This window comes from Peromyscus eremicus, chromosome 13 (assembly GCF_949786415.1).
Source record: "Peromyscus eremicus chromosome 13, PerEre_H2_v1, whole genome shotgun sequence".
NCBI classification, from domain to species: Eukaryota; Metazoa; Chordata; class Mammalia; order Rodentia; family Cricetidae; genus Peromyscus; species Peromyscus eremicus.
In genome coordinates, this window is record NC_081429.1 from 34,235,064 (window position 1) to 34,340,928 (window position 105,865).

Genomic DNA, 105,865 nt, shown 5'->3' on the forward strand with positions numbered 1-105,865 from the left:
GATTCCCTACTCCCCACCTCTAGGAAAGAATTCCCACCCCAAATGGCAAGACGGCCATAGTGGAGAAACTTCCAAGACTCCAAAGTGACCCTTCAATATCTCCCTGCTCAACCTTTAGACTTTATGGGGGCATATTTGACCCAAATATTTTTCCTCAAAAAACAATCAGATCCCATCAGCCATATTTTTATAACAATGCTTAGGACACCTCCCAGTCATGTACTGAAAACTTCTCTAAATTTTATAAATATTCAGAGTCCCTTTGGGACAAGCTTAAGTCCAATCCTTTTGTAGGAATAAAATAATTCTTCATAGTACTGCCTCACTTTTATAATCCTTTTGGGGTCTGGTGCCCAGAAATGGCTTGGCCCCTCTACAGACTACGCTCCTACATTTTCATGGTGTGGGGACTTTCCAAAAACAAACTATAAATAGCTTTCCCTTGAGAAATAATTTGGTTTTCACAAATCACAGCCTTTACAAGGAAGAAAAGTCATTTTTTTTTTCAACCGTGTTCTCCTGGGGCGCAGAGGTAGTCAAACAGCTGTTTTTCTCAGAACACTTGAATGGGTTTTGTTTGTTTGTTTGTTTGTTTTAAGTAAGAGACCTGCTATACAGGGATGTCCCACCCCAAAATAATGTCCCCTTTCCCAGTATTTTTGACTCGGGTACTTGTGAATTCAGAGACCTCGACATGATTTATAGCTGATGAGGAAGAGTCTGCTGAGTTTGCACATGGTTTTAAGGTAGCATTCTGTGAGAGTGTAATGTCTTCTTTTGGATGTTTCGAAGTTCATTGAAAGAAATAAGGGGGACCCTATCATGTCCTCAGAGGCCAGCTTTGCCCCACACTTTGTGGCAAAATCCATTGAGCAACGTTGTAAAGTCACTTAGTAAGGTGTAATATATATGCTACAAATTATCTCCCAGAGTTTAAAATTTAAAGGACAGGCATGTCTTTCCTTGAAAAATCCTTTTGTTTGTTATTAAACTACCTTGAAATTTTAGGATAGCTTTCCTATGTAAGATTCTATAGCCCAAGATTCTCATGCAAGTATTTAAAGATATGTACTACATATCTGCTGCCTAATTTACATGAAATATACACTTTTGTTTTGCTGACCTCTGAATGTGGAAGTATGTCCTATAAACACACACACACACACACACACACACACACACACACACACACACACACACACTCACTCACACCAGAAAGCTCTTTATTTTTCTCTACGGAGTCCCCAAATGTCCAAAACTAAGAATCATCTAGATTTCAAGAAAGAATAGGTTTTTTGTAGCCTAATCAAGATGACTCCGGAAGGGGCCTAGTGATCTATATTTTAAGATAATGTCCAGGGATTCATATAATCTGATCATTTGAGATGCTTTGAGAGAAAATACATGACAGGAAAATGGAACAGACATTTTAAACTATTCGTTCATTGGGCATCCACCCCTCAAAAATCCTATATATTCTGAGTACACAGAGAAGCATGCAGCAGAGTTGACTCTTAATGCACATGACATGCCTAGTTTCCCTTGAGTACTTGAAGTACGTACAGTTAACTCACCTAGTCAAACTTCCAAGCCCATCAGACCTTGTCCAGCAAGGGGCCAGAGCCTATGTCTATGATGCCTGCCACCATGGCCTCGTTTGTGATCTTACTCGGGTCCATCCTCAGGTTCTTGTCCCCTTTATCATTAACTTGCTTATCTTTTCTGTTATCTCGTGTCCCTCCTAATGCTGACTTTTCTGCAAGAGTCTTTTCCCTCTTTATCTGTGCACACAAGTCTCCTTGACTTCTGACATTCCACTGATAGCCATCAAAGTGGATGACTGGACCCCCACTGGCTAAGCCCAGTTTATTTGCTACCTGGAGTCTGTGACTGATTGTTTGAAATGGATCTGAACTGTGCTGGTATTTGTATGACCGTCAGTCTCCCTGACTAGTAGGCTCCACCCAGGTTTACATTTTGGCTTAGAAAGTCCCATCTGAACAGTCTCCACTTCCTACGTGTGGCAGGGATTGAGCGATGTCCTCTCAACCTTGGAAGAACCAGATGGCGTCTGGGTTTTTCTATAACTTAGAAAACAAGTCCAATGCTTCATTCACAACTATTGCTTCTTCTTCTTCTTCTTCTTCTTCTTCTTCTTCTTCTTCTTCTTCTTCTTCTTCTTCTTCTTCTTCTTCTTCCTCCTCCTCCTCCTCCTCCTCCTCCTCCTCCTCCTAACAGAATCCATGGAATCAGCATGTAAACAGAAACAAGAAAGGCTGTGTCTTATTAACCTGCTTCTTGCCCACTACTTTCCGTTGTAGCTTCCTCAAGTGAAAACTGGACTTCACAGACCAAACCTGTAGAATCTACGCCGCTGGGCTAAAGTCATAGAGAAAGAAGCTGTAACTTTGGCCAACTATTATCAGTCATGCATGTTTAATCTCTTTCCTTTGTCTGAATTACTATGTTGTAGACCACATTTGCCATTGAGAGATTTTTTTTGTGTTTTTCCTAGGAATCCATGTATTCATGTGATTTTATTCACTAGGAGAATTTTTTTCATTATAGAAAATTATTTACTTAAAGAGGGTAAGAGGAAACAACTGCCTTTGTGTTGCCTAGCGATTCAGTCCTTTGAGGTCTAAACGAAGTGAAACCTATCTGGGACACCCCAGGAAATTCCCAAGTGGCCAGTGTGGCTCCCATTAGCCTGCTGAAAGAGGTTAAACTGCCCAAAGCCATAATTTCAAGTCTTAATTGAATGCTAGCAATTCAACCATGAGCAGACTCTCTGAAGAATGGTGGCGTCCTCTGTAGCCTTTGCACAATGGGAGTGCGTGGGTAGGTGCCATCTGCAGCCCAGGGGTATGAGAACAAAAAGACATTTGAGGAAGAGGGAATTTCTTACAGATATGATATAATGGGAAAGATCTGAAAGTCATCCATCATGACGGTGACATGCATCACACCCAACAACAGCCAAAAGCCATGAGATGTCACGGACCGCCCGCAGCATGTCAGGCCTTCTGGCATAAGCACTTTTGTGTATCTGGCCACCTCGTCTTTGTTGCCCGCTCTGTGGCGCTGCATGGTGAGGCCCTAGAATGCCTTTGCCTGCCCCTAAACCCCAACATTTGCTTATGCAGGCTTTATTACCATCCACACTAACAGGCACTCAGGACACATTCATCTGGTGACATGGAAGGGTTATCAGAGCTGGAAGAAGATACCCAACCACCAGATGTTGCTGGGTCTCATAAATTGGGTTAACTGACATGACTACTTCAAGAGGTCAGAACAATGTGGGGCCACTCCAGGGCACTTGGCGGCTCAGAAGCTCTTTATAGAGACAGCTGCTGGGGATACAGGGAACCAAGACCTCCATCTACTCCCCTTTGCTTTTCTTTCTTTTAAGACATAAGAGAGAAAGAGAGACAGACAGACAGACAGACAGACAAAGAAACAGAGACAGAGACACAGAGACACACAGAGACAAGGAGTAAGAAAAAGAGACAGAGAGAGAAAAACTGGGTTAATATGAGCAAGAAAAAGTATACACTGGGTTTTTAACATCACTATGCAATATTAACCTGCCATTTATATCCAAGTGTGTTCATTTGATTTCAAAGCATCACATGGTGTATATATATACACGTACTCATTTAACATTACCATGAGTTATAATTGGACTTGTATTATATTTTGTTACTTCAATCCCTGCGTTATTTCTTAGCTCAACTGTCAAGATCACAAGTCCTCCACGCTCAGCCTGAGCAATGGCTCTTCTTTGGCCCTTAGGGGGTTCAGCAAAACATTAATCACTTGTTAGACTCTTGATAACTCCTAAGTTTGTCTTTTTTTCAATATTGTCAAAGGTCCTATAGGAAAAGTGAAGACATTTTAGAGACAGCCAAGGATAGCTATTGTTGGTTCGGACAATATTGTAAAACATAACAATATTGTAAAAGCAACTGGCTGTTTGTGGAGCTGAGGATACAAATAGCCTAGGGCTCCTATGCTTTTCAGAACAATTTTCCAGGTTAATATACCAAAGGTCATGCCAATACTTCATGTCCCAGGCTTCCTTGTAACTATAGAATAAACAGCCCCCTTAGAAGGAACAGCCGGGTATGTTGATTACACACTTATAGGAATCCAGAAAAATCTACAAAGAAGGTATACTTCTCTGGAGAAATGACTGAGAGTAAAATAATTGGAATTCTTCCTGACTGAATACATTGTAGTGTTTGGAAATCACCCTACAAAAATGCCAGCTATGTCCTGAAGCTAACGCTTCAAGATTATCTGGAGAAAGCCGTGTTATCTGAGCACAAAGCTGTTTTGAAATCTATCCCAACATCTCCTGTGTTTGACCCTGCTAATTGCTTCTTCCAGAATTGGTCTTAATTGGTCTTGTTTCTTCTAGCATTTTGTGGGTCTTAACTCCACATGCAACATGAGTTGATTTATGCCACTGGCAAGTGTGTCCTTTCCTGAGTATCATCCTGTCTGAGTTGTATATTTTTGCAATAATTTTAACATTTATTTAATCTTGAAACAGCTTCTGTTTGGAGCGCTGATTCCACATTTATCTTGTCTGCGGATGGCAGATATGTAGAAACTGCAGGAAATGACAAGCCCTTTCTCTGGTTGATGGAAAGTTCACAGTTGGCTCTCACAAACAGTGGGCCAACATATGAATTGGTGGAGATAGCATGACAAAGCTAAGTCTATGATTATCTGCAATGATTAAGAATAAATCTGATGTTAAGCTCCTCTTAAAAAGTAACATCTCTACCCCAACTCTTTTTTTTTAATAAATTTATTTATTTATTTATTTTACATCCTGGCTGAAGTTTTCCCCCTCCTCTCCTCTCAGTCCCTCTCCCCATCCCCCCTCTGTTCCCCCCCCCCCAATCCACTCCATTTCTGTTTAGGAAAGGACAGGTCTCCCATGAGTATCAACAAAACATTCTATTCCAATTCTTAAACTCTAAATCCAACAAAAAATGTTAACCTAAGAATAATAAGAATTGGTTCAGTGTGCCTTTCCTATAAGCAAAGTTGGTGTTTTAGAATTAAATTATAATTTAATTAACTAGAGTAAAGACTAGGGAGAGGTTATGTTGAAAATATTAATTTGTGTTTATTAGTACAAATCTATTCTTTTTTTTAATCAGACACCTGAAGATACCTACTGTAAATTATATAAGTTTAGGGGGCATTTTTTTTCTTTGGTGTGTGTGATATATGTGAGTATGTACTTGTTCCTGTGTGTGTATATTTGCATAGAGGCCAGAGGTTGTTGTCAAGTGTCTTGTTCAATTGCTCTCCACCTTACATTTTGAGGCATGGTGTCTCCTTGAACCTGGAGCTCATTAATTCAGCCAAGCTGGCAGCCAGACAGTCTTCCGAGTGTTAGTTTTTTGGCTGCGTTGTGTTCTTACCCAGCAAGGAAATGCCACGAAACACGACAGAATCCGCTAACAAAGAGTTTTATTAAAGGTAAAGGGACAGAGAGTGAACAGGCCTGCGGGAAACACGTGTGTGGAGAAGAAGAAACCAGGAGCATGGCGCCTGATTTTTAAAGGCTGGGCGTGGACAGATCAGCGTCACTACTACACGCAAGCGCGTAGATCACATGGCCACGTTGCACGCTTACGTGGCCAGTGAAACGTCACGCATCTCGGTCCCGCGAGATGCCCTGACCCGGAAATGGCTATCCTGACCTGGGCCTGGCTAGGCGGAAGTGTCCGCCAGGCATATGCGAACACGCCTGACCGTGGGGGCGTGTTGTAAATCTTTCACCGAGATTCTCCTGTCTCCCCCTCCCTAGCATTGGGATTACAAGCATAAGGCAACCTATGCCTAGCTGTTGATGTGAATGTCCAGGAATCCAAACTCAGCTTCTCATGCGTGCAGAGCAAGCACTTTACCAAATCAACTTCCTCAGCCTTGAAGTATTAACTCAACACAAAAATGTGTGGTGAGGAAACCTATCTAACACATACATAAACGATGAGGACACACTGAAGAATGTATTCCAGACAGGCAGGCACCATCTCATCCTGAAAGTCTTCTCTGATAGCCCGTCCCAGAGGCAGCAGTGACTCTTCCAGTTCACAGTCTGTTCATTTGTTTGTCTGTTCCCCACCCACACTGCAGTTTGCCTTTAGAAGGACAGAGATTTTGCTGCCTTAGACCCTGTAGCATGTCTCACCCTCAGCATAGGACATAGTATCCAAAATGTGTGTGTGTGTGCATGTGTGTGCATGTGTGTGTGTGTGTGTATGTGTGTGTGTGTCTGTAAATGCACCTGTTCTCTTGCAGAAAAGTGGAAGAAGCATCACACGAAGGCTCCACACTTGTAAAATTAATAACATAATATCAATTGTGGTGACAACTATTTCATTCAAGTTCAGCCCTTCACACTGAGCATCTTCGTTCTCTCTGCATAAACAGTGATTTTCAGTAAACTGCTTTCAGTAAGTACTTTTCCATAGAGCAACTCAAAGGTGAATGGGAAAGAAGGTTGTAGATAAAGCATCATAAAATCTTATGATTAGAATGTCTGAAATACTCAAGGTATCATTTCGAGACTGAAGAAATAAAGGCTGGGAAAAAAACAGTCAAATGAACCCCAGATCAGCACGCAGTATTTATTATGGATTTCCTGGCTCTTACACAAAATTTGCTTGCCCCAAAGGATATATTGTTTATGCAGACATCACATTTGCTGATGATAGACAAGTACAGGGATGAATGGGAAGATTTCTTTGATTGGAGAGAGTGGGGTTCTAGATGCCATTTAAAAAGCCCCAGTGACTGTGTCGTCTCAGTATGATTTATAATAAATTCATAACAACCTGAAATTTGTATATGACAAGCATCTCTGATCACTCAGGCCTAGTGACTTCCAAAGGCATAGGGAGAACTGTTGGTAAGAAACAGAAAGTCAGTTCCACCGTGAGGGGTTTTGGTGACTGAGATGTCTTTTCCCGGGATGGTGTAAGACTCCACTTTGGACAAACTAAAGAAAGTAGATGATTTCATAGGCCTACAATCTCCTTTGCTTGCCGATTGTCTGCCTTATCCCCCTTCTGCTGAACTTACTTACGACGGTTACAGCCCTCTGGCTTCAGTGCATAAACAACTGACTCAGACACCTGGCAAAAGACCAGGTCCATACAATCTCACACCCACGGACAGCGTGCACATTGTCATTCCAGACTTCTGTCTCTGAGGGAACACCAAAAATGTACATTTCACTTTTCAATTCATGCCTTCCTGTAACAAGACTACATCTTTTAAGTTTTTTTTTTTTTTAAGGGAAAATGCACTTCCATGAGTTAACCATCAAAGTATACTAAATGAGGCTAGAAAAATGGCTCAGTGGTTAAGAGCACTGGCTGCTCTTCCAGAGGCTAGAGGTTCAATTCCCAGACCTCAATGGCAGCTCATAATCACCTGTAACTCTAGTTCCAGAGGATGGAATACCCTTTTGTGACCTCTGTGGTGGTCATGTTCCACATATGTACAGGGACACACAGACACAGACACAGACACACACACACACACACACGCACGCACGCACGCACGCACGCACGCACGCACGCGCGCGCGCAAGATACCTATTCGCATGAATTAAATAAATAATTTTTTAAATGTATAAAATATATACACTAAAAGCACACAGTGAAGAGCCTTTTTCTCACTGTTTTTTCCTGAATTGATCGCCCAGTTTCATGGGGAAGTAAATCCCTGTTTCTATTTTCTGTTCTGTCTTGCTTTTGGAAGTTTTTAGAAAGGAGTCTGTAAAGCAAGGCTTATCTCAGGCTTGAGAGATCAAATCAGGACACTGGAACCTCCCTGCGCCACCGGCGGTTGACACCGGTGAAATCTTAATGTCGCCTTTTCTTTCTAAGAGCATCTTCACAGTCAGCAATCTCCACTGTGTTGATGGCTCAGCCCCTCTCCCAACTGCAGGCTTCCAGCTTTGAGGTGATGACAGGGCCAGCCCAGCTTCCTGTTTCTCTCCTCTGCTATCATTTGAGTTCTCTGCTTCAGCTTGTGGTCCTGACCTCACCGCCGGCCCCACCTCCACCCCGATTCTGATGTCTCATCTGCAATATTCCACTGTGATGTCTCTGGAATTCCAATGACACACTGCTGTGGCCTTCTGTAGCTTCTTACCTGGTTACCCCATTGCTTCCTCAGTCTGGTAAACTTGTACTTCCTTAAACTGATGTGTTGTCAATGTTGATTTTGCTGCCCTCACGCCACCACCCACTCCCATCCCTGAGGACATGGGGCAGTATCTGCAGCCATTATCACACTGGGAAGGGATGTGCCTGGCTCCCAGCCGGTGAAAGTCAAGGTTGCTCCTGGACATCTTTCCCACACACTAGACACCAGGCAGCTCCCACAGCAGTTATCCAGCTCCAAATGCCACTGGTGTCCAGGCTGAAACTCTGTCCTATCCAACTAGCACAGAAACTTTCCCCATTTATGTCCTCTGGACACGTTAGCAGAGACCTGACTTCATCTGGCTGTGTTGCCTGTATTTTCTGTTTCATTCTTTCCTCCTACCCCAGAGGTTCTGTTGAGTCTGTGACTTGGAAAATTCTGTTCACCGATTATTTTCTTCAGTGTTCTACCATAGTACATGCATCTGAGAGATTACACCTAGCAGATCCCTCAGCCTCTTGCACTTCCTAAGCTTCTGCTCGGCTCACTTCAATCTCCTCACATCGGAACATTCCAGTGGCACTTTTCTGGGTTCATTGACACCTCATGAACACCTCTTTTTCATGCCCTACCTGAACTTTTCATTCCAGCCAAATTGGCCCACTCAGTAGTCTACAATTTGTTCTAAATATGATTGTCATATTACACAATGCCATTATATTAGTTAACCACCAACAAAGGTGGATTGATCTCCCTGAAGCTCTCTCTCCTTGATATTTTAGCATACATATCTAAAGATATTGGGGCCAAGCTATCTGAAACAGTTCCTAAATCTGCTGCTTCCTCTCTTGGACAAGTGATTTTATTTCTCCACCTGGAATATGAGTTTGTGATAAAGCTTCTCTCCCTGGGCTGCTGTGCAACTGGGAACCATCCCAGTACAAAGCAAGCAAGACAATTAGGCTGTTATTCCCAAGGAGAGTGGCGAACTGTTTCCTTTATGCGCTCGTATTTGAAGGCCACATACTGATAGACAGTGTTTGTAAAGCTGGGACTCCAAATTGTGGTTATATATTGTTTGTAATCTAGGAAATAAAGGTTGCCCGAAGATTAGAGGACAGAGCTAGCCGCAGAGTTAGCCATAGAGGTCAGGCAGTGGTGGCACACACATTTAATCCTAGCCCTTGGGAGGCAGAGGCAGGGATCTGTCTGGATTTCTGTGAGTTCAAGGCCACACTGGGCTACATGAGATTAGTCCAGTCTAAAAGAGAAACAGAGCCAGGTAGTGGTGGCACACACCTTTAATTCCAGCACTTGGGATCACACACCTTTAATCCCAGCACTAGGAAGGTTGAGACAGGAAGTGATATGGTAGGACAGAGAAAGGAATATAAGGTGGAGGAGATAGGAATTTGTGCTCTTTCAGGCTGAGGAGTTGATGAGGTAAGACATGATGGCTATGGCTTGCTCTGCTTCTCTGATCTTTCAGCTTTCACCCTGATATCTGGCTCTGGGTTTTTATTATAAGATTATTTAGGATTTGTGCAACACCAAATGACTGATGTATCCTTCATGCACGCCCTACTGTTTTTATTTATTTATTTATTTATTTATTTATTTATTTATTTATTTATTTATTCACTTTGGTAGTCCTAGAGGGTGAACTCGGGACCTCATGAATACTAGACGAGTGGTTATCACTGAGCTACATCTTCAGTCATTTAATTTGTTCAAGACAGGCTCTTTTCTACATTGCCAAGCTGGCTTCAACTTGTAACACTCCTGCCTCAGCCTTCGAAGTACCTGAGATTACTAGCATAGGCCACCATGCCCAAATAATAAATGAATAACCTCTGCATGCATTATCAGCCATGTTTTCTTTGTGTATATAATCCACCATGCCCAAATAATAAATGAATAACCTCTGCATGCGTTATCAGCCATGTTTTCTTTGTGTATATATCGTATTAATTTTACTTTTTCCTGAGGGCCGCCATAGGTTCTGGTAAACCTAAAATTTCTACACCATACATACCTCAGCATGCTCCATATATTCCCATACCCTTTCGCCAGGGTTATCAAGTTTCTACAATTCTGTATTCAACTCATTCACTGTTAATTACAACCCGACTGTGGTCTACTTGGGGAAAACTACAGAAAGCAATTAAGAGCGAAGCAAACGCGGAATAAAAGCCAGGCTCTCTCCTTTTTTATCTGTACTCCGAGTTTTCCCAGAGTTTCACTGTAGCTCCCCGTGGATGAGTTGGAAGCTGCAGCAATTCATAAGTAATTTATTTTGAGGTGGGAGAAGGGACAGGGATGCCCGTGGCTCCAGGTCTCCCCGATCTCACTTACTGAGTGGGGACAAGAGCAGACAAGCCTAAGTAGAGAGAGCAGTCTAGGCACCTCCTTGACTATGCTGTCTGTGGTATAGGCTCCGGATAACCATTTCATTTTGTAACTCCAATCTTTGGCTTCTGCAGTCTCCTCTATGAGGTATCAACCTCTCCCCAACTCCTCTCTCAGCCACCACCCTCTTAACTAGTAGAACAAGTGAGGATCTGCCTGTAATTACCGCTTAATTCATTTGCATGTGGATGTTCTCATTAGAATGTCATTAGCATGGGGAGGGAGTCTGGTTGCCTGAGCAACCAGGAGTGGGGCAGGTGCAGTTCAGCCTCTACTGGAGTCTCTGCTCTGCTTGGTCAAATTCCACCTGTATTCCTGGCTGCTCTCACACTAGCGGCTGCCAGAATGAAAACACCCCATGGTGCTACCCTCTTTATTTTGGCTCTGTCTCCAGAATTTCTTGGTAACCTGTGTGACTCAGCCTGATTTTCCTAATAACCCCTTTGTTTTAACTCCCCATGTTTGGAGACTCAAGTTTCTAGTCTGTGCCATCCCTAATGGTAGCCACTTACGACGTCTAGCTGCTGAACGCTTAAAATTGGATTAGCCTGGATTGAGATGTGCTTTAAGGGCAACGTATGCAAATGACTTCAAAGACTTCATAGAAAACAAAGATTGTAAAACATCTCATTGGTAGTTCTGTTGCTGTCAGACTATGTTGAAACGGTATTGTCTCAAGTATATATAGAGCTACATAAAGTATATTCTTCAGTCTATGGCTGTCATTCAGTAGCAGAGCACTTTTCTACCATGAATGAGGGCTTGGGTACAATTTGCAACTCACATACACACATGCATACATTTACACAGACACATATACATACACACATATACACGCGTACCCATACACATGTATATATACACACATACATACATAAACATAGAAACACACATATACATATATGCATACATAATACATGTACATGTATGTACACACATACATAAATACATACATACACAAATATATACCTATATACGGACATAAAAAGATCATCTAGATTTTTCTAGTTAGATACGGCTACTTAGCCATTGGATATTTATATGTGGGTTCCATATATATATATATATATATATATATGTATATATATATATACATATATGCAGTGGTTCCACCAGCTGCACAGTCTTAGATAATAGCTGTCTCCCCCAAATCGCTAATCAGTGCTGTCTTTTCCATTCTTCGTGACAATTCCAGGGTTCTTCTAGGATTGCCCAGTAAGTTGCAATTTCAGCCATCTTTTCATAAATACTCACAGAGGTTAAGAACTTCAGTGTTTCCATCAACACAGGAATTCCTTGCTACAGAAATGCTAGAAGGTGGTTATCCAGGTCCTGCTTAGGGGGCCACCACTAAAAGGACAGATGTAGAAAAACTCAGATTCTATGACAAGTGTTTCTTATCTAGACAAGAAACCCACTTCCTCATGAAGCTTTTCACTGATCAGAACTCTCCCCTCGGAGCAAAACAGCAAAGGATGCTGTCTGCCCTTCCCCTGACTGAGGAGGGATCTCAGAGTCTGCTCAGCTCAGCATTTCTTTGTTTAAAAAAAAAAAAGAGTTCATTTCCTTCAGAAGACATGGCCTGGGGGCTCAACATCTCTAGTGCCTTCCCCCAGATTTTGTCATTTGTCAATGTCCCTGTAAAAAAGTTGTCTCCAGAAGTGGACACCGCCTCCAGATGTGATAGAGTGCAGTGTGCAGAAAGTGGGGTGACTCCTCTTTTTCCTCAGGGGGATACTAGAATTCAAGTAGATTTAGTCTAAGTCTACATTCATTTTTGTAATCTTCTACCCAATTCTTGGTACATGTCGAGATATTCAATTCAATAGACATAACATCTTACAGGGCAGTGATGGTGGCGGCGCATGCCTTTAATCCCAGCACTCGGGAGGCAGAGGCAAGTGGGTCTCTGAGTTCAAGGCCAGCCTGATCTACAGAGGGAGTTCCAGGACAGCCAGGGCTACCAAAGAAACCCTGTCTCAAAAAACCAATGCTAAAATAAACAAACAAAAAAAGACATTCATATGTGGTCATATTTGTAATATAAGGAATACAGCTTTCCTGAAAATCAGAGGACAGAGCCAGTCACAGGGTTAAACATACAGCTCAGGCAGTGGTGGCACACACCTTTAATCCTAGCACTAGGGAGACAGAGATCTGTCTGGATCTCTGTTACTTCAAGGCCACACTGGGCTACATGAGATTGATCCAGTCTAGGAGAGAAACAGAGTCAGGCAGTGGTGGCACACACCTTTAACCCCAGTATTTGGGAAGCACACACGCCATTAATCCCAGCACTAGGAAGGTTGAGCTAGGAAGTGAAATGGCTGGGTGGAGAAAGGCATGAAAGGTTGAGGGAGACAGGAACTAAGACCCTTTTGGCTGAGGACTCAGAGGCTTTCAGTCAAAGGATTCATGGAGTTGGTGAGGTGAGAAGTGGCTGTGGCTTGTTCCTTTGTCTCTCTGATCTTTCAGCATTTGCCTCAATATCTGGTTTTTATTATACGGCCGTTTCGGATTCATGCAACATTCATAAGTTGACATAGAGTTATAGCTCCTTTATCATGGACTTACATAATTGGTGTCTTAAAAGTTAAAGCCAGCATTGAATTTTCCTTTCTGTGGGATTTCAGCTCAGGCTTTTCTTCCATTGTGCCCGTGGAGGAAGTTTCAAATCCAGGTCTTTCTCCAATGATGGACCAACCAATAAAATGAATCACGGTGTACCTAGCTGTGTACCAAAGATAGAAGAAGGTTGTTTTCCATGGCAACTTCCTCACCAGGAAATCTATTAAACTGGACACAGCCATCTTGTCCATTAAGATAGGATCTTATCTTATCTCTCTAAAATCAAGACACACTATACAGCTCTATGATCTAAACATTTTAGTAGAAATAATACCAGTTAACAACTCGGCGCTTGGGGCCTGTAGTGCCAGAAATAGACTCTGACCCCCTGGCCTGACTTGAACCTTGGGAAACAGTTTTGATGCCTGATAGCACCCTGCTCCTTCCCTACTTCTTCCCAAATGGTCACTTCACAAACTGTTAGGACTCTGATCGTTGTTCATCTCCGTGCTTGATCATGTCTGTACTCTACACTTTCTACTTTTTAAAAAAGGGAGATGGCACATGCCTTTAATCCCAGCACTCGGGAGGCAGAGGCAGGCGGATCTTTGTGAGTTCGAGGCCGGCCTGGTCTACAGAGCGAGATCCAGGACAGGCACCAAAATTACACAGAGAAACCCTGTCTCGAAAAACCAAAAAAAAAAGGAAGAGAGAGAGAGATGCCATTCATCGCTTGCCAATCATTTCATATCTCTTTTGTTCTCAGGGTGAGGTAAGGACTGCCAGCCATGATTTCATGACCACACCCTGTAAGTTGTTTGGTTTTCCTGAAAGGGATAGGCTGTGTCAAAGCTCACCAACATAGCATGGAGCCTCTTTCAGATCCTGATTGCTGAGTGCTCAAATTTTCAACCATTTTTTTCCCCTTTGCTGTGAGTAGGAAAGTCTAGTTTGAAAGTCTGTCTGCTCATCTCAGTGAAAAAGAAGGAAAGATTCCACTCTTTTGACATCTCTCTTTTGTTATTAATATTTTGTCCTTTCCTAGTGGTGAAAAAAAGCTTTCCTTATCAATTTTAAGTGTCTTAAAATATTTATTTATTTATTTATTTGTATGTGTGTGTGTGTATATATATATATGTGTGTGTGTGCACAGCATACTTATAAAGGTAAGAGGACAACTTAGTTGGTTCTCTCCTTCCAACATACAGGTCATCAGGCTTGATGGGAAGCACCCCTTACCCACTGAGCCCTCTTACCAGCCCCTCATGGATTTTCTGAGACAAAAAGTGTATTCAGTTTTATATGCATGATTTTTATGGAAAGAAGGAAGAAAGAAAGGGGGTGAAGAGGGAGAGGAGATACAAAGGAAGAGAAGAAGAGAGAGTGAGAACAAGCGGGAGGAAGGAAGGGAGGGAAGAAAGAGAAAAAGAAAAGGAAGACAAGAAGAAACTAGGTTTCAGGTGTTTCCTTAGTTTTCTATACTTGAGTTGACAACTTGGGAATGTCTAGGTGTTTTGGTCCCTCCTCTAGTCTGCGTTTCTAACTTAATAAAATACAAAAAGAAAATTATATAAAAAGAAAACTTACTCAAGCCGTCATCAGATTCACTTAAAAGTCAATCATCAAATTTCCATTTTAGCACCCATATTTTTATTTTTGCAGCTTCTGCAGAAGTGCGTAATATTTTGACATTAACAAATTTTGTGAAATGGGTTCAAATACTATAAAAATGATTATTACATGCCACTCCTCGTTCCATGGTTGTATTGTTTAAGCAGTATACACCGGTGTGTGCCAGAACAGTGAATGAGAGTCACACAACCATGGCTAACTGTCCTGCCTTGAAATCTTTTGTACAGCCACCCTTCAGGTCTCAGAGGCAAAGTTCAAGTTGCTGCCTTAAAGAAGGTGATAAAATGTTACTACGGATGTTGCTAATGTTATGGATAATTGGATCAATCTTGAAAGGTGCTGTAAGCTGTGAGCTTCATGGTCCACATTTACAGACGTTACATCCACACCTAGGTTGTATCTATTCGTGTAATGAGAAGGCAAGTGTGAAAGAGTAATTTGACTATTCATTCAAAATTATCATATCAATCATTTAGATATTTGAAAGGAAAGTTTTAAGTGCCTGAATTATGGCAATAATTACCTCATTTTTCCCTTCTTTCTGCTCTGTGTGTGAAGGGATAATCTGATAGACTATTTTATTCTTTTTAAAAAGAGAATCGTTTAAATTCAGGACCCTCCCAACATAATCTCTGAAAACCTTCAGACGTACTGCATCTGGCTTCCTTTGATAAATATTATCTTCTCATTTTTCTAGTAATTTCTCCAAAACAAAGAGCATCTTTTTCCAAAGTTATTTGTCAGTATAATGCAAATTAAGAACAGAAGCATAATATTGAAGAATATCTCTGTATAGCACTGCAGAAACAGCCTTGAGTTGAATTGGATCACGTCAGCTTACTTAACTCAGTTAGAATGATAAACATGAAAGAAGCCAGAGACTGATGGCAATTCTATTCATGTCTCAGATTTACAATAACCCCAAATTATTTTGCATGATTTGTTTTTCCACCAATAATTTAGTTTAATTTATCACTATACAAGATCTGAATAGGTTATCAAAGTATTAAAATTTATAATTCTTTTCATGAAACCTGTGATTCTGAGATTTTGCTTTTATTTTTTTAACCCAAAGATTTTGTTGTAATCTGCAAGTATATTTTCTAACCAAAAGACAGCAATGGATTGACTGATTAAAAATGCGTCCATCTGTTGGTTGGTGTGTTGTCTTGCTATTTGGAAGATGCAAAACCAAGTAAGGTGTTTTTTTTTGTTTGTTTTTTTTTTTTAATGAAGACTCCCTAACTGTGAGAGTTATGAAATCTTCTGCTTACATTCATACACACAGTAAAGGTTAATATTATAACCAGCATACATACACAGAGTGTTTTCTATATTTCTTTAGTAGGTTTGATATTTTTTTAGACAAATACTTTTGGAAAACAGAATCTTTCTATAAAATGCAAAATAAGATCCATCTACTCTCCTTAGAAATGTTTTGTAGAATTCTTCCTGTAAAGGACTTGCCCACAAAACATCAAGTTGCATGCAAGCCATTTGCTTTTTTTTTTTTCCCCCCCCGAGACAGGGTTTCTCTGTGTAGCTTTGCGCCTTTCCTGGATCTCTCTCTGTAGACCAGGCTGGCCTTGAACTCACAAAGATTCGCCTGGCTCTGCCTCCCAAGTGCTGGGATTAAAGGCGTGCGCCACCACCGCCCGGCGCCATTTGCTTTTTACTTCATGAGTAGGAGATAATTATTGGGAATTGACTGTGAATATTTTCCCTCAAGGACAAAGCGTAGAAAGTGCTAGTATTAGGTCTATGTTGTTTCTGAGTCTGAGGGACCATTGAATGTTGTGTTAGAGGCTGAGGCTTCAGGAGATTGTCTAACATCAAACAACCCAGAACCCACGGTTTCTAGTAGGATACTCCTTTTGTTGTTTAATACGGTTCCACACCTCCCCATGCTAAACTGTTTGAGTCTTCTGCTTTGTGATGTTATAGGCAGGACACACTTTCTGTTCATTGAGGTTTACATCATCCATGCTCCGTGCTTAGAGGGAGCAATTTTACTGACACCAAGCATAGGAAAGAAACCAAGAGTCACACCTTGCAGGTTGATCGATATATGTACACACACACACACACACACACACACACACACACACACACACACACTGCAGTAGATGAAGGCCAATATTTCCATATCTAGGTATACAGGTTGATGAAGGCTGGAGAGAGAGATCAACAGGTAGGTATGAGCATGTATTTCTCTTCCATATTACAGCCTTGGCTCACAGCACCCAGATCAAGTGGCTCATTACAGCCTGTTACTCCATCTCTGGGAGTTTCAATTCATCACCTCTGGCCTCTTTGGGCACCAGCACTCACATTCACATACCTTCACACAGACACACATGCATGTGCATAATCTGATATGAACAGAAACCAACCAACCAAACAAAATTCTACCAGTGATCCTACTTATGAGTTTTTAATCCCCAAGATATTAAATCAGTTTGTTAAAAGATGTCTGCAATTCTATTAGCAACAGCCAAGTCATATCCACATAGCTATTTATTCACAATGGAACAGATAAAATAATGTATGGGTGTGTGTGTGTGTGTGTGTGTGTGTGTGTGTATGTGTGTGTGTGTGTGTAGGTGAATACTATTCAGTCTTTTAAAAGTACATAAATTCTGTCATTTTCATCAATACAGATAGAATCTAACAATCTGACTCATGGAAACAAAAAAGCTGAACATTGGTTAAAGAGGCTAAGAGTGTGACGTGTCTATAAAAGGGCACAGGGTGCAAAGTCTCAGACAAGAAGAATGAGTATTCGGAGAGATCTGGATCAGATATTCTTCTGAATATATAGTTAATACTAACTAGGGTGTTGGACATTTCTAAACTGCTGAGAAAGTAAGCGGCCAGGCACATACCTGTAATCTCAGGGCTGTGTGGGTAGAGATAGGAGAATTCACCCAAAGCTTGCTGGCTACCAGCCCTGCTCCAGGGTCTGTGAAAGAACCTATCTTAAGGGAATAAGGCTAAGAAGAAATAGAGTAGGGCAGTCAACATCCTCCTCCACCCTTCAAGCACACAATGGCACCATCACCTACCACATATATGTAGGTACATCATGTGTGCACACCACACAAACACTCACATTCACAAACACACACACATACAAATACTGACCAAACAAGTGATTTACCACAGTTGCCTGTGACCTCACCCACTGAACAACAGTTCAAAACATTGTAATCTTAAGAGAAAACTGCGATTTGTGTCAGCCACTCTGTTGTGGCTGGATACAAAGTGTGTCACTTCTGAAATAATCCTGAAGTTGCCATGGTTATGAGCCCAATTTAACCAGTGAAGGAATGGACATATTCACTTAGGCATATACTTTGCCCAGAGCGTGAAACCCACGAAGGTAACTGTGTCACATGTTTCAGGAGGAGGGCAGGGTGCAGACCAGCTGAGCTGAGCTTAAACTCGAGTCAACTAAAGTCTTGAAATGACTCCTCGGCTTTCACCTAAAGCACGCGATTCAAATGTGGGGGGCAAAACTGCTGAGATGAAATTTGTAAACGAATGTAGTATGCTTTACTCGCGAAGAAGTAAATTTTAGATGTTGCCCAATTACTGCAGTACTTGTGAAAGGCCAGACTTGGGGAAAGGAGAGGGCAAAAATTTTAAAGCGCTTGTTTCTCTACACTTCATTTTAATCACCAATTTGAATCTTCTAAGCTGTTAAACTTTTCAGCCAACTAGCTGATAACCGGCTAAGATCTCTGTGTGCGTTGGATGTTTTCTTTCTTTGTTCTGTTTGCTGGGGTAAAACAAACAGCTAGGGGAAGAGACAAATGTCCGTGGTTTGAGGGGACAATTGTCAAGCTCCCCAAATCACAAGTTTGTGGCAGAGACAAGAGGAAACGAGAAAGTCTGTTTACAGAAGTGGGCGCATTTGTCCAAGATGGCCCGACACACGGCCATTCATTTGGTGTAGCAGATAGAAAGTGACCCTGTGAAAGTTTACGTCTATTTCCCAAATGGCTTAATGAATAGACACAGAAGCCAGGGCAATGTAAATTCTACACAATCACAGAAAAGAACTAAAGCTGGCCGCGTCTGGGAGAAACTATTCCCTATACCTGTTAACAACCTCAAGAAAAGGGAATATCCAACATACACACAGTAGGAAACTCTACATACACACAGTAGGAACATTTCTCCCACAGAGTAGGGACACCCCCCACACACACACACACACTGTAAGGCTGCACACATACACCTTCTGAAACGTATTTTTTGTGGTTCTTTCTCAAAATGGATATACTAAATGAACATGGGAAAATATTTTTTTTTCACGATGAGAAAAGTATCAAAGACAAAAATTAGCACGGCAGAGTGAAAAGGAAAAAAAATCAATACTCATATTGAGCTATGAGGCAATTTTTTTTTTTTACAGGTGCCGATTTTCAATGAGTTTATTTTTTTCTTTAACAATTAACCATGTGTCTTCCTCCTACATAAAAACTGTGTGTATTCTGGGTTGGACTGCTACAGGTGTTGTATGGAAGGCATATTCTTTGGAACTGATGAAGTCCTGCGGTTTATAAACAGTATTTCAGGGTTTATGGGAATTCATTGCCTGTGTGTATGCACATGGGTATAATGTTTGTACAAATAATCTCTGGGTTCACTATTGAAATATACCAATCCAATGCAAGTTGAATTCTAAAAACCATTCTTTTCCTGAGAAGATACTCTCCTAAAAGCCTGTTTTCCCCCAGAACTGAGTGTAATTTATGGGGGGTGTTCCCAGAGTTTTGAAATATTCATTCCAAGTACTACTCAATTTGTTCTATCCAATTTTATCATTTTGAAAATTAATCAACCGTCAAAAAAAAAGTTGAACTCTGAGTGATATTAGATTTAAATTATACATGTGTGTTTTATCAGAACATGAAGAGCACAACATTACAGAATAATAAATAGGTAAATTATCTTTGAAGAGTCTGCTCGATGTGAGTTCAATTTTAAAAATTTAAAGCCTTTGCTGTCTACCACTCTTCTATCTTGTTTATGAGCACATAGAATCTATTACATTTCTTAGGTTTTTTTTTCTCTTTTTTATACTAAGTTTAAAAAAAAAAGCACTGTTTCTGAAGATCAAGTATGCTCAAGAAAAAAAAAAGTCACAAAATTATTGTGACTTGGTAATTATTAGCTTTGCACTCAGCAAGTTTAGAGCCGTGGTGAAACAAACGTTTGCCAAACATTCCCCACGGATTTGCCCAGCATCTGTGTTAACATCCCAAGCAAGCTCCAGGGTTATGAAGCTGTTTGCTCAGGCTTATTGGTTACACTGTTGCTCCTGAGTCATGGCTGCCTGCCTTTTGCCTGATGAGATGAGAGGCCGGTTGTGATGAGAAACCGTATTCCTAGACACACAGCAACATAGAGGATTGATATCGGAGAGAAACTATAATATTCAAGTAGCTATCTCTCGAATTGTTTCTTTTTACTCCCTGATCTGCAGCAAAAAGAAAACAAAACAAAATAAAAATAGGGAAAAAAAATAACAAAATTAAAACTTCAGTACAGCTAATGGGAACAGCTGGTTTTAATATATTATTGAGTTAAATTATAATTATTTTAGGTGATGTATCTTCATATTACCCTGAGTTAGAAGCAAATATAATTCATATAGAAGGAGGTGAAAACCCACTTATTGTTAGAAAAATGCCAGGACTTCTGGTGGTTTTATGGTAAAGTTAGGATGTTGGAAAAAAGTCCTGAGCTTCAGCTGGCTGGGAATATATGAAGCCAAGTTTATGAGACTACAATTCATCGAGGCATGGTGGCCAGTCCTGAAACCAAAGCACTCAGGAGGTGATGGACCATCAGTTGGAGGCCAGCCTGGTCTACATAGTGAGTTTCAGGAAAACCAGGGCTACATAGTGTGACCCTGTCTCAAAACAGACAGAACAGAACTATAATGAAAACGTGAATGATGATGAATTTTTTAAAAAAAATGTAATTTGAATAAAGTCAGTGTCTCAATTCAGGCTCTCTACCTAGTGATCCAAGTCCAACCGGTCTGAGTTTTGATTGACAAAGCTGTAAAAGGGACATCATCAGCTGTCCAAATAGAGACATCTCGGTAGTGTGGCGTCTTGTCACCAGATGCAACCTCCTCCCAATATTAAGACATCGAATCTCAGAGGATGAAATCCGTACAAAATCAGAAGCAGAACCGTCCTCAGGCGATTCCAACTAGCCAAACCAAATGCTCCCGAGTAAGTGTAGGAAGAGACATGAACAGTACTTACAGGTCAGCTAAGAAGCAGGGAGTCCAAGAAAGTGAAAGCTAGACACCTCTCTCATCCATACTAGGAGAGAAACTAGGGCTATGCTTGAGCACAGAGCTCTGCTAAAGGACAGAAGGGTGCTTTATCCCTGGCCTCCACCGGCCCTGGAATGCTTGACTTCCCAGGAGGATTTTACATTACAGTGCCGCTGGGCTGCAGATGTTGGGGGTTGGTATACATGCTTGAATTTTCTTGTGTGTTTGAGAAAGCTGTTTCTGAAGGCGCTTCGCACCAAAGCCCTCCCACCAGTAGTCTACCCACACACATACCCCCTCCCTCAACTCCTGGCCTTGGAAGAATCCCTGGTGTTCTCTCCCCCATCCCCCTTCCCCTTCCATCTAAATATGGTGCCGGGCCTCCGGAGGCCTGGGCACACAAAGCTTCTATCCGAGTCTGTCACTTGACTGACAGCAGAAAGGTTTCCAGGAGATGGACAGCTGTGTGTAGGTGGGCATGGCAAAGACTGAGCTGAGCAGATTAAAGCGAGAGACTGGGCAGGGGGAAGCTTCTAAATCGCAGGCCTTTCCAAAGCTCTGGAGCCGAACCTCTGTGATCATTAACCACATGGAGGACATGTGCGAAAGGGCTTTAAAGCTCGCCCATCTTAAGTCAGGTCTTTCGAGTGAGAAGCACCCCGGTTTAGAAATAGATAGACGTCAAACACACAAACGCATCGCGTAGAGTGACACCGAAAGAGCCTTGCTAAAGAAAGCTGTTAAGTGGGAAGATACAATGCAGCCCCAATTTTCTCTTCGCCTCTGCAGCTCGCAGCGCTTTCTGCCTGGGCTGTGAGTTCTGCACTGCCGTTCATGGACTAACTAAATCTGTAAGGGGGCGCCGGATACAGCTAGACACTTGTCCATGCATTTCAAGTTGCAAAAATCCGAGTGAAAACCATCCAAGTTTCGAGTGAGATGCTAATGAGACACACAGGGAAAGGAGATTCACTTTGCCCAGCTGCAGCAAACTGACCATTTAGGGGGACGGACTCGATTAATTTCCTGCCAATGTGCAATTGTCTCTGAGAGGTGTCTAACATAATATAAATAGGCAGGTGGAAGTGGCGGTCATCAGAGCTTGCTCTTAAGGGGAATGTACTTTGGAATCTTAGTCTTATACTCTGTGGGTGCTTGTTCAAGTTCCTTGTACTCCAGAGCTCCAAGGGATGAAAGTAAGAGAAACTGGGAGTAGTCTCATGTCTATTACTCCACCTGCTAACTCTAAATATGGAACCTAGGAGTAAATCTCATGCAGCAAACTCTACCTCCTTTATAATAGATAAATACTCCCTGCAGAGCAGAGATTAATCCCACACAGTTCAGACAGCCTTCGATAAACTTGGAGGCAGGGAAGGGGGTGCTTTCTAAAATTATGAATCATAAAGTTCACAAGGATACCATTCTCCAAATTTTCGTGCTTCATTTTTTTTTTAACATCTTCATCATCCAGCAAGAGGAGAGCCCAGGATGAATACATGTGAGGAGTTAAATACAAAGGAGAAAAACAAAACTTGATAGACTTTTAAATGTCAGTTGGAGCCAAATGGTCCATTACTAACTGTTTCTTTTTACCTCCCTACTTCAGATGACTCATCCATTGCCTGAACTAAGCCAGTTTATTTGTGCAGACATATACATCATCAAGTGGGATTCCAGGTACCCATGGGGCAAGAGGGCTGCTGAGAGCAGTTTAAAGTGGTAGGACATATGCTTGCCCAAAAGCTTCTGGGTTACAATTCTATGAACTCTCTATTGCTTTTCAACCTGTGTCCAGTAAACCTCTAAACAATGCCAGTTCCAAGCACTCCAGAATCTTAGGTACATATCTTTAGATGTTTTGACAAGATGGTCCAGAAACACATCTTTTGTTTTGTTTGTTTGTTTGTGTTTGTTTTTTCCTGGCTGTCTTTGAACTCGCTTTGTAGATCCCTCTGGTCTTGAACTCATAGAGATCTGCCTGCCTCTGGTGAGAAGCACAGTCGTTGTAGGGAAGAGGTTCTTCTTCTTCTTTGTTACCAACTAGCATACATGGTTGGGCTGAAGAAATAAAAACAGAAATACAATCCTGAAAGCGGTATTTCCTCCAGAACTACACTCATTCCATTATCTAAAGAAACCTGAAACGCCTTTATGTGATATGTAACAAAACAGAGATTCTGGCCTTTTCAACGTTTTTGGAACAGCCAGAGATTCCCTGGAAAGTGGAAAATAAATATTCAGAGCATAGTAAGCCCGTGCTTTAGTTTGATGGGAGAGGGGAAAGTTGGGTCTCTAAACTTAAATCCTCATTAGGCAGAAACATGGTCATGGTCAGTATTACTTTCTTACAGAGTTCCATTGCCATTAGGCACTGTTTTTCCCAAAAAGAAAAGGCAGGGAGGGGCAGCAGTTGTAAACTTATGAACTGGTATTCCAAATAGATATTATTCTCGGTTAAAGTGGTTTTTGTAAATTGTACAGACTTCACGTTTTTCACATATATGACTGTTAGTTTATTATAAAAAAAAACAACAACAATCCCCAAAAGTCTCTTAGTCACCCTACTTCAGCTATTACAGGATTGAGATATGGGAGCCAGAGAGATGGCTCCGCAGTTAAGGGTACTAGTTGTTCATTCAGAGGCCCTGAGTTCAATTCCTAACAACCACACGGTAGCTCACAATGATCTATGACGGGATCTGATGCTCTCTTCCATCATGCAGGCATGTATGCAAGTAAAGCATTCATACACATGAAATATATAAATAAATAGATATTTTTAAAAAGGCATTTAATAACCATGACATATAAGTTGGCTTTCACAATTTGCATTGGAATGGGGGAACGGGCATCATAGATAGTGTATGGAAAGATGCTGAGGAAAGAGCCTTTTGTACTTCATTTGGGGCATGTTAAAAAAAAATAAAGTAGCCGGGCGGTGGTGGCACACGCCTTTAATCCCAGCACTCGGGAGGCAGAAGCAGGTGGATCTCTGTGAGTTCGAGGCCTACCTGGGCTACAGAGTGAGTTCCAGGAAAGGCACAGAGGTATACAGAGAAACCCTGTCTCAAAAAACCAAAATTTAAAAAAAAAAAAAAAAAAAAAAAAAAAGAGTAACTCTTATGTTAAACTGGAATTCACAGTGCAGCCCAAGGTGTGCAGAAACAAAGCGTCTGGTCTGAATTCTGTCCCCACTCCCCACCCCACCCCCCACCTTCTCTACACCTCTGTATCTGAAACTTAGTTGGAAGGCTCCAGATCTGCGGTAGGGTTGTCCAGAGGATCCCTGTCTGTACCCTCGCTCCCTTCACCCTCCTTTTGGGTTGCAGAAGGAAAGACTTGTGACCATTTCTCTGGTCTCTCACATTACCGCACGGAAGGAGACATGACATTCACAAGGTTCCATAGAAGGAACCTGTGACCCCTTACAAACAAGGTGTGTTTGGTACCCCGGAACTGCTGCCCTGGAACTCACATGAGGTCTGCTTGTCTCTGCCTTGGGAGTGCTGGGACTAAAGGGGTGTGCCACACCCTGTGGTATTGTATTCCCCCAAATATTGTGCATGCTAATAAACTTATCCGGGGTCAGAGACAGGACAGCCACAATATTAAACATAAAGGATAGGCAGTGGTAGCACACGCCTTTAATCCTAGCATTCCAGAGGCAGAAATCCATGTGTTCAAGGATACAGCCAAGCATGGTGACTCACGCCTTTAATCCCAGAAAGTGAGCCTTTAATCCCAGGGAGTGGTGGTAGAAAGCAGAAAGGTATATAAGGCATGAGGACCAGAAACTAGAAGCATTTGGCTGGTTAAGCATTTGGCTGGTTAAGCTTTCAGGCTTTTGAGCAGCAATTCAGCTGAGACCCATTCTGGATGAGGACTCAGAAGCCTCCAGTCTGAGGAGACAAGACCAGCTGAGGATCCAGTGAGGTGAGATAGCTGTGGCTTGTTCTGTCTCTCTGATCTTCCAGTTCACCCCAATAGCTGGCCACAGGTTTGATTTTATTAATAGGAACTTTTAAGATTCCTGTTACAACACCCCGTGAGCTATTCTATTTTAAAGACAAGTGATTTCAGTGGTCTTCTTGTGTGTATGTGACTCTCCTGGTGTGCTATAAACAGGGGCACACTTGAAAACCCCAGGGTCTTAGAGTGTACATTGCACTGGCCAGCACAAGAAGAGTGTTGGGTTGAAGAGGAAAGAATCGACACACTTAGCCCCTGGAGTACTTTAGCCAGCCTTTGTCTATTTGGGACTACAAAAGGCCTCTTGCTGTGTGTGGCCTACTCTCCCCCCTTCCTGATCCACCAAAATCTGGGCTCTGCTGCCATCTTTCCCACTCAGGTGTAAAGGTTGATAAGAGTCCTGTTTCTCATTTGCATAAGACACTGTGCCACACCTTGACATCAAAGAATAAAATCTCTAATTGGGCTTCCTGGGAGCCTACCAAATGTGATAGTTCAGAGCTCAAAGGTTTTCCTGGAGAAGGTGAGAGCTGTCAGTGACCCTTAGCACCCTTTCTTCTTGTTTTCCTTGGTTCTTTCTGCAACTATTGTATTTGGAGATACAATCCCAGCTTCAAATCCCAGTGAGTCATCCAGGGATCTGAGAGACAAAGGTAAGCTGTCATCAGTCAACAGTGAGAGAAGGGAAGAAACTCCAAATCATTTTCCACCCTTCCCCATTCCAGGAATTAGTGAACTCATGGCCCTTGTTCTCACGTAGCGCGAAAGGAAAGTCTGAGGCCTTAGGTTCTCGTGGAATGGAACATTCAAGTTCGCAATGATTTCTCAATGTAATAATATCTACAGTTATTATTTTATTGATGTGTAGACTGGTGGGGAGGCAGAAGAGGTGCCTGGGGGTTAAGAACACTTGCTGTACTTCCTTAGAACCAGAGTTTGGTTCCCCACCGCCCCCAATAACCCTCCCCTCATATGTCAAGTGGCTCACAATCACCTATAATTCCAGTGTCAAGGGATCTCAAGCCCTTTTCTGAACTCTGCAGGTACCTTTAAATATATGGTACACACACACACACACACACACACACACACACACACACTTTTAATGTTAAAAACGAAAATATTTTTTAAAGCTAGCCTTATTTCAACTCAGCATTTGCAGTTTCGTTTGTAGCTCAAGTCTTAGTGGTAGACAATGTATCAGAAAGACAAAAGTTCATCTAAATTACTCTTTTCGATATGCTTATTAGTGCATATATTTTGACATGTCTCTTAGTATTCCCAAAGCATACCTGAATTCTTATTGGTTTAAATAAATCCAGCTATTTAATTTTACATTTATTGTATGTATGTATGTATGTATGTATGTATGTATGTATGTATGTATTGAGACATGGTCTCACTGGATAGCCCTAGGTAGAATTCACTATGTAGACCAGGCTGCCTTGGAACTCACAAGAGATCTGTTTGTCTCAGTCTCTGGAGTGCTGGGACTAAAAGTGTGTGCCACACCCCGTGAGGGTTTTAGAGGCAAGTAATTTTGGTGGTAGTTGAAACTACAAAATTTTCTTGTGTGTATATGACTCTCCTAGTTTGGTATAAACAGGGGCACACTTGAAAACCCCAGGGTCTTAGAGTATACATTGCACTGGCCAGTTCTGAATTGGTGGTCACATGGGCCAATATCATGTTTTCATTTCTGCACCAGTTTAAGAAAGAATAGTATTTGTCCGGTTATGTCGTCCCAATGGACAGGAGAACAGTCCTCTTTGGCAGTCACTAACAATGACAGTGGCCCAGCGACTTCACCAGGGGAAGTAACAGGATGCTTTTCCTCAGGTAGCCTTTAGTTTCTTGGTTTTCCTCGCAGCTGGGTTGCTGTGATGCCTGAAAAAAAAAAAAAATGTAAAAAGGGAGTGGGAGAGAATTGTGATCTTTGCTCATGATGCCTTGCTTCTTCAGGCATCTGCAGCCGGAAAAGACCGTTCATATGCACTGTGCACCTCGGGTGGTGTGCATATTGTAGAAACATTACCGCTTTGAACGAGACAGGCAGGTAGTTTTTTATTTCAACTATACATAATATAAAGTACTCGTTCTCCTGCCGAGACACAACCGGCATCTATTGTTTAAAAATGTTTTCTAAGAATTTGGGTTGCTCTTTTCTCTTTGGAATCCGTGTGCCAAATGACAGGGACCTATATCTTATTTTTCTTTTTTTCCTTCTGTAAAACTCAGAAAGACACATGAAAGAATCAGACTTTCCTTAAGGGGACTTAGCGCGGTTATTTTTAATAATTCATACGCACACATACATTCCCGTGTGCATAGTCTCCCCGCCCCCCGCTTCACTGATGTGAAATCAGTAGCTAAACAAGAGAAAGCCACTTTCCCGGTGGGCAAAATTCTAATAGGTTTTTCGCCGCAGAGTCAAAAAGCCAGGAGCCTTATGCACTGTCCCTCTGGGCCAACGACTCAGCTACTGCCCATCGCCTCGCCAAGCGCTCTCGCCTTCTGTAAAAGTTGCTGTTGTGATTACCTGGGGTCTGAGTTTGCCAGCCCAGTTCTTGAGCCCTGGAGGGGAAACACGATCGGTTCTCCATGACAATAACCAGAAATCTGCCTGGAGCCACGCTCGATTGGCTCCCGGCTCCACACCTTGCCATGCCGCTCGGATTTTTCACTTCAGATTCCCATTTTAGGGGACAAGCTACCTCGAATGTCGAATGTGAAGTTTCTGCATGAAACGCCTTCCGAGTCCATCTTTCGTGGTCTAAGGCGGAGGGAGGAGCGACTGGACTCCCCACACTGGAGTATGGCAGGACGTGGGCAGGTGGCTTAAATAAATTGCTAGCCGGGTTTGGACCACCTGTCTGGCGGTCTCTCTGGGTCTTTGTCCGTCCTGCCTTGCTCCGGGCCCGCGCGCTCCTGCATCTGGCCGGCAGGTGGCGCGGTTGGTTCACGTAGAGCCGCTGCCCCCGCGGTTTGCAAGGTGCCTCCACCTCCCCGGCATCGCTCTCGGGCTGAGACCCAGACTTGCAGGAGGAAAACCCCGCCCGGAAGGGAGCCAAAGGAGGGGGCGACTTGAGGGGAGTAAGGGAGACGCGTCCTTTGGAATCCCAGTCCTCCAACCGCCTGGGGACCCAGTTGCATCCCAGGCTCAGGCAGCTGGCTGACCTGCTGTCTCCGGTGGGCGCTCAAGTGGCTTCTCCCGTGGTCTGAGCATCGGAGGACCGACCGCGGTCCGATGGTGCCTGCGTCCCTGGGAGGTCGAGAGTTGGCACCCAGGACAACGCGGGGTTGTGGGGCAAGTTTCTGCGTGAAGGGCCTCTCACCTTGGTCTCCTGGGAGACAGTCCCCATCAGCACCGGGAGACGTCGGAGCTCAGAGCCGCAGTGGCTGCTCCAGGCAGCTTGCGACCCTCAGTCTTCTGCCCCGTCTGTGCATCAGGTGTCGGCACTCATAGACCCTTCCCTTCTACACCTAGGTGTCCCAGAATGGCTAGACCTGGTTGCAGGGACTCTCCCAGGAAAATGCATAGTGGATTCCCGATAACCTGGGCCGTCGCGGGGGTGATTTTACTCTTTATAGTTAGGGCCCGGGCTCGGTCGACGTGAACACCCGAACCTGGCACTTCCCGACGACAGAAAGACTGGGGACAATGTCTGCGCCCTGCTGCTGGGGGGACACTGGAGACGACTAGGCTCCTTGGGCTGCGTAACTAAGAAGGAAGCGAGTAACCAAGCTACGAAAGTCCCCTACCCCAAAGCGTTTCCCACGGAGGAGCGCCATAAAGACACAAAAACCGGGGAATGAGGCAGAGGGGTGGCGGTGGCGGTGAGCGACAGGGAGCGCCCGAACTGAGCTGGGGTGGGCGGGACGGCGACCCGACGACCTCAGCAAGGGACGAGAGCCAAGGTGCAGGTCAACTTCAGACTTATTTCATCTCAACCCGAGTCTGTTCTCCCCTCTCACACCGCCCGACTAGTGGGGAAGGCTACCAACATTTTCTGGCCTTCCCCACCGTCCGCTCAGAGTCTCTCCAAGTCCCCTCCGTCGTCCAGGGGATCGATCCCCGAGGCGTCGGAGGACAAGGCCCGCGGACGCCCGCGAGGGCAGAGACCCATCACCGCTGCGGATCCAGCCTCGGGAGACCTTGCGCCCTGCGGAGGCTGGAGGGGGCGGGACCCGGGGCGGGCTCTGCGCCGTAGGGGCGGGGCCGTGGCGCCCGTTTTGCACTGCCATTGGTCGCCAGCTCCGGACTGGCGGGCCTACGTCACGGGTCGGGCCCACCCTCTTGGCAATGTCTTCAGACTGCTGCACTCCTAACTTAAGCATTTATTCCACTGGGATAGAAGCGGCAGGAGCAGCGTTGGCACCGGCGAACCATGGCTGGGATTTTCTATTTCGTCCTCTTTTCGTTTCTCTTTGGGATTTGCGACGCTGTCACCGGTTCTAGGGTATACCCCGCGAATGAAGGTAAGAGCCCGGCAGCCCTTAAGAGGTCTGGGACCCGGACCGGGTCATTAGCTGATGAATGGTCTTCCAGGAGCTCCGAGCCACTTAGGATGGGGGGGTGGTGAGGGGGAGCGCGGCGTGAGCCTCGCGTCCCCACTCCAGAGAAGGGTGTCGGACAGAGGGGACCCTCGAAGGGGAAACGGAGGACGATCAGGCAGCCTGAACTGAGGAGGTGACCGACGCAAGCTGCCACTCTGCCCAAGTTTGTAGTGAAAGGCCAAAGTTTATCTGCATTCGCCTGCAAGGCCGGCTCCAGCCGCCCCGAGGGGATACACAGGGCTAACACCAGGATTTGAAAACAAAACAAAAAAACGTGTGCGCCAAGTCCTCCCCATCAGCAGCCCAGGCTAGAGGAGAAACGCAGATGTGGAGCGCAGTGAAGGCTTAGCGCGCCTGGCCTCTTGTCCAAGGCTTGCGAGCCCGGGTTTCTGCAAAGTTTTCCCAGCGCTGCGCTTCCCGGGACCCGGCTGCCTGGTCTCCGCAGCGCAGCGGTGGTGGCGCCGCTTGTCGGGCGCTGGTGACCTGATTTCCAGCACTGGGCCTCAGACACCTTTTTCTCCATCGGGCCGGTCACCCTGGAGGTTGCAATCTCAGGCCTACCTCTCCCCTACCCCAGATCCTTAGATCATCCTGTGAACCTAGGGACCAGCCAGCGAGTTAAACACGGCCCACTTTAAGCTTCTCTCTATGGAATGGTGTCCTGGACTAGTCTAGAAGGGACATGCATGACCGACGGGACCCATTCGGGTACTGTTTTCTGTTTGTCTACTGGGACGTGATGGAAGGATTGTTGGTCTCTTTTTCTGTCCGAGGTGAGGGAGAGATAGTGACCATTTAGTTCCTGATGGGCACAGAGGGAGGAGAGCGCTCTCTCTGTCTCTGTCTCTCTGTGTGTCTCCCTCAAGCGCGTGGTGTGTGTGTGTGTGTGTGTGTGTGTGTGTGTGTGTGTGTGTGTGTGTGTTTGAGGGCATATGTGTGCCTGGCGCGGGTGCCTGCATGGACCTGGACGATTTGTGCCGGGTACCGCGAGTGCACACAGTGTGAACATGGGCTCCGGCCTGTGTTCGTGCCCCAACCAGCGTGCATTATCTCTGTGCATCTATCTGTCTCATCGATTCTTCCCACTCCCTACAAACATCCATCCATCTCTCCATCCCCCGTCTCCCCAGGCATCTGTCCATCTATCTATTCCTGTGCAATCCACTATCATTTTTTCTGTTCCGAAGGAGGGAGCCAAAAACCAACTTAGGCTTGGCTAGGCAGAGGGTACCGGGAGCTCTCCGGGCGGAGGCTTGGAGACTGTCATCCACCTGCCCACAGACACTGCGGGGGCGGAGGAGGGGGCGGTGGGGGCAGAAGGGTGATCTCTCCCCTCTGCATCTCCTCACTCCTTGGTCTGTGGTTTCGCTTTAGCAACTCGGCGGCGGCTGCCGCTCTGTCCCTAGGGCTTTTCCCCGGAGCGGAAGCCGCGTACCTCGCGTTCTTCGGGCTACTTACTCCACACACTTGTTAAGTGTGTCCCCTGAGACCTCTCTCGCCTCAGACGTAGAGATAGTTGGGGTTAGGGTTCATTTTACCTTTAATTTTTCCCTTCTTTCCCTTTGGGAAGCAAGACTGGGCGCCCGAGACAAAAAAGGCGCTCGATGCAACCGTAAGCTCATGTTGAAAGAAGTGGAGGGGAGCTGCACCCCCTTGCCCCTCCTTCCCTTAAAAATTAATTCATTTTGTTGCTTTTTATTCCCGTCACGTTTCCTTTTCTCCCTCCCTTTCTACTCCCTCCCTTTTTTTGTAAATTGGGTCTTATTGTTCCCTTTGTGTCCCTAATCCACCTTACATAAATCCAAGTGGATGTAGCGGGGCTTTTTCTCTAGGGACCGGGAAGAGAGAAGGGACCACAACTCCAGGCCGGAGCGACCCGGAGAAGGATCTACATGTTAGAATAATTAATAGACCCCAGGAATACAGGAGCTTTCGGAGAGCTAGGGCAAAGGGGCTGGTTTGAGCTTCCTTGATTTGAGGAGTGAAATGAGGGGAGGTGGGCAGAATTCCAGGCCCTGGGGGTGAGACTGAGAGTTGGGGTACTCCGGCTGCAAGGACAGAGGCCTCCCATTCCCACTCCTCCCCCATCCTAAAGAGCCAGCCTCCCTGATCAAATTAATAATCCAAGGGTCCCTTTTAGATGGGCCTTTCGACCCCAGGCGTGAAGATCCGTGGTGGGAAAGGCAATGTGATAGATTTTGAATCCACTGCCTCTTTTTCAATGTCGTGGGCACCTATAGTTTTATTCCACCCCGAGAAAGGTATCGCAGCTCTGGAGGTGTCTTCTCCCTTCCCCCTAGCTTGGAGGCCCAACGTTAGGTGTAGCGCAAGCATACTAAATCCATTAGGCAGCACTCCATACCTAAAATTCAAACCAGCCATTTCCTGGGGGTGGAGGGCTCATCTCGATTGTCCTCCAAAGGACCTCGGAAAAAGAGACTACTTCAGTACATTTGCATTTTAACCCCACCCGTCCGGCATTCCCTCTTTCTGGAACTTTGATATTTAAAAAAGCGGCGGATGCTACATCCAGGGCCTATTCATTTGATGGTGTGGTGGGGGTGGGTTAGGGGGAGGGGGGCGAGGACAGCCTTTTCCATGACCCTTTGGGTCCTCTGATAGCATTCACTTGTGGGTCTGTCACCACCGCTGGTGAGTTATGTGGTCATCTGAGGCTTGTAAAAACAAATACATCTAGTAGATAGCAGACAAAGATGAATGCAGAATTTGCTCTCTGGTGTTGCTGTCCTACACTGATATATTTATTTTGTTTGAATTGTGCTTGAGATGCCCTATTCATCCTTTTTAGAAAAAAAAAATGAATCAATTGGGTCCTGAGATGGAATTTTAAATGCTAAGCAAGTTAAATAAATAAAAACCTGCAGATTTAAAGAGGAGAGAAGACCATGTGAGGAGTGATTATTTACATAAGTGAGTCGAGTTTGAGTTTTGGTCAGAGTGGATATGTGCACCCTCAACACATATGGAAACGCTCAGGCAAATGGTTTTTGTATTATTGGCTTTTTGCAATTGGAAATTAATCTATTTTCCTTTGTGTTTTTATACTTTTTTTGCAGTTACTTTATTGGATTCCAGATCTGTTCAGGGAGAGCTTGGGTGGATAGCAAGCCCTCTGGAAGGAGGGGTAAGTTCTGAGGCCCTCTCTGGCACAAGAGGGGGAAAGGAGTGTGATTAGCCACTTTCTGAGAGTCTAATGGCTTGATTCTGGGTGATTGTGGTGAGGGGGTCAGATTTCCGCTGTGGCCTATGAAGTGAATTACGCTTTGTTGGAGAAATCCAATACTCCCTTCGGATAGCTCTGTCATGGAAGAGCTAGAAACCAAAAGGGCAGAAAGGGGCTTCAAAATTAGGAGATCGGTGGAGGTAGAGACTTAGATGCCTATTTAAAACTAAAATACCGACAAGAAATACGATCTGGGGACCAAATTAGAATTTATGCCTATTACTCTGGTGGTCATGGAGTCCTGGCGGGGTTAATTTTAGAGCGATTGTTCCGCTTCCAGATGAAGAAGGAGAGTAAGAGAGACAGCAGAAAGAAAACATCTCCAATTATACCCACCAAAGCAGTGGGGGAGGCTGGTTTCCTTACCTTATGGTCATAGCCTTAGTCAGCTGCTGGTGGAGGATGCCTATAAATCCAGAAGAACCCTCCAGGCTTTGGGCATTAAACCTGAAAAGTTTGAGCGTTTGGAATCTGGGTCCCTGCAAACTTGGGATGCTTGATTGTAACGTACAAGAGTCCATTCCTCCTCATCCGCAGCTAGGAAAGGTGTAGAACTCCCCAGGACGATCTCCAGCCTAAGACTCACTCACTTCAGCAACCACATCCTCCCATCCCCCTGAGTAGCCAATCAATCAGTGATGGGAAGAAGTCTGACTGGGTCCAAACCGAAATAGCTTACATCCTTTAAAACTTAAGCAAGTCATGTGACCCTTACACGCATGATAGTTTAGGACTGAGTCGATTGACCAAACACAATGAGAGGCAAACATGGTGATGGCAGCACCCAGCATGGTGTTCCACACCCAACAGTTGAATAAAGAATTGCCAAACAAAGAACTGAAGGGATTCATAGATACTATTATACGATATGTGTTTCAAAACTGAGTGGGCAATTAAATAATCACTAAAAAAAAAAAAAAAAAAACAAAACCCAGAACCAAAGCAGGCCCTGTAACTCATCTGAAGTAAAATGGAGACTACCTTACTTTCTTGTTTTTCTGTCTGAACTTGACTGCCTGCTGTAGGCTTGATCTTTGATAAAAAACTCCATTCTGTCTCCCAAACCATTTTTTTTTTTTTAAATAAATCTAGGAGGGAGAATGATTGGCAGGCCTCTGGTAGTGTAGACAGGCTGCATTCGGTGCTGATTGCAGGCAATTGCCCTCATCCTTTGAGTGTGAAGAAAGGTACACACAGCTTTATCTCACTGCAGAGGCAGACTCAGTGTTAATCCCAGACTCTGGACTGGTCGGTCGTTGGTTCAGGGCTTCACCAGGAGTTTCACTCCCTGGGTCAGAGGGTCTGACAACTGCCAGCCAACCAAACTGAGGGTGGCAAGTCTGTGCTCCCTGAAAAGTTTAAGGAGCCTCCTTCCTCCGTCTCCCTGCCCCAAGCGTGTGGAGAGGATACAGCTAAGATCATTTGGAACCTAACTTGTCTCAATAAATACACACTTGGCTGATATAAAACCAAGAGGGACACATTTGAAAGTACAGTCTATACTCTGTCTGGTTTCTAGAAAGCTTTCTTTGCAGTTTAGTGTGCAGACTCCTTTTTCTCCTCTCTCCTCCGTAGAATTGCTGGAAGAGTACTTGCTCATGCATTTTAGACTCAAACTTCTTTGAAATGTTTTGAAGTCCCTATTTAAAGAAAAAAAAAATTGTATGGCTTCCTGTGCGCAACCCAAAACTTTCTATAGACTTGAGTAGACAGTTTTTCCTCCATTATTATTATGAGCTGTGTAACATTTCAGCTATTATCATAAGAGGTCAGACATGAAATTTTACTAGCATATGTCAGAATTAGTCACTCTGCAGGAACAAGAAAGGGAAATAGTGAGAAAGAAAGGCAAAACATCGCGTGTTTTCTTTCATATGCAGAGTGTAGGTTTAGCTGCATGTAAACACACACACATATATTTGCTACATGAAAGCAGATTGGGCATAAAGAGATCAGCAAGGAGCAAGGGGGGCAGCAGGAGGTTGAAGAAGAGCAAGGGACAGTGGTACATATGTATAAAAATGTAATAATAAAACATTTTATTTTATACACGAACCAAAAATTAATTAAAAAGTCATTCAAAGACATAACTACCATTGAGAAGACTGTCAAAATTTAAAGTCCAGTTAATCTCTAGATTTTTGTCATTGAAATTCTCTTCAGGTTTAGAGGGAAAGTAACTTCTGAGGGTCCATGAACTAGCAATGAATGTCTTGGAAAAGTCTTTCCAAGCTGAGGGTAAAAACATGGGGCCTACTTGCTTGTTCAGGACTCTCTCCTTGTTGTAGGTAGAATGTTTTCCCATCTTGGTTGGAAACAGGAGAGCTGTCTAGTAATGGCATTTACTTGTAACACATTACTTTAAAAGCAAAAGAAACCGGACATGCCAATGCCCATCCCACCACCCCTCCAGTAACACGGATGGAGCCAGATGCCTCCCTGCCCCAGAGAGGGAGGGATCAGGAAGATGAGGAGAATGGGAACAAGTGAAGACTGGCTCCTGCTGGCGTCATATAAGCAGGCACTCCTTTCTGACGGTGCCCATTTGTTTAAAGGGGTGTGCTGCTGAGTTGCTGATGCTGGTGATTATGAAATAGGCCACTAAGGGAAGATCCATGACTGCCATGGGGCAGGGATCAGTGTCTTCAGTCAGACACTGCAGTGTGGGATAGACGTTCACCTGACCCAAATTACCCTATGGGGGCTCTAAGACTCCCTTTGCTTTTGTTTATATTAATACATGGACTTTTCCAGTTCATATTTGTTCTGAAGTGAGAGATATACCGAGTAGGTAATTTTGGTGGGGAATCTAATTTAAATTTACATGAATTTCCCCCAAATAAATAAATGTTGCTTATAGTTTTTTTTTTTTTTAAAAAAAAAAAGATCACCACAGAGCACTTACCCTCTCAGTTCCAACTTTCACAGTGAAAACAGAGAAAAGAGATAGAGAATTTTATGCATTATGACCCTTCATGAAGTAGCATTTCCATCCATTAATAGTTTTCAATGCAAGGATGGGAACCTGTTGGGAGATACATTAGGATTCTATGTGCCTTGTTAGATAGAGTGAATGTGCCATTGTGGAATACAAATTTTTCAAAACTCCCTTTTCCCTCTAATTGTATTCCTGTTAGGTACTTAAGCTGATTTATGCCAGATCTATATCAATCCTGCATTATTTTAAATGTTAATGAAGAATTGGAGACTGTCTAGCAGTCTAGAAGGAGCCAGGGGTTAGGTGTAACCCAAATTGCCTCTCCCATTTTAGGATTAGCTCTTAAGACTACAGGACAGGTGAGATTATCACTGTGCTCAAAGTGAATCTCTCAGAATGGCCTGTGCCCACCATTAGAATCTGTGTGTTAGGAAGCAGAACGTGAAGGAAACAGCCCAGCCTCCTGTGAATTTTCTTTCTTGGTCTTTCAGTCATAAATATCGCTTACTATTTTCATTTTACTGCCTGTGACTAATTGGAAGCGAAGCACACACTCATTCATCCTTGTTTACTTGTGTGTGTCTGTATTTCAAAAATAAGAACATGTACACACTCTGTAACTCAATGATGCCTCTCAAAGCTTTCCTATGCCTGCCATAGTGGATTTTGTGAAACCCAGCCAGGAAATGTACTGTCTTCTCAGGGTTGCTGAAACCAGGTGGGATTTCCCTTTTTCCCTTTAAAGACTAGACATGATGTTTAAAAAATAAAATAGTCAATTAAAAAAAAAAAGAGAGTATTAGAAAGCAGAGTCCTGACAGGAACACTAATTAACTGAGGACTGTCTTCTTTGGCAAGCTCAACGCTTCCTGCCCTGAATTCGCAGGGTTCTGTTTAGCCGCTGAAACAAACACACACACAGGTTTATTTATTTCATTTATGAGTAAATGTGAACTGTTGCCACTTGAAGTGGTAGCTCTTGTGATAGGTGAATTTGAGGTTGTTGGACCACCACAAGAATTGCTGAGAACGAACAGGCACTAAATCCACCCTGGCCTTTTAATTTCAGGCGGAAAAGTGTGTGTGTGTGTGTGTGTGTGTGTATGTGTGTGTGTGTGTGTGTGTGTGTGTGTGTGTGTTGGGGGAGGCGGGCTTGCAGCAAGGTGGGGGGCGGGATTTTCTCAAGAAAATATCAAGATAACTCATTAATACTGTTTTCTAGGGGACTGTTGCATGGTAATTTTCTTCGCTATTGGAAGGGTGACTAATGTCCTCAGAGTGTGAAATAGATTGGGTGAATCTCTGTCTGATGAAACTTTCTCGTTGATATGTTTTCTTTGGGTCTTTGCAGTGGGAGGAAGTGAGCATTATGGATGAAAAAAACACACCGATCCGAACCTACCAGGTGTGCAACGTGATGGAAGCCAGTCAGAACAACTGGCTGCGAACTGACTGGATCACCCGAGAAGGGGCGCAGAGGGTGTATATTGAGATTAAGTTCACTCTGAGAGACTGCAACAGTCTTCCGGGCGTCATGGGGACTTGCAAGGAGACGTTTAACCTGTACTACTACGAATCGGACAACGACAAGGAGCGCTTCATCCGAGAGAGCCAGTTTGGCAAGATCGACACCATCGCGGCTGATGAGAGCTTCACGCAGGTGGACATTGGTGACAGAATCATGAAACTCAACACTGAGATCCGGGATGTAGGGCCCCTGAGCAAGAAGGGCTTTTACCTAGCCTTTCAGGATGTGGGTGCTTGCATCGCCCTGGTGTCTGTCCGTGTGTTCTACAAGAAGTGTCCACTCACTGTTCGAAATCTAGCCCAGTTTCCTGACACCATCACGGGGGCCGATACCTCTTCGCTGGTGGAAGTTCGAGGCTCTTGTGTCAACAACTCCGAAGAGAAGGATGTGCCAAAAATGTACTGTGGGGCAGATGGCGAATGGCTGGTACCCATTGGCAACTGCCTATGCAATGCTGGGCATGAGGAGCAGAATGGTGAATGCCAAGGTAAGAACAGCCATACTGTACTTTTCATTAGGGCTTAGTGCACGTAATTAAATCAGAGATGAGACTGAATGGAGTAAAGCCAGTAATTAGCAGCCCCCGTGGGATGTGCTGGGACAGAGGGATCTAATGAGTAAGTGCTACAGCTCCAGGTGGCAAGGCTAAGACATTTCTAATAGTGAGAAAACAAACGATGCTGCTGTAATCAGCAGAAGGCCAGGCACATTTGCTAACAGGCACTTAGATCCCAGCCGGCTTGATGCCCCTTCTGAAATGTAAATGAATAAGCTGAAGAGCTGGGCTTGATGGAGTCTGGCTTGAAGGAGCCTGGCTTGAAGAGGGCAGACACGTTTTTTTTTTTTTTTGAGCCTCAGTTTGCTGACTTGGTAAAAGTGGCAGACTGTGTATGAGCATGAAGGAGTTAAGTGTGAAGTGTATGTATGTACATTGACTCACCCAGTACCAGTACCCTCCCACTGGATACAATGATGCTTGTATAGAGAGGCCTTTCATTTCTTCCGGCCTCATGGACCAGTGGAGAAGTGGTCCAACAGAGTAACAACGTAGGAGATGCTTCAAGTGCCTCTGTTCCACCTAACACTCCTTGAAGGGTTTCTAAGCAAAATTAATCTTGACAAAAGACCTCTTCATTTCTTTTAGGAGATCCTAATACAGTTAGAAAGAGTCTCTTTATTTGATCTGTGGTCAGAGGCAATAGCAGTAAATTGCAATCCATTTTGGTTATTGGGTTTTTGAAAAAGGATATTTTTATTGTGATAATTATTATTCATGTTACTAAGGTGATTTTTACCCGTCTCACCCAAGTTCAGAGTCAGCATTTCGTTCTTGCTCTGTCTGTCAGAGCAGAGTCTGGATTAGAGTCAAGGATGACAGGAGCCCACATTTATAGATAGGGCTTGCTTATACCATGTGTGGATTAAGGTACCAAAACAAGCCAGTCATTCCAAGTCTCCTGTCTTGGTTGGCATTAGTTGTTAATGCCCATTCATAGTCTGCTGCTGCCCACTCCGTTATGGCCATTGCTAAACAGTGGCCAGTGTCGCCATGTCTCCAGGTTGCGACCACGGGGCAGATGGGATGAGTCTTTTCTATCAGTCCTTGCCTCGGGTTCATCCGATTTGGTGATTAAAGAGCCCGAAGTAAATGACTGCCAAACAATTTGTCTGGCATCTCAAGCATCCTAATGACAGGGTGGGATCAAGTGTAAGACTTGCTAGACCGGGAGTCTGTGGTCATCACCTCAAGAAAAGGACATTGTTGGTCATTCCTGTGTCATCGTCATCGGGTTATGTGTTTCCCTTTCAGAGTTTTTAGACTTTCGCCAGGGGCCTTCACTGGTTTGCTCTAGTTTTTCTCTGGGAGTGGCTGTCTATGAATGTCCTTTTATTTCATTGTCAATAAAACAAGATAAAGATGGATTAACTTATTTTCCAAGCTAAAGTGTTGACTTGAAAATTTTACAAATTCCAGTGGGAAGTTTTCTGTAAAGATGAATTCCATGCTGTTTGGTTGGCTTTTGGCTTGGGAACTACTTGATCAGCTGGACTGAGTAAAAACTCTGAAGTATGTGCTGGCGTTATTTGCATGAGAAAAGGAGAGTGTGCCTTATTACTGGTGAAGGAACGACAGCCATAAGCAGACAGACAGCCAAGTGCACAGGACAGTTGACACACTGTGGCTTTCTAGAAAAGATGCTTCTGCCCTTTTGATTTTTGTAAAATGGGACTTGCACATCTTCCAGATATCCGTGTGTTTTCCTCTTGCATTTCCTACTAACACGCTCACTCTGCTGGCCTTATCTCATCTCGGTCTGCCTGATGCTATTGATCTTTGGTTGTTATAGGTCCTGCTAACTCATACATTGCTTTACCTGCAAATCCTTGGCATCTTTACAACCCAAATTGGGGGGAAAGAGAAAAGGATGGGGGATGCAGTGAATGGAAAGATAATTGAACACTATCATGATTTGCTTTATGGAACTGGTGGCTTCATCATGTGATTCCTGGAAGGGGAGGAGCTAGTCTCTGCTGGCCCTGTCCATTTCTGAGCAAACTGTCTTCAAAGGCAGTTTTAAAATTAATAAAAGGGGCTGGTTGTTTGTTTGTTTGTTTTGGAGTGTGTGTGTGTGTGTGTGTGTGTGTGTGTGTGTGTGTGTATATGTGTGTGTGTGGTGTGACGTGACAAAGGCCAGAGAAGGACTTACTGTCTCTGCCTGTCTCTTGAGACCGTCTTGAGGAACCGGAAGCTAGTCTGGCAGCCAGCCAATCCTAGAGATCCTCCCACCCACAGTAGACTTAGGGTAACAGTTCTGTGCCCGCTACACCTAGCTGTCATCTGTGGATGCTAAGGATATCTCAATAGTCCCTGTTTTGGCTCTTTTGAGAACAGGGACGCATGAGTTTTTCCCTTTTCTTTTCTTTTCTTTTCTTTTTTTTTTTTTTTTTGAGGTAAATCACATGGCTTCAGATTTACTCTGTAACTGAGAATAGCATTGAACTCAGATCCTCCTGCCTCCACTACCCAAATGTTAGACTTACATGTGTATAGCATCATCCTCTGCAGCTGAGTCATTTTTGAGAACTTAGCATTTTCATACAATATGGGGAGGGGGCTGTGTGTTAAATTTGATTTTTTTTTTTCCTCACTAAGCGGATACCTCTCCCAAGGAGACGCTTCGAGCACAAAACTCAGTCATTTTTTTTCATTTCTGCCAAGCAAGAGTCTCTGGTAAACTTAGGAACGAAGGAAAAAGTCGCACAACAGGGCATTTCTGAAATTCCAAACGTGAGTGAGAGCTTTAAAGGCTGGCTCAACACTGTAAAACTCCCAGGAGTAAGGAAACAGTTGACACTGATTGACAACCTTACTGGACCCACAGCATCCCTAGATAGGGCAGACAGGTGTGGTGACTCCGGAAGGTCTCTCAGTTGAATGGCTGGCAGTGTGACCTTGAGCATATTTCCTGAGCCCTCTAAACCTTGGTATGTTCATCTATAAAAACAGAATGATTAGGGATTATGCGTAACTCACAAATTTGCCAAAGGGTTCCATGCAGTAAAAGTCTCCTCCCAGATCATAAACACTAAACTGATGCTCCTGTTAATCTCTGTCACTTGCTTTTCCCAAGGTCATCGCTTTTGACTTGGGACTTGGGTTAGATTGAAGATCTGTCTGTCTCTTAGCCACTACCTGCAGTCAAAGCTAAGCAGGGGAGGCACCTTATACCCTCAATGACACTCCCTTTTCACAGCTCATACTGAAAATCATATTTGAGGGTGTCCCTCGCCTCTTCCCCACCCCCCACCCCCCACCCCCGCTTCTCCCCCCTCTATCTCTATAGCAAAGAACTTTTCTTTGAATGAAAGACTAGCGATTTGGGGGAGGGGCAAGAAGGGGAACGTAAAGAGAGCTTAAGGAGAAGCATAAAGGAGACCAAGCCAGCTCTTCACAAGTGTGGCAGCAGGGTCCTCCTCATTGTCTTTTCAATGGGTCCACTGCAGCAGGACAAATAGAAGGACAGGTGAAAGGTCACCTACTTCCTCATCCATCTTCCTTGGGGTCGGAGAAGTCAGAGCTAAGATTGATTAAGATTTTAAATGTTTGACAAAGGCTCCTTGGGTGAAAATGGCCAGGGCGGGTGGGGACCTGGGGTGTACTGTTGTCTCGAGTCTAACCCTGGTCATCCTCTAGAGTCCTCAAGGGACCTTGGTGACAGTGTTACACTTCCTCTTGCGGTTCTCGGAGCCAGCAGTACATGCTGAGGGAAGAGGGATACGGGCTGCCTGGAAGGTGTCAAGAGGCCTGGGAGATGCTAGGCTGGCTGACTGAAGTAGCTCTGGACTAGCACATTCTAAAACGATTTTGTTCGGTTTCACTAGGACAATGAAGAATGTCAGCCACTTGCCTGTCCTCAAGGAGTGAATATAGTCATCCTAGGCTGAGGGATTGGTTTCCCAGGGTCAGATCGGCAAAGAAAAGTCAAACTATAATGTGGTCTTTCTGTCTGGGGAGCAGAGACATGTACCCAAGTGCCTGATGTTTAGGGCACAGTTCCCCTTAGCTCAGAAAACAGAGCAGAGCAAAAGACTTAATTTTTTTTTTTTTTCCAAAATCCTAATTGAAAAACTGAAAATGAAAAGAGAGCCCCAGATCTCCTCTTTGGGAAGTACTAGTAAACAATGTTTTCAGACAGTACATAGAAAAAGAATATTAGTAAAAAAACGAAAGATTCTTTAAAAGGCCACAAATCATAACAGTGACAGTTAAGTCAGGATGGAACTAGGCAGGAATGGACAATCGGTTGTTTTACTGGTCTGGGGCTTATAGCTCATAGAGCAATTGTGCAGGGTGAGGGGAGACTCTGGGTTCCAACCCCAGCAATAAAAGCAAACTAATGCTAACAAACCAGTATGCAAACTAATATGCATAACAACTGTAAACCGATGTATTGTCTAGGACCTATATTATGTCATATCACATCTGTGTTCGTGTTGGCAAAAGGTCTCATTGAACTCTTTCAAGAATGAATGGTATAGAAAAGACATGGCGGCTATGAAATTGAAATATTATAAATGTGTCCTCCGCAAAGGAGAGCTATATCAAAAAAGAGAGATGACTGTCGGTCTGAGATGTGATAGGACTGTCATAGGAAGAAGCAGTGGAACAGAAGGGTTTCACATATAGTTCAGAGAGCCATCCTTCCTTACCCTTTCATTTTTGAAATTTTTCTTTTACCTTTGAATCGTGTCTTTAAGAATCAATCGCTTGGCTCACGGAGCTGCTTTTATCTGCAGCTTTGAAGCGTGTCTGTGATCAGTCACAGACCTAATTCTTTATCTCAGAGGAGCAAGGTTTAATTATTGTCCTTTTTCTTCGATACTCTAAAAAAAAAAATGTTTTTTCCCCCTTCTTTGTGTGGCCAGGTTTCTTTTGTGAGCAGGGGATCTTGGCTTTGCGCTGGTCTCTTATTTTGGGTTCAGCAAAGCGTCCCCTGGGAATTATCTCAGTCAGGGATTTTTGAAATACGTTATTTGAGAGTTGATGACTTATTTCATTCTAACTGAGCTTCCTTGTACCTCTCAAAAGTGAATTAAGACGTCATTATTTTTATTAATACTTGAGCTGTGCGGAAAAAGGGCTGATTAAATGGTTTGGTGGTTGCCAGTGTGCAGAGAGCAAAGGCAGCCTTGGTGGCAACTCTTGACTTTCACGTCATTGAACCTCGCCGCTTATTTTTTTTTTCCTCTTTTGCTTTTAGTTGATGAATTTAATATTACCAAAGAATTGCACGCTTGTCAGAAAAATTCCCAGTGCAGAGTTGTGCAAAGTAAAAAGGCAAAGGCTTTCACCCTCACACACACATACACACACACAGAGCGGCACTCAGGTTTCAAACTCACTCCAGTTCTGTGAATTACCATTCTTCACAATTTGACAGGTCCCTTTATTTCTGCATTTAAAGAAACAGCAGCCATCCGTTTAACTGTCCTTGTTTATTATAAAATGTGACTATTGTAAATATCATTTCATACTAGGAGTGTAACTTTCTTCCGTTATGGAAGCGTTAGATAAGATATTCATACGATAATCTCTCAGATACTATTTTATGAAACCAGGTCTCACTGTGTGGCTAGCCCTGGCTGGCTTGGGACTCTCTATGTAGACCAGGTTAGCCACAGACTCATAAAGAACTGTGTGCCTCTGCCTTCTGAATAAGGTTTGTTTGTTTGTTTGTTTGTTTGTTTCAAGACAAGGTTTCTCTGTGTAGTTTTGGTATCTGTCCTGGATCTTGCTCTGTAGACCAGGCTAGCCTCAAACTCACAGAGATCTGCCTGGCTCTGCCTCATGAGTGCTGGGATCAAAGGCATGTGCCACCACGACTCGGCCTGAATACTAGCTGTAAACACTTGGACCACCACGCCAGGCTAATATTTTATGTTGACACTTTAACTTGTAAGTTATTTTTGCAATTTCTGTTTAGAAACAGTTGTGAACCATGTTTTGTTAGTTTTCTGGTTTCCTCTTGAGCAAATATATTTATTAAAACTCTTTGAGAGGTTGTAAATGAATGAGTGGGGGTTAGTTTAGTCTATCCAAGTTCTGCCATGGTGACAACTGATGGAGCACATGACATCTCATTAAATGTTCATTGAATGGATGAATAAGTAAACAAATGAGTAAGGAATTCTGGCCTGTGTCTTATGAAATATTTATCTGGGAGAATTACGTTTCAAGGAGTCATCAGGCTATGTCAAAGTCTTGCCGTGTGGGTGAATACATCAATAAGTTCCTGGTTTCTGTGTTCTTACTTCAGTTACACCCTCTTTTTTTTTTTTTTTTAAATGAGACAAATTTTTCATTTGCTTACATTTGAAGTTATCTTTGATGCCATGCATGGCCTGAGATTCTTTGCCTTAACCACTACACAACTACCACCAACCACTTAACAAGATATGCAATTATGGATACTAACTCAACTTCCCTAACCTCAAGGTCATATGTATACATTGCTGATACTCAGACATATGCCATTTAGTGTGAGCATTATGTATGTAGGGCTTAGAGCCAGTCATCACATGGAAATACTTCTAAAGAACACTTCATTAATTTTATTCATGTGTGTGTGTGTGTGCGTGCGTGTGTGTGTGTGTGTGTGTGTGTGTGTGTGTGTGTACAGGCACTATGTGTACAGGTGCCCAAGGAAGCCAGAAGATTGCATTGAACCCCTTAGAGCTAGAGTTACAGGTGGCCATGAGCTGTTCATCATGGGTGCAGGGAACTGAACTCATGTTCCCTGGAAGAGCAGCAAGTGCTTTTAACTGCTAGGTTTCTGTCTAGTTCCAATGTGTAGAAACCTTTACTTTTATTTTTTTCTATGCCAGGACTGGATATGGTGTGCTTGGTCAGTTTCTGCCCAACAATAGCATTCCTGCTAGATCTCAGCGGAGAGATTTGTTTCTTTGTTTTGAAAGGTTAGTGGCTACTTGTTCAGGAAAGACTAATGGCATGTGTCTTAGTTAGGCTGCTATTGCTGTGACGAAACACCATAACCAAAGCAACCTGAGGAGGAAAGAGTAGTTTATTCAGCTTAGACTTCCACTTTGCTGTTCATCAGGAAGTCAGGACAGGAACTTAAGCAGGGCAGGAACCTGGAGGCAGGAGCTGATGCGGAGGCCATGAAGGGGTGCTGCTTACTTGCTTGCTCCCATGGCTTTGCTCAGCCTGCTTTCCTATAGAACCCAGGACCACCAGTCCAAGGATGGCACCACCCACAACGGGCTGGGCCCTCCCTAATGGATCCCTGATTAAGAAAATGCCTTACAGCTGGATCTCAATGGAGTTTTTCTCAATTGAGGTCCCCTCTCTGATGACTCTAGCTGGGTCAAGTTACATAAAAGTAGGCAGCACAGCGGAGTAGTAATAATGGCTTTTGAAAATTTTTATGTATATGAATTGTTTCGTGTGTATATGTATGTGCATCGTGAGAACACTTGGCGAGTGAGGAGAGGATGGAAGAGGGTGTGGGGTCTTTCAAACTTAAGTTATAGACAGTTGTGAGTCATTTGGGTGGGTGCTAGGAATTGAACTTGGATCCTCCGGAAGACTAATTGGTGTTCCTACCCCAGCCATCTCTCTAACTCCAGACCTACATGGGTCATCCCCTTTATTTTTCAAAGTCACTATTCTAGGGCAATGATTTTGAAATGTGATCCAGATGGACTCCTGTAAGACCCTTTCACATGACCTACAAAGTCAAAACTTTTATTCTAGGACATTGTTTGCCCTGCCGCCCCATCCTCTCAGAAGCTGTCTGACATGATATCTCATTGAATTAACTACAGAGCCAAATATAAGAATCCAGGTGTCCAGTAACGCCAGGCATTTACAGAGATACAAAAGAGAAAAACAGATTAGGAAATATATGCCCCTTTTCTTGGTAATCTTTTTCTTTGAGACACACAGATTTCTTTGGTTTGGTTTTCATTAAAATACCTTATTTGTGTTAACCTGAAGTGAGCTTATTGCTTTGTTGTTTCCTTCTGAGACAGGCAGGGTCTCACCATGCAGCCTGGGCTGTCCTTGAACTCACAAAGCTAACCTTAAACTTGTGAGCCTTCTTCCTCTGCCTCCTGAGTGCTGAGATTGTAGGCATGCACCACCGAGCCCCACTTGTTATTTTTCAATGATGAAAATAATGACAAAATACCGGGGCTCTGAGAAGGCACTTGCTGCCAAGCCTGATGACCTGAGTTCAATTCCCAAAACACACAGATTCCCCCAAAACTGTCCTCGGAACCCCACCAGGCATGACCGCCCCTGTGTACATATAAATAAACAAACTGGATCGAAAATATGCTTTACGAACTTCTGTTTGCGTTTTCTAAAGGTGGAAACAGGCAGCTGTAACTCATCAACTGAAGTGTCTTGGCATCCTAGATGGCTTTTAAGAGTAGAGAGGGTTTCAAGGCCAGGAAGTTGGGGAGCCAATGCAAGAGTTCATCAGCCCTTTATAGTCTGGGCAGTCAGACCACCTGGAGTGCCCTTCCAGTTCCTGGTGGGTCATTGAGGCACGTTCCTAATTAAAATGGAGTTGGGAAGGTCTGGGGGGGAAAATCTTTCCCCTAATCTGGAAGATTCTGATAGTTTGGGGGAGCGGCATTTCAATCAACCTGATATTTGCTTCCATAAAATTAGGCAGTAATTTATAGCTCTTGGCTTCTTAAAAACTGGTTGTCTGTGTCCAATAACATGGCTCAGTGTTCTCTTTAGATTGACAGTGAGAGGGAATGATATGATTGAAGACCCAGAGAGACCAGATCTTTTTCTCTTGGACTTTAAAAACCCCTCTCCTCCTATTCTTTTGACAGCAGGTACCTCTGAGCTGGATGGGGAAGGGAAGCAGGTGAGGTCATTTGGTTCCATGGTCTACAGGGTAATTAATAGGCCCATAACTAAATGGACATCCTATGAATATTCAGGGTCTATTTTGCCTTCCTGGGAAACAGGCATGTTGGAATGGCTTTCACCTCCCCTTGGAGACACCCAGCATTTTCGGGGTGAATGTGGGTCGTCAGCTGTCTGCTGGGCCTTGCCTTTCCAGGCAGCAAATTCCCCATTTGCATATTCTGTATGTGCCTTCATGCAAAACAGCACACCCATTTCCCCCTTTCACAAAGGCAGCTAGGGCTTCCCTTTGGAAACTCCAGCCAGAATCCCCGTCTGTTTATGCAGAACCCAATGAGTTAGACACCATGCAAATTAATTCGGCTTCCATTTGATTTGAATGGTTCCAGAGATTGGGGGTTGGAGGCCAGAGTGGACTGTTTGCACTGGGCACTTTTTGTAAAAGCCCCCAGCCCGACTGGTTGTCAACTCTCCAGCTCCCCCTGCCCCCATGCCAAACAACCCAAGCCCCTGCTGCTCATTTCATTTTGACCTTTGGAGAAGGACCCCTGACTCTGGTGCATCCTTAGACATGTCTGTAGAGTTGACAGCTCTCGTAGGAATCTTGCTGTTCTCTCTGAGGTGGGAGGAGATGGCGCTATTCAGATTATTCCAGGAATGTTTAGAAGGATTCCGACAAAGAGCTTCCAAACCTTCGGAAGGAAAGGAGAAAACTTCTTTGCAAGAGTCGTCAGGTCCCAGGAAGTTCCAAAAATAAGTCTTAGGTCACTCACGGATGGGCTCGTTCAACAGTTATTCAAAGTGTCTGAGGGACAGAACACCTACAGTTCTTTTATCTGCAGTTAGCATTTCCGTATCTATGAATGAACACACCAGTCCTCACGTCTAGAAACAGTTCAATTCACTTATTTCCCTGAAACCATTCCTCGGCAAAAGTGTATCCACCGTACCGTATATTCTATGTACTGTGAGGTGAACAGTACCTTTGCACCACACTCCCCTCTATTTTCCCCCAGATTTTTCAAATGGGCCCAAGTTTTACCTTATTCCTTCTAAAACGGGCACAAGCCAACTGCCTGTTTTACTCAGTGATCTTCCTACACGTTTTTTTTATACACTAGAAGAGGATTTTGCATGAAGTGGTGTCTCAAGTTCAATTAGTCTTGAGTTCAGTTAATTTCACAGGGTGGGAAACCCGGCCCAGACAGACTTGGCAGCTTCAGAAAATAAGATCTCAATACGGAGAAGAGCTTAGGGTTGCTCCTCCGTGGTCTGACAGAGTTTGATGATGCGGTGCAAAGTCCATTTGGGACGGATTATTAGGATTAAAGTGCAGCAGAATGCTATGCACTTGGTGCGTTCTCTGGTGTCATGATTGGTTGAGAAAGTTCAGCTGCTGGTCTGTCTCCAAGCATGGCTTTAAACAGACCCGCCTTTCTCAAAGGTGATCTTCCTAACCTCCATAATAAGTTACAGAGCTCAAACTGTTCAAGATCCTTAAAATACCAGTTGAAGCCGGTTGATTGATTAAGATCATTTCCCGCACAAGTGCAGATATTTCCCACACCAGTACAAAGCCATGGTACAGTTTCCTAATTACCCTGATAATCCTGTTTGCTTGTATTTTTTAAACTATGAAGTGCTGGGTAATTATTCAATTCTTAATAGAAGGCAAATGGCAATGTAAACAATAATTAGGATGTTAGACAGACTAATGCGCTTCAAAGCAAATTGGATTTTTTTTTCATAGTGTTCAGCATGAAGTCCCATAAAACTAACAATTTAGAATCAAGACAAAAAAGGTTCCGTTTTGTTCATATTTTATGGCGGTATCTCTTCATGGCTTGTTTCTGTGAATAGCAGTTTGCCCCAATGATGCTGGCTGTGCCCAAGCCAACTTCACAATTGCTTCCCTGCTGTTTCACATTTGGCTACTTTTGCCCAGGGCTCCAGCTTGGGCCTTTGTCTGCCTGGGATCCAAGGGTCAGAGGTTAACAGAATACTGATTTTCTCCCATAATACCATAGCAGGTAAAATTTGGCCCAGCCTCATGATTAAGGAAGACCCGGCCAGCTAGGATTGCAGTTCTCTAAAGCCTTTGTCCCTAAGAGCATCTGTGATTTAAGATGCCCAGTTTCCCACTGGCTTCCCCAGCAGACTCCTCCATTCTCTCATGTGACTTCATCCTTTAAATCCCATTCACAACTGACAAAACCCCCAAGACACATGACCTGAAAACTCCCAGCAGAAAGTTACTGTTTCTGAAGAATTAATTTTTTACAAATGTAATACTGTACTTTATAGTCTTTAGAGATTCAGTTATGTGTTGTGGTCTTATCTGTACTGGGTTTCAGTGGTCATGTATTTAACCAAGGCAGTAAACAAATATCTTAATAATTCTATAACCCTTCTTTTTTCTTCCTTCCTTCCTTCCTTCCTTCCTTCCTTCCTTCCTTCCTTCCTTCCTTCCTTCCTTTCTTTCTTTCTTTTTTTTGTCTAACCTTCTCCATGTGTGACCAGTTACAGGTGCACTTAAAGAAATAAACAGTTGGTTTTATTTCATTTTCTATCTTCCTCCTCTAAGGAGATACTCAAACAATTTTTCACTATCAATGTCACTAATGTTTTACACTGACAGAATCTTATCCGCCCTAATTTTTCTCCCCACGATTAAGGAAACTCACTAGGTTACTTCCTCTTTGGTTCTTCTGATGCTTAGTTGAAAATGTTGCAAACTTCCTCCTTTTCTGATGTTGTGACCATCCTTTCTGCCCACCCTCCAGCCAGCCCCCACCCAACGTTCTAAGGCTTGGCCTCTTTTGTGTGGCCAACCCGGTTCACCACACAGCACTGTGAACTTGATACTTGGATTCATTTGTTTTCAGTTTGAGTGTTTGAAAAAGACATCTCCAGTTTGAAAAACAGTTTCCTTTTGAAGTGTCCACCCTGGCAGTGACTGAAGCCGCCTCGGGCAAATTAGCATGTTAAAAGAATGGATCAATAAGGTCTCTGGCTCCTCCACCCTTCGCGCGCTCTTCCAAGGGAGAAGAGTTTTGGAGAACCCTAGGAGGCCCTTGACAGATGTGCCAAGAGGACCGTCGATAGCCAAGTGGGGGGTGGGGTGGGGGAGCATTGACAGCTTGATCTAGTGCCCAGCCCACGTCTGCGCAGGCCATTTGAAAATGGATGCAAGAGGAATTGACAGGTTCGGAAAGCTCTTGCAGTTTATGTAATTATGGAGAGGATTAGAAGAAAAGTGTTGGGAGAGAGAAGGGATCAATAGCTGGTGCTGGCTGTCTGAGCTCAACCTTCCTCACTCCATTTTGTTACATTTAGGCCGGGCTTTGAGAAGAAGATTTTACACCTTTGTTTTCCTTAAGGGGTGTGTGAGCCTGTGCATTAAAATTCTAGATAAGAAAAAAAAAAAAAAAATGAAGATAGCCCAGCAGCCCCTGGGTTTGGAGAGCAGGCAGGAAGGTAGTTTTAACACACCGTCTTTTTACAATTCGGAGGCTCTAACCATGGAGAGGAGTTGAGAGTTCATTGCTCTGTGTTCTTTCACAAGGTGCCAGCAAAGGAGCCAGCTAAGAGTAATTCTGATTAACTCTAACCCAGTGGTTCTCAACCTCCCTAATGCTGCCACCCTTCAAGACAGTTTCTCTTGTTGTGTTTACTCCCAACCATAAAATTATTCCATTGCTACTTCACAACTGTAATTTTGCTACTGCTGTGAATCCTAATGTTGATATCTGACATGCAAGGTGTCTGATATTCAAGCCCCGAAAGGGTCAAAACCCATTTTGATAAAACTCTGTTGCTACAACAACTTTGGTAGTTAAGTGGTTGCCCTATATGGCAAGCTTCATGCCCCTGGACTTTGGCATTTGGATGAAAACTACTTTGTAAAAAGTGTAAAAAGTGGGGCTGGAGAGATGGCTCAGCAATTAAGACCACTGACTGCTCTTCCAGAAGACCCGGGTTCAATTCCCAGCACGCACATGACAGCTCACAACTGTCTAATTCCAGTTCTAAGAAATCCGACATCCATGGCAAAACACCTACACACATAAAAATAAAAATAAATTTTAAAAAAGTGTAAAAAGTTTGTCAGAGATCTTGGCTTTCCTGCCTTCTGGAGAGACAAAGGTCATATTTTACCTTCTAAGAATTCCAAGTTGTGGGGGCTGGAGAGGTGGCTCCCAGGTTAAGAGCACTCACCAACTGCTCTTCCAGAGAAGCTGGTCTTCTATTTCCACGTGTATCTTACAACTGTCTGTAACTCCAGTTCCAGGGCATCCAATGCCCTCTTCTGGCCTCCTCAGCCACCAGGCCCACGTGTGGTGCATAGACATCCATGCAGGCAAAATACCTGTGTGCATAAAATAGAAGGAATACGTTTCTTTAAAATTAAAAATATGATCATGTTTAGAAAGACACACTGAAGAGAACCCCTACATCCCCAGAAGAATTACTGATGTCTGCTGTAGATAATGAAGGAGAAACACAAGTCCACTGAGCTTTTCCAATATTTTCCATTATATCTTCTAGCTGGTTATCATAGATCTACAGGAAAGCTATTGATTTTTTTATGTTTATCTTACATCCATCTCTTTATTGAGTTCTCATGTGAATACTAATAGGTTCCCAGATAATACCCCTGGGCTTTCTAGAGACCAGATAAGTTTTATCTGCAATTGACTGTATTTATATTTCCTCCCCACCCCCCAAAAATTAGACCTTAAAATATTGGTCAGAATTGCTGGACTATTAATGAACAATAATGAAGATCAAGAACATTCTTATTTTATGCTTAGATGTAATGGGCATAATTAAACACTATCAAATTATTTTCTTACTATTGTATTTTTAATTTTTTTTGGTTTTCATTTGTTAATATATGTTTTCTTGAGACAGAGCCACACTCTATAGCCCAGATCAGCCTAGAACACTATGTAGTCCAGGCTGGCCAAAACCTCACAGCAATTCCCCTGCCTCTGCCTTCTGAATATTGGGATCTCAAGTGTGAGCTTACATTCCCAGCTTATTTTTGCAGTGTTTAAACACTTCATTGAATGAATGAATTAATGTCGATTTTTCTTCATTTACGTTTTGATTAATTGTTCTCATGAAATCTACTACATCAGCAATTTTGTCCAAAACGATGTATTTATAGGTGGAAAACCGTGCTTCGAGGTACAGTGGATTTTGAAGAGTAGCCTCTCTGTTTTGATTTGCTCATTCAAAATGGTGATGGGGAGTGGGTCACATCTTTGGGATAAGAATGACCTGAAGCAGCGTATTCTCATCTTGGTCACCCAGTGTGTGTCTATTAGTTAGGGTTTCTATTGCTGTGATGAAACACCATGACCAAAAAGCAGGCTGGGGAGGACATGGTTTATTTGGCTTACACTTCCACATTGCTGTTTATCACTGAAGGAAGTCAGGGCAGGAACTCCAGCAGGGCAGGAACCTGGAGGCAGGAGCTGCTGTAGATCCCATGGAGGGGTGCTGATTTCTTTTAGAACCCAGGACCACCAGCCCAGGGGTGGCACCACACAAAGTGGTCTAGGCCCTCTCTCACCAATTATTAATTAAAATACTCTACAGGCTTTCCCCACAGCCCAGTCTTAAGACACATTTTCTCAATTGAGGCCCCCTCCTTTTAGATGACTATATATAGTTGTGTCAAGTTGACAAATGTACACAGCACAAGACTATTAACTGCTTATTTAACTTTAGGACTTTGCCCCACCCCCATACAGTGGGACTAACAGCACCGCCCTGTGGGTGCACTCTACTAAGTACCACAACATCCACAAGTCTCGCCCAGGAAATGATACCTTAGTATCCAGCAAATGTAGTCATTTGTATTAGTTTTTCTTAATTTTCAGTAAATAACTATACAGTGTTAGTCTACACATGACTCTTTCCGTGTGTGTGTGTGTGTGTGTGTGTGTGTGTGTGTGTGTGTTTGTGTGTGTGTGTGTGTGTGTGTGTATGTATGTATCTATCTATCTATCTATCTATGGCTTTTTCTTATGTTTTCTCAGCAGGTTGGGGTACTAGAGTCAATTCAAGAACTTAAGATACATTCCACTTTAAAATGAATACCATTATAGAGCTAGAGCATCGTTACACATGAAAACGTGTTCTCCAAGTTTAAAAGATTCTAGTGTTAGCCTTGGTTCAGAAGTGTGCTTGGGATTTAGACCCTTTGCTAGATATTTGTAAGAACGCAGGAGCACCAGAACCAACCCTGGCACCCTGCCATGACCTTGGGAGTCAGGCAAGTGGATTTTCAAATCCAGCACAGTAGTGTTTTGTTGGGTCTCTGATTTGACCGTTCTCCACCTCTGCTGTCTCCGAAAAGCAAAAGGTGCCTCTTTCTCCTTGTCCGTCCTCTCATTGTGGGTGCCTCTCATGACATGAGTAGATCTCTAAGCTCATAAATGGAAGCTAATGGGACTCTTAAACCCAAGGGGGGGTGGGTCACAGGCACGGTTGAACTGGTTGGAGCCCGAAATCTAAGTGCTGGTAGGACTGTACTTGGAAAAATATTTCATCTCCCCACGGGCTAAGGTACTGTCCACTGCGCAGTGGACATCGCATGGGTGCAGCCCCTCTGCTGGACTCCTTATTAAAAGAGAGACGGGGTGGGAAGAAGAGAGGGAGACTGGGGGAAGTGACTGTAGGAACCCCTGATGCTTTTTCCAGCAGCAGCTGTGTGTGACACGATAACTTGTGGATTTTGAAGACCCGAGGGTTTCACTTTTCACTTAACTGAACGGATCATTCTGTGAGTCACAGTGAGTGAGAAGATCCCTGCATATAGAGTCCACTTCAACCTAAGGAAGGACTGAGCATTTGTTTTTGGCACTGAGGATTGATTGAATCCAGAACTTTGCGTGATAGGCAAGTCATCTACCATTGAACTACATATATCTGCATCGCCCTTTATTTAACCTTTTATTTTCAGTCATAGTCTAGCCACTAAGTTACCCAGAATGACCTTAGGATCACTCTGTCGGCTAGGTAAGCTTTGTATTTGTGAGATGTGTAGCAGCCATACATGAAGGCACACCTGTGCATGCCCATGTGTGTATGGTAGCCAGAGGAGAATGTTAAGTGTTCCACTCTCACGTCCTGCTCTGCCTTATTCCTTTGAAACAGGGTCTCTCACTGAACCTAGAGCTGGGCCAGAGGACCCCAACAGTCCTCTTGCTTCAGCCCCTCCCTAACACTGACATTACAGGTGTGTGTGTGTGTGTGTGTGTGTGTGTGTGTGTGTGTGTGTCCACACCCAACTTTATGTGGATGCTGGGATCCAAACTCAGTTCTTTATGTTTGCACAGCAAGCCACTAAGACATTTCTCCTGCCCCCAGGGAAAATGATTCTTATCTTGACATTGTATCACAACATAAAGGAATGATAAGTTTCTCTTGAACTAATTGGGAATTTATGTACTTGGACCTGAAGAAGGGACATCATCTCAGTTCAAGGAAGGATGGCCTACCTAAATGAGAACTTGTGATTTTTTTTTTTTCTCTTTCATAATAGATTGTGACCTGTAAGTATAACCCAAATAAAAACCCTTTCCTCCTCCAAGGTGCTTTCAATCAGAATGTTTGATCATAGGAACAGAAAACTAGCTAGGATGTAAAGGTTTCTGTACATTCTGTGTCTCCCCGCATTCATGGGCTTCAGTGATTTTATGAACCCTACTTCATGTCTACACCAGCAGTCTGAGATCTCCATGCCTTACCTTGCACTGTCCCTTTTAAGAAAATTCACAACAGTGTAGGGCAGTGGGCAGACAGGTCGTCAAAGTGTCTGGACTTTGTGATAAGTGAATAAGCTTCAGATGAGGACCTGGAAGCGGAGTGTTCTGAGTCCGTCTGAGGACAAGTTGTGAAGGATGGTTTTCAGCAAAGTAAATGAAGACCTGAACAGTAGTAGTTTGCAACAATAAACATTTATTAAGCATCTACTGTGTCCAGACAGGGGAGGCAGAAATGCATGTGTGGGCCCTCAAGTGTAGGATATTATTGGTAAGCAAGTGCTTGCCGGAGAGTAGAAGGCAGCACTGTGTGGAGTATGTGTCTGTGCACATGTGTGGAGTGTGTGTGTGTGTGTGTGTGTGTGTGAGAGAGAGAGAGAGAGAGAGAGAGAGAGAGAGAGACAGAGACAGAGACAGAGACAGAGACAGAGACAGAGACAGAGAGAGTTTGTGTGTATGTATAAAGCGTATGCGTGTGCACGTGTGGAGGGGGTGTGCTTGTGTGATTCGTGTGCTGTGTGTGTGTGAGGGGATCCCACAAAGGAACGCAGCGACCAGTTGTATTTTGGGGCTGAATGGGAGTTAAAGTTTTGGTAACTTCTATTGAAGGCTGGCAACAAGAAATGCTATCCCAAGTTATTTATTGCTAAATGATGGTGATTTGGCAAGCTCGGTTGATTTGAATGTGCCAATGTTGTATTCTGTCTGGAGAAAGATCTACCATAATCAAACTTAATGGTTTAAAATGAGTGACTGAGCCAAGGTAGAAGGATGAATAGCAAGTGCTTGATAAACAGATAGACAGTCATTCATATATAGATGGATAGCCGGTAAAACATCAAGTTGGATGTTCAAGACATCCATCCAGCAGAAATCTACTTGAGAAAGCCCCTTAAAGCAGCCAGTTGAGGTTGACAGTGGGCAAAGTCTTGGGCAAAGCAGAGAGTTCCCTGGAGTAAGGCTTCAAGAAAAGAACAAATAGCAATGGACAGAGATCATGTCAAATCCAGCACTCACAGCATCCATCAGAAACACTGGGAAAGTTGAGGCAGTCAGCTCGAGTTAGTTCTTGGACTGAGATTTTTCTCCATGGATGACCTTCCTATGGCTGAACTTCCAGCTCCTCTTTGTAGGCAATTTGATATTATGGGATAACAACAGTGACCTCTTGGGAATGGGTCATCTTACAGCTGTTCTCAATGCACAATGTCTCTCAGTCTTTGTCTATCTCCCTCCCTCCCTCTGTCTGTCTGTCTGTCTGTCTCTCTTTCTCTCTTTCTCCCTCCCGCCCCTCCTTATGACAAGGTCCCATGTAGCCATCCCCTCCGCTGGTTGGACTACTATATAGTCAAAGATTCTGCTGAACTTCAGATCTTCCTGCCTCAGTCTCCCAAATGCTGAGAATACAGGCACATACCCACATGCAGTGCTGGGTACTCAGCCAGTACTTCGTGCAGGTTAGGCAAGTGCCGTGGTTTGAATGAAAAATCCCCCTTAGCCTCAGGCATTTGAATACTTGGTCCCCTGTTGGTGGCACTGTTTGAAGCTGAGGAGGTGTGTGCTTGTTGGAGGAAATGTGTTACTGTAGGCGGACCTTGAGTTTCAAGACTCATGGCTTTCCTAGTTTCCTCTTTCTTGCTTGTCGTTCCTCAGTTTCCCGCTCTGCCATCATGGACTTTATTCCTCTGGAACTGTAAGGCCAAATCAACTAATTCTTTTCCCAGTTACTTAGGTCATGGTGCTGTATCACAGCAATAGAAAGGTAGTTAATGCAGCCAGCCCATCGCTCTAAATCCTTGTGTTCCTTACGTGGGAAATGAAAAGTATGTATGTACGTATGTCTGTATGTATGCTTGTCTGTATGTGCAGTAACACACTTCATATACACATGTATTGTTACACATACTTAAGTCACTGAAGAAAATACCTTTCAATGATCTAACCATTTCAGCCGATTAATATTTAACTAGACTATAACAGATTTAATTGTACTCCTGTTTTATTGTGTTAGTATAGCATGGAAAACTCTCCTGTCTAAATATGGCTTAAAGCCATGTTCAAGGGAGCATATGAATCACGCGGTTATTAGGTTTGAAAACAAATCACAAATTCCTGTGGTTTGTTGAAATGTCAAACACAGACAAGTGTAAAAATGGCAGTCATCATCACTCTTTGCAGAGCGAGGGCCAAGCATGTCCCTTGGTTTCTGAGCTTCCACACTGTGTGTACATGCATGCACACACATAGCACATGTGCACTCATTATTTTCATATGTAATGATCATAAAATCTTTCCAGGTCAATAAATATAACTGTCATGATATTTTATGGCTACAGTCGGTTTTCTGTGATTTGGGTATACTTAAGATTGGCCTTTCCTCCTTCTTCGATTTTGTATTTTTTTTAGCTTTTAATTTGTGTGTGCGTGTGTGTGTGTGTGTGTGTGTGTGTGTGCGCGTGTGCGCGTGCGCTTGTGCGTGTGTGCGTGTGCGCGTGTGCGTGTGCGTGTGCGTGTGCGTGTGCGTGTGTGTGTGTGTGTGTGTGTGTGTGTGTGTGTGTGATGTTTCTCAGTGGGTACATGTGTGAACCTGTGTGTGGAGGTCGAGGATTTATGCTGGGTGTCTTCCTCAGTTTCTCCACCCTATTTTTGAGGCAGTGTCTCTTACTGGACCTGGAGCTCACTGACGGGAGCAAAAATAACTGTCCAATCAGCTTCAGGGGTCCTCATGTCTCCACTTCCCAATATCTGTTTTTTACATGAGTGCTGGGGATTCGAACTCTGATCACACGCTTGTGGAGCAAGCAAGCACTTTACCAACTGGGCCATCTCCCTAGTCCCACCAGCCTTATTTTTATTTAGTCACCAAGTTTCTTTACAGTTTGAGGCTTTTAGCTACGTTGCTTTGATTATCCTCAGCCAAACCTTGAACTAGTTTTTACCATTTTCACATAATCTGAAATATTTGATTTAAATAGGCTTATTGTAAAGACTTTCATCTAGGCTAAAAAAAAAAATTCCATTTTGAGGTGCATGCTTATCTTGTTTTGAGACAAATGTAATGCGAAATAGCACAAATATTGGGTCATCGTATGTTAATTTGCATGCGCTACTCATTAATGAAGAGTACTCCAGTGTGAGGTGGGTTTTTTTTTTTTTTTACTCATTAGCGCTTCTTTATGAGAAAAGTTCTTCTGAGACAACATTCTCAAGACTCTTCCCATCAAAGACTTTATTCCTTTTCTAAAAAAAAAAAAGAAAAAGAAAAAGAAAAAATCAATTAACTTTTAAGCTCGTTTTAAACAAATGTAGGATTCCTCATCTACCTGTGACAGACAGTTGTTGGCAGCTACCTTTTAGTATAATGGGTTATGTGTGCTTTAAGTTGTCTCTGACTCTTCTGAGCTGTTTGAGAAGCTGAGATGCTCTGGAAGTTCAGAAAGTCCGCCCTCCTCAAAGCCATTGTTCTCAGGGACGAAGCCGCTTGTTTTTATAATATCGCTGGGGTGCTGTCGCCTTACAGTTTGACAAAATACCCTCTAGGGTTTCACCAGCTAGAAAGGAAAATGACTTCACGGCTTAAGAATGAACTTAAAAATACGCACACCATAGAAATAGGACTTCCGATCTCTCTACACTTGGTTTTCTCTCCTTTGTGAGCTCAGTGTGTTGATTACTTTGTCAACAGTTGTTTTTGTGACCTCAGAATTCATTCTGTCCCCCCCCCCCCCCCCGAGCTTCACTACCCCGAAACTGGGTCCTTCAGGTGCCCATACCACCCTTGCACGCACCTGTCCCAGCTCCCCACAGAATGCTAACTATCCCATCAAGGCTTGCACGTCTCCTTTTTAAAACTCCTGAGCTCCTCACAAGTTATTTTTCCGACCGTGCAAACCAAATGTAGAAAAAACGCCTCTTGCTTTCTCCCACCATCCTCAGCTCTCTCAGACTCGAGGCTCTGATCTGGAAGCTCTTGGCCAGTCAGAGCTCAGGCGAGCTTCCCCACAGGCATTTCCTTGAACCGGAAACTTTCTTCTTCATCATGACACAACAGCGTGTTGTTTTAATTGTTTCTTCTACTAAACGCATTAACAAGTTTTATCAGTGAAGTTGCTAGTGTTGATCGTGGAACCAATCAAACAGAGAAAGAAACACACTCCAACATTACAAAATAAACCTGAAGTCCCATTCGATGATGTCATGGGTGAAGGAAGGCTCCTGTCCCTGGCTGTAGGAGCCTCATATGCTTGGGTGGTGGCACTTGTCTTTTTAACTCTGATGTCCTTGAAGACAGCAGCCAGTGGTTTGCTGGTGACCTCAGCACCACCCACCCACTGGGCCATGAATTCATTTCGTTATGGGGATTGCTCTGCTTTCTGTTTTGCTTAGGATAAGCAGGGACCTGTACCTGCAAGTGGAGCCACAGCTTCCCACACGCTAGAAAATGCAACCACTCTGTCTCTTTGTGAATCAACATTCCAGTTCCCCACTGGGTCCGGAACTTCTAACTGTAACCCTGAAATCCTCCTCCATTAAAAAGCTCTCAACCCTGCAGTTGTTCTGAACCCCGGGAAGCTAGAATGTGCTTGCCTGTCTGAGTTTTGGAGTGGTACCATAAGACCCCAAACAAACAACAACTGCTTATTATGTTCGAGACCCTCTGGCTGGAAGTCTCATGACTTTGAAAACCCACAGGGTGGTGGTGACATACACCTGTAATCCTAGCAAAGAGGCAGAGGCAGATCTCTGTGAGTTCCAGGACAGCAAGGGCTACACAGAGAAAAACCCTGTCTCAAAAAACAAAACATAAACGAAACACTCCCCCGCCCCCCCTAAAAAAACCCAAACCTGAAAGATTCAGTAAAGAACCTTGCTGGATTCTCAGTTCCGAATTCTCAGCTCTGGAAGAGTGAGTACAGGCACCAAAGCTCTTTGTTACCCACTGACGGCATGAAAATCCAACCATTACAAAGGTCACATCAACACAGAAAGAAAAAAAGCTTGATCAAAACTGGCATGTTTGATCATTTAAATAGTATCGACCAGATTATTTAAATTACATATTGATCTGTTTCTTCCTCCCCTCTACACCCCACCCCTGTTTTTTTCCTTGAGACTCGGTCACTCTTTGTAGCCCAGATAGGCTTTCAACTCAGTGGCTCAGGCTAACTTTGAACTCAGGATCCCCAGTGCTTGGATGACCCACATGCTCCAAGATGCTAGGCTTGCTCCTGTTGCCTTAGTCAGATGGCGTAGAGAAGACCAGTGTGTCAGTAGTTAGGGGTGTGTTTGTTTTTATTTATGTATAGAAAGGAGTAACCCCAAGGAGCAGCCCCTAGATGTTTTGAACGGAGAGAAGGCACAGTCGTCTTATAGAAACGTACAACAGTTATTAAGTAGCGTTGGGACTGGTAGGGTAGTAAGTGCCATCCAGCTTTCACTGTTTAGGTGATGCCAAGCCTTCATACACACACACACACACACACACACACACACACACACACACACACACACACTTCATTACAGGAAAACACACACATCACATGCACATATACCTCCCTCCCTGAACACACTCAATACACGTGCACAACACACATACATACACACACACATGCACATGCACACGCACACATGCACACACTCAGAGGCAGGAATGAAAGCGTTGATTATATGGTCACTTCTATACAGAAGGCCCCACAGCACAGAGCCCTGCCAGAGAAGGGTTGCCTCAGCATATCTGTTCTCTCCTTCATTGTCCTCAGATTCTCAGTCTGTACCTGTCTTCCCTTCATCCACTGTTAAATGCCTTTCCGCCTACCAGGGCTGCAGAGCGCTGCTCGCTTCTCCTTCTCTAAAGTATTTTGATTGCATTCCTTAATGTCACCTAAACTTCCTAATAACATTTTATCTCGCTTTTCGGGCCCCGCAGTATTACTTAGAGAGTAAGTGCTCTCCATTTATTAGCTGCTGGCGTTCAGGCAAGTCAGTGAATTTCCCCGGGCCTGGTTTACTCACATAGGAGCAGTACAGACTCCATTATAGACGAGTGTGCAGAGAACGGAAGTCAGCATGTGGAGCATCAGGCAGCCTGGGCCTGAGACAGTAATCATTCAGTACACATCCGCTCTGGCTGATCTACCACCACTGCTGGGCTGCTGCGGTTCTGTTCCTTAGTCTGATCAGAGAAATTAGGCTACCAGTTCGATTTCTCTTTCCCCTTCAGCTGGACATCCTTGTCCAGAAAGCAGCCTGCACTGTCTGTGGCAGTTCCCACGCTGAGTCTACCCTCTTCTCAGGCTGTCTGATTCTTATTTTTCTTTGCATCTACTTGAGTTATTAAAACTATGGTACACAGAGTCCTGTGTAGTCCTGGCACTCCCCCATGATCACTGAAGTGGAGAGATGGGGGATCCCCCACGATCACGATCATGGAGAGGAAAATGTGGAGATGTCAGTGTGATTTTGTGTATTTGCAGGCATCTGGTTGGTTTTTGTAGCATACTCAAGAGCTGGGCACATAATGTGCGTGTGTTAGCATCTTGCTCCGATCCTGAATGTGTAATAAATTTCAGGAGTAATTGAGGCTGAATTTTCTGTGGATTTATTTACCAGATCAAAGACCGACTTTGACATTCAGCGTTTATTTTATCTGCCAAATGTAAACTTACAGGTTTAGTCAATTGCCAAGAAAGGAAAATCATCTAAATGATATGGATTCTGGCCAATTGTTCTTTCTTTGAGAGCATAACAGAGACGACTCTTGGTTTTCATCTTCCTTCAGCAACTCCAACTGATCATAATAGTCAGAATAAAACTCTAGTAATTAATCCAAGCTCCCTGGGCTGCAATTTATTCCAGAGAAATGACATTACCCAGAATATACTGCTTACCTTTATTGAATGTCATTGATAAATAATTCAATTGATTTTCACACTTTTTACGTTCTGATATGAAATACACCTTTTGTCATGTCACTAGATTGGAATTCTTTGACAATACATTAACATGCCAAAAATAATATTGCACGTAAGAGTAATGTGGAAATAAATTACAGGTAGGGCTAATCCCTAAGGAGATTTCATTCGTGTCTCAGGACAGAAGACTTACGACCCGGCTCACACACGTCTGCTCCATCCCAGTGTATGTGAGGCTCTTACTTCAATCCAATAAATCACTCATTATGTGCTTGCTGCATACCCAGTTCCCTGTCAACTTTCCAGACGACACAGTTATACAAAGGAGTCTGTATACATCTTTTAAAAGATTTAAAAAATGCCAAGACTTTTCCTGCAAATAAATCTTTAAAAGGGATGGTTTGAGGCATATGGTAATGATGCTGGTACTTTCTTAGAACTTGTTTGGAATTGTCTTCAAATTATCTACAACTTTTTTTTTGGCCAGGCGGTAGTGGTGCACACCTTTAATCCCAGCACTCAGAGAGACCCTGTCTGGGGGGTTGGGGGAGGAAGGGCAGTCATTTACGACTTTTTTTTTTTTTTTTTCCCCAAGACAGGGTTTCTCTGTAATTTTGTGCCTTTCCTGGAACTCGCTTTGTAGACCAGGCTGGCCTCGAACTCACAGAGATCCGCCTGCCTCTGCCTCCCGAGTGCTGGGATTAAGGGCATGCGCCACCACTGCCCGGCAGACTTATCTTTTTTTTAGGTACTAAAAAATATATTTTATTAATTTATTTAATTAATTAATTTTTTTTTTTTTGAGGCACAGTCTCCACTATGTAGACCAGGCTGGCCTTGAACTCACAGAGATCCACCTGCCTCTGCCTCCCAATTGCTGGAACTAAAGGTGTGCACCACCACACTTGGCCTATTTTATTTTTGACTGTATGTAAGTATATGTCTGTATTTGTATCTTCGGTGCTTGAGAGTTAAACAGGAGGTTGTAAACCACCTGACGTTGGTGCTGGGAACTGAACTTGGATCCTCTGCAAGAGCAGCACATGCTTTTAACCTGAGCTGTTTCTGTGACCCCAGCTTTTTTTTTTTTTAAATGGTTTAGTCCAGAGATTTTTTTTTTCCTGAAAGGAGACGGATTCAACCTTTGGAAATGAAATAATTTTTAAAGATTTATTTTTATATTACATGTATGTGTGAGTGTGCCTGCTTGCTTAGGTACTACATGCATACACATTCCCTCAGAGGCCAGAGGAGTTCCAGGTGGTTGTAAGGCACTATGTGGGTGCTGGGAACTGAGCTCAGGAGAGTTGCTGTTATTCTTAACCACTGCACCATCTTGATAAGGTTTTTTTGCACCCCGATAAGCCTCTCCACTGACGCAGCAATCCAAATCAGACCAAATCAGGAAAGGCCCAGTTTAATGGGTAAAGCGTTCCCAGGAGGTTCTCCAGCCCCTCAGAGAGGAGACAGGGACAATAGACCAGAAAACCTTGAGTCTATTTTCTGGGGTGCAGCTTAAATACCCTGTGGGAGTGGTCTTGAGCCTTTCTGGGGGAGGAGCTGTGTTTGGCGGGTTTGAAGGGGCGGGTTTGGGGAAAGAGATGAGGCAGGGGAGTTGAAGTGGATCTTCCACCAGAACACATCTCTCCACCTTTATCACGATTTTTAACTTGCCTTAGGTGTGGCTTCAGAAGTACCTAGATGCAGTGGGGAGCTGCCATAGCTCCCAAAAGATGCAGAGAAAAGTCATGTACTAGGCATGCAAGCCTGGGTAACCATAGCTGCCATCGAAATGAATCAACAAACAGTTCATGGCTGATAGGAGCTTCCCTGTATTCTATCTTAGAATCTCACTTTTTTTTTTTTTTTTTTTGGTTGTTCAAGACAAGAGTTTCCCTGTGTAGTTTTAGTGCCTGTCCTGGATCTCGATCTGTAGACCAGGTTGGCTTGGAACTCCCAGAGGTCTGCCTGACTGCCTCCCGAGTGCTGGGATTAAAGGTGTATGCCATCACTCTTGTTAGCACCACAGCTATGTAGCCTAGGTTAGGCTGGCTGCAGACTCCCAAGTATCCTGCCTTGGACTCCTAAGTGCTGGCAGTGTAGGTGTGAACCACCCACCACCCTTGACAAACAGGCATCATGGTGTTTACTTGTTTGCTTATTTATTTCTTTAAAAATGTATTCTTCAATGCTGGGGAATCAAATCCTGGGGCTTAGGTGTGCTACACAAGTATGTCTCTGCCACTGAGGTAATTTGGAAATTGACGAGCCTGTCTGGAAAGCTCTGTGGTAGAGCGGCTGCCGAGGGTTTGAGAAGCCCTAGTTGGGATGCTCCACACTCCCAACATGCCTACAGTCTACTTCAAAGCAAATAATTTAAAACCATTTCTCATCCAGAACTCAAGTTCCCCAAATGCCTCTGATTTTGTGTGAGATTTTTCCCCATCTCTGTTCTGAAAGCCACTGGTTATCTGCCTTTGAACAAGTTTCTCCACTCTCCTACCTCAGTGCCCAGAGAAACACTTAGCAGAGTAGGCCCTCTGCCAATGCCTTGTAGCTCTAAAGGTATGGTAAGATCCTTGTATGAATTGTGGGTAAGCTTATACAGACATCAGAACTGTCTCTGTAGACTGGCCTTATCTGGAAAGACCCTCAAGGGGAAGAAGATAAAATGCAAACAAATGCCCAAGGAAATGGGAACTGGAGTTGCCTGCCCCACCCTGGACTTTGTCCCGAAGGACTTTGAAGAACAAGGAAGGGGAATTTGGTCTTTTCCCCTCAGCCAATTTATTATCAGATATGCGGAGGTTGCTTTCGGTCTTTGAGCCACCAGGAGCCATTGATTCTAGGAGATTCTTCCTGTACTATAGTCAGGAGTGGTAGATTTTTTTTCTTTCTTTCTTTTTTTTTTTTTACTTAACCAAAGGGAATGCACCATTGATACGAGGATTTGTAATGTTTACTAGAATCTTTGTTCTGGTACTTTCGGGCAGGCTAAAAAAAGATAAGGAAACCCTTGGAGCAAAGTTGACTTGAGGGTTAAATTTAAAGGATGTTTAACTTTATTTAAACAAAAGGAGAAAATAACAAATCAGTGTTTGAAGAGGAGAAAAAGGATTTGCCCTTGGTTTAGCGTGATTGATGCTTTATTGCCTTGTAGATGACTCCTTAAGGCCAGTGGACGTGAGGATGATGTTTACTGAGACTTGGAGTCTGGAGCCATGGTAGAAAGTCAATAGGTGCTTGCTACCTTCTTTGGGTGAAAAGCATAAGATAAGTTAGGGGAAGGAGAGTAGTAGTCATTGCTTTTTTTTTTCCCCCTGACAATGAGCCATTGTGGGGTTCCAGAAAGGAGTTTGTGCATTAGAGCCGTTTGAGATACTTGTTGCCAGTGCACCTGGTTTATTTGTCTGGTGCCGGGAATTGAACTCAGGCCTCTGGCACGCTAAGCTCATGCGTGGGTCTGTCATTGAGTTATCCCTAGCTCCTGCCCTGCCACAAATGTATACTTTTAAGGTCACTTATCAAAAGAGTTTTAAAGTCTGGAGTTCATGATCTGAGTTGGGTTTTATTGTTCCGTTGGTTTGTTTTTGTTGTTGTTTAATTTATTTTCTGTGTATGGGTATTTTATCTGCAACATATATTTGCCCAGCATCTGTGGAGGCCAAACAAGGGCATCACATCCCCTGGAACTGTACGTCCAAGTCATTATGAGCTCCCTTGTGGGTGACGGAAATTGAACCCAGATCCGCTGGGAAAGTAGCTAGTGCTCTTAAGAGCTATTTCTCCAGCCCCAGTGATCTTAATTTTGAACCAGTTTGCAGTTTGTTCTGATGAATTTAGGCTAGAGAATAGCATTTGGAAACTACTGCTGAACTCTTATTGCCCACACTCCTCAGGCTCATTCTAGGTGTCAGAGCTGAACATGATTTGTGGGTCTCATTGCTGAGGAGATGAGATAGATAATGGTGCCTGGTGTTCCTTTTAACGTGGTATTAATAGGAAGGTCTGTGGATGCAGGGGCCACAGAAAAAGAGCAGTGTTTACACCCCCATCTCCACTAGCTGACGAGGGCAATCTCTGCCAGGGGAGAATTTGCCAGTCTCATGTGTGTTTAAATTAGGTTTTCTCTTCGGTCAGAAAGAAGGTTGAGGTGTGGTTGAGGCTTCGTTATAAATGCCCTCTTGGTGGCTGGGAGATCCTGAGTCCACACTCTAGCACCTAGAAGAAAGAGAGGGAAAATGAACCAGTTCTACCCTGGGAAGGAAGACTTGTGGGCTGCCTATCTCTTTTCTACTTACCATTTCTTGAGGAGCAGATAATTGGAAGTATATCACACAGATAAGAAAGGCTGCTCAGTTTGATTATAGATATAAAATGAAATCATCAGGGAAATGTAGAGCTACTGGAAGAGCAGAAGGAACGGACTGTTGAGACTTTCAGATTGTGTTAACACCTCGGTTGGGGCTATGGCAAGCTCCAGAGAGCTGCTTGATTTCTGGTCAAAGGTGAGGAAATAACACAACCTCAGGCCCTGAGCCAGACCAGAGAAGCAGTGGAGTACTTCCCAGCTCCCTGCCGCATGTGTATTTTCCTCTGGGGAGGAAGGCTCTCAGACACAGTCAGGGAAACTCTCAGGAGCGCCTGCAGTCAGCACCATGCACCATTTAGGAGGAGAACTTGTTTAGATCTAGGCTGGATGTGGATTAGCCACAAAGACTAACAGAAGCCATCAGCAGCCAAGGCAGACAATTCAGCTGAACCAAACCCATTCTGGACAACCAGATTGCCCACTGTTTAGTAATTGCTGGTAAGCGTTTGTACAAATCCATTGTGTACTCCAATCATTCCTTTAGACATCCTCATGTCGAGGTGGCCTGACACCCAGGAAAGAGACATTGGATTGTTTTCTGCCTTTGAATCTCTTTACCCAGGCTGGACAGAACAGATGAGAACCACCAACCAGGGTGACTGCTTAAATATGAATTTCTTTTACTTAGGTGTGAACCACAGGGTGTGCCGCAGAGAAACTGGGAAAATGTGATCTTACCCACACAGGCTTTCCTATCCCTATGCTCTTCTGGTATAGTTCTGCTGGATCTTACACTATGGTCCCCTACCTACCCCAGGAGACCTCAGTCTACCTATCCACATTTTGCCGATAGATATGGAAGTAGTCATGGCCGTGTTGAAGGTTGTCCTGACATTTTGTAAGTGAAGAAAAATCTTTCCAACCTCTGTAATCCAAATCTTCCCCTTGAGGTTATTTTGTTTTGTTTTGTTTTAATAGAGTAATCACAAAGTGGAAGCATGTATTTGAGATCAGGCTAATTTCCTTGGAAGGGGCCAGGTCTCTCCCGTTCTATCCTTATTCTTTATGATAATAAAACTCTACAAATTGGAATCCACTCAGTGCGCCCTGCTCTCTGTGTCTAGAAGCTGTGTTGACTTTAGGAGTCACAGATGGGTGGAGACCAGAGTTTTGGCACTTTTCTTTCCCGAGACACACCTTTGAACTTCTGCTTTGATGAAATTTCCTCCTCGCTCTAAGTCAGTCACCCGCCACCTCAGTCGGGTGCACATCTGTGCCCTTCACTGATACCCACAGGGGGAGGGAGGCCGGTTATTGCCACTGCCTCCGTTTCCTCATTCACACATTACCAAAAGGCCAGAGTGGCTATGGAGAAGCCAAGACAGGAAATGGGTCTGTGCTTATGATAGGCTGTAACAGATTCTGAGCCAAGACATAAAGAATGCAAGTGCTTCGAGACATGGAGCTGCTGGGCGGCAGGCTGGACACTCATCCTGGCTTTGTTACCTGTAACATACCCATATGTTATATGCCAAGGCCATTCAGGGGCTCCAGTGCCATGGAATAGGCATTTGTTGTTGTTGTTGTTGTTGTTGTTATTGAGGTGGTTGCTTGCTCTTGATTTCTCTTCTGATCTCCTACCTGCTCCAAGTCTCAACAACCAGTAACTATACACTGAAGAGCTCAAGGCGACCAGCCCCAGAGAAGCAGGGTCCTTCCCTACTGGCCAGAGTTCAGACAACAGTACATTAAAAGCTGCCCGAGACTAAAGAGATCATAGAGCACCTGAGGCCCTTCACATGCATCAATGAACAAAAGAGGGGACAGTGTGAAACCTGCCCTACATTAGAAGAAGGCAAATGTGTCTGTTTGGAGAGGAAGCAGCTTTGCATATTTGCTCTAAGAAGACCCTTGTGCTAAGAGCTGTGACTGGCATTGCAAAGGTGCTTTCACCCGCCACCTGAGACCTGGGTACCATGGACCTCTCCAGGAGCTCAGTGTAAGGTTTCAACTGTAGAGGGCGTGCTTAGAAAGCATGAGCCTGGGCCCTGCAAAGGTTGTGGGTCTGTAGGAGGTCATTTTGACTTGACTTTTTGGAAGTCCACACAGTAGCACCAGGATGGTTTCCTGGGAAGGAACTAGAAGTTGATTGTTTGTCCTTATGCTGACCAGGACTTTGGTATTTAATTGGTACCTACCCAGCAAGTTAAAGTGGCCCGCAGGCAGATCCGGATCCATAAATCTTAAATGGATAAATCCAAATGCTAAACACCCCATTTGTTAGGCTTGGGTTTGTGGGTTCCCTTGTGAGCTTCCCAGGGAGCTCTGCTGATCCCCTGATAACCTGATGTCGACTGAGAAGTCTCAGCAGCCCTTGAGTCCAGCAACCATTGGCGTTTCAAGATCACTTGCCTGAAAAAAAGAAAACCAAATTGAGGCCTTTGCAACGTGGCATTCTGTTTGGGTCTGATAACTATACTATAAAGATTAAAACTGACATCTATAATGTATCTATGATGATATAGGTAGGTAGATAGGACTTTTCACCTGTTTAAAGTGGCATTATTTTTAAAATAATAAATCTTTTATATACATCAATGAACAATCATGGTAGTATTTCAAAATCACTCCTAAATTGGAAGGTCACTGTGTCCTGTGTGTCTAGGGGATGGGCTTGCTTGATTTCCCTAACTATGTTAGTTCAGCCTTGAATTAGAATATCCTTTGTTTTCCGACTTGCATTTAAAATAACAATGAAACTCCTCCCTAGGGGACTGCTAAATCTTGTGGCAAAAAGGTATAAAATGCAAAAGTTCTTTGGAAGTAGATTTTGAGGTGGGGCATGCTGACTCTTAACTTAAGGAAGTAGACAGAGCTTTCTTTCTCAAGTAGGAACAGGCCTAGTGCTTTGAAGGACAAAAAAAAAAAATAGTGATCAGTGGATCAGAGGTATGGAGTGGTTAATCTATTAATATCTTGCAGAACTATAAACCCACAGGTATGAACAGTTTTTCGACTAGAGTGCAGAGTTCTCCACAGCGAACACACTTAACACTGCTTTCCCACTTCAGTGCTGTGTGCCGGTAGGTGAGACTCCTCCCATGATCATTCGTATTTGGCCTTGTGTTCTTGAGGTTTTTTTGCCACAATTAGGCACTCTGATTCCTTTATGAACTTGACGGTGACTGGGTATATTGAGCTGATCCCGCACATCTCACAGTGATCCACTATAGGCTGTTCTTCAGCTAACTGTCTTTAGCTGCTCACAGTTGATGTATGAACTTTCTGAGTACTTGGAGCAAGAAAGCGGGGGCAGTGCTTAAAGCATCACACTTAGATCCCATAAGTTTGTACTGTTGTGAGTGTGGGTTTTTTTTTGGGGGGGGTTGTTGTTTTGTTTTATTTGTGACAGTCCTTCTATACAGTTCTGGCTGCCCTGAACAGCTCACGGTGTTTACCAAGCTGGTCTTGAAATCAGAGATCCTCCCGCCTCTGCTTCCCAAGGGCTAGGATTAAAAGCATGGGCCACCATATCTGGCATATGTACAGGTTTAATATATTACATGAATATACAAAAGTAAAAAAAAATGTAAGTGAATTAAGTAACAACAACCAGATAATCCTATCTGCCCACTGCACAGTTGGAGAACTGGAATCTGGGGGTCTGGTTTGGGGATTCAGGAAGGCACTGCAAAGCACACAGGTTGCTGTTACTCTTCCTTCCCTTGGCTGAGGCAGGTGCACAGTTTGCCCAGTGGCGCTGCAGAACAGACCTTCTTCCCTGTGTCCCCAATTGTCAGAGGGTACACGCGCAAAGCCTGTGGCCCTTAGTTATCACTTTCCCGCAAGTTCAGACTCTGAACATTTCGCGTCCCTAGTCCACACGTGGGATGGATGATTTCGAACCTGTGAACCCTGATCCCCAAGTCTCCTCAGCATACTGCGGGTACTGATGCTGGTTTGTTCTAGAATTTACTTCTTGACACACACAAATGTTTCACATTATGGGACCTTAACTGCCACCTCCGCTGGAATGGTTAATGCTGAACAGGACTCCCAATGAAAGTAACAGTGTGCTCCCATCCTTCCGCTTCCTGTTCCCAGGCATGAGTCAGTCTCCTGGCCTTATGTTTACACAGAGCCTTGCTAACAAATAACAGCTGATTTCGACTTGTATAGACTTGTACAATAAGGAAAGAACCACAGAGGAAGAGGATCAGGCTTCGTAGCACATATTTTGAGAGAGAGAATAATATTAGATCTTGTTCTACTAATCAGTCTGCATGCCACAAAGTCATGAAGTTGGAGCACCAGGGGCATCGTGGTTTATTACCTACTCCTATTGGGCTATTTCCTTTATATATTTATTATTTTGAGGATCAGTTAATACAACACTAGAAACAATTCTGCATTCTGAGTTGGATATTTCTTTCTCTCCATGAGTGTGCCGTCAAATTTTCTGGTATGAAGGCAGTGTCCACATTAAAATACCGTTTTGATTGCCAGTGTTCCGGAATCCTTTACATGAAGAAAATGTAGGGGAAAGGCTGGTGTGTATCTAAACGGTCCATGATGTGACATCAGAAGGTCTGCAGCATTTCGGATGGTGTTTTACATCCTGTGCCATGTTCTAAGGCTAGTGGGGTATTGCAAAAAGCTGCTAAGAGCCAGGGGTCATGCACCCCCACATCACCTACAGTTTTGTTTTGAAGCCAAGGCTTCCTGTGTGATGACCCCTCCTGAACCGGAGGGAGATTTGCTACCTACAAAGCCTTAGTTATACTAATTAGGTCTGGCTGCAGCAATTACCACCCGCTCTGCCCAGATCCAACCAAGCTTTGAACTTGGCGTTCTCCATAGTATGGGCCTGCATGTTAGGCGAGGGGAGGGGAGTAACCCCTAAATGGTGGCAGTTTTTTCGGGAGTCACAGATCCTCCATGAGAGGAAGGCATCTGCTCAGTTGCTCACTGGTATGTCCCCTCTGCGGCCCTCCTCAGGGCATGGTAGGGCCAGTCCTCTTCATAGGTCCCTCCTTCTCCCTTCCTCCCGGAGGGACATGACATTTTCCAGGACCCTCATTGCTTAACATTTTTTAAAATGGCTTTTCCCACTGATGTCAAACAGTGTAATATATGTTAATTGTCGATATTTCGGTAGTATAGAATATTGCTGTGAAGGAAATCACATGCAATCCTACCTTCAGAAAGAACACTAGTATATTATTATATTATATACATTGTTAGAGGTAATTTCTTTCTTTTTGAAGGGGAAAAGAGAGGTTTTGTGGCATGTGGACAGATTATTCTGTTAGGGACACATGCTCTTAATATTTCTGAGCCTCCAAATACTAATTTGATTTTTATCTGCTTATATCAGAGGGCATAGTGGATAGAGGCAAAAAACATACCTTTATTTCTATTTGGAGAATATTTAAACCCTGAGGTGTAGCCAGAACAGAAGACCACGGGACTCAGAAGGATGGGGAGGTCAGGACAATGAGGAGGCACCGTGGGACCAGTGCTGCACTAGATTGGATGGAATCCGAGATCGATTACCTCCTTCTTTTAGTAACCTCCCTGAAACTCAATTTCTCCATCTGGGAAACGGGAGAACTCCTACTCTCCTGGGGATTTTGATGAGTCAGTTCATTAACTGAGAATTGTTTAGGAAAACGCTTTGCAAGCAAGCTGCGTAGGAATAGATAACGCTAATGGAAAAGGTGAAACGGTGTGTTCTGACTGGGCCAGGCCTCCTCCTCCTCCCTGATTCAAAAGGAGCCAGCAGGGTAGGCCAGCAAGGGGTGGCTGGGAGGCCTATGTGAGTGTGCAGAGAAAAAGTGGCTGGTGGAATCTCTTTTTCTTTCTAGCTGATGGTTAACGTATACTCTCTTATCCAGGCTGGAACTAGACCCTTGGTGCAGGAGATTTTCTGCTACGGAGGTAGCTATTTCTTGGAGCTGGCTGCTCTTTCTTCTTCTCTATCTGTGTGTTTTTAACTCTGCAAGTACATTCTTCTGTAAAGCTAATATGTTTGCTCTCTTACCTGAGAGACTCTTATCAGGCCTTTGTTGTGGATCACACGCCTCCTATCAGGAATCTCCATGCATTCACGCAGGAGGGAACTGGACAGGCAGAGTTGGGTATTTTAAACAACGGATAAGGGTCACCTGATGTAGGTGCAGGGAGGGGAGTGGGCTGCACTCAGGAGGGGCGGGGCCTGGGAAAGATACATAAACACCTTTAACACATGAAAGAATGTCTTTGTCTCTGCTCCTGAGCCTCAGGAATTGGGGAAATATTAAAGGGAGGGGCCTGCAGGGCAGTATCAGGAAACTAGGTCCCGATTGTCTGAGTCTAAACTGTTCTATGGGTCAGTGAGGGTTAAGGTCACAAATCTTTCTGCATCTCAGTTTCCACTTCAAAACCAGAAATTATGTGTTATGCCAGATCAATATTAGCCGCTGATAGCGTGGAGACAGATCCTTGCCAACTTCTGGGTTAAGTCCTTTAAAGGGTTTGAGAAGATACTCTAAGAGGGCGTGGCCATCTCACCTCAGGTGTCTGCAATTCTGACTACAGGTGCATCTCGAGTGTTGAGGGTGGCAGCCCTCATACCCAGTTGTAGGGATGAGAATGAGCTTCTAGGCTCTGACATCTCCTGTGGGGCTAAGTTAATGCCCTAAGCCAGGAAATTAGGAAGTTCTATCTGGAGCTTTGTGAGGTATGTGTCTGTCTTCCAGCCACCCCTTAACCATGGTCTTAATTTCAAATTCCTCTTTTTTGTCCATTGCTCCTAATGCTTTCTCGTAACAGACTGGGCAGGGAGATGCGCGCACCTAGATGTCAATCAGGAACGGGCACACGCTTGTGTACGTTAACCATAGGTACTTGTCGCTCTAAGGAGGGCTTAAGGGTACAACATAAATGGGAAGATGTGGGAAAGTTGAGTTTAATTGTGCTCTATTTTCACGCCATTCTAGAGACATGGACGCTCCTACTTGGTTTTGAAGCATGTGCGTTGGTAATGTTTTTCTTGATTAGTTAGGGAGGGCCCATTACGTTCTGAGCTCATAAGAATGGGGAAGGAACTTTGCAGGCATGCATGAACTGCACCTGTCCTAGACCAATTTTAAGTTCTGAGTCTGCCCCTCCTTTGCCATGTACCATCAGGCAATTGGTTAACTCACCTACCTGCCTTCGTTTCCTTAGTTTAAGCTGGCTGTGATATTTTCTCCTCTTACTCATAGCGATGTTAATAATTACCATTGTGTATGCAAAGAGTTAAGCCATAACCCTTCTGTAAACATAAGTAATATGTATTTTTGGAATGTGCTAAACCTTAATCTGACTCTCATTTTGACTAGTTAACTACTTGGCATCTTTGCGGAACCTGTTTTCTTACCTAGACGATGCCATGGGAAAAAGCTGGGCCTAATTCAAAGTTGCATAAGGAGACCTACCACTGTGGAGACGTAGCCCCTCAGGGGACCCAACCGATGCTTGTATTTTTTGAGCTCACCCATCCTTAATAACTCAGTACCTGGAAGACACATTCTATAAGGAAGAAGGAATAGGCAGCAGGTTCATGAAGGAAGCAGACACCCGGTGCCTATTTTGAGTACATACCAAGTATTCTGCGGCCAGTTCTTTTCTTTCCATTATTCCTTGCATGACCGAACCCCATTTCACTGATGAGGGTTACATTTCACGTTCAGCTGCTCTGGAATGGCATCACCATCACTCATTTCAAGTGTGTCTGACCACTGAGCCTGTCCGTCCGCCTTCGCTGATGGAACTCAGGAGTGAGGTGGCCGGGAGCCTGCCGCTGCCGGAACTAAGAACTTAATTAAAAGACATACCTCCCTCATCTTACCTAGCTGAAAAGTAATTTAGGGAGCATATGACAACTCATTTTCCTCCCCATCTCTAATATTCAGATCCACGCGTCATAACATTAACCTTTTAACTAGATTGTGTACCTTGCCCATTGAGTCTGGTACAGGTTTTCATTCCCCTTAATGGGAGGCTTCACACAGCATAAAGGATGTCCTCTCTGTGGCCACATTGTGGGGACAAATGACTTGCAGCTGCTTTGCCCTGAGGCCACTCCAAGTGCCACTTACTTGACAGATTGGTCCAGTTTACATCAATTTTTTTTTCACGTTCTTTTATGAAACAAATTTCTACGGTGGCCTGTAATTTGGCAAGCACCGAAGAATGTTAAGCTCTCTTCGGGAAGCTCTAAAATTACGTGTTTATATTTATAAAATTTGCCTCTTTATTCCCCCACCTGCACTCCTCAGGTAAACAAGACAAGAGGTAGGACACCTTTGAGGATGGAAGGATTTTGAAAATAAGATCATTACTTGGAAATTTTAATTTTAAATACCTGCATTATTAGGAAATAGACCTGCTGTACATTTTCATTCCTAAACAATAGCTGTAAAATGTGAGCAAATCGAGATTTACTTTTCCCCCCAGCTAATAAACATTAGTTGTGGCCGCTGAGCTGGGTTGTTTAGTAACCTGGATGAACACTTGAGATATTGAGAAATCCAGAGAAATTCCTTACACACTTTATCTTCCCTGCCTAAGCAAAGCCATTAAGGCCTTTATAAAGTTTATGTAGATAGTTAAGAATTCAAGACATTCTGAAAGGTCACCAGGTACAATGTCCCCTCTCCTTTTTTTTCTGGGCTGGGCAAGGTGACACACACCTTTAATAGTAGCGTTCTGAGTTTCGGGGCAGCTAGGGCTACATACTGATAGCCTGTCTCTAGATTTAAAAAAAATAAATAAATAAAGACTGGTTGTAAAGTCTGCGTTGGTGAGTTCTAACAACTTACACCAAGACTTAAGAGAGCAGTCTTTACCTGCCTGCTTCTGCTCCTGCTTCATTTCAACTAAAAGATGCTGGAGGAGTTACAAAACACAGCTGTTAGTTTTTTGTTGTTGTTGCTGCTGGGTTTTTTGTTTGTTTTTGTTTTTTTAGGTGTTTGTTTTTTGAGACAGCGTTTCTCTGGGTAACCCTGGCTGTCCTGGCTCTCTCTCTGTAGACCAGGCTGGCCAGGTACTCACAGAGATCCCCCTGCCTCTGCCTTCTGAGTGCTGGGATTAAAGGTGTACCACTGCTGGGTTTTGGATGCAGCAAGTGCTATGATTTATTACGAGGCGGCCCCCAGGCTATTTTGCCTGTGGAGGGAAACATGCTGGCATGCTGAGCAGATGCAGTGGCGGGCTGGCAGGTGACCCACTCCATGCCAGTATGTCGGCGGGGCCGCGGGTGGACATTCACAACCCAGAGGCCACATCCACAGGAGATGGTTTATTATAATAGATGAAGAGAAGATAGGAAAGGAAGGGGGGGTGTTGAGGAGGGGTGCACACCTCATGGGAATGGAGGGAGAGGAGAGAGAGATGAGGGTGGAGGATTTCCTCAGGACACAGGGTGGCGCCAAGGGGCGGGATCAGAATATTAACAGCAAGGTCTTGCTCTGTGGCCAAACTTTCTATCCTCCTTCCTGAGCCTCCTAAGCGCTGTAGTACACCACCACACTAGGCTGTAAGACATTTAATCAACCGTCTATCTTATTGATTGCTCGCACACACATGGTGTCCCTTCTAAAGTTTTATTTTTTATCAGAAGCCTGGCGTCAACTTGTGCTGCTCACACAGAATCTGACGGGCTTTGTGCTCAACTGCTCTGAAGTCTTACTGGACTAGTTAGGATTTGCACTGGTTAGGTAGGAGGAGGAGGTAGGTAGCACATGGAAGGAATCAGAAATCTAGCTAGCTCTCTGCATCTGACCTCTGCTCTGCCGCTCCATAAAACAGTGCATTGCCCTCTGCAAACCAGGCATTATTTTAGCTGCTCCAGCTCTCAATATTTGGAGAATAGATGCAATTATTTTATTACCACCTCAGAGCATCTCTCATCACCCGGGATTTTTGTATGTATCTGTCACTTCATTCCCATTCACTCCTTTCTCTCTATTATTGTAACCAATGGGATTTTAATATTTTTTGAATATATTCTGCATATTCATGTGTAATGAATATAATGTGCATAAATGAATAATGAATATATTATACATATATATGTGTATATACACATATATATTAGGAAGCAGGGAGGAGGACTGAATGAAGTGGGGAAAGAGCCTGGAGAGCCAGTTGTCATTTCTGCTCACTCTGTCCCTGGCATTTCTGTTAAGCGTGGGAGGCTCACCCACGGTGCCGAGGTTTCTGACTTCACCACAGGATTTAATTAAAAAATATTTTCATTATGAGGATTGTATTTGTGCTGTCTGTTTCAGTTTATGACCGTTTTAAATATGATTTAACAGACCAGGAACATGATTAGATGATAAAACTTGTACAAATGGAACAGAGGGAACGGGGTGGCTTCCTGGGTAGAGTGGTTGGGCCAGAGGACCTGATTATTGACGTCGGCCATCTTGAAAGTCTCTGACTCTTGCTTGCCCTACTGTCTGTCTGACGGTGTGAAGCTAGTGTCTCTTGGGCTTTATTCACACTCCCTGCTAATTCTTCAGTGAACACAGAGGTGGTCTGTAGACTTGGGGCTGAAATTCTTAGGAGATAAGTCATGAGAGTGGCGTAGTGGGCAATGGCCTGGTGAGAGAGACTGACTGAGATCTGGAGGGTGAGTATGCCTGGTCTAGTCCTCCCAGTCCTACCTCTGTCTGGGTTTCTTGTCTGCCAAGGTTTCTTTGTTGTTGTTGTTGTTGTTGTTGTTTTCTTTCCTCCATCTGCCTTAGAAATAGGGGATTGCAAGACCTGGCTCCTGAGCTTCCTTTGTTCCCGCTGTCTGTGGGCAGGCTGACCTCTGGATCCCATCTGTATTCTCCAGTTGTATCTTAAACATCTTGACTTCAATGTCTCAAGAACCTCTAGCTAAGCTCACACCCTTCTTTTGATAACAGGCTCCACTTCCCCTCCCCCAATCTGAGTTATAGTGTTCTTACAGTCTCTGGCATTCGGTTTGGAAACCCTGAGACAATCTCAAGCCTACTTTTTAATAGCTTGTAACATCTAAACAGAAGAGATGTCCATAGGTCTTGAATATGGCTTTCTCCTTGTCCTTAACACAAGCCCAAGTTTGGAGTGAAGTTGACTTCTGGACGTCACAGTGGTAGGTAGAAAAGACAGTCAGTCTGAACAGTTCAGAATAGGGAAGGAGTTCATATAAAAGTTCTCTGGGCTAATGTTCCATGCACCAAGCATTGTTGTGCATGAAATAATAACTATTTCATAATCTCACTCTTTTTTTAAGTAGCTTAACACAGTTTAAAAGAAAAACCATCAAAGAGTGGGATATAATAAAATATGAGCCATAGGAAATTTTCAAATGAATGCAGACGCTCTGAAAGTTAAAATGCAAATATATTTTAAAGAGGCATTAAATGTGCCATTGTATATTTCTCAAAGAATGCATACTAAAAGTAGAACTGTCAAGGGGGTTCATCAAAATGTTATCATGTCATTATAAAACATGAATGTTAAGGATGATTGATGGCTTTCTTTCATTTGCTCAGAATCATCAACTTATAGGGGAAAAAGTCAGAGATTGCCTGAACTTTCAGAAACAAGATTTGAGAAGCCAGGTATGATAGCATAGACTAGAAATCCTAGCGCTTCAAGGGTGAGGCAAAAGGATCATGAGTTTAAGGCTAGCTTGGGCTACACAGTGAGAAGTTGTCTTCGGGGGCGGGGCGGGGGGGGGGGGATGGAAGAGAAAAATTGCAATGAACATCTCACAACGTTTGGTGAGACTCTAAAGCTTCCTACATAAGAAGAGAGAGAGATGAAGGTGAGAAACCCCGTTCGTTCTCTCGGACTCCCCGTTTGGGGCTGAGTCATAAAGGAAGTGGGTGCGCGTTCAGTACATAAAGGCAGAAGTAGTGCGCATACCAGCATAAATTTGAATTCTGATTCCTGAGTGCTGTAATGCTTGAAGGTTGAGGGAGTGCCTGCCTTTAGGCTTCAGAAAGGAGTTAAAACCTTTGTCATTTGCTATTGCGAATGTGTGAGCACCAATGGAGAGCAGAACAAATGGTGTGCAGTCTGCTCCTACTGAAGTTGTAGGGCATTTAAGGGACAAATGGGGGCCGAACGCCAAATGGGGACCATGGTTTATTTAACTCTTCCCCTTTGAATTGTATAGCATATAGGATGGGGGGGGGGGAGCATATTAGGGATTGTGGCATAATCATCTGTGAACATTTTATTTATTACCCAAATGAGTATTTAAAATCCTTCGATTTCCATAATGGCCCGTAAAGAGGAAGAGGGAGAAAAAGACTCTAGATTAAGGGAAAAGATTTTAGTTCCAGACCCTTCTGGGACCCTGCAGATTGTAGCAGAGGCGAACAGCTTTTGTTTATTTGATAGGGCTCTTTGATGAGAGTGCTCAGGCCTGTATTTGAATGTTTATTTTGGTTCTTCTAGAATACACTATACATTGATCTTTACTGTTCTTCCTAAATCCTGACACAGGTACTAAACAGTACCAGAGTCCTCCGAGGTAAGATGTCTAGGAAGGAAGGAAGGAAGGAAGGAAGGAAGGAAGGAAGGAAGGAAGGAAGGAAGGAAGGCAGGCAACCAATAGCAGATTGGCCTGAGAACAGAAGTGGGGGGCTTGGGGTCTCCTGACTCTGTCAGTGGTCCCCTCTTCTCCATCCCCTTTCCTTTCCTTGATTTCCTGTGTTGGAATAACCTCCTGCTTTCCACTTCAAAGCAAATTGAGACTCTGTTGTCTCTGACCCCTTTCCAGAAAGCTTAGTGGGGGAAACTTGGCTTCTTCTGTGACCACAGGAGTGTGGTATTCTCGGTTTTTAAAAACTGATCATATTTTGTTATTCCCAGACCTTTTGAATAAAAATTTCAAAAGATTATTTAAAACTACCTTTCTAGGCACCCTGGGTGTTGGACTGTACTGCCTTCTGCTTGAAGCATGAGACCTGCTTTGGCAGTGAGAGTTTGCCAAGTGAATTGTGTGTGGGAGGGTGTGACTAACCCAGTTGGGACCTTATCTCTAATCCTATCTGCCTGGGCTCCCAAGCCTGCCTGGGATAGGGCTTCTGTCTTTCCTCATCAACTCCACACCCTCCAAGATACTGCTATTTCTCTTCTGAAAATTATTCAGATCTAAGTATTGTACCTTTTCAAAAACGATTCTGTCTTCTAGATGTTTCCTGGTGGGCGATCAGAGCCCCAGGCTCTTTACAACCCTTAGGTGACAAGTGCTTCTATAACAAGAGGCCATAGAAAGCCCTTTCCCCTGCCCCTCCCAGCCAGCAGGGATTATCAGCAATCCTTTTTCTTGCCTGCCTGGGGTGGGATTGTCCCAGCTTCCCGTTTGGCAACTTCCAACAGAGCCGGTACTATCGGGAGGCCATTTGACGGGAAATGCGAGTCACAAAGGCAAGAGGAACAAGCAAAAGAACCTGGAAAAAATCCTTGTAGCTTGTAGCTGGAGGGTGGGTCATCCAAGTTGCCTTTTATGTCCAGGTGCTAGGGGTGGTCATCCACATGGAGACGTTAAACACAGCGGGATGGCTTCGCTCATTGTATTTGGTGAGCACGCGGTAGGGATGGTGAGCGGACCCCAAGGACCATTGGAATCAATCAGAGCTCAGACAGCAAGTAGAACAGGCATACTTCCTCCTCCTGCTGCTGCTGCTGCTGCACAGGTTGGAGTGTGTTCTGCAGAGGGATATGCACCACAGATTTCCAAAAGACTGTGCTTTTTTTGAATTACAGACAGTTGTGGAGACGAACACAAAGGAGCTGCCCTCGCTGGGCATCAGTGGCACACACTTGTAATCTTGGGACTTGGACGGCTGAGGCAGGAAGAGCTTGAGTTCCCAGTAAGCCTGGGCTATATAGATTCTGTCTTTAAAAAAAAGCAAAGTAGGGGAGGAAGTGATCTGTAGATGAGACTTCATTCCTACTTTCTGGTAGCTTTAGGTGGCTGGGAAAGGGTCTCATTTCCTATACCTTTGAGATAAAGCTCCAAGTTCCTAAATCAGGAGCTATCAAAAAAAGAAGGAATGCAGAAGCAAATCTAAAACAGACAACCTCATTTTTCAGATACCAGCTGGCAGTCTACCTGCCATCTCATAGCTAGGTCAGGTTACCTGTCAGTGAGGCAACAAGAAAGGAGTACCTTACCTGAATACCACCACAACACTGCCCGTACTGGTAGCTACCTGATGCCATTCCAAAAACCTGTAATGATGCTTCCTTCAGAACTGGCACCCCTCACAGGTTCTCACCAGCTGTGCTGATTTCCGGTTTGAATCATATCCAGGAACCTGGCCCCTGGTGGGTCCCTGGGAGTCATGGTACTGTCATGAGGCTGTTATCAAGGTGTGGCTCTCCTTAAGTGGTCAGGATGAGGCCTGATTCCAACCTCCTAAAGGCTATGGTACAAGAGGCGTCTTGAGCCTAATTAGCCGTGGAAGTGATGGCCCTGCGCAGGTGTAACTAGACGTGACTCATGGTGAGAGACAGGGCCAAGGGGAAATAAAAATTTCTCCTGTGTCACTTGATTGGAATCTCAGGTCTACTTAAGGGAATGTTTTCTGAGAGTGAAGAAGAGCAAGGTTGGTCTCCTGTGTCATTGATATGGAACTTGACTCCTACCCCCACCTCCTCCACCCCATTCCCTTGGTTACCTCAGAAGACCCTCTGTCTCAGTGATAGTTTGGGTGGCCCACATTCCAATAGCCATTGGGATCTTTTTCCAGGGCACATGGAAGGCAAGCACCTGCCCTAGCCAATGGGATCCCTAGCTCCAGATCCCATTGCCACTCTGAGGTTGGCATCTGAGACTTAAGGGCTGTTACATGCGTCTGTCTTCTTGGGTCCTGGCTTCGGCGTTCTTCTCAAAGCTCCGAACAGCAGACCTCTCCTTTCTGTTCTGTCTTCCACACTCATTCCTGGCTCCTTGCATGCTCCCTCGGGTACTTTTCCTTCTTCCTGCCCCTTTCTTAGCTGACTTCCCAGCTCCATCCTCCTCACATGCTGAATTCTATGCTTGCCATGTGTACTCATGAAAGCCCAGACCTTGACTATCATCCTTTCTCATGCTGATCTGGACACAGATATGTCTAACTGCTCCATAGCACCTGTTGGGTGTGGAAAGCTCTTCTCTGTAATCCCAACATTCAGGAAGCTGTGACAGGAAGATTGGTGTAAATTTGAGGCCAATCTATTAGTCCCTTGTACAGTCAGTTCTACACCAGCCTCGTAGTGTGAGACTGATCTCAAAACAACCCCTCTGTGGGAGGGGCCAGGAAATTTTTTTAAAAATTAAAAGTGCACGAGGCTTGGGAGTCTCATAAGACAGGTAAGTTAAAGTTGAGTTTGAAGAGTGAATTTATCAGGAGCACCACACCAATCAGTCCTGGGAGGAAGATTGGAGTGCGAGGCTTCTGAGCCAAGTTTAAAACATCCTAGATTTGTTCAGAGCCACTGCCTGTGTGGGAAGAGCAGGGAATTAGAAGTGTAAAACTGTGTCTGGTTGCACACACCTTTAATCCCAGCACAGGGGCAGGTGGCTGTCTGTGTATTCCAGATCAGCATGGTATATGGTGTTCCAGGCCAACCAAAGCTACATAGTGAGACTCTTTCTTTCTTTATATATATGTATATACACAATAAGTTGGTAAATGCCAAGGCTGGGATGGAAGAGACTCATCTTTTCCATTTGCTATATTCCACTTCCATATTTCCTGGCCACTTCAGTGTTTGCCTACAAGAGGAATGGATTCTTGGTTATGTGTTTGACATGACTTGTGGAATCTTAACCTGACTGGAAGGGACAGCTGTGAGTTGCTCTTGGTGTATCCACCCTACCTTACAACACTGTTTTCCCCCTGGGAGAAGGATTTATGATGTCACCATTTTCCCTTCAAATCTGAGCCTGGTTCAGAAAGGTCCAGTCTCTGTGCTAGGGAAAAAAATTAGAATTTCCATTGTAATAAATAAAATGCAGGTCTTACTGTTTCACAAAACAACGATCTACTTGCTAAGGCTGGCTGATTGGAAGGAACTTGTAAGCTACTTGGAGATGAACAAATAAGAAGTGTCACTAGTGAACATCAAGAAACTCCCTTTCCAGAATCCAGGTCCACTACATCTTGTGAATAAACCCTTAGAAAACCTTTTCAACATCCAGTGCTTTGTTTTTGGAGGCCATCTAAAGCTCTGTTTGAATGAATAAACACTCCATAGCTCTGGGGTGAATTCAGACAAGGTTCGCTCAGCCTTGGTAGTTATTCTTCTGATTTGGTCTTTTCTTTTTTTCTCTTCCCTCCTTCCCTTGCCTTTCTTTTTTCCTCCCATTACTCCTTTCTTCTTTTTTTTAAATTTGTAATACTTTTTCACATTTTTTTTTAATTAAGATTTTCTATTTGTTTTACATATCAACCACGGATTTCCCTGTCATCCCTCCTCCCACCCTCCAGCCCTTCCCCCCAACCACCCTACTCCTTTCTTCTTTCTTCCTTATCTCTCTGTTCTTCCCTTCCTTTTTTTCCTGTCTCTTTTCTTTTCTTTGCTTCTTCCTCCCTCCTCCCCTCCCTTCCTTACTTAGTGTGAAAAACCAGGTGCTTTAAGCCTCTGTTTTCTTTATATGGGTCCACTTTGGTTTTATGAAAGACTCTTCCCTATCCTTTTTTCTTCCTTCATGACCCAACATTTTGGGGACACGCTAGCATCACGCAGTGTTCGTTAATATTGTGTTTTCACTCCAGTTATTCTCCTTTGATATGGGGGAATATTAATTGAGAATGAACGAGTGCGTAATCTGTGACTTGCTATTTCCCTTACATTCCTGTTGGTGATTTATTATTTACATCTGGAAGTGATCTTCTGACCTAAATGATAATCCTCCGCAAGAAAAGATAACCACTGTTTTAAGTCAACAGTGTAAGTCAGATGTGCTTGAGAGGGACAAAGAATTCACCTGCGAGCACTTTTGGCACCATGCCCTTTCCCATGAATTCAGTCTGATGACAGAGGAGGTTGGGCTGCCAGGGGCTGCCACAGCACTTGCTGCAGAACCTCCCAGGGCCCCTGAAGATGGGACCAGCCCCACTTGCCAGTCAGTCTGTCATGAGCAGCTAAAGACCAGCACTTCCTACTCTGCAAGAGGGATTTGAATGCATATCTCCTCGCTTCTTCTTTGGGCATGTGGTAAAGTCAAGAGCCCACAGATAAACCTCGGGTGGGCTGCTTGTCGAGTGGATGAGCTCTCTGTTGCCAGACTTTGATTTGACTAGCCGTTTAGACTGACTTCTTGAGACAGTGACACCTCCAGCTGATGAGTTCTTCTTAATCCATAAAATTGTGTGCATGCACACACAAACACACAGACACTCAGCTTTCAGGAGTATCACGGGGTGCATGGAAGTTGAGATGGTGCAAGATGGCAGGTCGGTACTGGCAATACCTATGTATTAGCAAGATCATCGGTGCGGTCCCAGGTGTTGGGGCTGCTTGTCTTTGCCACAACCCCTTCTTCTGCTCTTCATCAGCCTGAAAGCAGACAGTGCAGCTTCTCCATAAATTTCACTTGGTCTAGACGAGGTCTCTTTAGGGAACTCCCAGAGAGGTTTTATTTTGTTCTCCTCAGACATCAAGCAATGCTGAAATAGTCCAACCAACACATATAACATTAAATGCTGGCAGATAGTTATATAAAAGCTTTAATCCGCTAACATGTCATACCCAAACCAGATGTTTAGCATGATCGTATCTGTTTAACATAAATCACTTTTTTTAAAAAAAAAAAAGTCATGTAGACTCAGAACTTTAAAATTCTCTTTCAAAAACTCCACAGCACACGAAAAGCTTGAAGGGCACGAAGGTGACAGTGATCCAAAACCTCCACAGAGACCAGGAAGACACTGCTAATTACCAGCAGTGGGGGAAAGTGAGTTCTTTTAACCCTCCTTTCTTTTCTTCCCGCTGAAATCCTCAGGCTCCATCAGCATAACAAAAAGAAGCTCAGCCAGCAGTTATGACTCCAGTCATTTCAGAAGCATAAATCATGGCTGGTGACAGCTCTGGCTATAAAGTCGTTTGGGTGACAATGACTAGCTATGCTGCCTGAGTTAATCAAATAATTATTTAACAGGTGTTTCTCTTGCTCTGGCCCCAGCTTTACAACATCTTTCATTCCTTCCCAGGCTCCTTTGCAGCCTTTAGTTTGAAACAAACAGAGAGGCTAAGCGAAAGAGGCTTCACTAGAAAGTTAGGACCAGAAGCAAAGCGCTTTGTCTCCTCTTGGTTCGTGTGCAAATCTCCAGCTTGGCAAACACCACCAGTGCCCACCCCATTGGTTTCCTTGACAATCAATAACTTCTGTTTTAGCTTCTGCAGATGAATTGACTTCCTGCAGGAGCCTTTTCTCCAGCTGATTGATTGATACTCAGGGTTCTTGCGTTGTGTCACGTTTTTGTTTTTCCTACTGTTACTTCTACAGCGCATGGCCTAGGTGAGGTGTATAGGAAGAATTCCCCTGAAAAATCCTAAGTCCCTTCTACTAGACATCACCCTTCAGATGTGAGAGTGAACTGTGATCTGCTCCCTCCACGGTGACAATAAATAGCTTTGTAGTCTCAGCCTCTTAGCTCATAGAATATGCTCAGTAAAGTCACCCTCATGATTGCTGACAATCGTTGTGAAAAGGTTGTTGAGTGCTTGTTGAAACACGGATAGCTCTGTGGCTGCACCAGCCCGCATAGCTCATAGTAAGTGCAACTGTTACACAATGATACAAATCCACACTGATCCTGGCATTAAGTTCAGGTTGGGAGAGAGTGGGGAGGGGACGAGGAAGGAGCAGCTGCTGTCTCTGTTGCTTGTCACCAGTGGGTCTAATGATCTAAGCGTCTGCATGCACCCCAAGTAGCAAAGGGTGAAGAAGACAATAGAAACTCATCACAAAACCCCATGCTCTGTAAAATGTCATGGGGGATCAAGGTCACTGTTAGTGGCTCCTGATTGACAAGTCTTGCCTATAACAGATGTGCCCTCGGTAAGGATGGACAGTTAGATGGCAGCTTTCATTTAAGTCTTTCCAAAGTCTCACCAATTATTTTGAGTAATTTCACATCGCAACCAAAAGTAGACATTTGTTTAACAAATTTAGCATTTTTAACATTTAGTTCATCCTAAAATAGTTGGCTTTCTTCATATTAATTAACTTTTTTACAGTAGTGAATCTTAGGACCTTGGGCATGTGGGGCAAGTGCTCTGCCCATGACTAGATCCCTATCCCTCTCTTTTTCTTTTTTAAGAGTTACTTATTTAATGTGTATAAGCATTTTGGCTGCATGTATATATGTGTACTACATGCATGCCTGGTGTCTGCAGAGGCCAGATGTTGGATCCCCTAGAACTGGAGTTGGGATGGTTGTGAAGCCACTTTGTGGGGCCTGGGAACTGAAGCCAGGTCCTTTGCAAGAGCTACAAACACACTTAACTGCTGAGTCAATTCCTCCAGCCCCAGCCTTGGCTTTTCTGTATAATGTGGTTCTTTTGAAATTTCAGCCCTTGAATAACACAAACTTCAGTCTATCTATATAGGGCAAGCAAGTGCTTCCATCTTTTTCTTGACCTTGAATTTGTTTTTATAGATTCATTCATTCAAGGTCTTTTTTTTATGAAATCAATTGAGAAAAATCAAGTTATGATTTTCTTGCCACAGAAAGCCATAGGGGTCTCATGTAAAATTCAGAAGGAAAGTCATCAGGAAAGGGGAGAAATATTTAAAATTTGAAGATCGGTAGGCTTTGGGGTACCACCAGCCTGATGGCTTTTCCGGTGGTACTCACATATGGGATTTGTATTTTTTCAGATAGCAAAATTTCAGTGCCCTAAGTGGGAAACCGAGAATCAGATTAGAGTAGGAGGGAGGGATCTTTATTTAGCAGAATACATGTTTTAAAATTAGAAAGAAAAAAAAAACTTATTGTGATTGCAGGTTGCTGTTGTTAGCTTCTGTTTTAAAATTGGTACCACTGTATCGGTTTGAAATAATTTATACATTTGTTCCTATCCCCACCCGAAATGCACATGGAAGATGACTCCGTTGTTAAGCTAGTCTGGTTCCGGTTATACTGCACCCTTTTTGCAAAAAGAATTGCTTTGCCCAGCTTTTCCTTAACATCAGGATTCTTCTTAATTTTGTCTCTAACACCAGGCCCACTGGTTGGCTTAACCTGTCCAGGTCCCGGTGGAAAAGAGACCTACTTAAAAACAAAACAAGATGTGTTAGATCCTCTCCAGTACCCTAGGTCAGCCTCTGATCTCCCATGAACACACATTCTTATTGGAGTCTGTTACACACACAAGGTTGCTTCCTCTTTAGAGAAAATGGAGTGGGCATTCTAAAGTTCAGGAAGTACTTTTTCAACCCTGGCCGGTCAAAACTGGATGCATTAACTCTCCACCAAGTGCCACAGTAGTATCCTTCATGGGAGTCCTCTTTTCTAGTGTGCAACAACTTTTATGGAGTTGATTTAAAATGAGCAAGCTTCATTTGAATTTGCTTCTGGAGAATTTACCAAACCTCATGTGAACACCGACCACATCTGACATTTTGGAATTACCGACCTATTTATGGGGTTATACTGCTGTTCAGGAAAGAGCAAGGCAATTTTTGACACAGCTTCTTTCTGCCATTGTTCTCTCTTGTCTGTTTCCCTGAAAGCTAGCTGTAAAGAGAGGAAGCAATGCAAGGCAATGGCGAACCCAGATAGGCCCGGGCCTGTAGGAAGAGAGGGAGTGTCCTGTTGGTGGAAAGAAGAACCCACAAGAACCCCACCCAGTGACTTATCTAACTAGACAGTTTTAAATAAAAATTACCTGCTACTTATTTTGCAATTAAATAAGTTGTAGTTGCTATGAGCTTAATTCAGTCTTGGTTGTTTTGTTTGCTTCTTTGTTTTTTAGTAAGGGTGGATCAAAATTGTATTCAGTTCTATTAAAAAAAAACTAATATTATGAAGAAATTCAGTATGGCTTATCCCTATTTTTGCCTCATCCACGGGGTAACTCTGAGTGAGCACATCCACATTGCTTCATTCCTTTGTGTATTGTCTTAACCAATCTCTACAGAAAGTCTACATAGTTACAGTGTTTGTCTAAATTAACATATCCAATAAAAACTAGCGCAGCCGACAGTTAGAAGCTGCTTTGGCTAAAAAGCATCGACTTGACTTGGGCCCATGCAGGGACAAGGAGCAGGATGGAAGCCTTCATCTCCTGTTCCTCCCTCTGCCTGACCCCTGTACTTAGCCACAGAGATGAGTCTTTGTCCTTAAGCCGTTCTCTTGAGTCACCTTGGATTCCAGGAATCCAGTGTTCTCAGATGTGGGCAGTTATCAATGAGGGCGGACCACACCCTGGAGCAGAAGTAGTCACCTCCTGAGACCCGCCCCTTGTTATTGCTAAAGCAAGAAAGACTTCTGGACCACCTCACCAATCCACAATTGAGGGACTGGTCACTGACTGGAGGACACCTTGGTTGGGCCCACTTATTTATGCATACCACTTCCCCCACCTCTCTGCTCTTCTCTGAACTTGGTGGGTGTCACTGGGCCCCCTTTTCTGTTCCCCTTCCTAGGTGATCACATTGACTAGATTTTTTTTTGCAGAATGAGGCCAGCAACCAAGCCAAACTTGTTGTTAGGGCTGCTGGAGCTTGGACTTTTGTTCCCTAAACTCCAGTCATGGTAGGACTAGGAACCAAGCCCAGTCTTCGCCATTGTTGGCATGAATTATTACACAGTTTTAAAGGATGGCAGAAGAGATAGAATTGTAGGGTAAGAGATCATTTCTCTTGCCCATGTCATCCTTTACTACATTCTTTCTGTTGATTTTTACAGAATATCTCTGGCCCAAATATCTGGAGCTTTTTAAAGAAGGAATGGCCAGCCATCCCTTGATAAACTTGGTTAAAGTCAGGAATCTCTGTGCGTCTACCACCTCCCTGAGAGACTTTGAGAAGGGAGTCTCAAGGAGGACCCTGTACCAAGCTAGAGCCTTCCAAACTACACAGTGTATCCCTTAGAGATTGCCCAAATATTTCCTGCAAAGCCAACTTTCCTCTGCATGGAAAACTTTCCTCTACACTTCTTATGTTTCCCAGAGTGTATGTTAGACATTGCCCGAACAGTTACAGAATTTAGTAACTTTTAAAAACAATTTAGTTTTACCTTCCTGAACTTATCATCAAGGAGCTGGAAATGTGTAGGAAGAAAGCAATGATCAGGAGTCCAGATGCATAGTATTTAAAGGCAACAGTTCAGATAGTCACAGGGTTGATGTCAGGGGATGCCTGTTTGAGACAGTGCGCATTTGGTAACTGCTTTGAATTTGGGTGTTGAGATAAGGCCTCGCTGTTGTTCAAGTTGGTGTTAAACTCCAGGGACCAGATGATTTTTGAAGCTCATGCTCCCAAGTTCTGGGTCTAGAGCCATTCACTCTGGTGCCTGGTCCTCTAAAGATACTCTACTCAGTTCTGTCTTCTAAGTGTTATGGGCAGATTATTTGGGCAGATTATGGATTGTTTATTCATGCATTCCAAAGATGTCACATCTCTGATCACATACTTCCTCCCAACTGCAAATCCTATTATTAGTCTTCTTGATTTAAAAAGAAATTGTTCTTGTAGTGTTTATGTATGGGGATGTGGTGGGGAATGAAATGTTTTTGAACGTATTTGGTTGAACTACGCATTGACCTTTTTCATTAAGAGATGAGGCTGGAGAGATTGTTCAGTGTAAGAGTATTTGTTGTACACAAATGAGGACCTGAGTTCAGTTCCCTTGCCCATGTTAAAAGCCTGAGGTAGCTGTGTGTGTACCTGTAACCCTCGTTGTATGGGGAACAGGGAAGGCAGAATCTCTGGGGCTTGCTGCCTGCCAGCCCAGCTCCAAGTTCTGTGAGAGACAATGTCTCAGAAAAAGAAGATAAAGTGACAGATAAAGACAGGGCTCCTGAAACCTGCCCGAGCTCCACAGGCACTTGAGTATGAAGACACACACACACACACACACACACACACACACACACACACACACCCCAAGAGATGGATCTGTTCGTAACTGGAGAGTTGCTCTCAGAGTGGGGTTTCCTTAGCCTCAATTTTATTTTTTTTTAATTTTATTATTATTTTTTTTAAAGATTTATTTATTTATTAATGTATACAGTGTTCTGTCTGCCTGTATGTCTGCAGGCCAGAAGAGGGCACTAGATCTCATTACAGATGGTTGTGAGCCACCATGTGGTTGCTGGGAATTGAACTCAGAACCTCTGGAAGAGCAGTCAGTGCTCTTAACCTCTGAGCCATCTCTCCAGCCCTAGCCTCAATTTTAAAGAAATGGGCATTCTTAGGCCCCACCAGACAATCATAAACATGGAGCCTGGCATTTGGGCTTTAATTAAATCCCTATGTTATTTGGAGAAGCAAGAGTAGAATACACTAAACTGAGGTTAGAATTTACTGAGCTTTAGCATTCTAAGAACTTAGCCTCAGGTGGTCCTCAGCTTCAGCTCTCGGTCCTCTAATGTCACAAACAAGAGCTTAGGAATCTCCAGCATAATCTAAGTGTGTAACGCAAGTTATGTATCTTAACCAAGCTCTTAGGCCCTTCTCTGCCTGTCTGACTTGGAGTTGAAATGAGCCCAACGCCGTAGAGAGTCACTGGTTGCAGATACATTTACTATGCTCTTAGTCACTCAGGAACTAAACACTGCTATCATCATTGTCATCATTATAACTGCAACTTAAAAATTTGATGTGTATGAGTGTTTTGCCTCCATGTATGCCCGTGTACAAATGGGCATGCCTGCTGCCCACAGAGGCCGGAAAGGGGCATTGGATTCCTTGAATCTGGAGTTACTGATGGTTGTGAGCTGACATATGAACCCAGGTCCTGTGTGTTTCTGTGTATTGATATGTACATGCAAGTCTGGTCCTACTACAGCCAGAAACATCAATCCCTTGGAGATGGAGTTATAGACAGTTGTGAGCTGCCCAGCATTGGTGATGGGACTTGAACTCATGTCCTCTGCAAGAACAATGCATTCTCAACATCTGAGCCATCTTTCCCGCCTATCATCCTCATTATCATTGCCATCATTATTATTTCAACAGAGTCATCTAGCCCTATCTGGATTGAATTCACTACTACTTGAGGTTAACCTTGAACTCATCAGTGTCCTGCTTCCTGTATTCAGAGATCTTGGGTGTGCATTTCCAGATCTGGATCTTTTATGATGTAGATGAACCATTCCAGTTCTGAGTGCTCAAGACAAGAAAGATGGGAAGTTGTAGAATTTTGAAAGACCTTAAAAGAAAGGAATCAGAAAATAGGGTAACAACTGCCCCCCCACCCGCCCCTCTCCAGGTCAGGCTATATCATTTAATCAAGGGAAGAAAAATCAATTTAAAAGTGTATAGTAGTAATTGTTTCCAGTAAGATAGGCTGATAGGAAGTTTTCTATTTTGCAGTGACTGTTAGCAAGTGCTCTTTATTCAAACAAAGAGCTGGGGCCATACATTCCAGTCCTTTCTCACATGCTCTAGAAAAGAACCGTGAGCAAGGCATTCATTTTAGAGTGTCTATCTCGATCATTGGCTGACAGTATAGAGTCCCCTGAGTCCAATCCAGCCTGCTACCAGTTTTTATATGACCTGAAAAGCTAGTAATGTTTTTATGGATGGCATTTGCAATTGATTTGGTAATAGAAAACACTTTCCTTGAAGACCAATTAAGAGAAATGTTATATCTCCAATAAAGAATTCTGTTCTCCTTAGTAAATATCTAATACAAAAAAGTAATTAACTATTACAATCATTTCAAATCAAACCACTAACAATTTGTTTTCTATTTTGTTACATAGTCCTTTTCTTCTTCGAGCTTGCCTGTAAAGCCTAAGTTATTTACTATTTGGCTCCACAGAAGAGCCTGCTGACTCCAATGAAAGCTAATCTTTAAGATCTTTCTAATGGTCCACTTTCACTCAGTCTCAATATAGCAACGTGATTTGAATGGTACATCTTTGGCAATGTTTGGTCCTATTTACCTGTGCGTCCTGAACTAGAGCTTCCTTCCTGTAATGGCTGTCAGTCTTCATCACCCTGTAGCTTCTAGAAGTAAGAGAAGATGTTAGCAACATTCAATGACATTGCTTAGATGAGAAAGCCAACCTTGTTTGTGTTTAGTCCTTGATTTTTTTTTTTTTTGCCTCAGTTTCCCAATCTGTACCAGGAAGAGGGTTAGCAGCTAATGTTTACAGCTTTCCCAAATGTTACTGGGACTTATGTGTTTTTTAAAAAATGTTGAAAGCAGTAATCCTTTTATCATACAGGCTAGTTTCCTTATCATTTATTCTTACATTATGATATAAGTGAACACGTAATTAGAAAAGTGATTTATTATTACAACAGTCAGTAAGTGGCTTCAATGTATAAACTTCTAAATAAACAAAATAAGCTGTGTCTGGTGCACACCTCTATCTCATCCAGAGGGAAAAGTGGAGAGAGGCCTTTGGGCCAAGAGCCAAATACTCCTTGGGGACCAGTTTGCATAAATGGCTCATTGTCCTTAGGGAGTTCCTGTTGGAATTTCTTCTCTCACTTTCTGGAGGCTCTATTTGAAGGACCAGTCTGTTACCTGGCAAGGTAACCTTTAACCCCTATGAGTTTGGACTGTAATTCAAATTAGGTTTTACATAGAGATTAGCTACCTGAAAGCTGGGTTGAAGACACTGATCATGTTCTTTGAGGTAGGTTCTGGGTGTGTTGATAAAGTTTCCTGGGTGCTGCTGGGATAGCCCCAGCACATAGTGTATTTACTTCTGCAAGTGTGTGTGTGTGTGTGTGTGTGTGTGTGTGTGTGTGTGTGTGGCAGGCTCAATGCTACCATTTCCAAAGCACTATTACATAAGAGAAATACAATGGAAAACTTGAAAAGTAAGTTTTAGGTGTTTAGTGGTCTCACTGGACAACAATTGTATGTACATACATTTTTTTGTTATGTTTATGTGTATTTGCAAGTGTGCATGGAGGCCAGAGGTCTACATTGAGTGTCAGCATTATTTTTTGAAACAGACCTCTCTGGAGCTTGCTGATTTGGCCACACTGGCTGGCCATTGAGCTCCAGTATGGCCTGGGATTTACAGGCACATGACGACGCACCTGATTTTTTTTTTTGTTGAGGTGTTGCGGATCCCAATTCAGACCCTCTTGCTGATGCAGCAAGGACTTTAGTCATTCAGTGATCTCCACAGGCCCTAAAAAAATACCGTAAAAGATGAAATGCAAGGTGGTGACATTATTTACTCAAACTATTGGTACCTCCAATAGATAATCAATGTAAAATGAAGGAGCGATTTGGGCGGGTGGGGCTTGAGGTCTGGAGTGTATTTCACTCCTCTAGCTGGTCTCTGCAGACCAGCCTCACTCTCAATTTCCCAGTAGGGAAGTGACAGCCGTGGACGATCTTAGACCAGACAGTGGATCACGGGTGACAGTATGGCTGTCAAAGGCACCAGTGAGGCACGAACTGGGACAATGCAAATTGAGCGACACCTCTGCACTTCCTACCTTCCATGTGAGTCAGAAGTTTGCAGAATGTCTATCCTAACTGCAGTGCATAAAACCTAGGGGGACAGGAGCTCTGGAAGTCAATGCTTGCATGACTTTGAGGATTGCTTACAACCTTGGATTCCTGCACCGGCAGAATAGCATTAGTACTTGAAGCACATGGATTATTACGGCAGTTAAATTAAATACTTTGCGTAAATATAATAAATGTTCAATGGATGCTTGACATTTACCACCCAAATAGCCTTTTCTAGTTATTTTACAAATTAGTTTAAAATGAACTACGAAGACAGCCAGGTACTGTGAATCTTTTTGTAATTCCAGAAGAAAAATGGCCGGTAACCATCCATACAGGATTTTATTTTATTTTGTTTTATTTTTTTGTAGTTCTTTGTGTTGAACTCTGGCTTCCAAATCTCCTAGCCTTCAGCCACCCAGATGCTCTGTGCAGGGTCTTTTGAAATGAGTGGCTACATCCAGCTCATTTCATCTATGATCAAAATAAAACAAAGCAATATTGATAATTTTAAAATTCAGAATTTCCATTAGCTTTTTGTTCTGTTTGAGACAGTGTCTCAATTTGCATAGACTAGGCCATTAGAATTTATGGTGTGACCTTCCTATTTCATCTTCCTGTGAGCTGAGATGTGTGGGCCAATAAAAGCTACATATTCTGCTGTCTTTGAAGAATCTGAAAGTTAACCTTGTTATGGTTGTAGGTAAACTGATGAAAGAAGTTTCTTCTTTTCCTCCCACTCCCTGTCTTCCTTCTTCCTTCTATCCCCCATCTCCTTTTATTTCGTGTTTAGCATAAAGAAGTGAATAAGGCAAAGATAAATGGGTTTGGATGGCAAGTTGGCTTTGCTGTTCTGGGTTGATCTTTCCATGGGGGAACCCTGTTCATAGGCCAGCCATTCTGAGCAGCTTCCCTCAGAGAAACACAGGAGAAAGATGCTTCTCGACAAAACATGTTGGATTTGTTTATGAAGTCATTTGCTTTCCAAAATACAGGGTAACTGTTCTCAATCAACCAAGAGAGAATGATGGGAAATAAGTGTCTGTCAGTGTGTGTCGTACCAAGTGCATCCTTCACAGGAATTATATTGAGAATAAAAGGGATAGCGAGCTTTTTAAGATGCTTAAGTACACCGGTGAATAGATGTAGGATGCACTTACGCATCTGTGGGCTAAATTCTGAAAGGCTGAACCACACAGAGCAAAGAAATGTACCAAACCATCAATTTAGTAGGTCATTTTGAATGTAGGCAGCAAAATGGCTGTGTGTGTGAAAAGCCACTACTATATTTTGAAAGAACCTTTCTAAGAATCCTGAAATATTAATAACATGGTCTTAATGTAGTTAAGGGTAGCAAGGGCTGCTGAGAAATAGCACAATGACAATTTTGTGGTTTTTTTGCTTGTGCTTGTAAAAGCAAGAAGTTAAAAGTGAAAATAGTCAATGTGTTGAAAAAAGCAGCTTTCAATTTTCTAAATTGGTATAGAACTTTGTATTTCCCAAATAAACTCGTATATATTTATCCTTGGTAACATTTTAATATGAGCATTGAGGAAAAGAGAAAAACTACATAAACTCAGAAATACACCCCCCCACACACTTTGAATTCACCGAAGAACTAACTAGTACAATGAATTTTGAGCTTTCACAAATTGGAAGAAACATCTTGCAGTAGGATTGTTGTGAACTCCAGATAAATTTTGTAACTAGAAGTTGTCTAATTAGAATGCCACGTCCTTTCTGCCCCCTGCCAGCTTCTGAATGTGGTGTTTTCATATCATACTGATCGGTCACTGACTAATTTCTATCAATTATCACCTTCTCCTCTCACCGTGCGACTTTAGATTTTGATGATTAAAAAAATGAAAGTGTGGGTGAATTAGCCAGGGATGCACAGAATAATTTTTTTCCGAAAGGCATTAAAATCATTTGTGTCTTGTTCCAACATGAGTTGCCTTGAGTTGCTTTTGTTTTCTGTGACCACTGAGTGATGGTGGGGGGGGGGGGGAGGGTTAGAAGGCAGGGGAGCATAGGGAGTTTGTGTCCCTGTTAGAGGCTCTTCCTGTTTGATGTGGGACCACGAGGCTTAATCTTCTGCTTCTTCCCAAAGTCTGGATTGCAGATTTTCATGAAAACCCTAGGGCCATCTTAAACATGACCAAAAGCACCTTGCAAGCTGAACCTTATCTAATTATGGGATGCCTATGAACTTGGGAGACACATAAATCACAGCCACCAAAGCAATTTGTTTTTCTAAGGTGCTTCGGTCCAATGAAAGACGAAAAGCAAATAAGGGAGAGATTGATCTGGGAGTACTTTTATTGTTGGTGCTCCACACACCATAAAGTTTTAGCTCGTTAAGGGGGATTCCATAAACAACTTTGGTTAATAAGAGTGAAGTAACTGTGTGCGCGCCTTTCCGAGTGCCCACTAAAGTCCCTTACCACTCGTCATTGTGGGAGATGATGGTGATGATGAAGAATATGCCAACAGGCCAGGCCAGAGGGTGAGGGGCAGGCTTCAGTGAATGCTGTGTGGACCAATGTGGCAGCTCTCTGTGGCTGCAGGTCTCTGTAGTCCTATTTCTACAGAGAACGCGGCATGTGTGGGTGGCTATACACCTGTCCCTTTCCGAGAGATCCCTGAATGGCTGCTGCGCTGGTCTCTTGCATGTTAGGCTAGGGAAAAATGTGCCATGAGTCCTTCATCCAGATGGGGTTTTGGTAGTATTGACACATTCTGAGATCATGATAAATGAAGCAAGCATAGAGCAAAGCATGCTGAGAGAATTGTGGGTAGCCCATTTTCTTTCCCATCCTCAGACGTTATGGAATAACTTAATTATCATTGTCCTTATCCATGACCTTAATGCTTGATGGTGCTGGTCAGTTTTTATTTTAGGTTGAGATAGGTTTGGGGAGTAATCACGAAGAGTGTGAGGAGGAAAGAGGGGAAGGGAGCAAAAGCCCTCTTAATTAATTTTTATGATGAGGTTTTGCAGCATTATTGAATTTTTCCACATTACTGAGGAAAGTAGTCCTCAGTGTCCGTGTGATGTTTATAAAGATGAGATCATGGAAAGCCGAGTCAGGTGTGTGAAAGGACTGTGTGGACCTGTGTTCTCTGTCCACCTCAACGGTGCTCATTGCAAGGGGGAGAGGACGTGCGCTAAAAACGGAGGCAGGGAAACACAGGAGGGCTTCGCGCACTTGAGAATAAACACCACACACTAGCTGGTTTTTCAGTCAGCTGCTTGTCTTATACAATTCCAGAATCTATCTGTAAGTAGTCCTCGTTGCGTTGCTCTGCTGACTCATGCCTTCCAAGCTTGTGTCTCATGAATGCCTTTGCTGGGTTTTCAATTTGATTCTCTTTGTAACCATAACTAGGAAATAGCCCCCAACCAATTTTTTTGTTAGCATTTGGACATATTTCCATCTAGTTGATTGAATAAAAGACACCCCACCCACACACTCTCTCTCAAATTCCAAAGTAAGTGGTTGAGAGTTTAGGTTCGGGGGGGGGGGGGGGGGGCAGCAGAACACTTGGGGGTCAAAGATGGCCGCTGAAACTCAACCAGGTGCAAGGTGTCACACCCAACAATTACCTGGTGGAAACTGGAGTTCTTCCTTTAAAAGGTGTGGCTAATACTAGTGCATTGTCAAGGGGCTACAGTAAGACTGAGCAACGTGGAGCCTCTACTGGCTGCCGGCTTCCAGAGAGACTCCAGGAACCTTCCACTGTATTGTACTTGATCACACTAGTTTTAAAGCATTGTCCTTTAGAGGCTCCTTGACACATAACCAGAATTGCCAGTAAGCCTTAAAGAGAAGCTGTGAGGCTGAGTGTGTGGCTGAGTTGCTAGAATGCTTACCCAGCTTGCAGGAAGCTCTAGGTTTGATTCCCCAGCACTCAGGTGGTAGAGGCAGAAGGATGAGGAATTTAAGGCCACTCTCAGCTGAATGGAAAGTTTGCCTGGGTTATATGAGGCCCTGTCAGTCCATGTTTTAGGCTGCTTTGCCCTGCATTTCAAGCCAGGTGATCATAGAGATGAACAACACCCACCTCCCCCACCCCCACCTCTTCTGCCATCAAGGAAATGCTTTTCCACACTTTGCTTCGTTCTTCTGACAGGGGTTCACGTTTGTTTTCCTTCTCCTCCTTCCCCGTAGCTTGCAAAATTGGATATTACAAAGCGCTCTCCACGGATGCCACCTGCGCCAAGTGTCCACCGCACAGCTACTCCGTCTGGGAAGGAGCCACCTCGTGCACCTGTGACCGCGGCTTCTTCCGAGCTGACAACGATGCGGCCTCCATGCCCTGCACCCGTAAGTGGTTTGCTTGTCTCCTGTCTTCCGCCATGCCAGCAGCTTTCATTACCACCTGGCAGGGTGCTGCCAGGACTGCTCCCGGGATAACCTTGCAGGGGGCAAATTAGATAGCAAGCACGCTTCCCCTCTCTATCATAGCAGGAGAAACGCTTACGAAAAGAAAGGCTCTCTTTCACTCGTTCTGGTTGCCTTCAAAATGCACAGCTGCCAACAAACTACTTTGTGGTGCAAAGATTGAGTGTTCGGGTTGTCTGACAGTGTAATTACAGCGGAGAATGGAATTTATAAATGGCTTCACCATCGCACCAAGGGCTGGGGGAACCTTGACAACCACAGGAGAAAGAGGTAGAGGATGACGAAGACGACGGGGTTTGGGAATGTGCCGCCGTCCTGTAAGAGACAGTTTAGAGCGCTCTGAGGTCATTGCTTGGGTTTTTCACTTTACCTCTTCCTGCTTTCATCATATAGCTTTGTGTTCATAACACTTAGGCCAGGACCCTAATAAATGCTTATTTCATATTAGGCACTTAATAAATGCTGGGCTAATGAATAGATGGTGCTGGCAAGCCCGGTGCGAAGCTGGACAGGGAAATCTCCTCTCACACTTTATTTGGATAATGTTCCCACGGTGTTGCCACAGACCTTGCAGCGGCTGTGACCTTGAGCAAGGCAGGAATGATGGGCCCCTGGCATTTCGCTCATGTTTTGCACTAGTTGAGGGCTGCCTTTCAGGGCACAGCCTGGCAATGTGGCATAGAGCACTTCAAGTTCAGAGCTTGCGTCTCAGACTTTGGTTTACTAGCGGAGTGGCTGCTCAGCCTCTGACGTCTTAATTTCCCCATCTGTCGAATGGAACTAATAACAGCATATGTTACATATCTTTGTCCTGAAAAGCTTTACATTCAAAGATTCGAAAGAATTTTTTTTTTTTGTGGTGTTTGCATTTACACAAAGTGTTACTGTTTAGAATGAGACCCCAGTCTAAATATGAAACTCATTTATGTTCCATACATGTTACCCTCATAGCTTAATGGTAACTTCATAAAGTACTTACAGTGTGTCTCTGTTTTCACGGCAGCCTATCATGTGAGGTCAAGTGTGGAATTTGTCCCCTCATGTCACTCTTCTGCTCAGAAGGCATCAGACTCTAGAGCACTTTGGAATTTGGGGGTTAGAAATAGACCCTCTCTACCTCCCTTAGGACTGCTGTTATTATATATCCTCGTGTAGGATATGTGTGTCTAATGTGTAAAACAACTCTACTTGGTACATTCTAGATTTTACTGTTACTATGACTACTATTATTTTGATCTTTAACTATGGTAAATTACAGATGGACCAGTCTGGGCCAGCATCACTAAACATGGAAGACATTCCTGGTTTTTGATCAGTTGAAGCTGAAGGGTGCTGATTCTGTAGCATAATCAAGAACCACCCTTAATAGGAGAAAGAAGAGAGGTTTCAGGTCCATCACAGACTTGTGGTGAAATTGCCATCTCCTCTGGATTGACTTTTATGACATAAGGACTATCTTAGTTAGGGTTTCCATTGCTGTGAAGAGACACCATGACCATGGCAACTCTTACAAAGGAAAACATTTAATTGGGGCGGGCTTACAGTTCAGATGTTTAGTCCACTATCGTCATGGCTGGAATCAAGGCAGCACGAAGGCAGACACGGTGCTAGAGAAGGAGCTGAGAGTTCTCACCTCTTGACTCAAAGGCAACAGCAAGTGGTCTGTCTCACTGGGTGTGGCTTGAGCATAGATGAGACCTTAAAGCCCACCTCCACAGTGACACACTTCCTCCAACAAAACCACGCCTACTCCAGCAAACCATCACAAGGACCTATTGTTGCAGTGGTGTAAACACTATAACGAAGTGATGTGCCCAGCACTTTGGATGATAAACTTGATCACACACTCACACTGTAGTGACATTTAAGGTAGGTCTTCTTGGTTATAAACTAGGTAACTGCTGGCACCAAGATGCCCCTGACCAGCTCAGAGATGGAGCTGCATGCACATCTTGAGGACTCATAGTATGTAAGCCTGGAAGGTTCTTTTACCTGGTTTTCCAGATCAAGCATTAAACTTCCAGGATTAAGGATTGCAAAGGGCTAAGCTTCCATGTTTCCATGCTTCCATAGCAGCAAGGATGTCTTTACCTTCCTTTTTTTTTTTTAAATTTATTTATTTATTATGTATACAGAATTGGGTGCCAGATCTCATTGCAGATGGTTGTGAGCCACCATGTGGATGCTGGGAATTGAACTCGGGACTTCTGGAAGAGCATTAAGTGCTCTTAACGTCTGAGCCATCTCTCCAGCCCCCCCCTCTTTTTTTTTTTTTTTTTTTTTTTTTTTTTGTCAATGCTTTCCCTAGACTAAATTCTTTCTCTGGCTGGTTCTCCTTATCCCTGACCCTTTGACCTGATCAAATCTTGAGTTTTCCAGTATTTTTATGCAGTGTTAAACTTGGTGATTTACTTAAGAATGAGCTCCCTGCCCCTGTCTACACTCAGTACCAAACAACAGCTCCTGACTGCTGGGAACCAGGGGCACAAGAGCAAGCAGAAGAGGAAGTATTTCAGGCTGATGTTTACCAAATGGCCCTTTATTTGTATGAGGTACCCCACCTACTCTCCACAGAGGGACTCTTTCCTTCCTTCTGGGTAAGGTTTGACTGTATTGTGAATGTCAGGAAACTTAACACTGAACAGCATGGGTGTTTTCAGTCTCCTGATTCTGATGTGTCGTCTAGCATTCTAGTAAGCCAGTGCCAATGTAGTGACTGCCCCTTGATGCTTGGGAGTATAGAACACCTCCAGAGACTGCCATGTGTATGTTGTGTTAGGCTATTTGCCATAGGCATCATACCTATGTGACCTTTTTTTTTTTTTTTGAGAAACAAATTGTTAACTTTCTTCCAAAAAGATGCAAATGAAAAACAAAAACATACTGATTTTTTAAACTTAGTTGCTGAAACCAAAATTTTAAAAATTTGATATGACACGTCCCCACCCCCACCGCATTTGTGTTCTCCAAGATTAAGGAGGAAGGGTTGTGAGCTCTTTGAGCTGTGAGTAAAGGTCACTGAGGCTCCACCAACTCTGCAGGGGCTCCTTTCTTGCCACTTTGAATTCTCCCCACTCTTCTCTGCTCTGAGGTCTTGTGCTTGGTGCCTGTAAACCGACCATCTCTGTGTCCTGCTGACTTGCTCCCAGGGTTTCTGTGACAGGCTCCCAGACTTCCCAGACAGCTAGAGCTCCCTTGCACCAACCAAGCCTGTGACTAAGAGCATTTAATGCCTCCAGGCCCCAGTTTCCTTCCGTGAAGTAGATTCTCACTATCTATGCCTTATGTTTTAAAAAGCGATTGAGAAAATATTTGTGACAGTCTGACAAGGTGGGAATCTGAGAAATTTTTGTCCTTTGTTATCTCTAGTTGGTCACGTAAGTCCTTGGCCACACCACCTCCCAGGGAGGGGGCATTCATTCCCCTTCACAAATGTCAGTGACTTGTTCCCTGACAACACAATGAAGTTACTCAGTGGCTGGGTTGCACCCCAGGTAGGACTCAAAAATCTGACTTTAATCCTGTTCTGCAGCAAAGATGGATATCACATCTCTACAGAGTTAATTTTTTTAAACTTTATTAAATATGTAAGCCTTAGAAACCCTCCTTTGAGAGAGAGACACTCAGAGGTCTGTATTACCAGTTGAGACAGCAGGATTAGAACCTGTGTCTGAGGATCATATTTCTCCCTTTCTGTTGACTGGAGAGTGGAAACTTACTGTTTAATCTGCAGCCAATAGGAACGTGTGTCTACTGGAATGGAAAGTCATGAGCGATGTTCTACATTCAGTTGCTCATTTGTGTTCTCCACATTTCTAGAGCTGACTAGCCACACGGGGTTGCTACAGCCACTGTTAGATATATAGCATGGATGTGGATGTTGCTAACTTTGCAGAAAGTTCATTCTACAGCGATTGAGTAGACGGTTCAGTGTAGAGGGAACAGTGGGAGTTTCTCAAAGAACCTCTTGTTCAGATAACCCACCGGACAAATCCTCCCCATTCCCAGCTTTATCGGATTCTCTTGACAAGATGTGGGGATGGAAGGGAACATAAACATCAGGGGATCCTTTCAAACGGATTCCAGCCCCTAATCAGTTCTTCCCAGTTGGTTAAGCCAGGTGACAAACCCAATTCCCTGGTGCTGACAGCCATGCTAATCAGGCACCTTCTTTGTTCGCCCTGCTGTCTTTAACCCCGGCATTCTTAGGCAGGCCCGCATTTAGTGATCGCTCACTGTGACGGCACACTAATGAAGAAATAAAACACACTCTCCGAGACTCATTCTTCTAGCCAAAGTGAGACTCTGCTCCACTGGCTTGTAAAATCAGGTTTTTGTTCACTTGGGGGCTGATTAGACCAGGTAAATACAAGTCGCACCAGCTAATTCAGAAGGAGACACCTAAAAGTTTACACTGTCCACACCACTGGAAAAAATTAGGAAAATTTAATAATGAATACACTTTGGTGTTGGAGGACTTTTGAGGGAGCCTCTGGTTATCCTAAAATGAGTAGATATGGTTCAGACAGAATGAGATGTTTCAATCTGAGTATTTAAAAAAAAAAGTAGCCCATACCTATTTCAAAAAGGGTGTCTAATGCTAAAGATTGATACTTTATTTTTATTAATTATTATTATTATTTTTCCTCCTTCCCTCTTCTGGGGATTGAACTCTGGGTCATGCATATGCTAAACAAGATTTCTACTGTTAGGCCAGACATCCAGCTCCTTTTAATTTTATTAGAGATAGGATCTAGTTAAATTATGTGGGCTAGCCTCAGACTCATGATCTTACTTAATCCCCTCAGCTTCAATAATTTAAGATCATATCTGTGCCCCCACTACACATCACTGTGGCAGAAGCCACATGAAAGCCGCTTGGGGATAGTAGGACAGGGGTCAGGCTGAAATTCTGCACTTCTCACACGTTCACACGTGACCACATGACTCGTGGGTCTAAGTTCCATCGAAAGGGCTGGAGCTCAGAGATTCTCTTTCACACCTGTAACTTTCAGCTAGTGGAAATTCTAGAAGGATATGTCAAGGATCCAGAACATTTGCCCTTAATAGAAATCAAATAGTTCATTTGTCTCGTTCTGAAAAACAACTCAACCCAGTTAGTTGGAGGTCATACAACCATTGGAGGCGTCACTATATGCATGGGTTTTGTTTTTGTTTTTTTCTGGCTCCTTTCAGACTTCCTGAGGATTGAGGTCAGAGAACAGAAATGTAAATGCTTCTCCCACATTCCCTCACAGGCCCCATCAGAGGAGAGAGGCACTGTGGTTTTCTGGCAAATATTGCCTGTAGACAGAGACGTAAGAAAGCAATGAACCTGAGGATGGAATATGAGTCCATGACTTCCTTTTCTTTTTTCAACAGGATTGATTTATTAATTTTTAATTTTTTTTTTTTTGAGACCCACTGTCTTGTAGCCCAGGCTGGCCTTAAACTCTCTGTTGCCTGAGGATGACCTTGAACTCTTTCCTGGTCCTTTACCTCCCTCAAGCTGGGATTATAGCATGACACTCTCTAGTATGGCCTTTTAAAAATTATTATTAATAAAATGCATGTCCGATAACTAGGCTCGCTAGCCCCTTCTCCCCTTGAATTTTCATTTCCCTTCTGGAATGCAGTCTGGCTTTCTTCAATGCTGGGAAGGCTCCCATGAAAGAACAGGAAGTCCTTTATGACCTTAGTGCTTAGCTGGTGTTCAGTGATTGTAGGGAGAAGGCTGAGCCAATGTTCTGTTTAAGGTAACATTGCAATTTCTGATACATTTCAAAATATGTGAGCAAAAACAGAGGGAGTCATTAGCTTTATATACCCCCCCTAAGAAAAGAACCCTAAACCCCACAATTTTATTTTGCTACTTTGCTCAGCCCTGTTCGAAGAGTGGATTTCTGTAGTCTTCAGTTGAAAATCCATCCTTCTGCTGTGCGCTCCACTTGTTGGGATAATTTATCGGTGTCGGAGATCAGGGCCACTCTGCAGATGAGAGATTATGACTTTCCATTGCCAACTTGAAGGGCCTTCATGTTTCCATCTCTGAGTAAACGGCTTTGAGTAGCTCCATCAGCTGTTCCAAACAGTGTGATTGATTAATATTTAGTGCCTTAAATAGTCCCCAAATAGCAGCTTTTAAGACAACTTGCACTGGAAAAGCTCAAGGCTGATGAGCAGAATTTTACCTAGACCTAGGCTGAAGGGTCTTGATTTGAGAAAGTTTTCTGAAGGTTGAGGGTATCAAGAATTCAAAAGGACCAAGCTCCAGGCCGAGGACGGATGGATGGCGCTGACTTTGTCTTCATACTGGCCTCTTCTAATTGAATTTCGAGCACTGCAGTATTTCCTCTAGAAAGTGTATTGTTTTCAAATCGCCATTTCAGTTCTATTACTCAAAGCCCTCACTTCTAATGCTTGCTGGCAGTTATCAACATAATGAGCCATAATGAAATGAAGAGCAATCTTCAGTGGAAACCCAGCGTCGGTCCCACCGGTGCTGTGTGACTGTGTTGTTAAAATCTGAATGCAAATTAAAAGACCATCGTCCGTCGTCCTTACTCACTTCCAAGGTCAGAAGAAAACTTTTTTTTTTTCCTTTTTTTTTTTTTTTTTTTTGCAAAGCACTCTAATTTGGAGACTCTTCTATCTGTTGTCAAACAAGCTCTTGAAGGTGCCCCCAGAGTTTGATTATTCCCCCCCACCCACAAAGATTCATATGTTTAGCAGTCTGGCTTAGGGATTTAAGGAGGTATGTCTATTGTAAGGTTTTGATGTCTAAACCATAGAATAAAAGGCATCTTTCAGTTTCAAGTTTACTACGTCTTGCATCCCCCACCCCCAAATCCAAAAAATGTATTTCTTTTTACTTTGGAGTTGTAAATAGCTAATACTGTAATGGGGGGGGCATTGTATAAAAGTGAAGATGGGTTATGACCAGTTTGGAAAAAGAGTGAGCACCAAATCCCCCAAGTATTCATGGGAGTTTCAGAAGGTCCGGTGGGTGATCTTTATTTATTTATTTTTTTTTGTCATCTGTACAATCAATCTCTTTTGTATGACAACTCTTGAATTCCAAGATTTCCAAGGAAATGTCCGTAGTGTGTAATGGACAGCTGTTCCAGCTGTGACCTTGAAGTACCGCCCCTAGTGAGGTAGCAGGTAACTGCTACACATTTTAAAGTACCTGCCCCTAGGGCGTGGCCGCTGGGGACCCTTAAGACCTGGGATGCACTTTGGAAAGATGAGAGAGTCATATCTCTGCTCTTCACTGGTCATCCAACCTAGCCTCATCAATGCCTGGGCCTTCCTGCTAAACAGGGTGCATACCCCTTGAGGAGCTCTTCCTGAGGCTGACCTCTGACCTCCACACAAGGACTGAATGTAAGGTACTAGATGGGCTTCAGGCTGACTGTGTGCTGACTGGTTATTTGAAGAGTGTGAAAGTGCCACGCTATTCCATAAAGATCAGTTTCCATCACATTGCCCCTTCCTTTCTGACCTACTTTTCCATTGTACAGGGATAAACAATATACTGCCTATTCCAGGAGGAAATGCATAGGTGTGAGGAACATTAATCTTGGCTCTCTCGAAAGGCTCAGATAATCTGCCATTGCCATTTATTTAGCCAAGTTATTACAGTTCTTCTACCCCCATGAATAATTAAGAGTGGCTTGCCATCAAGCAAGCAAGCCCCATCATTTCTGGATGGCATCCCTGACACTCCTCACCGAAGCCATACTGTGGTTATGCACAGCGTGCGTCTTTGAAACAGGGTCAATTATACATTTTTCTGAGCTCCCCTGGGGTGAGAACTGAGGAGCTTCCTTGCTATCAGCATTTTGATTTTTCTCTAAGTCTGTACTCCTGCTCCACCTGCTACCTAGGGCCCAGCCAAGATGAACTGAGAACAGAGTGCAGGCTCCACTTGCCCCCTCCTGTGATCTACCACCAGGGAAGCGGCCTTTACCAGAAACTCCTAAGTACCCTGTGGTGTAGAGGTAGGAACTACACAAAGAGGGCAGATCAGTGAAGCCTAGAGCACTATCACAAAAGTAATGCCAGCTAGCCATCATCCCGAAGGGCAGTGGACTTAGAGAGAATTAACTCTGGGGTAGGCAAGTTGAGAAAATTAGAAGGATTCTGATCTGTTCCAGAAAGGAATTCATAGTGAAACTTCATTGTTTCCTGTCTCTTTGAGGTGCTGGGGGAGGGTGGGAGGTGGGGGTCATTTTGCTTTGGACTCTGAATTTCTGATAAATCTGGAACCAGGGTGCTGTGTTAATTTGCTTGAGTTGCTTAGCTTGCCCTCCTGCCCGCCGCCCTCCCTACCTTTCTTCTTCCCTTCTTCCTTCCTTTTTATTCTTTCTGTGTGTGTGTGTGTGTGTGTGTCTGTGTGTCTGTGTGTCTGTGTGAGTGTGATGTATGCATACATGTGCACATGTATATGGATGAGTGTGTGTGTGTGTGTGTGTGGTGTGTGTGTTGTGTGTGTGTGAGTGCACGCCAAAGGTCAACGTGGGTATCTTCTATCACTCTCCATGTTATTCCTGGTCACAAGGTGTCACAAACCTAGGCTAGCTCAGCATTTCAGCAAGGCTAGTTGGCCAGCAAGCCCCCAGGTGATCTGCTGTTCCACCTCTCCCCCAGCACTGCCGTCACAGACACGCATCACCAAGTCCGGCTTTTGTGTGGGTGCTGAGGATCTGAACTCAGGTCCCCACACTTGCTCAGAAGCTGAGCCATCTCCCCAGCCTGCTTAGCTTCTACACTCACTAACTTTTGGTGATCAGATTGTCCTGATGCCTTTTGAAAAAATTTTATTCAGGGATTAAATTTACGATGAAGTATGAAAAAGTGTTGAAAAAAAAACATACACTCGTGCACAGCTCAGCTAACTCCTGAATGAAATGCCATCATACTTTTCTTGGTCCTGTCTATTTCCAAGTACTCGTGGGTAACTGAGAATCTATAAAGAACTTCAGCTCTGCTCTGGGCATCTCATATAAAGAAAGAGAATATTCGGTTAATATTCCTGAGAGGAG

At 43.7% G+C, this 105,865-nt stretch overlaps 1 protein-coding gene across 1 annotated transcript; it reads left to right on the forward strand.

The window, feature by feature from the left end:
* The first annotated feature begins 37,171 nt into the window (after positions 1 to 37,171).
* LOC131923664 (ephrin type-A receptor 4-like) lies at positions 37,172 to 97,457 on the forward strand. The gene is made up of 3 exons (XM_059278793.1): positions 37,172 to 37,823; positions 96,585 to 96,740; positions 97,384 to 97,457. Exons 1-3 carry the CDS (start codon positions 37,178 to 37,180, stop codon positions 97,455 to 97,457), a joined length of 876 nt encoding a protein of 291 aa, XP_059134776.1. The 5' UTR covers positions 37,172 to 37,177.
* The last annotated feature ends 8,408 nt before the right edge of the window (positions 97,458 to 105,865 follow it).

Bases quoted from the DNA above. Each gene is read 5' to 3' on its own strand.
- LOC131923664 (XM_059278793.1), top strand. From the start codon at position 37,178: ATGGATGAAAAAAACACACCGATCCGAACCTACCAGGTGTGCAACGTG. The intron at 37,824-96,584 runs GTAAGAACAGCC...CCTTCCCCGTAG, and splicing joins GCAGAATGGTGAATGCCAAG to CTTGCAAAATTGGATATTAC. The intron at 96,741-97,383 runs GTAAGTGGTTTG...GTGTTGCCACAG, and splicing joins GGCCTCCATGCCCTGCACCC to ACCTTGCAGCGGCTGTGACC.